Source organism: Pinus tabuliformis, chromosome 6 (genome assembly GCF_031772625.1).
Source record: "Pinus tabuliformis cultivar Carrire ecotype Pingquan chromosome 6, CPIR1, whole genome shotgun sequence".
NCBI lineage: Eukaryota > Viridiplantae > Streptophyta > Pinopsida > Pinales > Pinaceae > Pinus > Pinus tabuliformis.
Window position 1 is genome coordinate 941,853,174 of NC_142292.1, and position 144,179 is coordinate 941,997,352.

General features: G+C 39.7%; 1 pseudogene; it reads right to left on the reverse strand.

Annotated features, from left to right (window-relative positions):
• Positions 1-119,641: 119,641 nt before the first annotated feature.
• On the reverse strand, positions 119,642-120,182 carry LOC149262019 (putative calcium-binding protein CML16 pseudogene; annotated as a pseudogene).
• Between the last annotated feature and the right edge of the window lie 23,997 nt (positions 120,183-144,179).

A 144,179-nucleotide genomic window follows, 5' to 3' on the forward strand; every position in this document is an offset into this window, starting at 1 on the left:
CGGACCCTCTAGATAAAGCATTTCACCCGATAAACGGCCTCATACTCTAGGGGGCAACTGTTATAGACATTTTTGTGCCTCGCATCATGGAGCATGAAATGTCAATAATCACAGGGATCCTCAGTCCCTAAACATGTTGTTCTTACCCCTAAAAGAACAAGGTCATCAAACAACAGCACTTCCAATCAGTTCTCCACCTGAAAACACTTCAAAACAGGCTTATTTTGGATCATGTCAGCTGCTCCACTGAGCATCTGCGCTGGAATGCAACTACTCCTCCTTGTACCTGCGCTAGAAGTCAAATCTAATGAAGGCTACCTGCGCTGGGCGAGATTGGCCAAGTGGCACAGTCATTCTGCAAGGTGTCAACTGCCCAGGAAGCTTCCAAACTGACACTTGGTTCATGAGATTCGCCCTGTGATGAGTAAGAGGTACTTGATCACCATGTGTAAGCAAGGATCTCCAAGTGGACTTAAGAACTGAAGATTAACTGAAGAGGGAGAGGACACTAGTCAGCTCTATGCCAGCCTCAAGCTGACTCATCCTCTCTTCTTCTCTCCTATATATAGAGCTCTTCTATGAGGTCTAAGGGGGCTGGAATTTTGTGTAAAGAAAGGAGGTGCTGTTGGATTACAGTTAGAGCTATTGAGTGATTGTTTTACTGGAGGTGAAGAGGAGAGTTCTTGCTGCTGGGGAGGTGCTGCTGGATTGGAGCCATCATTGGTTGTAACCTTCTCAGAACCCTGTTACTTCTATCAATAAAGTTTTGCATGTTCTCCTATATACTTGTATTGCATTGATGTATTGTATTTACATGTATATTTGATTCACTCTAATCCATGCATCAGTTATGAGTACTTGTATCTTGTAGTTTCCTCTCTCGTTTTGTGCAGGGCTTGTGTATAGCTGGACCGGCAAAGAGAGCAAGGAGCTGGGAACAAGAGACAAAGAGAGAGGATCAAGATCGACTAAGCGAAGGATACCAGGTTGGTTGATCATTTCTTCCCCCTCTCTGTACTTTCATAAAGGAAAACATCAAAGCTTTACTTTCAGTTGTTGCTAAAGACTGTCACCTTTAGAGTAGGGATAGGGTCATCCGCATCGGATACTTTTCCCCACAACAATAAGTGAATTCATACTTTTGCTCTCTTAAACTCCTACTATATTCTCCTCACCACACTACAATTAAAAACCAACTTGTGCCACTGATTTCACCTACCTAGCCCCATCTTATGATTGCAATTTACCTTAGAATTACTTTACCTAGTTCCTAAACCTAGTGCTCTTTATCTAGCAAACCCTAATAAAACCCTACTGAGCTGATACCTAGCCTAAAAACTTAATTTTCTACATACATTTCCATTGGTTGTGAGGTTGTTTTATAGAGAGCCCTCTCTAATTTGGTAGGGCTAGATACCAAGTCAAAAGTTGGTCTGAGGTTACCTCCTTGGCTTCCTTTCTCAGCCTTGGTAAAACTAAGGAGCACTAACAGATTGTTGCGTCCTTGAAAGCATCAATGTTTTCCATGAAGTGTAATATATGTTGGTCATCATTGAAAATGTGTAAATTAGTGATATTTTCGTGGGAATATGGCTTATCAATAATTTCAACATAAAAATTGTCCCTTATAAGTGACAACCTAGCAGCAACATTTTCCAATGCATACGCAATCTAGGAACAACAATAATTTTAAAAACTCGGAATTGTGAAATCAAATGCCATACCTCTTGTTAATAGCTTTTGATATGAGGTGACACACAGTGTATGGTATAATTTACCTATCGCATAGCAATTTATGAGTCACCTACTGCTTTTAGGATCGTAATATAGAGGTCAATGGCTCTTTGCAAGTCCAAAATAAGTGTCTCGTATTCTGCAGTGTTGTTCGTGCACTCAAACTTAAAGCGCCTAGAGATCGGATGTTTTCTCTGCAGTGGGTCTACTAAAATGCAACTAACTCTAGATCCATCCTACGTTTTGGAATCATCAAAGTACAAATTCCACATATCATATGTACAAGGACTAGGAACTACATTAACACTATTATTACTATCACTATTAACTGTACAAATGTCATCTTCACCAGTTGTACTAGGAGGGAGCTCCAACTGTGTATCTGGTGGGACTGGGGATGATTGCGTAAGATAGAACCCCAATTGAGTTTCCAGGAAGAAATTCTCAAAGATAAGTTCTACAAAAGCCATTGGATCATTATGTCCATTCAAGGGAGTAACATTATGTTTAATGTATCTCCCTGAATTCACTCGGATCTGATTGTTTCTTCCCTTGTGCGAAATCCATAAATGTGACCAATCCGTAGCAAAATACCCTTGTAGCTTATTGGACCAATCATTTCTCAACAGTACTCCACATACTTCCATAATCACTATGTTGATACATTAGTGGACTCACTCATCAGATGATAAATGGATAATCACATCTTTGAGTTCACCAACTATGTGGACAAGAGTCTTTTCTAGCTTAATGACTTGTGCATTTATTTTGTCCCATTTTGCATTGATTTTCTTGGTGACAGATAATGGAATTATGTTTACCAATGCATAGAAATCAACCAAGGAATTGTGTACATTGAAATTGAATATTTCAAAAGTTAACATAAAACGAGGGTAGAGTGTATTTTCATCCATTGTCAACGCATTAAGTACGGATTCGAGGGAACTATTGAAGGAAATGTAACTAGGTTCGGTCTTCATAAATGTACTTTTGATATTTGTATTTATTCAAGAAAAGAAATATTATTTTTATAATATATGTCAATGAGTTTCTTTCTCATTGAAATAGGTATAGCACATGTTAAAGCTTTATAGGTGAGTCAAAGAGTCAAAAGAATTATGTTGAAGACCTTAAGGGCATCTTGCACTAGGTATACTTATGTATTAGAGTCAAAGAAGACACCTCCAATCAAATTCAAGTCTCCTCAAAGCATGTGGCACCATCAAAAGAAGTCATCTGAAGCAAAGAAGTCAAGTCATCCTACAATCAACAAGTTGGCCTAAAGGAGGGACAGTCCTCTATATATAGAGGCTATCCACTCCCTCATAACATTATAACTCATCTCCAAAATCAGCGATGTAAATGAATGCAAGAAAAGGGTAAATGAAGGATGAAGAAGGGGTTTCGAAGTGCAGTGAAGAAGAATCGTACATAATCAAACCTACAAGTATTGTTTCTAGGGAAATTTGTAGCCACACGGGCGAAGACAAAGAGGGTATCTCTATTTTCATAGTATCCCTCTGCCATAGTCATACATATCTCATTGGTTGGGCTAGAAAATTATGCCTACAATTCCTCTCACTCAAGCAAAGAAGAAAAGAGGACCTCCACATAAGGATATTGAAGAAATACCCTCACACATGTGACGAAACAGTGATACACTATTGTCGTATCAGACCTACAACTATATCTCAAGAAAGAGCTCGGTTGGAGGAAGGATAAATTACTCTTCATATGTAAAGGAATCTAGCAAGGAACAAACAGGAATATATCTTATATAAGAAACATAACAAGGACTATTATCAGTTGTCAAAATAAGGACAAAGTGTCGGGGAACAAAGTGTAGAAAGGAGGACAGACTTGACTTGTGGTTGGATGACATTCTAGTCAAGGGTCTAGGGTTTGACATTGAACAATAAGAAACTTCAATAAGATAAACTTACCAAAGGGTTTTCCTCTCTAAGAGAGAGAGTTTTTGGCCCTCGCAGAGAGCCAACATCTTGTGTTCTTGTCTTTTGCAATTTGATAGCCGTTTGATGAAGTAACAGAACATACACTAATAATAAGAAGAAGATCAAGCTAACAAGGTAAAACTAAAAGTGCTTCACAAATTGTTATCAAGTCAAGAAGAATCACACTACACCTAATTTCCATTGATTCTTCAACATGGTATCAGAGAAAAGGTGACACATCAAGGAAAGGGCATCTCAATAACACTCATCAAGAAAGGGCATCTACAAAAGTTGAAGCATCAAGCCAAGAAGTCCCAATCACTTCAAGGAAAAGAAGGTCTACCATCTATCATTCATTAAGGAATAATACAAATCAATAAGAAGAGCCTTATATAAAGGCACCTACAATAAGATAAAATGAAATAAGTACCTACATCATCTACAAGCCATCAATAAAATATCATCATCAAGCAAGTCCACTTGGAGAAAGCAACTTGAAAAAAATCAAGATCTAAGGAAGGAAATCCACCAAGTCTTCAAGGAGAAAGCAAGTCCACTACATCTCAAAATCTATCAAGTGAGTAGATGTCTCCTTCTGAATCTACATCATTGTTTTTTGCAAAGAAAGCAACAAATTGGTAGGTACCAATAACTTTCTTGCATGGAAGAAGAGGATTTATTTACTTCTCAAGAAGAATGAACTTCTAGAACACATAAAAGGGAATATCACTATCCATGCTAAGGAACAAACTCAAGCCTTTTCCAAGTACAATAAGGATGAGACAAGAGATCAAAGGATTCTAATAGAATCCATCAAAGACTCTCTCATTCCTTATGTCTCCAAACTTGAAACATCAAATAAATCTATGAAAAGCTAACAGAGATATTCTCGGTAAGCACAACTAGAGAAGTGATATCTCTTTGAAATGATTTGTATAATATGAAGATATCAAAGGAAGTAATAGCTCCATACTTCATAAATATATTTGAGATGAGGGATCAACTTCAAGATCTAGGAGAAGTCATGTCTGACAGAGAAATGACAACCATAGTACTCAATTCTATACCTAAGGATTGGGGCAACTTCACATCAAGAATATATGCCAAGAAGAAAGCTACCCCACTAAATGAATTATGCTCTCTATTCAATATATAGGAAACAAAACTCAAAGCAAAATATGATGTGGGATCAAAGGAGAAATCATTTGCAACCATGGCCAAGAAAAAGGGAAAATTTGGCAAATTTGGTCCACAAAGAACAAACAATAGAGATATGCCCAAAATCCAATGCTTTGGATGCCAAGAATATGGACACTACAAAAGGAATTGTCCAAAACTTAAGAAGGACAACAACAACAAAAGAAAAAGGGAAGAAGCTCACATGACTCAAGAGGTGAAAGAAGAAGAAAAGAAGCAAAAGAAGGAAGATCCTTTGTATATCTACTATGACTAAGTCTACTTCTTCTTTCAAATTTTTGAGTAATATAGGAGTATGTAGGAATAGAATAAAAATGCATGGCTAGAAACATCTTCTAGATTCTAGAAGCATGATGTACATAGAGTTCAAAATAATCATGTAGAAGGAGCATTTATAAATAGAACAAAATGCATGGTTAGAAATATCTTCTAGAATATAGGAGAATGGTAGATATAGCTCAAGATATTCATGTAAAAGGAAGCATACCTACTATATGACCTCATCCACAATGAAAGAAAATTGGTCATGATTAAGAATCTTAAAAGGCCTCCATCATCAAAAATAAAGAAACATTTGCAAGGAAAGGGTCTTCAAGATCCTCTGATGGAATATTCAAAAGAAGGTTCATAAACAAAAGTAGATGTCTCATTGGGAGTCCCATTCATGGGATTCAAGAAAAAGGATGATATGCAGGCAAGCTAAGATGAAGCGAGAAGGGCCACACCATGGACAATCAATTGAAGATAAGATGATCAAAGCAGAATCAATATGAGGTATGTATGCATCAAAGTTAAGTTATATGTATATTATTGAGTCATGGGAATAGTTCTATGACATGATCAAGTATGAAAGAATCTCTTTCACCAATGACATGCTCGAATGCGTGTACTACAATGAAATTAAGGTCAATGAAAGAAAATACTTATATGTGTATAATATTGTTGACTAAGAAGAAAGAAGAAATGTTGACTAGTCCAAGAAGCAAGCAATTAAGAAGTGATCCCACAAGGATTAGAAGGTGTTTGACCAATCTATCCAAGAAGAAACAAATGAAGAAAGAGATCAAGCATGAGAAGAACACCATGATCACAAAGAATCACTATCTGATAAATATCCATTGAAGGCATCTTCCGAAAGAAGGTAGGACAACTCTGACAAAGGAAGAAAAATATCAAAGGAACCTTGACACCTATGAAGGCCTTGGAGATATGAAAGGTGCAAATAATTGATTCTACTCTACAAAGATTTCATGACGAAGAATCCATCTAGCAAAAGTACCATTTAATGTTGAATCAATATCAGGATGAAGTCATGAAGGGCTACAAGATCAAAGTATGGAAACAAGCAATTAAAATGAAGCATCCATATGAAAAAGTATTCCAAAGCATAGACAAGATGACAAAGGAGTAGCCAGATAACAAGAGAACATGATATATGACAAGAAGGTCACTTTCCAGGAAGGAAGAAATGACTTGAAAAACCAGGAAGGAAAGTGACCAATGGATGGTGCCCTACCAAGAAGAAGATTTGAACAAAGAATTCATGACATCAAAGGAAAGAACGAGATCAAGCAGTTGAAGGACCCACGAAGAAGAAGTTGTTGATGAATGGACAAGTCCCTAGCTAAGAGGGAGTTATAAAAAGTTCCCAATTACAAAGGAACTTGGACAAGTACCTTTTTGTAGGATACTTGGGCATGTCTTCCTCAATTAAGAGGAAGAGATAGACACAACATTATTGTCTTCACTTGGGAAGAAATAATGGGGGGATTGGGTAATCATTTGGCATCCGATACGCTTTGACGATGTGTAGGGAATCCAAGACGAGAGTAGGCAAGAGGACCAATATTCTTTGAGGGTTGGGAACCCAATACAAGAATAGTCCTAGAAGGTCATACTCAGTGAACACCCAGGTGGGTATGTACCTTGAGATACAATGACTAAGGTGTCTATAAGTCATTGGTCTCACCAACAATGTTCTATAATCTATTGAGAGATAGAACTGTTAGTCAAGGCCTTGTTGTGGAAACAATGTTGGTTAATATGATGTTATAACAAATGGATTTCCAATCCAGTTTCTCTTATGTGAATTCTTCAAGATTGAAACATAGTCAAACACCTTGTAATGTTGTATGAATACCTCCCTAGTTAAGAGGGAGTGTTGAATGAAATGTAACTAGGTTCGGTCTTCATAAATATACTTTTGATATTTGTATTATTCAAGAAAATAAATATTATTTTTATAATATATGTCAATGAGTTTCTTGCCCGTTGAAATAGGTCTAGCACATGTTAAAGTGATATAGGTGAGTCAAAGAGTCAAAAGAATTATGTTGAAGACCTTAAGGGCATGTTACACTAGGTATACTTATGTATTAGAGTCAAATAAGACACCTCCAAGAATATTCAAGTCTCCTACAAGCATGTAGCACCATCAAAAGAAGTCATCTAAAGCAAAGAAGTCAAGTCAGCCTACAGTCAGTAAGTCGACCTTCAAGTCTGCCTAAAGGAGGGACATTCCTCTATATATAGAGGATGTCCACTCCCTCATAACGTCATAACTCATCTCTGAAATTAGTGAATTAAAGGAAGCTAAGAAAAGGGTGAACGAAGGATGAAGAAGGGGTCTCCAAGTGCAGCGAAGAATAAGGGTACACAACCGAGCCTAAAAGGATTGTTTTTATGGAAAGATGTAGTCACACGTGTGAAGATAAAGAGGGTATCTCTACTATCATAGCAGCCCTCCACCACAGTCATACATATCTCACTAGTTGGTCTAGAAAAGTAGGCCTATAAGGCCTCTCACTCAAGTGAAAAGGAAGCTCACTCAAGCGAAGAAGAAAAGAGGACCTCCACAAAAGGATATTAAAGGAATCCCCTCATACATGAGAAGAAACAGTGATACGCTACTGTCATATTAGACCTACAACTATATCTCAAGAAAGAGCTTGGTTGGAGGAAGGATAAAGTACTCTTCATATGTAAATGAATCTACCAAGGAAAAAAGAGGAATATATCTTATAGAATATACATAACAAGGACTAATATCAGTTGACGGAATAAGGACGAAGTGTTGGGGAACAAAGTGTAGAAAGGAGGAAGGACTTGACTTGTGCTTGGAGGACATTCTAGTCAAAGGTCTAGGGTTTGGCATTGATCAATAAGAAACTTCAATAAGAGAAACTTACCAAAGGGTTTTCCTCTATAAGAGAGAGAGGTTTTGGCCTTGGTAGAGAGCCAACATCTTGTGTTCTTGTCTTTTGCATTTCGGTAGTAGTTTGATGAAGTAAAATAACATACACTAATAAGAAGAAGAAGATCAAGCTAACAAGGTAAAAGTAAAAGTCCTTCAAAAATTGTTATCAAGTCAAGAAGATTGACACTACACATAATTGCCCTTGATTCTTCAACAGGAACGAGAGGACTTAATAGATCCCTTGTCTAAAGAAGCATCATTACCTATGGTGGACTACCCAAGTGCACGTAAGAAGATGTCCTATTGGCTTGTGATCTTTGTTAGTTCCAACATTGAGATATTCACACGAGCATTCTTCATGTCTTTTATAATATTGTAATCCAAAGTGGGAGAAATTGTCGAAGTGTCTAGGGGCGTGACTTGGTTTGTGACTTCCGGAATGTTGGTCTTACTGGAAGCACTTTTCATTGCCGCTATGTTCCTAGACTTGATCTAAGTGTTCTGTGTTGAGATAATGGATGGATTGATCTTTCTTCACATATTTTCTTTGACTTTTTTCTTCGTCAACTTTGGTCCAGTGGTTGGCCCTTGGCTTCTCATATTGTATCAGTTGGTTTTCTTTTGGGCCAGACCATCACTCGGAGGTTGTTTGTTAGTCATACTCTTTTGGGTTGTGAGTATGCAATTGAACATATTTACTATGTGACCCACGCTTTGATTCTCTTCGGTCGCAGTAGCTTCTTCCTTTTCTTCTATAGGCTCAGTGTACATGAACCATTACGCATCAACAATATGCATAGAAAGAATTCTCATGGTGTGATTCCATTGCAGCCATGTTTTCGTGAAATGATATTCTTGATAATACTAATAGTATTGTTCTATGCCCATGTTTTCAATATTGAATACAACGTTTGAGCTCTGCATAGACTTAGCCAGTTGGTTCCTACTACTGCCAAAATTTTCATTCCTTCTGAACAGGTTGAACTTAGGAGGCTTGTTTCTCATGGTGGTCTTGCTTGACCTTTATTTCAGCTCTTCTAGCTCATTTGACAGAGTCTTGACAGTACGGTCAAGATCTCAAAATCAATAGTTTCTTTCTCTTTGGGTAGGATCAAGCACCTATAGCAGGATTCATTGCAAGTATCAATTTTCATGTGTATTTTCCTTGCTAGATTTGGCAGCCATGATATTGCATGTGGTTATTTTGCTTTTATGGCATGGGATTTTCCAGATGTAATAGTGTTTTCACTCTAGCCTTGTCATTTCTGGATAGCCATGGTGTGATGGGGTTCTCATGTTTTGGTTGAGCTGGATTTCCGAATGGATTTGAAGTTGAGTGGGGTGGATCTCCGAATGGTAGAGCACGTGGCCTAATGCTCCATGAACGAGACTATGGATCACGGTAAATTCATTGTGCTAGTGACCCCTGAGCCAGACTGTGGGTTGCGGTAAAGCCAAGATTGTGTTGCCTCAGTGGACCTAGGAATCCTGTTGTTGAATGGCAGGATATACGATAAATCCAAGAGGTAGTTTTCTCTCCATTAGGGATAGTAATCCTGGGTTTAGGATATGCGGTAAATCCTGGAGAGTGGGTCTCGGTTTAGGGCCTAGTGATACAAGTTTGGATTGCAGTAAAGCCTGAGAGACTAGGAGACAAGAAAATTCCTCACGGTGTAGGTGGATAAATCCAGTGGCATCCATTCTTGTTTGGCCTAGTGATCGGGTGGAGATCACAGTAAAGCCTGTTATGATTTGTTCATTGTGTTAGCCTAGTGATCCACGATGGATTACGATAAATCTTGGTTTCTATTGATGAGGGTGAGGTGGTTTAGCCTCAGTATGCCCTGGTTGGTTCTTTGATTTGAGTCCCACATTCATGCTTGGAATATGGAATGAGGGTGAATGGCTAAAGAGAGATTTGGTTCAGCCATTCTATGGTTAGGTGGAACGTGGTAGTCCCATCTCTGGTTGGTTTATTCCATTCATTAATGAGAAATTCATTCCCTTGATTTTCATGTGTAAATGTAATGATGTATATGTGGATTTTATGGATGATATGCTTATGATATTTATGTCCCTATTATGTTGGTTATATGTATGTCTTATGACAGCAACTATGTGTGGCTCTTAGCATGTTTTTACTTGTAAATGAATGGATAATGTATCTATGGCATAATAGATGATAATGCAACAAATGGCATGATGGAACAATGGTTCATAGCGGCTCCCAAATAAGTATGAGATCCCTACACTTAATTATTTTATTTACACCTGTAGGATACACGTTGATGATATGTTTAACGAAATGCCTGTCATGGCTAGTAGGGATCCGATTAAGGTCTTGTTCAACTTATTGCTTTTGCATCATTGTTTCCCTGTTCTTTTATTGTTCCTAATTTATCATTCCATTTTGGGTAGTGACCTAGGCTCTAGGCCTGAAAAAGTGGCTCAAATCTCAGGTTCGTTCGCATAGCACTGACAAATTTAGTCTTTGGTCACTGGCAGGAAAGCCTTTGAGAGAGACTTTGGGTTTTTGGACGCTCTCTTGCCTATAGCATGGAAACGATTAAGGCCTAAAATGTCCAGAACATTAGTGGGACCCAGGGATTGGATGTCTGAGTGGATGACATGTCTCCTGAGGGTTTTGTTGCTGATGTGGATAGGTTGGCTGATGTGTTCCATTGATTCCACTTCCTTAAGGTCGCATAGGAGGTCGAACCCAATCATAGTAGCCTCTCATCGCATGTTTACCTGGTTGGCATGGTTACTTGGGTCGATGTGGTGGACGGTGTTACAAAGTGGTATCAAAGCATGGTTCGCCCCTCAGACTGAATGGGCTATGTGTTGGACATGCATTCATGTTAGTTTCATGTGTGTCTCTTACACTTGCATTCCATGTGCATGTCACATTTGCTTGATGTTGATCATGATGGTAGTAAGGTTGTCATGGAGAATTTGATGTTGAGTTGGTGAAATGCATCATCATGAGTATATGACTGGTTACATGTTGTTACATGTTGATTTTATGTCACCTACTTACATCCTTATATGTTAGGCTACATTCTTGTTGCTTTTATTACATGTATCATTCTTGTAAGTTGATTACAAGAATTTATCGCTTATGCTCGACTACATGCATCTATGTGTATGCGTAGTTGATTTGGAATTGCTTATGCATGTTTATGGTTGCATGTGGAAATGTGTACAACAGAGTAATGGTTTTTGTCATGCATGAGGTCATAACATGCATTGTTGATATGGCCTTCCATTAATGACTGGACCCTAGCTAGAATGATGTTTATGCATTGATGCACTTACTTGTTATATGTATATATGTTATTATGATTATGTTATACACGTATCATGTTGATTTGATGATCTTGAAGATGATGTATCATCCCCAAATTATACTAAGGTACGTTGATTTATTGTGATTTGGTTTATCTGACATATTATGCATTGCAGGAAAGAGACCAAATGGCTAGCAAGGTGGTAGACTACATAGAATGTTCCTATGAATCAGATGAGCAGTGTGGTGTGCAGCACTCTTCTGATTTGGCAGACACATTGAGAATATTTAAGGAAGAGATAAGGAGTTGTAAGGCAGATAATGACCGGATCATAGAGGCACAAGAGAAACAAGCAAAGGTTAATGTTATACTCCTCCAAATTTTGTCAAACTTGCAACGACAAGGACCGCTTCAGATCAACCATGGACATGAGGATATAAATAATGGGGCATATGGTAGTAGGTCTCTTGGTAGACACATGTCAGATAGATCTGACATGGTGAGAGATGGCAAGTTGTTGGACACTCCGGATAGGAGGGGTGCTGAGCACAAGTACGATTCTAGTTATGTTTATGATACACATCATGATCGTCATCACTATCATGCTTACATGGGAAATGATAGGGGATACCTGCCATATGAGTTTAATAAAGTGAATCCACCTAATTTTGAAGGAGATGTGAAGAAGCTGGAAGATTCGGAGGCTTGGATACTTGGTATGAAAAAATTCTTTGAGTTTCATGAGTACACAGATAACATAAAGGCCATAGTAGTGATCTTCATCTTGAAAGGTAAAGCAGACATTTGGTGGGAATATGTTAAGTGGGTTAAAGACATTAGGACAGATGATTTGATTTGGTGGGAGTTCAAGAGGCCTTTCAAGAAGTACTTGTTAGAAAGGTACTATGATAGCAAAGCTAAATAATTCTATGAGCTAAAGATGGGATCAATGACAGATGAAGAGTACATGATCAAGTTTCTAGAGCTATTGAGGTATGTACTGTATCTTACTGATGAGAAGGCTAAATTTCAATGATTTATCAGTGGTTTTCCATTAGCATTTAGAGATCAGATTGAGTATGATGAGCCTCAGTCACTTGAGGAAATTATTGGGAAATTGAAGCATTTCTATGAACATTCAAAGTGTAAGAATGAATCTCAGCAAGGATTGAAGTGAAAAGACAAAGGTAAAGGTAAATGGACACCTAAGAGGACAAGGCTTGATCATGTAGATGGGAAATAAAATGTGGTTTCGCAAAAGAAGTTCAATGCAGCTAAATAGGGACATGGGTCACAGCAGCAACATAGAGGTGTTGGTACTGGTCGATTGGAGTGTTGGACATGCGGTAAGGAGAACCTTAAGAGAGATTGTCCACAGAATCATGGTGGTAGACCTCAAATATATAGTGCACAGGAGGCAGAGACTGTTGGGGCTGTTGGTCAGAGTATTCCACGTATCTATGCATCATTGGATAACAAACAGGCAGATCATCAAGCATCTATCATTGAGATGGATAGTAAGATTTGTGATAAAGTTATTTCTATTTTGATTGACCCTGGATCTAATTATAGCTATGTTAGTCTTGATTTGGTGGATAAGTGTGGTTTGAGTAAAGAGTGGCATGTAGAGTCTTGGTTAGTGCAGTTGGCTACAGGTACAAAGAAGCAAGTTCATCATTGGGTAAGAGCTTGTGCATTTGATTTAAATGGTATTCCTACTACAGCACATTTGAATGTATTACCATTGGGATCATATAGTATGTTGTTAGGCATGGATTGGTTGTATCTTCATAGAACCAAGGTAGATTGTTATAACAAAGCCATTGAGTGTGTTGATGACAATGGGGAACCAAGAGTCTTACAAGGTAAGAAATCCACATCAGTTAGGATGGTGACAGTCATGCAAGCAAAGCGTAGCCACAGGAAAGGGTGTATGTTGTTTGCAATACACATTTCTAGTGACAAGGGTAAGGAGGTTGAGGATACAGATGTGTTGAATAGGTACCCAGCTTTATAGTAGTTTCAGGATGTATTTCCTAAGGACATTACATAGTTTCCACCTTGTTATCTCAAAATCAGACCCTGATAGGCTGCTGGTCAGGTTGACTCTAAGTAACTATTTCAAACCTACTTTAGGCTGAGGCTTAGCCTCCTCAACCTGAGAGGGCTCTCTCTAGATGGGTTAATGATTTTGATTAAGATAAGATGGCTAACTCTTGTAGAACAACTATGACAAATATGAATGCTGGAAACATATTAAACAACTATCCATTGGGCCTATGGAGTCAACAACACCTCAACATAACAGTGAACTCAACCTTACATAGAAGTCAGGGCACTCAGCATTTAGATATTCAGAACATAATTCATATAGGACCACAGTTTATAAATGCATACAGGAAATCAGAGCACATTCAGTGAGTTCTGAGTGATTATACATCTATACCACTGTAAACAAAACTAAGGAAAGGACAACATCACACATTCTGAATATAAGAAATCCTTCATGAATCCTGAGAAGTAAAATCAAAATTATATTACTGAAATGAGTCTTTACATAAGCCAAATACAAGCTGTGTCATAAAATTTTCCAACCTTGATTACATTGCTGTTTCAGCTATATATAGAGTTTTTATTCTAACTGATCGAGATTCCTCCTCCAGCATGAGGGGAATTCGAAAACTACTTCTAATGACACCTATCAACCATTTAACTAACTAATAAATACAACAAAGTGCTGACTGGAGTTTTTTTAGAGTTCTAAATCCACTATGACTCTAACTCCATATTACATGCATGATGGCTTCTCCTCGTTCTTTGACACCTGGTCCTCTTTCAGTTTGGCTGAGTTGGATGTTTAATGCTCCATGTTGACCCTGAATGCTGAATCTTTTTAACTGCTCAGAAATATTAGGAGACTACCCTTGCTTCTCGGCTTCAGTTTTCCCCATTATATTCGAATGCACAGAAGCATGTCCTTTAGCCTTTAATTACCCAAAATGTGGAAGGCTGCCACGTTCTTAATGTGTGGTAAGCTTTGTCCATGAACATGTGTGCAAGCCAAAGTTTCTTGCAGGCAACCCGTTTGATATATCTTGAACGGTGATAAAGGGGCTTTACACCAAAAATTTAAAATTGGATTTGACTCTTCAACCTTTTTAAGCACCCACCTGTCTTGACGTGATTGACTGTTTACAGCTCCAGATGATGTCTTGCATACCATTTAGACGTTTTCCTTTCAAAATTCCCGCTTATGATTCAAACTGCTTGAATTGCGTAAAAATCATCACCTACAGCAGTTTCGTAGCGCGCTACGAAACTGCTGAGTTTTTTTAAAACAGCTTGCTTTTGACCCGAGACCTTTATTAGCCGAGTATTTGATTGCCAAAAACTCCCCTAAACTTTCCACATGCCGAACAGGAATTTATATTTCCTCAGAAAGATAAGATTAAGCAAATTTGTCAAAATTTTGGAAACAAAACCTTACTTAAAATGAAAGCTTTATTTAGCAGGTAGCTGGCTTAGCTGTGCCTTCAGGTCTTCAATTTGTTTCCTCATAGCCTTATTCCCAGCTCTCAATTGCATATTGATCCTTCTTATGTATTTGGCTTCTTTGGTTGCTAGTACTGTCCATGTGTGAAATTGTGAATGGCCATCAACCACTGAATTCAGCTGAGCTTCTACAGCTTCATTCCCTTCCCATAGGGTTTTATAATATTTTACATGTATGGTTGCATGTTTTCTAGCGGCTTTCCTCAATTTAGCAATTTCATACTTAGCTGATTCCAATTGTCTCTGTATGTCTGCTATATTATCTTCTTGAGATGCAATGACTGTTTTGCCCGAGTCTTTTTGTATCTCTTCCCCTGTTTCCTCTGTTCTTGGCAGTGCTTCCTGTACCTGCTGGAATCTCCTTGTCATAGGACTTCCTGGTTTAAAAACGAACTCTTCAGCTGGCTCATCAAATCTAAGCCTTTTTGAGGCCTTGGATTTCTTGGTGCTTTCTTGTTCTGACTGCATCAATTCGACTTGAACTGGTATAGATTGCTCAAATTCAATAGCCTGCAATAAATCATTTAAACTTGCCTTGGACACTGGAATTTCTTAAACTGCTATAGCTTTACCTTTTTCCTTCATTATTTGACTTCTTGTTCTTACCCTTGAGACTGTTTCAGATGTGCTTGTTTCAGGTACAGTCTTTTTACCTTGAGCCTTTTCCTTAGTTGATTGCTGAGCTTGATCTTGGATGATGAGTGGCTTCAGTGGCTTCACTGGTTTTCTTACTTGTGATCTTACTTGTGACTTTGTAACTCTTTTAGCTCTTGCTTCTGTTTGAAGCTCAGCTATTGTAAAATCCCTGGCAAGTTGGGGAGTGAGGCCAGTCTGGCTTTTGAAACCAGCCATAAAAATGAATGAATTCCAATCCCTGTCTATCTTTTGAAGCCCATCTAAAACCAGTAATTTGATCAAACCATGATGAAACAAAGAGGTTTCAGAATCCTCTTTCCTCAGCTGTACCTTATCACACATCTTACTCAAACTACAGAAAAGATAAAACGGTAAGTCTATGGAGACCTTCCCGGTGAAATGCAAAAGTAGTTTGAAATGATAAGAATAAACCTTGTTATACCTTCCTTCACAAGTCAAATATTTCTGTATGCAGGTGAGTAAGAGAGCATAATGTTCTTTGACATAATTCCTGGGCACTCCCCTACTTAAATCTTCATTTACATAATCATCCTTCAAAAACTCCTTGCAAAGATTCATGTCAAATTTGAAATTTTTGAACCATTCCTCTTGTCCTCTTGGGATCTCTGTCACAGCAGATATCACTTCTGGAGAAACCTGCACTTCTAACATAGCTACCGTTGAATTCAAACCCGTGAAGTTAAGTGCAAATTCCTTAGTTACCTGTGCATGTCCTCCTTGTAACTTTTTGCAAAAGTTCCAGCACCCAGCCTTTTTAAACGCTTTCTTCACCTCTTCATTTCTCAGCGTTATATCCAGGCCTTCAGGCTCAGTCCTTAGAGGTTTTCCGGATCTGTGCTCCTTTTTCTCCATTGATTCTTCCAAATCCTCGCAAGCAATAACTACCAGCTCCAGTTGGAATTGTATTTCAGCTTCTCTCTAAATTCAGCCTCGCTTGATTATCAGCCTTGCTTGAATTATCAGCTTCGCTTGAATTTTAAACTCTTCCGTTTAAAACCTTTCAAGATATAATCTTGCAGATTTTGTCATTCATGCAGGACTTACGGCCATCATTATGGTTTATGCACGGTAAAATTTCTTGGGAATAATAACTTGTGCATATCAACAGATCTAGTGGTGGTGATAGTGGCAATGAGTGGTAAAGAGAGGTACATGAGCTGACATGAGAGGACATGGCCTATGACTCACCTAACGGATTTGATATTTCGGGAAAGATTCGCTGTGAAAAGTACGAATCCATGATTTCGCAGCGCGGTCAGTTTAAATTTTGATGATGCGCTGCGAAACTGCCTAATCATGAAGCGCTGCGAAACTGCCTAGTTATGATTGCGCTGCGAAACTGCCTAATCATGATTGCGCTACGAAATCACGAAAAGGCACGGTGACTCATATAAGACAAGAGGTGACTATAGAACAATGATGGGTAGAGGGGAACCAATGGGAGTTGAGAACAACTTGAGTTAAAAACTCTTTTAAAAACTCCAAATCCTACGGGAATAAAATTAAAAATGAAAATTTGAAATTAAACTAACACAGACCTTTGTCATCGGGCTAGGATAGAAAATTACATGTATCAATTTTTAGTTCTAAGTAATAACACACCTCACGGGGAGGTAGATGTTTCTATTGAGTTAGTACCAGGGGTAGCTCCAGCATCAAAAGCACCTTACAGAATGAGCACACCTAAGTTGGTTGAGTTAAAGCTATAGTTGAAGGAAATGTTGGACAAGGGATACATTAGGCCAAGTGTATCACCTTGTGGTGCACCAGTCTTGTTTGTGAAGAAGAAGGATGGAACTCTCAGATTATGCATTGACTACAAGCAGTTGGACAAAGTGACCATCAAGAACAGGTGCCATTTGTTAAGGATTGATGACGTGTTCAATCAGCTGAAAGTAGCAGCAGTGTTCTTGAAGATCGTCTTGAGATCGAGATACCATCAGGTATGCATCAAAGAGGAGCACATTTAAAATACTATGTTCAGGACCAAGTATAGGCATTATGAGTTTTTTGTAGCTCCATTTGGCTTAACTAACGCTCCAACTACGTTTATGTTCTTGATGAATAGTGTGATGTGTTGGTATTTGGATAAGTTTGTTATTGTGTTCGTTGATGGTATACTGGTATATTTTAAAAATGAGGAAGAGAATGTCGAGCATTTAGCAATAGTTTTGAGGTTGTTGAGAGAGCATCAGTTGTATGCTAATCTCAGCAAGTGTAGTTTCTTTCAGAATGAGGTACACTACTTGGGGCATTTTGTCTCCAAGGAGGGAATTGTAGTAGATCTAAAGAAGATAAGGGCGATCATGGAGTGGGTAGATGCTAAGAATGTGGATGAGGTGAGATATTTCATGGGGTTGGAAGGCTAATATAGGAGGTTCATCAAGAACTTATCATAGATTTATTATGCTATCACATAATTGTAGAGGAAAGGTAAGAAGTTTCAATGGAAAGAGGAGTGTGAGGCTAGTTTTGAACAACTTAAGCAGTTGTTGACACATGCAATAGTGCTACAGATTGTAGATCTAGACAAAGAGTTTGTATTATGCACAAATGCTTGCAAGAGAGGACTTGGTGGAGTCTTTATGTAAGATGGACAGGTGGTATGCTATGAGTCATGGAAACTAAATGAGCACGATCGAGACTACCTGACACATGATCTTTAGTTAGCAGTGATCATACATGCATTGAAGATGTGGAGAAACTATCTTCTTGGCAGGAGATTTGTACTGATGAGTGATCAAATTGGGCTGAAATATTTGTTTGACCAACTGAATTTAAATGCGAGGCAGGCTAGATGGTTTCCCATGATCAGTGAGTTTGATTTCAAGATCAGGTACATCACGTGGTAGCTATGAGCTCCTATGGGACATAATTACAAGATAGAATCTTGCAAGCAGGTCAGCAGGATGTCAGGTATATGGAGTTTGTGCACAGGTTGCAGCAGGGTGTTGGTACAGGTACAGGTTATATTAAAGGTACAGGTGGTAGTATAGGTGGTATTATAGGTACAAGAACAGGTACAGGGGCAGGTGCACAGGGTATGGATTATTGTCTTGCAATGGATGGATTGGTCAAATTTAGAGAAAGGATATATGTGTCGGATAGCATTGAACTCAAGAAGTTGACCTTGAGAGAGTTTCATGCAAAACCTTAGTCAGGTCACCCAGGTTATTAGAAGACGTCGGTTGCGGTGAAGAAATTCTATTATTAGCCAAATTTGAAGAACGATGTAGCAGAATTTATGGCTAGGTGTTTTGATTGTTAGTGTGTGAAGGCGGAGTGTAAACATACAAGTGGACTACTACAACCAATCATGGTTCTAGAGTGGAAATTGGAGGTCATTTCCATAGACTTCATTACAGGATTTATGAAGACAGTGAGACAGCATGATTCCATAATGGTTGTTATGGATAGGTTGATGAAGGTTTGACACTTCATTCCAATGAAGCCTACATTCTTAGCTAGTGATGCAGCACAAGTATTCATCCAAGATGTGGTCATATTGCATGGTGTTCCAAAGAAGATTATGTCAAACAGGGATGTGAAGCTCACTTCCAAGTTTTGGAAGGAGTTATTTTCAAGTTTGGGCACAGAGTTGGCCTCCAGCACAACTTATCATCTGCAGACATATGGACAAAAAGAAAGGGTCAACAGGATATTGGAGGACATGTAGAGGATGTATGTGATGCATCAGTATCAGAAGTGGGAAGGGTATCTCCCCTTGGTAGAGTTCACATATGACAATGGTTATCAGGAGGCATTGAGGATGAGTCCTTTTGAGGCATTGTGTGGGTGGGGTTGCAATACTCCCATCAGTTGGATTGATCTGGTTAACAAGGTGTTGATTGGACTAGAGATGTTGGCAGACATGGAACAAGAAATGCAGGTTATAAAGAAAAATCTCAAGGCCGCATAGGATAGGAATAAAAATTATGCAGATCGGAATAGGATGTTCAAGGAGTTCCAGGTTGGGGAACAGGTGTACTTGTGCAACAAACCGAAGAAGAGCTCCTTGCGGATTGGATCATGTGCCAAGTTGGCACCACGTTTTTTTTTACCCTTCAGTACCATTGAGAGGATTGGTCTAGTACCTTATCGAATTGCACTGCCTCCAATAGTGAAATTCCATGATGTTTTCCATGTATCATTGCTTAAGAAGTATGTTAAGGACGTTGATCATGTGATTGACTGGTCTGTATTACAGGTGGAACTAGATGGAGAATTCCAGTCGGAGCATCAGTGTATATTGCAAAAAAAGGTGCTCATGCTCCAGAACCAAGAAATTGAGCAAGTTAAAGTGAAGTGGGAGGACTTTGGGCCCAATGAAGATACATGGGATATGGCAGATCAAATGTGGGCTATGTATCCTTCCTTGTTTATCGGTTGAGGCAAAGCAGTTTTGGCTCAGTGTTTTGGTGCGATTTTTGTATATGCTTTGCTATATGTTCCAGTATATGTTTTAATGATTTCGTTATATGTACATATGTATATGGATGTAAATACCGCCATGAGTTATGTTATAAATATCCAATAAGTGGTATGGGTATCATGTCATTATGATGTCACGTTGTTACAATGTTGTTTTTCTTTTTAGCAGGTTGATCATTGTAAATATTACATTGACCTATGTTATAGAGCTCCATGGGAAGTATGTTTTCTTTTCAGTGGTTTTGCTAAGGCCTTGGTGTGGTCTAACATCAAGGACGGTGTTCCCCAAGGGGGAGCACTTTGTAACATACCTAATGAAAATTCCATGTAATAAAAGTTAATAAAGGAAAAATAATAACCGCGGTTGATGGCACACTTATTCCAAGCTAAATGTTAGGCAAGACATCCTAGGGGGTGTTCATTTGATTGTTTATGGCTAAGGAAATTACTAAGGCTTTAGAAAGGAAAAATGGCATTTTTGGCACATTTATTTATGAAAATAATGGAAATTAGGAGAAAAAGGAGGTGAAAGGTCACACGTTGCACGTGAGGAGGAAATTGAAGGAAAATAATGGAAAATGAAGAAAATAGAGGCCTCATTCATAAAAAGGCTTCTGAGGATCAGTTGGTAACCTTTTGCCAGTTAAGTTTTGGAGCTCTCTCATTATTCTCTCTCTCTCTCACTCTTGGACACTTAGAGTTTTCTTGGAGCATTTTGGCATTGGGGAGAGAAAGGCAAAGAAGGAAAGAGGAAGCAAAGATCAAGCAAGAAAGGCAGGATCAAGCAGTACAATGGGATTCATTTTAGGTATCGATTTGCATGTGTATTTTCCTTGTTAGATTTGGCATGCATGGTATTGCATGTGGTCCTTTTGTTGTTGTGGCATGGGTTTTTGCACGTGTAATAGTGTTTTCATCCTAGCCTTGCCAATTTGCATAGCCATGGTGTGATGTGGTTCTCATGTTTTAGTTGAGCTGGATTTTCGAATGGATTCAAAGTTGAGTGGGGTGGATCTCTGAATGATAGAGAATATGGCCTAGTGGTCCCTGAACCAGACTATGGATCACGGTAAATCCACTAGCCTAGTGACCCCTGAGCCAGATTGTGGGTTTTGGTAAAGACAAGATTGTGTTGCCTCGGTGGGCCTAGGATTCCTTGTTGGTGAATGGCAGGATATACGGTAAATCCAAGAGTTGGTTTGCTCTCCATTGGGCCTAGTAATTCTGGGTTTATTATATGTGGTAAAGCCTGGAGTGTGGGTCTCGGTTTAGGGCATAGTGATCTGAGTTGGGATTATGGTAGATCCTAGAGAGTGGGTCTCATTTTAGGGCCTAGTGGTCCGAGTTTGGATAGCGGTAAAGCCTAAGAGACTAGGAGACAATAAAATTTCTCACGTCTAGGTGGAGAAATCCGGTGGAATCCATGCTTTTTTGGCCTAGTGATCATGATGAGATCATGGTAAAGCTTGTTATGATGTGTTCATTATGTTAGCCTAGTGATCTGGGATGGATTACAGTAAAGCCTGGTTTCTATAGATGAGGGTGAGGTGGTTTAGCCTCGGTATGCCCTGGTTGGTTCTTTGGTTTGAGTCCCGCAGTCATGCTTGGAATATGGCACGAGGGTGAATGGCTGAAGAGATATTTGGCTCAGTCATTCTATGGTTGGGTGGAATGTGGTAGTCCCATCTTTGGTTGGTTTATTGCATTCATTAAAGAGAAGTCCATTCCCTTGATTTTCTTGTGTAAATGTACTGGTGTATAGGTGGATTTTATGGATGATATGCTTATGATATTTTTGTCCCTATTATGTTGTTTATCTGTATGTTTTATGACAACATCTATGTATGGATATCAACATGTTTTTACTTGTAAATGAATGGATAATGTATCTATGGCCTAATAGATGATAATGCAACAAATGGCATGAGGGAAAAATGGCTCATAGTGATTGTCAGATAAGTATGAGATCCCTACACTTAATTCTGTTGTTTACACTTGTAGGTTACATGTTGATGATATGTTTGAAGAAATGCTTGTCATGGCTAGTATGGATACAATTAAGGTCTTGTTCAACTTTTGCTTTTGCATCATTACTTCCCTGTTCTTTTATTGTTCCTCAGTTATCATTCCATGTTGGGCAGTGACCTAGGCTTTGGGTCTAAAAAAGTGGCTCAAATCCCGGGGTCACTGGCATAACACTGTTGGGTCACTATAATACTAGTGATTACCCCATTACTATTGTAGTTATACCCCTTATTTATATTGTTGTGCCCCCATTGCCCCCATATTTTTATTAATGTGCCCATAGAATCCCTCTATTGTTATTTTTGTGGCTTTATATTATTATTGTTAGGTCGGCTGGATTATATTGTGACTCCTTAGACTCCTATATATAGAAAGGAGGTTTTGTCATTTGAATCATCGAAGAATTTTTCATTTATGTAATGTAAAGGAGGTTTCCCCCTCGAAGAGGCTGAATTCTAAGGCGTTGATCTATCTTTTCTATCTTTTCTTGAGCTGGTTTCATAACATTTGGTATCAGAGCTTTGGATTTAGGGTTTCGCTGCTCCAAACAGGTCATCGTGGCATTTTCGCTATAATTTTTTTCTGTGACATTTCAGAAGTCGCAAAAAAAACCCATTTGAGAAGAAATCACGCTGAACCTTGGGTCTGAATTTCAGAGCTTTTCATGCGATATTTTCAGAGATATGATCTGAGGAAGTTGGTCTTTTTGCAGACTCCTGAATTACATTCAAAACAGGTGACCTGGGGAAAATCGTCATAACTTTCTCTCTGAGGATTGGATTGAAATTTTGTAAGAAGGTATAGAAAGAGGATGGACTTTAGTTTCTTGTATGCATTTTTCAGATCCATAGGTCGAAAAAATGACTCGTGGCATGTCGTACAAGTTTGCTCTACTGAACTAGTCTATAAGCAAGTCACTGTGGGAGATTTCACATAACTCTTCCTTGGAGAATCCAATTTGGGTCAGACTGGTGGCACTGGAAAGAGGACTCAGAAGGCTACTACAGGTCAAAATTTCAAACTGGATGATCCGAAATTACAGAGATACATCAGATTCAATATCAGGCTTCTACAAAGTGAAAAAAGGTGTGTAGTTTTTTTTTTAATTTTTGCATAAGCTTGGTTTGAAGGAATTCAAAGGGCATAGTAAAGCATTATTATCGGTAACTGATGCCCCGAGGAAAGAAAATGCAAACACCTAGTAAGGAACCTGAAAGCTCTAGCATGACTCATGAAGAAGAGGAAGAAATGCTACATGATATATCAAAATTACAAGAACAAGTGCAACAAATGTCACGCTCACAAAAGCTAACAGAAGCTAAGATAAATGGCGTGGAATCTAAGATAAATGGCGTGGAATATAAGATAAATGGCGTGGAATCTAAGATAAAAGGCATGGAAGCTAAGATGGATGATTTGAAGACAGATTTGAGGACAGATTTGAAGACAGACATGGCAGATTTGAAGACAGATTTGATAAATTTTCTACAAGAAATACTTACTAATGGTGAAAAGGTTGTAAAGGAAACTCATGATGTGAACAAAAGAAATGTTAATCATGATTCCATAGACTCTAATGTTGGATCGAAGACCCACCATATTCCAAAAATCGATATGAGGAAGTTTGATGGCAAGGATCCCGCCACATGGATATTACAGATGGAGCAATTCTTCGATCTCAATAATGTGCAAAACACACAAAAGGTACGTATGGCAACTTTATATTTGGAACCAAATCAGTTTGTATGGTATCAATGGCTTTGCTCTCGTAAACAATTTATCACTTGGGCAATTTTTACGAAAGAATTGATAGCACATTATGAGGATACAAAAAGCAACACTTTTTTTAGCCAATTGATAAGTCTCAAACAAAAGGGTTCAATAATGGAGCACATTGAGGAGTTCCAAAAATTGAACATAAGGGTAAAAGATATTCCAGAGGAGCATAGGATTGATGTGTTCATAGGGTCTTTAAAGGATAATATCCAACATGATGTTCGCCTTTGGGAACCTGATTCATTAGAGAAGGCATTCAGGTTAGCAAGAAAAATGGAAAGCAAAATTATGGCAACCAGGAAGCATACCACTCACAACTATAAAGACGGAAGTGTTGTTTCCCCTAGTCTTCCACAACCTATAAGGTTGACACCACAACAATTGGAAGAAAAAAGAGCAAAAGGGCTTTGTTACAGTTGTGATAGCAAATACACTAAAGGTCATAAGTGTGCTGAGAAGAAATTATTCTACATAGATTGTGAAGAGGAAGAAGAAAAGGAGCAAGAAAGGTCAAAAGAAGAGGATATACTCCAGGAACAAAGCCTAGATGAAGAACAAATAAATCCGACCATATCTTGTAATGCATTGGCGGGAATTACCACTCCTCAAACCATCAAGATAGAAGGACAAATCAAGAAGAAAAAGGTAATAGTGTTGATTGATTCAGGAAGCACCCACAATTTTATTCATTGTAGGGTAGCAAAAGAATTGAATTGCTTCCTATATCCAGCACCAGAGTGTCAAGTGATGATTGCAAATGGAGGAACAATAAATTGCTCTGGAAAGTGCCATAATATCAAGCTATCCATGGGAGAATATGTATTGACTAGCCCAATGCTTTCCATTCCAATGGGAGGTGCTGATGTTGTACTAGGAGTCCAATGGCTACAATCCTTGGGTACAATAGCTTTTAATTTTCAAGAACTTTTCATCAAATTTTCTACGGAAGGAAAGGAAGTTGAATTAAGGGGTATTGCAGGGAAACCAGGAAAGATAATCAGCTCTAATGGTATGACAAAGCTTCTAAAAAAGGAGCAAAGGGTGTAATTGCACAATTATGTTCGCTAGATGTTTCCACATTGGAATCATCTATTTCTCCAGATCTCCAAAAAGTCCTGGACAATCATTCCAAGGTATTTGAGACTCCCAAAGGTCTCCCACCTATGCGTGATCATGATCATGCTATTCATCTGATTCCAGGAAGTGTTCCTCCAAACATCAGGCCGTACAGATATCCCTATGTCCAAAAAAGTGAAATTGAACGTATGGTTGCAGAAATGCTAGAGGCTGGTATAATTCAACCGAGTCAAAGTTCTTTCTCTGCTCCAGTAGTATTGGTGCACAAGAAGGATGGATCATGGCGCATGTGTCCGGATTATAGGGAGCTCAACAAGCTCACTATTAAAGATAAGTTCCCCATTCCTGTCATTGATGAATTACTGGATGAATTGCATGGATCAATTTACTTCACCAAGTTGGATCTTCGTTCAGGATATCATCAAATCAGAATGAAGATTGAAGACATTCCGAAAACGGCATTTAGAACTCATGAGGGTCATTATGAATTTTTGGTCATGCCTTTTGGCCTTACCAATGCACCTTCAACATTTCAAGGTTTGATGAATTCAATTTTCAAACCATTCCTTAGAAAATTTGTGTTAGTATTTTTTGATGATATACTAATCTACAGCAAGTCTTGGAAGGATCATGTTGAACATGTTGACAGGGTGCTACAACTATTGGAGGAGAAACAATTATATGCAAAAAGATCCAAATGTTTCTTTGGAGTCCAGGAGGTGGAATATTTGGGTCATATTGTATCTCATGAAGGAGTTAAGGTAGACCCTAGCAAAATTAAAGCCATTAAGGAATGGAAAATCCCCACATCCATAAAGCATCTGCGAGATTTCTTGGGTTGACAGGGTATTATCGCAAGTTTGTTAAGAATTATGGGAGAATAGCAGCACCTCTAACAACATTATTGAAGAAAGATGCATTTTCATGGACTCCGGAAGCAACAAAGGCCTTTGAACATCTTAAAGAGGCAATGTGCCAAGCACCGGTCTTAGCTACACCGGACTTCACAAAAACCTTTATTGTGGAATGTGATGCTTCAGGAAATGGAATTGGTGTTGTTCTAATGCAAGATGAAAGACCCATTGCTTTTGAAAGTCGTCCAATCAAGGGAAAGTTTTTAAGCAAAGCTATTTATGAGAAGGAAATGTTGGCAATACTCCATGCACTTAAGAAATGGCGACCCTACCTAATGGGAAGACACTTCAAGGTAAAAACGGATCATGATAGCCTTAAATACTTTTTAGAACAAAGATTATCCTCTGAAGAGCAACAAAAGTGGGTCACAAAGATGTTGGGTTATGACTTTGAAATCATCTACAAAAAAGGGAAGCAAAATGTGGTGGCAGATGCACTCTCAAGAAAGGATGAGGATGTGGAAGCATTGTTGTGCGCCATTTCTATTATCCAACCAGATTGGATAAATGAAGCAAGGGAGGAATGGAAGAATGACGAAGAAGTGTGGGCACTTATTCGAAAGCTACAACAAGATTCCAGTACGTCTGATACATTTAGCTGGCAAAATGATTCGTTATGGTACAAAGATCGCTTATACCTCTGTAAGAATTCCCAGCTAAAACAAAAGATTCTTATGGAATTGCACACTTCTCCCTTAGGAGGGCACTCAGGATTTTTAAAAACTTACCACAGGGTTAAGAAGGAATTTTTTGGGATGGCCTTAAATCAGATATTCAAAAGTTTGTGGCAGAATGTTTGGTTTGCCAACAAAATAAAGTTGAAACAATTAAGACACCGGGTCTATTACAACCTTTATCCATTCCAAGCCAACGTTTGGAGGAGGTTTCAATGGATTTTATCACAGGTTTACCCAAGTCTGAGGGAAAGAGTGTCATCATGGTGGTAGTTGACAGACTTACCAAGTATGCACACTTTTGTGCATTATCACATCCATTTAAAGCCAGTACAGTTTCTACTGCATTTATGGAAACAATTCAAAAGCTACATGGAAACCCAAAGATTATTGTAAGTGACAGAGATCCCATTTTCACTGGAAATTTTTGGACACAATTATTTTCTTGTCTTGGTACTCAGTTAGCTCATAGCTCATCTTATCATCCTCAATCTGATGGGCAAACTGAGATAGTAAACAAATGTTTGGAAGGATATCTTCGTTGCTTTGTATCTGATAAACAGACACAATGGGTCAAATGGTTGCCTCTGGCTGAATGGTGGTATAACACTTCCTTTCATACAGCAACAAAAATGACCCCATTTATGGCACTTTATGGGTATCAACCACCATCCATCACATCATATTTAAGAGAAAATTCTAAGGTTCAAGCAGTGGAACATCACATCGAACATCAACAACAAGTCCTCCAACTCTTAAAGGATAACCTCGTGTTGGCACAGAATAGAATGAAACAACAGGCAGATCAACATCGCAGTGAAAGAAGTTTTGATGTAGGTGATTGGGTATTCCTACGGCTACAACCATATAAGAAAATGTCCCTCAAGCAAGCTAAGAAGGATAATAAATTATCACAAAAGTATTATGGTCCGTACAAGGTGTTGCAAAAGATTGGTACTATGGCATACAAATTGGAGCTTCCTGCAGTTTCTCGACTGCACCCAATTTTCCATGTTTCATGCTTAAAAAGCGTTATAGGAGACAAGCTCCCAGTTCAAACAATATTTCCAGAACTTGACGAGGAAGGAAAAATTATATTGGAACCAGAAGCAGTTATAGAAACAAGAACTCGACAGCTACAAAATCGATCAATTTCAAGTACCTTATCAAGTGGAAGAACTTATCCGTTGAAGATTCCACATGGGAGGATGAGAATTTTATGTAGAAGTATCCAGAACTACTCAAGCGTTGAGGACAATACTTTTTTGAAGGCGAGGGGCATGTTGGGTCCCTATAATACTAGTGATTACCCCATTACTATTGTAGTTATACCCCTTATTTATATTGTTGTGCCCCCATTGCTCTCATATTGTTATTAATGTGCCCATAGAATCCCTCTATTGTTATTTTTGTGGCTTTATATTATTATTGTTAGGTCGGCTGGATTATATTGTGACTCCTTAGACTCCTATATATAGAAAGGAGGTTTTGTCATTTGAATCATCGAAGAATTGTTCATTTATGTAATGTAAAGGAGGTTGCCCCCTCGAAGAGGCTGAATTCTAAGGCGTTGATCTATCTTTTCTATCTTTTCTTGGGCTGGTTTCATAACAAACACTAACAAATTTAGTCTCTGGTCGCTAGTAGGCAAGCCTGTGAGACAGAATTTGGGTTTCTGGATGCTCTCTTTCCTATAGCATGGGAGTGATTGAGACCTAAGATGTCCAAAACATTAGAGGGACCTAGGGACAGGATGTCTGATTGGCTGACATTTCTCCTGAGGGTTTTGTTTCTAATGTGGATAGGTTGGTTGATGTGTTTCGTTGATTCCACTTCCTTAAGGTCACATAGGAGGTCAAATCCAATCATAGTAGCCTCCTGTCGCATGTTTACCCGTATGGAATGGTTGCTTGGGTAGATGTGGGAGGAGGGTGTTACATGAATGTCAGTAGAAGATTGGGTGAAGTTAGATTGGAAGGAAAAGAGAATAATACGATTGTGTCTCTCAGATTCAGTATTGTTGAATGTATGAGGGGAAGCTGCAGTGAATTCTTTATGGAACAAGTTAGGGAATTTGTACCAATCTAAATCTTTGGTGAACAAATTATTCCTGTGGAAAAAATGTATAACCTAAGGATGGAGACTCGATGACAAAGAATCTGAACACCTTTAATATAGTGGTAAGTTAGTTAGTCTTTGTTTATATAAAAAAAATTAGATGAAGATAAGTGCATCAGATTGTTGTGTTCTCTACCAGATTCGTGGGATAGTCTGGTTGTTGTTATAGGTAACAATAAAACTACCTTGAAGTTTGATTAAATAGTCTCATCCTTGTTGTCGGAAGAGATGAGATAGAAAAATATGGACAACCAAAATGGAGGTGCCTTGTCTATAAGAGGGCAGTCCCAGAATAGAAACAGAAATAAGTCCTCAAGTGGGAGATCTAAATATATAGGGAGATCTAAATATTTAGGAAAACCTGTAAAGGTATGCTAGAAATTTGGCAAAGAAGGGTACTATAAAAAGTTTTATAAATCTAAAACTTTTGAGAAAGGAAATAGATTTGATGATGCTCCTTCTGCAGTGGCAAAAACCACATCACGTGAAGGTGGGGATTTTTACTTAGCTTCTTCTTCAAGTACACATGTACATCATGAATCATGGTTGATTGACTGAGGTGCATCCTTCACTTCACTCCCCATAGGGAGTGGTTTTGCGAGTATGGGAGATATGATGGCGGTGATGTCTTCTTATGGGATGACAGGAAGGCTAGTATCATCAGACGGGGAAAAATCAAGCTAAAGTTGCAAGTTGGAAGGATTAGAAAACTTCCTGGTGTTTTGCATATTCCCTGCATTGGCCATAAATATGATATTTTTAGCCAATATGGATGATGCAAGTGTAAAAATAGTGTTCGATAAAGATACCTGCAAGATGGTTTTAGGTGCATTGGCATTAATGGAGGGTGATTGGATTAGAACTTTGTACAAGATTTTGGGTAGCACTGTTATTGATGGGTGCCAAAGTTTTGTGGTTCCTGAAAGTGGAGCAGAAAATCTAGTGGTCTATGGAGAAAATACCATCCTATGGCATCAAAGGCTTGGACATATTCAAGAGAAGGGCCTTTGAACACCGCATGGTAATGGTATGGTAGAAGGTATGTCTAATTTCTCTCTAGATTTCTATTTTTGTGAACATTGTGTATATGGGAAGCAGAATCAGATGAGTTTCCCCTCAAGTGCTAAGAGGGCGAAAGGGATATTAGAGCTTCTGCACAATGACGTCCTTGGACCTATATTAGTTCCATCACTAGGTAAGTTTGTGTACTATGTATCATATATAGATGACTTCTTGAGGAATACATGGATATATTTCCTCAGGAAGAAATATAAAGTCTTTGACAGGTTTAAACAATTTAAGGTTTTGGTGGAAAATCAGACAAAGAAGAAGATCAAGGTGTTGAGGATAGATAATGGTGGAGAGTTCTACAAGAATGAATTTGAAGAGTTTTGTAATAAGTGTGGTATATCACAGCAGAAGACTACTCCATACACACCTCAAAAAAATGGAGCTGCAGAAAGAATGAACAAGACATTGATGGAAAAGGCAAGATGCATGCTTAGTGGTGTCGGGTTAGGACATGAATCTTGGGCAGACGCAATGGATACTACATGTTACCCGTTTAATATATCACATTCATCGACATTGGAGAATAAGACTCCATATAATGTATGGACTGGTAAGAAACCCTCTCTCTTACATCTTAGGGTATTCGATTGTGATTCATATGTACATGTTCCAAAGGAGAAAATAACCAAGTTAGATAATAACTATGAAAGGTGCATCTTTATTGGGTATAAGGATGGTTTAAAAGGTTATAAGCTTTGGAACCCAGAAACAAGGAAGGTTATGTGTAGCCGAGATTTTGTGTTTAGATAGGTGAAGGATGTTATTAAACATGAAGTGCTACCAAAGGAACCTAAAAGATAGAGTTTGAACTAAAGGAGGAAGAATCGGACTCTACATGATCTAGAGATCAAAAAAGGTTCAAAAATGAAATTGCTCATAATCTCCCAAAATTGGCATCAAATTGTAGTGTTCTTCATCCTAATTCCAACGTCGCTTGAATCACCTCTATCTGACATCGTATGAAGAAGTTATGACATTCTGAAGTTTTTGACCAACAACTAAAAGTCAAGTAGCGGTGTTGACTGGGTTTTTGACTGGGTAATCCATACAGTGAGCATCATCATCTGACCCTGCAGGGTATGGTGTCAGATGGCCAAACCCATGCTAACACATGGCGTCACCATACAAGTTGAAATGGTGGTTTGTAATTGCTCATTTTTGTTTCAACTCATTCAATGGGAAGGTGCCACATGGCCCTTTATGGTTGGCCAAATTTTTTGTAAAGCAGCTCAAAGGGCCTTGGCGGGGTTTGACTCCTCGACCTACCGCAACACAACGCAATGCACTACCGCGAAACCACACCATTATTTCTTAACATGTCATGAGGTCCATTTATATTTAAATTAACAATGGCTTCGGCATTGGGGGGATGGGCAGGGCACTTGGCCCCAACCCTCGGTCTCATTGAGGCCCTCGGTCTTATCGACACCATGCGACCCATGGAAAACATGGAATGCGCTATGTTGGAGAGGGAAGGGGCTAAGCCCCTATTGGGATGGGGTCCCCTGGGGCCAGTTTTGGGGCAAAAACCCAAGTTTTGATGTAAAAATATGAAAAGTCTTCGAAAATTATGGTCACTAAGCGCGTAGCTAGCTAAGAGTCAAAAAGGGTTTTTACCCTCCTTTATGTAAAGTTGAGTCGGATTTTGAGATCTACCCATGGTCCGTGGACCATGGGATTGTATAAATAGGCATGTCTTAGAGAGCCTAGGGGATAAGATATACTTTGGTCGATGGGTATGAAGGAAGAAGTCTAGTGCAAAGAAGGAAGTCTTAGAGGGGAAAGGCTCTGTAGTTGAGAGTGTAGAGGCCTAGAGTAGTGTCCGCAGCTGAGTGCGCAAGGAAGTTTTGAGTCTATAAACCTTCGTTGAATATCAATAAAGAAGATTTTTCCATAAATTCCTGTGTTTAGTCCCTTTACTTCTGTTATGTATGAATGCACTATATTTTGTGATGAATGATGGTTTTATAAAATAATGATGTATTGATGCACGACTTTAATTGATCTGTATTATTATCTGAACATAATTAATGTTAAGTGATTACGATAAGATCATAATGCTTTTTGTTAAGGTTATTGAACACTTAGGTAATTCTGAGTAATTACTGATCTAAGGGTAATATAAGGTGTGCGTAAGTAGCTAATTGACCTATTCAAGGTCCGCAAAATTCAGCCATAGACCTTCGCAAAGGTCTAGAGGCCGATTAAGGGAAGTTACAGCACTAGGCCACAGGAGCATAGAGGTCTACGTGAAGGTAGATCTAGGTCGCCAAAAGGACATCACACTGATCTCTGGGTGTAGAAACTTGGTTCCAGCATCCCCCCATATTAATTTGGGTGAGACTTCAGTCCGCGCACCGTGGATTGATGCCGAAAGGGCCAGTAGTGTAGGGATTTGTTTGACGCAACTAACTCTAAACCTGTGTCAGGACCCCCTAAGCCAACAAATACTTTCGTTGTCGGGACCGGGATCTGCATAAAGAGATGTGTGATGTCACATCATTGGAATCCAACCAAGAAGGAAATTGAGAAGTGGTTCGATAGAAAGATCCACGAATTTACGGCGCAAGAAAACAGAAATCTATTCCTAACAAAAGAATATTGGTTGGATAGGTATTATACACAGAAATACACAAAATATTCTTATGCACCTTCCTGATCGAACTATATGAGTGGATCGCTAAATTGGCGGACGGCCAAGGAAGGTGGAGGCTTGACGTTCCGATAGTGTGGACCCTGGAACTCATGTAGAGGTTGGAAGATTCTGAAGATAATATTGTGCGCGCAGTCGATCAATGGCTTGATCGAGTCATCAGAGGATTTGTTACAGAGTTTCCGGTTGATACCTCAGTCAGTTACAGCGAAGCAAAGTGTCACTTCTTCAAGGGACCATGAGGTAAGTATTTGAGATCATTGAATACCTGGATTAAGATGCTATTGTGTGAGAAGCAGGTTATGCCATTAGAAATGAAGGAAAAGCCAGATCCTCAATATAGTCCATCGATTGGACCTCCTTCAAGTGACGACGAGGGAGCAGCACAGGCTTCACCACAGAGCACTGTCCAGTTGATAAGGCAGGGTTTTCCACAGATATCCCATCCATCCACACCACCTCCACCTTCACCTCCACAACATACACCTTCACCCACACCACCACCACTGCCGCCGTCGGTCAACATGTCGAATATGATGAAGTTTCCAGTTTTCAAGGGCTTAGGAAGTGAGGATCCAGATCAGTTTTGGTTTGTTACGAAATCTATGTGGACAACACAACAAATTATGGATGATAATGTAAAGAAAGTGCAGTTAGTCATCGCTCTGCAGGACCGCGCTTTGACATGGTATGTTAAGTACTACACTATAATCCGTTGGCATCATTGACAGACACTTAGACCACTTTGAACAAGGAATTCGATAAGCCTAAATCTGCCTCGCAATTGGTAATTGGATTTAAGTAAATCATGATGAGGCTCAGTGAAACACCATGGGAGCTAGATCAAAGACTGAATTGTGGGATCCACAAAGCTAATATGAATCTCACAGATAGTCAACGTCGTGATTGGTTTATAGTCGCACTCATGCCCCACCTAAGGGTTGCTTTGTCTCAGCAAAAGATAGGAACTTAGGTAGAAGCCCTAGAAATTGCGATGAGATTGCATGAAAATCCTATTCAGGATGCTTCGTTGGGGGTTCAGCAGATACACGCAGAGCTGCAAAACCTTTGCTTGGAACTACAGAGCTTGAAAAAAGGAAAAGTGGTGCGACCAGAGGTGCGTGAAGAAGTTTGTTGTCTCAAGTGTAAAAACCAGGGGCATGATAAAGATCACTGCCTTGTCTTCGTGAACTAGATCACACCAAGCGGGGGGGGCCAATACCCTTGAGGCAAGAAGCTCTAGTTGGACCAAGTGCGTGGCTCGCACTATGGTGCGCTATCTTCCAAGTGGCAAGAAAACATGTAACAGATAATTGTCACTTACTGCAAAAGTTTATGCAGACATCACAACAATTTTTCTGCAATTTCTGCAAATTGGTGGGCCACGATGAGTGCCACTATCGAAGCTGTGAATTAATGATGGAGAGGGCGCCTATGTATCAAATGCAAGTAGAAACTCAGCCTCTGGATCAAGGTGTTGGTGTAACTTGCGGAGGATGTTAGGGATGTAGACGAGGCCGAGGAGGAGGAGGACCTGGTAGGGATAGTGGGCAAGTCATTTGATAGAATTGCGGAACACCAAGACACTACGTGCGGGAGTGTATGAATCATACATGCTCGTCATGTCAATACTACACTCAGTTTGACCACACAATTGAATAATGTCCTGTGATGATGGCCAAGATGCAAGAGAAGAATTCGCGGCCTCAACATCCTAACCAGAATTTACAGATGATGAGGGTAAAACCCCGCGAAGAGGACCCAAATGTAAATATTGTGCTGCGAAACGGGATCACAACTGGTGACGATAAGGGAAAACATCCTGAAGAAGGTGGATGGGTCTGCAAGGCCCCAGAAAAGGAGACTGGTTTCTATCTGGAGCATGCAAAGGAAACATTCATGGAAGTGAAGAAAATCTTTGTTGAAGCCTCTACCTCAGGAATTCATAACAAACTGCAAGACACCAGCGCGCCTACGAGGTTACCCCTCTATGCTTACCACCTTCTTGGAGACTTCTATGAAACCACTGTGTGATAGCAAGGCTATGAAATGACTAGAAGGGTTGATAAACAAGTGTGCCAGCAAGGATAATTGATCCAAAATGGATCCAAAACCCTCTCTAAGTCTTCGAAATCTACTTAAAAACATTTAAAAGATCAAAACCATCGCATGGGATGAACCCTTAGAACCATCGGAAAACACTATCGGCAACCAAAAATACAAAGAAAACAGTGAAAACAGAGTATCGGAGGCCTGAACAGTGAATGCACAGTAGTCGTCGGATCTGGCCGATCAACGGTCCAGATCTGATTGGCAGATCGCAATCGACAATGGCAATTGACAGATATCGGCAGAGACCATATGTATGTTGCGATAGAGATATGGTGAGGTCAACGAGGACCGTCGATCAAGCATGTAGATCGATGGCCCACATTGCACCGCCATATCGCATCAGCGGATTTCAATAGAAGCACTTACCACGACCCGAGGCCCATGCTACTTGCGATTTGCGACAAGTCACATCGAAAAGTCGCATCAGAGCCATACAGAAGGGCAGACATATATGTATATATATACGCGACATCCAGACCCAATAGCATCATAAACGATATTCGATATAATTTGAGTTCCAGGAAATGTCAATTTCCTTTGTATTTGCATATTTCGTTTATTAAACAGAATACGGAGGATAAAGAATCAATGCGATAAACCAGACCCGAAAAGGTTCCTTAAGGCTATTGTATATTATTTCAAATCTGATGTAAAGACTTGTTACGGGATTTTGTGATATGTTAATGTATTTCTAAAAAAACAAAGGGACGGGCCATTTGTGATATGCGATGGTGACTCACAAGCGGACCCGATAGGAGAATAGAGCGAATCTGAGGACTTTTGAAGTCCAATAAATAGTGGTTTTGGCAAAATTTTACAGTTGTTGAATGCATTTCTCTGTGTTAACAGAAAGCGGCCATTTCAGGGATTTCAAAGGCCCGAAATACTCATCCATTGCAGAACAGGTGGCCACCTCCCCTAAAGGTGTTATGCCATGCTTGCTAACACTTAGAAGAGGGATTCGAGAAAACAAAGGCCAGGAGACAGAAAGTTGAGAAGCAGAAATGAACAGGCGGATCAAATTGGCTTTAAATCCACAGAAGATAGAAACAAAGGCAAGCAATATTGTAGGTAGTGCCAAGACATAGAGCAAAGACAGAGACAGAATGATTGAGAGAGTTTGTGTACTCAGAGAAGCTTGAGAGGTTCAAGCAAACTCTTGTTGTTGTATCTGTTGTGTGTTGAGACTCAAGTTGAGCTCACACTATTGTAAAACTCTATTCTGAAGACATAATAGAGAGGTCACCACTGAAGGCTGGACCAGGAGATGTAGCCCAGGAGTATTGGGTGAACTCCTTATTAAATTTGTTGTGTTTATGTGTGTTGTCTATTATGCTTCTTTACTGCTTCATTGTCTATGTATTTTGAAATCTTATCAATCCATTGCATAAAATAACATAGGCAAATCCATGCACATGAGTCTATAATACCTTATTAATTGTCTTAGATCTCATTATCATATCAAGTGGTATCAGAGCTTTAGGTTTGCTAAGGTTAAACAAGCTTGTGCTGGATTGGTGAATGATGACTAGGTCAAAGCTCAAATTAGGAGAAGGAGAACTAGTTGAAGCTAACCCAAAAATAGGAAGAGTCTATCCTAGGAGGAAAATGGCAGAAGAAAATCCCTTGGAATCAAACTCTCAGCTCATGGACAGTTTCATGACCGTGAGAGCCATGGTAGAAGAGATGTATCGAGAATTTAAGAAAGGTAGAGGTGAAGATTCTTCAACCTCCAAACAAGACAAAGGAACAGAGGAATCTCTTCTAGATGGCCATTCTAAAGGAAAAGGGAAAGGAAAAGAGGCTCCTCTATCCACACCTCCTGATAGCCCTAAAAATAAAAAGAAGAAAACATATCTGATTAAGTTAGATGTAAAATTTGATTTGCCAATATATGATGGAGAATTAAATGCAGAGAAGCTAGATAACTGGATTAGATAGATTTATGTGTATTGTAGGGTGCAGAATATTGATTCAGACAAGAGTAAAATTCAGCTGGCCAGCCTACGCCTTGGAGGAACTGCCTTGGTATGGTGGCAAGGCAGGACACAAGCTGACTTGAAGAAGCATGGTAAAATTATTTTTGTCTAGAGTGAATTTGTTTCTGCCATTAAAAAATTGGTTCTATCCACTAACTTATATGCAGCAAGCTATGATGAGTTGGAAAACTCTTCACCAATTAAAGGGGAAAAGTGTACAAAGCTACACCCAAGAATTTAGAAAAAGAGCTTTAATTCTAGGAATTTCTTTAGACTCACCTAAAACTTTTCTGAAGTATATAGGTGGTCTACACAACTATTTGACGCACACCATTCTCATGTTTAACACTACTAGCATAGAAGAGGTATCTGTTCAGGCTACACATCTAGAGGCTAGAGGCAAGAATGTGAACCCAAAGATTGGGGGATCATCAAAACCCACTACAAGTAAGAACAAGGAAAAGAGGAAGCAGAAATGGAAAGAGAGGAAGGCAAACGTTGTATATAAAGACAAACCCTCATGCACTCACTGCAAGAAGGATGGACATGATGATGAACATTGTTGGTCTTTGCATCTGGGGCTGAAACCCAAGAAGTTCGATGGCAAGAAGAAGAAGACTGTTGCTGCTATACATAAAGATTTGGGGTCAGACTCGGGTGATGAAACAAAAATCACAACTACAGGTATAAAAGGTAAAAATTTTGAAGCATCCACTAGTAATTCTGCACAAATTGTTGATAATGAAGAAAATCAGAGGAAAAGACATGAGCTTTTTCATATTAGAATTATTTCCAAGCATCAAAAGATTGATACTTTATTTGATAGTGGCTCACAAGTAAACTTGATTTCTGAAGCAATTGTGAAGAAGCTAGGATTACTAACCACACCTCACAGGAAGCCATATCCATTAGGTTGGGTATGTGATAAAGCAAAGCTACAAGTGACTAGACAATGTAAACTTAGGTTTTCTTCTAGGCCAGCATATGTAGATGAGGTTGAGTTAGATACCGTTCCCTTGGATATATGTGGAATTGTTTTGGGAAGTCCTTACTTGTATGATAGAAAATCCATTTTCTATAGAAATAAAAATAAGCATCAACTCATTAAAGATGGAATAAAATATATTGTAAGAGCTCATAAACTCAAGAATAATTATACTCTCATAAACTTAGGGAAGATGAAAAGAATTGTGAATTCATGCAAGAAATTTTTGTTGATGGTTGTAAAGGAAAAGAAACTTGATTAAACCAATGTATTTGAGGGCTATGATGCTAAACAGAAAGCTGATTTAGAAAAATTTGTTTCAGAATATGATATCTTATTTCAAAAACCTAAAGGTCTGCCACCCAAAAGGGAAATGTACATGATATTAATTTGCAGCAAGATGCTCCATTGCCTAACATCGGAATCTATAGGTTATCCGCTTTAGAGAATGCAAAGATCAAGAAGCAAGTACAGGAGCTGCTTGAGAACGGGTTCATAAGACCAATCGCATCACCATGCAGATATCCAATCATGTTGGTGAGGAATAAATATTGTTCGTGGAGGATGTGCATTGATTACCGAGCACTCAATAAAATAATGATCAATAATTGTTATCCCCTTCCTCACATTGATGATCTATTGGATCAGCTAAAAGAAGTTGTTTACTTTTCCAAGTTGGACTTGCGTAGTGGTTACCATCAAGTCAGAGTAGAAAAGCAAGATGCATGGAAGACTACTTTCAAAACAAAGCAAGGGTTGTATGAATGGCTAGTTATGCCTTTTGGCTTAACTAATGCTCCTGCCACTTTCATGAGAGTTACGTATGATGTATTCAGGCCTTTTATTGATGATTTTGTAATTGTATATTTAGATGACATTCTTGTTTTCAGTAGAACATGGGAAGAACATTTGAAGCATGTAAAGCAGACTCCAGATGTTTTGAAAAAATAAAATCTCTATGTTAAATTATCAAAGTGTGAATTTGGAAAAACATATTTAAATTATTTGGGTCATATTGTAGGGGGTGGTGAATTGAAGATAGATCCCTCTAAAGTTGAAGTCATTCTAAATTGACCTAAACCCAAATTTGCTACAGAAGTTGGAAGATTCCTAGGAGCAGCACAATATTCGAGAAAGTTTATTGCTAACTTTTCCTTAATTGCAGCTCCCTTATATGCTTTGACAGGATTGAACAAGGTGTTTCAGTGGGGAGGCAAACAGCAGAAAGCCTTCGACACCTTGAAAGAAAATATTAGTATAGCACCAGTACTAGCATTGCCAGATCTTTAAAGACCATTTGAGATTGAAACAGAGGCCAGTGACTATGCCATGGGAGCAGTGTTGATGCAACATGGTAAACCCATATGTTATCATTCTGAGACATTGAATTCTACAGTAGTTAATTATCCCACATATGATAAAGAATTGTATGCATTAGTACAGAGTGTAAAAAAATGGAAACATTACTTAATGAGAAAAGAAACAGCTATACATACTAATCATCAGCCACTTTAGTATTTGCACTGACAAACTAAATTGCAACAATCAAGACACTATAGGTGGATGAATTTCCTACAGCAGTTTCATCTAGTCATCAAATATAAAAGGGCATACACAATAAAGTTGCAGATATGTTATCCATACCAATTATAGATGCATCTACTATACTTAAGCATGCCTCAGTATTGCATGAAAGCTACATTGAACAGTATGCCCAAGATACAGATTTTAAATATGTATATGCAACTTTATGTCATGGAAAAGAAGTAGAAGAATTGGACTATTATGTTAAGGATTGTCTCTTGTATCATTTGGGAAAGTTATGCATTCCACAAACTAAAAGAGTTAACATAATTAGGGAAGCACATACTTCTCTGATATCAAGTCATTTGGGTGTAAGTAAAATAGTTGCACAGTTGCAAAGATTCTGCTATTGGCCAAAAATGCATGAAATAGTTTTTTAGATATATTAAAGGGTGTACCATGTGTGCTAAAAGCAAGCCTAGCAATAGAAAACTAGGCTTGTACACTCCACTTCTAGTTCCTTCTCATCCTTGGGAAAGTGTTTCCATGGATTTTGTTAGGGGATTTCCAAAATCTAGAAAAAGGTCATGACTATTTGTATGTTATTGTGGACAGGTTCAGCAAAATGTGTATTTTAATACCTTGTAACAAATAGATTAATGTTGAACAAACAACGAAATTGTTCTTTCAGCATGTATGGGTGCATTTTGGGTTACCCCCTTCCATATTATCTTATTGAGATTCCGGATTTGTTGGGAAGTTTTGGTCAAGTTTGTGGGAATTGAGGGACACCAGACTGAAGAAGAGCACAGTCTTTCATCCAAAAACAGATGGCCAAACAAAGGTGGTCAACAGGACAGTGATCCAGTTGCTCAGGGGTTATTGCAGCAAGCATCCCAAGCTTTGGGATGAACATTTATGTTATGTGCAACATGCTTACAACTGTGCTAAGCATTCTTCTACACAAAGGTCTCCTTTTGAGACTTGTTTTGGTTTTATACCAAGGTCTCCCTTGGATTTTGTCTTTGAAAAATACAGCAGTTGATGGACATAGCGATGTGGACAAAGCAACCAAGTTCATTGAATAGATCCAAGAAATTCACCAGGCAATACAAGAACAGCTAGAAAGAGCCAAGCCAAGTACAAGGCAAGGCATGATAAGCATCAGGTGGAGCATAGCTTCCAAGTTGGTGAGTAATTCTAGCTGTATATCAGCAAAGATAGAATGCAAGGTGAAGGAAAGAAGCTGAAGCAAATAAGGTATGGACCTTTCAAGATACTTGAGAAAATTGGTGAGAATGCATTTTGCCTTGATTTTCCAGCTTACATGCACATCTATTTAGTGGTAAATGCAGAAAATTTAAGATTGTTTGAACCTTCATTAATTGAAGATCCCGAAGAGCAAATTCAATTGCCTTCTATTGTTGATCTGTTGCCTGAATATCTCAATGAGTTGCAGGAAGATATATTTCTGGACAGGAAGGTGAGAACCACACGTAGAGGGGATGTTAAGTACCTAAGAATTGGACTCAAAGGTTCAAAATCTAGCAGTGTAAAGTTGATAGAGATTAGGCAAGTGAGGAAGTTGTATCATCACTTGAGTGATGCTTGAAAACCAACTTTTGGTGGTCCGAAAGCCTTTTTCAGTGGGAAGGTGTGATCAAAAATGGATCGAAAACCCTCTTTAAGTCTTCGAAATCTACTTAAAAACATTTAAACGATCAAAACCATTGCATAGGATGAACCCTTAGAACCATAGGAAAACACTATCGGCAGCCAAAAATACAAAGAAAACAGTGAAAACAGAGTATCGGAGGCCTGAACAGTGAATGCACAGGAGTCGTCAAATCTGGTCGATCAATGGTCCAGATCTGATCAACGAATCATAATCAGCGGATATCAGTAGAGACCATATGTATGTTGCGATAGCAATACGACGGGGTCAACGAGGATCGTTGATCAAGCGTGCAAATTGACGACCCACGTTGCACCACCATATCGCATCAGTGGATTTCAATAGAAGCACTTACCATGACCAAGGGCCCATGCGACTTGCAACTGCGACAAGTCGCATCGCAAAGTCGCATCGGAGCCATACAAAATGGTGGACATATATGTATATATATATATGCGACAGCCGGACCCGATAGAATTATAAACAATATTCGATATAATTTGAGTTCCGGGAAATGCCAATTTCCTTTGTATTTGCGTATTTCGTTTATTAAATGGAATACAGAGGATAAAGCGCTGATGCGATAAACCGGACCTGAAAGGGTTCCTTAAGGCTATTGTATATTATTTCAAATCCAATGTAAAGCCTTGTTACAGGATTTTGCGATATGTTAATGTATTTCTAAAAAAACAAAGGGACAGGCCATTTGCGATATGCGATGGTGACTCACAGGCGGACCTGATAGGAGAATAGAGCGAATCTGAGGACTTTTGAAGTCCGATAAACAATGGTTTTGCGGAATTTCATAGTGTTGAATGCATTTCTCTATGTTAACAGAAAGCGACCTTTTAAGGGATTTCAAAGCTTCGAAGCACTCATCCGTTGCAAAACAAGTGGCCACCTCCCCTAAAGGCATTATGCCATGCTTGCTAATGCTTAGAAGAGGTATTCGAGTGGGAGACCCGGAGACAGAAAGCCAAGAAGAAGAAATGAACAGGCAAAGGAGATTGGCTTTAAAGCCATAGAAGGAAGAAACAAATGCAAGCAGTATTGCAAGTAGTGCCAAGACAGAGAGCAAAGACAGTGACAGAGAGTGATTGAGAGAATTGTGTACTCATAGAAGCTTGAGAGGTTCAAGAAAACTCTTGTTGTTATATCTGTTATGCATTGAGACTCAAGTTGAGTTCACACTGTTGTAAAACTCTGTTCTGAAGACATAATAGAGAGGTCACCACTAAATGCTGGACCAGGAGATGTAGCCTAGGAGTATTGGGTGAACTCCTTATTAAATTTGTTTTGTTTATGTGTGTTGTCTATTATGCTTCTTCACTGCTTCATTGTTTGTGTATTTTGCAATCTTATCGATCCATTGCATAAAATAACATAGGCAAATCCATGCACATGGGTCTGTAATACCTTATTAATTGTCTTAGATCTCATTATCAGATCAATAATTCTCCTGATGGACCCTACATAGTCAGAAAGATTGGTAATAATAAGGCAAGAACAGGGTGTGAGATGAGGCTTGCCGAACAAATAAGAGGCTATGAGATGGACCAAGTTATTTTGGATTTGGGGTCTGACACGAACGTATTTCCTAAACAGACCTGGGAGAGAAGGGGGAGACCTGCGCTGCATTGGTGTCCGATTCAACTAAGGATGGTGAACCAGCAGAACATTATCCCTTTGGGACAATTAGAGGGAGTTACCATAGATATAGAAGGCACGAGCATGCTAGCTGATTTTGAAGTGATAGAGATTGTTGATGATAGAAATCAATACCTTGCGCTCTTGGGAATTGATTGGGCTATTGACATGAATGGGGTCATCAATTTGAAGAAACAAACAATTTCGTTTCAAAGGAAATCGCTATGCGTTGTAGTACCATTGGACCCTACAAAAGGACCACATTATACTAAACCAATTCGCGATTGTGAGGAAAGTGATGATGAATTGGATTAGATCTATAAAATAATAGCATGAGACCAAGACTAGGTTAATCCGACAACTGATGGACGAATTTCATGGGACCTTGAAAGTTCCTATACCTCAGATTTAGACGAAGAGTTGGAACATTGGCAAAACAGGTTGCACGAAGTATCCACACTACACTGCAACATGATGACCAAATCGTTGTGTTGTGTGTCATCGGAGGTAATAAATTTACCTTATTACGATGGTTTAACTGACGTAGATAAATTTTTGGATGCTTTTGAAAGAGAAGTTCCAAAGGATCACCTCTTTCAAGCGTTAGATTTGGCACTGCGCGCTATGCCCACTCAGTGGTGGGGTATGTACAAAGACAGCTTTGATGGGTGGCGTGATTACATAAGGATGATGAGGATGTGATTTGGTCGCCCTAAAGTATGGTTAATCAAGAAATATGATGGTAGGAATGATCCACGTGATCACCTAGTAAAATGGATGAAAGTGTATGGAACGGAGCCACAACCAAAATGGGTGCATTTATTCTGTCACACTCTGAATATAATCCCTATTAATTGGTATTTAAAAACGGAGCTCTGTCACGGCACTGTGGAGTGGGATATCTTGAGAGAGGGGTTCTTAAGGACATTCAACTTTGAAGACAGGTTCGAAATCATTGATGAAGCGCTGCAAGAGGTTAAGGTAGGGATCTTGCGAAGTCCGAAGGATCCTTTGGAATTGGTTCAACCGGATTGGAGCACCCAGCTGCGCCATGCGCTGGAATGCTATAATATGACTTCTGAAGCAGAGGATGAAGATCCAAGGAATATCAATATCCCAGAAGTGAAAGGCCACCACAAGGTTGAAGGTCTGCAGATATAGAACCTAGATATCACCGCGTCGCTGAAGACTAGGAAGGTAAACATTGGTACTGAAATGGAGCCTAAATTCACGAAGATCAGAGATTATTGGGATGATGCCACAGTGGATAAAGTTGTTGAGTTACTCCGCAAGTACCAGGATCTTTTTCCTACAAAATTTTTGGACTTGAAAGGCATCATAGGCGATTTGGGAGTGATGAAAATAACTTTGAGACCGAATGCAAATCCCGTTAAGCAGAGGCCATATCGCCTTAATCCCAAATATAAGGAAAAAGTCTGCTTGGAATTGGAAAATATGCTTGAGGCGGGTATTATTGAACCAGTGGAGGAATCTGTTTGGGTGAGCCAAATGGTAGTTCAGGAAAAGAAGTGGAAGGGAGAGAGAAGGATTTGTGTAGATCTAAGAAAGCTTAATGATGCATGTGTTCATGATCCTTTACTGACACCATTTACTGATGAGGTACTGGACAATGTGGGAGGACAGGAGGCCTACTCATTTACTAATGGGTTCTCTGGATACCATCAGATCAAGATCACACCAGAAGACAGGAGAAAAACAACCTTTGCGATGGAATGGGGATTTTTTCAGTACATAGTGATGCCCTTCAGACTCAAGAATGCGCTGGTGATATTCTCTCGCGTAGTCATCGCAGCGTTCAAGGAATTTATTCACAAATTATTGGAGGTATATTTTGTTGACTAGACAGTGTTTGGGATAGTAAAGCACCATGTAGCCAAAATGCTCTTAATGTTGGATACTTGTCGAAGGTATCAGATCACGCTGAACCTAAAGAAGTGTTTGTTTTGTGTCTCCTTTGGGATTTTGTTGGGTCATGTGGTATGCAAGAAAGGATTGATGGTGGACCCTGCCAAGATCACGGTAATAATCAATTTGGAAGCCCCAAGGAGTGTTAAACAACTGCGTGCAACGCTAGGCCATATTGGATATTATCAAAAGTTCATCAAATCTTATGCCCAGATTACCACACCCATGGAGAAGTTGCTAAAGAAGGATGCTACATTCTGTTGGGATGAAGAATGTCAGCGCAGTCTGGATGTCTTGAAGGAAAATATGGTCACCGCACCGATATTGGTCTTCCTGGATTGGAAGAAGGAATTCCATGTGCACGTTGATGCCTCATGTATTGCGTTGGGAGCAGTGCTAACATAGGCTGGTGAAGGAGAGATGGATCATCCTATAGCATTTGCGAGAAGAAAGTTGTCAAAGGCTAAAAAGAATTATTCGACAACAGAGCACGAAGGATTGGCTATGGTGTATGTGCTCCAAAAATTCAGACACTATCTGTTGGGCGGACATTTCAAGATGTACACAGACCATTTTGCATTGAAGTATCTAGTCAATAAGCCTGTGTTGGGGTGGGGGGGAGGGGGGAATATGCAGGTGGCTGTTGTTATTTCAAGAATATGATTTTGAGGTAATTGTGAAACCAAGAAGGTTGAATGCAGGACCTGACCATCTATCATGCATTGAGACAGGAGAGGAGCCTACTAATTTGGAGGAAGGGTTGCCTAACAAACAGCTCTTCGCAATGCGTGTAGTAGACAACCACTTTGCAGATATTATCCATTTTTTAACCATAGGGACAGCTCCAGAAGGTTACACAAGTTAGTAGAAGAAAGGATTAGTAGTACACATGGCTGATTTCTCAGTAATTGTTAGACGTTTGTATAAAATAGGATCGTACAAGATACTCCGACGGTATGTGCCCGATTTCGAAAGGAACAGCATCCTTGTGGAGTCTCATGGAGGATCTACAGGAGGGAATTATGCAGGAAAGGCAATAGCGCAAAAGATTTTTTGTGTTGGGTTGTGGTGACCTAAGATGCATAAAGATTCCAAAGCATATTGTAGGGTGTGTGATTCATGTCCAAGAATAGGCAGGCCATCATGAAGGGATGAACTACCTCTAAATCCTCAGGTGTCGTTACATCCATTTGAGAAATGGGTTATTGACTTTGTAGGACCAATTCATCCTCCTGGTAAGAAAACTGGTGAGTGTTACATCATCACCGCGACAGAGTATCTGACCAAATGGGCAGAGGCACAGTCTATAAAGGATTGTATAGGGGCTACAGCAACTAAATTTTTGTTTGAGTACATGCTAACTAGGTTTGGGTGCCCAAAATTGTTGATGAGCGATCGCAGTACACACTTCCTCAACAAAACAATTAGCGTGCTGGCAGAAGAATTTCAAGTTTATCATCAGAAGAGTACACCATATCACCCCCAGGTTAATGGAATAGTGGAGGCCTTCAATAAGATATTGGATACTACGCTGACAAATATTTGCAACGCACAGCAGAATGATTGGGACGTGCACGTATCGGCAGTATTATGGGCGTACAGGACTAATTGCAAAAAGCTAACAAGCCAGACACCTTTCTGGTTGGTCTATGGTGTAGAAGCTGTGATGCCTATGGAATATATCATGCCTAGTCTACGCATAGAAACCTTCACAGGGATGGCAAATAGTGAAGCCTTGGAAGAACGGCTCGCACAATTGATGGAGCTCGAAGAGGACATATTCTTGGCTGGATTTCATCAGCAAGTACAGAAGGAACGTGAAAATGCATGGCACGATCGACACATCAAGTTGCGCACCTTTAAGGTAAATGAATTGGTTTTATTATATGATAGTAAGTTCATTAAATTTCCAGGAAATTTTTAGATGCATTGGTTGGGACCATATGTCATCAAAGAAATCACAGATGGGGGCATTGTTTAGTTCGTAAAGTTGAAAGGAGATCCTTTCCCGGGAAAAGTGAATGGGAGTCAGTTAAAGCCATACACAGGGGATCCAACTCAATGACTACATGATGGCATCACAGTCTTAGTGCTCCAGGCAACTGCAAGGGAGCGCAGGACTATAAACTACACTACCTGGTTTATAGAGCTACGCAACAAAGGAGCTGCATGAAAAAAGGTGATGTCACAGTTGTTATCACTCAGGTTGTCCTTAAGCTCCAGAAAAGGATACGGCCGAGGTAACCACAGACCAACTTTGGACTGCAGGTTCTAGCCAACCTGCAATCAGAGAGGGCTCTCTCTTTTAGATTTAGCTTTGTTGAAAAGGATTTTAGGCTAGGTCTTGAGTCCAGAGGGTTTTTGTTTTGTTTTTGGTGGGAAAATTGGTGTTTTCAGACAGAGAGGCAAGGCATAGTCTGGAAGTTTCAAACCATTGGGCGTGGAGTCGAGGAGGGGGACTGCTGCTGCGTTTTTTCTTGGTCACAACAGAGGGAAAATGGAGCAAGATAGTTGCGCATGAAACAATGTTTCAGTTTTAGGTGATGGAATGAAATGCTAAGTATTGAGAGGCAGTTAAGAATCTCTCAATCAGCTTAACAGATGGAGGTAACAGAGCTCTACCTAGGGGCAGTGAAGAATCCCTAGATAATTGGCCAACACAAGTGAATCGGGGTAAACATGAGCCAGGAGGAATTCATATTCATAACCAATTCATTCAGAGGAAAACATAAAGAAATAGCAGAAATTGAGCATAGAGAGTATTTAAACTAATTCTAGGCTATTCTTTCTTTCTGCTATTTAGATAGTGGTAAACAATAAACAGAGGTAAGATGCACTTATTGCTTCAGGCTGCAGCACAAGAATTCCATCTTCATATCTCCAAAAACATTCATTTACAACAGTCAGTTTGCTCTCCAAGCTTTCAGCAGTCTTTGATTATAGAAAAACTCAGGTATACAATGCGAGTCTCTAGTCAAAATTCTCAATTAACCAACCCTTGAAACAATGTAGAGGGCGGTATATATAGGGAAAAACTCTCTACAACTGCTTTTATTACAACTTGACCTAAACAGGTCTGAAAGAAAGATGATTACTTAACCTAATCCTATCTAGAAATAAATGCAAAAAAATATCTCGGGCTGCGCTCAGGGCTGCCATATCAAAACTGAGTAAATGATGTAGTCCTTGGCGGCTTGGTGCAGTGTTTTCTGCAATAAATGTGTATGGGTTTCTGCTTTTTTGTTGTCTGTCTGCATTTAAAGCTTTAACTGTGATTTGAGGGCAAGGATGGGCTTACACCACTTGATTTGACTTTCTGGGGGGCTCATCAATGTTCAGGTGCTTCGAGCCCCTAAAAAATCTTCGGTTGATACTCTTTGGCTCTTCTTCTTCCTCTGATGCTCTTTGGCAATAAATCGATGTTGTTCTGATGTTGTACAAGATAAAAGATTCCGAAAAATTTGGGGTGGCCAAAGATGGAGCATCGATGATAGCTTGTTTGATTAAGTTGAACGCTTCGTGCTCATCTAGACCCCATTTGAAATTTGAATTCTTTTTTATCATATTTTGTAAGGGAGAAATAATACGTGAAAAATCCGGGACAAATCGTTTGACAAAATTGATCTCTCCAAGGAAGGATTGCATGGCTTTCTTGTTATGGGGTATGGATATTTCGGAAATTTCCTTGATTCTGTCGGGTTCTATGTGAATACTAGATTTCCACACTATGAATCCAAGCAATTTCCCTTCGCTTAACGCAAAGAAAGATTTCTTTGGGTTGAGCGAAATCCCATACCTCAAGCATCTTTGAAAGATTTGCTTCAAATCTTTGAGATGGTTGTTTCGTTTTTTGGAGTGCACTGTTATATCATCCAGGTAAATCACTACTGATTTATTGACTAACCCTTTAAACGCGATGTCCATGGCTCTCTGAAAGGTAGCTCCGGCATTGATCAGACCAAATGGCATCTTCCGATATGCATAAGTGCCCCATTTGGTTCGGAACGTAGTCTTTAACTGATCATCGGGGTGCACCAGTACTTGATTGTATCCTGAAAATCCATCCAGGAATGACATTAATTCTGAGCCTGCTACTGCCTGTAATATTTGCTCCATAGGTGGGAGAGGAAAGTTATCTTTCTGACAGGCTTTGTTGAGATTTCGGAAATCGATACAGATTCTAATGTCTCCGTTTTTCTTCCTAACGGGCACCATATTGGATACCCATTTAGAATGCCTTACGGGGAAGATTATTCTGGCTCTCAACAACTTATTAAGCTCAGTTTTTATCTGATTTTCTAGGTTAGGGTGTATTTTTCTGAGCTTCTGCTGGACAGGTTTTTCATTGTCAATCATAGGGATAACATGTTGAATGATAGAAGTGTTGTATGTCTTTAGCTCATCGTAATTCCAGGCAAAAACGTTTTTTTATTGTCTCAGAAGATGGATATATGTTGATTTCTCTTCAGGGGCTAGGCCGTGACCTAGGTTAACGTTTTGTGGCTTTTGATCGGTCCCTAGGTTTACTAATTCATAGTTCAGGGTAGAACTGCAAAGTTTAGCATTGGCGGACCTTTTAAACCGACTTTTCAAATCATATAAATCTTCTAACTTGACCACCAATTTCGGTATAGCATTGTCAGAGCCATTTTGTTGTATTTGGTGATCATGATGGTCTTCGTCGATTATCTGATTTGAGTAGGATCCTTCAGAAGTAAGGAAATTTACGATGTCAGGATCGTCGTTGAACACTCTCCAATTGGTGATATTGTCAGGGATGGATGGTCTAAAGATTAATTCTATTGAAAACCTATCAGGACTAAAATCTTTGGAAGGGATAAGTCTAGAGGCTACGTTAGCTAACAGGTCTGCGCTCGCATTTTGAATTCTTGGAATTGACGAGATGTTGAATGCTACGAAATGCGCAGTGAGATCTTGAACTAATGATTGATAATGCTTTAAATGACTTGACAGGCAATGTATGGTGTTACGTACCTGTTTTACGACGATCTCCGAATCTCCAAAGACTTGAAGATACTTAACGTTCAATCCGATTTCTTTGTATAGGCCTTGAACCAAGGCTTCGTACTCCGCTGTGTTGTTCGTGCAATCGAACTCAAGTCTGCATGTGAGCATAATCTTGTTCCCGTCTAGGTTAATCAGAACGCATCATGCTCCTGCTCCCTCATTGGATTTAGATCCGTCAAAATATAATTTCCAAAATAAAGATGTATTTACAGAATTGTCTAAAAAACTAAAACATTTTGAGTCATCAGTTTGGGAGAAATTTTCAACTTGGGATAAAACTGAATTCTCTAAGTATGGTGAAATATGAGCATTGAAATTACCTAGGAAAGAATCTATTGCATAATTTCCTACAATGCTGCTATTGTATGTTATGGCTTCATTTTCTCCTTCCAGTTCTGTCACTATGTATTTTTGGTGCAATTCTCGTTCAACTTTTATCTGATTTGGTTTACCATTGTATGGTAACCACATGTGCGACCAATCGGTTGAAAAATATCCGTGGAGTTTTTCCGACCAATCCCTGCTAAGAATCAAACCATAGAACTCAGGGATATCAGCTACTATAATGTCGATAACCTGACACACTTTTGGGTTAGACGACAATCTTATGGTCACCTGATTGAGTTCACCAATCACTTCGACTTGGGATCGATCAAGTTGAACTATACGTACTGCGGATTTTTGAGGTTGCACATTCAATTTGGCACATATTGACCTGGGTAAAATATTCGTTGAAGCACCAGAATCGACCAAGCAATTGTGCACGTTTTTGTTGAAGATTTCATATGTGAGAAGAAAAGGAGGAGTATGAGATCTTGATCTTCCTCCAATCAAGGCGATGTCATTTGGATCAATTTTATTGATCGTGTTGGTTGGAGGCCTTCCCAGATTGTGGGAAGCTACAGCTGTAGGTAAAGATGTAGTAGGCACAACATGTAATTCTTTCATCATTATTTTCTACTGGTGTTTCAATTTACTCAATTCATACAGAGTGATATTAGCCCTAGTCTTCTTCATGTCATCAATGATGTTATACTCCATTTCATCCGACACTATTAGTGTTCTTGATGGAGGCGTTTGATCAGATTGGACTGGGCTAAGCTAGGTCGCTTTAGCAGTTGTCTTTTTTGTTGCGACCTTTTCTTTTAATGCAGGGCTTGCGCCCTTTTGTTTTGGGGTAGTTTGGGGAGGATCAAGTTGATTTTTGCTTCTCGTGCTAACAGGAAATGCTTCTTGATCCTCTTCTTGTGGGAGGATGAAGTCCCACATTCCTTGTAGTTCTACGACCTCTTCCTCGTCGGTCTGCCCCTCAGTGGTATTCTCTTCTTCTTCGTCTTCTTTAGATTCAACGTTTGAGACAACACTGGGTGGTCTTACCTCCATGGGAGGATTTCTTTTAAAAGTCCTAAAGGGCTTTTTCGAAGAAGTCTCTGCTACTTGTTTCTTAATATCAATCATCTCATTGGACATGGCTTTCAACACTTTTTGTAATCCTTCCAAATCGAAAGGGTCTTTCGTTTGCTTCTTCCTGGTGTCTTCTTTGAAAGAGATCTTCTTAGATTTGCGTTCTTCTATAGCAGATCTCTTTTCTAGGGCTACCACGCGTTTTTCCACTGCTAACGCTTCTGTCAAGTTGTCGACTAAGGTGGTCTTGTTTGCCCTATCTACGAAGATAGCCAAGTTTGGAGGTAAAGCCGTGATGTACCATTCACATCTTACTTCCTCGCTGGGTTGTGAGGCAGCGGGGATTTTGTTGAGGATCTTGTTGAACCGTAAGTTAAAATCTTTAATGGGTTCTCTAGCCTCAGCCTTAAGATTAGATAGGTCATTGATCAATGTCGCCGTGGATCTGTCATCACCAAACTTGGTGAGGAACTGACTTTGAAAAATGTCCCAGCTTGTGATGGATCCGGAAGGTAACGAAAAGTACCACGACCCGGCTGTTCCTTGCATTGTATAAGGGAAAAGCCGGACAACAACGTCTTCGTTAGTGACTCCGTTGAGATTAACAGAAAGCATGAAATTATTGATATGTTCCTCGGCTAGCATTCCTGCTTCCGGATTGAATTTAGGCAGCCATTTCTCAGGATGGGCCGGTATAGGGCTCAGGGGTGGAGGCATCAAAACCGCCCCAGGATTTTTCCATGGAGACTGGGCCATCGCTGAGCTGCTAGTTAATGGAAGTGCAAAAGATGATCCCTGATGCTGAGAAGATGAAGATATTAAGATCTTTGATGTTTGAAGAGGAAGGTTTGTAGAAGATGGGTGAGTGAGTTGGAATGAAACAGTGGGTGGTTGACTTTGCGGTGAGGGAGTTGATATGGACGAAGTGGATGAAGGAGTCTGACTGTCAGACTCTGGTGGTGTTTTCCTTGCTCTTTTCCTGGTAGGGAGAGGGAGTTCACTTGGTTTTATACCAAATTTTTCACTCTTTAATCTGGTGAGGGGATGAGCAGGGTTGTACTGCGAAGTCACGTTGCTTTTAGATTTATCAAACTTCTGGTTAAAAATAGAGAATCCCTGGAGTTTATGAATCAAAGTTTGAATTTCAGGGGGTTGAATGATAGATTGGTCTGATATATTCGAATATGTAGCAGTGGTAGATACTCGAGCAACTTCAAATTCCGGGTTTAACCGTGTTGGAGAAGTCGAGGGAGTTGATGAGGGTGTATTACTCTCAGAATGGTATTTAGATATTTCTTTAGGTGCCATTCATAGTTCGTGCCCTCCTTCTAGTGCCAAATATGTTGAGGGCCCTGAAATCGGGTCAACAACAAGGGGGATACCCACCCGGTCGGGAACCTGGTTGGCGGCTCCGTGCCCGTTTGGTGTAGCGGGTCCGACTGGGGATAACGGGACCAGCTTCCCGTTCTAAGGGGGTGTGTGTGTGTAGAGTTTGGTGATGTGTGTGTGTAGCATATGATAATGAAAATATGGAATTATTTCTAAGCTAATCTAATTCTAAACTCTGAGACTGAATTTTATACTACTTTAATCTATCAAGAACAACACATCTAATCTACGCTAACCCGGGATAGAACTTTTTCCATTATGCGATCTAGAAAGATTTCACACAATAACTGGTAATGAAGATTATTCAGCTATTATGAGAATATAAATCAATTAAGATGAACCATCCTGCGTAAAAAGTTAAGCAAAACGGTTGTGAACAGCATATCGCATAATCAGTTATTCATGTATTAAGCACAAATCAATGACTCCACCGTACAAAAGTGCCAAATGGTAGTCCACTCATTCATACATTAACATATAAACAACATCAGTTGTATATTACTCTAAGAATGCAAGTAGAAACTCGTCAAGAGATAAAAGTACCATTTATGACTGATTTTATACTCACAGACCTTAAGCAATAACGATCTATTTCTACTTACTTCTAATGCCTCTTAAGAGTACAGAAGTGCAACATCAGTAGCAGGTATTAAAATGCAAACATAAATAAATCTTGATCCGTCCATTCATCAAAAACCCCCTCCGAGGGTACAAAAGTGCATGTTCCAAGGACAAGTTTTTTGACAAATTTTCGGACCCTTCTCCAATGCAACGAGAAGGGTTAAATACTACTAACCGGCTAATTTTAATTACACAAATTTAGGGAACGGCTTCAAATGACCGCCCTTTTACTAAAACAAATTTATTTCTAAAAACTGAAGCTAATTTCTAACCATTTATGTATCTGCTCCTTAGTGTTGTAAGCGATGCGCTGTTCGCCGTGAAAGAGTCGGCTGCTTGTCCTTTCCTTTAGTTCGAGCTTGAAAATTAGAAATAACAAGAGCTGGCACCTCCTTCTGACAAACTAGAAGATATTTTTGAAAGTGTTCTTCTGGAGGAGTGTCTTCACGGCGTGTATACTTAGTACAACTCAGATTTCTTTCAAACTGATTGTGTTGTTGATATTTCGGTATCCGGTCGTGCGAATGACTCAATGAGCTGGGGATTTTGTTGCCTGAACGATTTTCTCAATTGAAACTTGTTTCCATTCTTTGTTCCAGACTTTTCTGAGACGTCTTTCCCCTTAAGCGTTTTTCTTTTTGCTTTACCCAATTTGGGACTCAGGATCTTTCATAAACGCTTTGCTTTTGTGCGCCTTTGACTCTGAGTCCTAGATAGCCTATTCCCATCAGCATTTGTTGAGTGATACTCTGGAATAAGCGGCCCTGTTGTATGCGGTATCCATCTGCGAAGTCATCTCCTCTCTGTTCTTCTAGCTCTGGCGCTTTTCCTTAGATGTTTCCTGCATATAGATTTATATCAGTCGCTGACTTATAGTTCACGTAAATGAAAAGAGACAGAAGAAAAGATTGACATGAAAGCAATTAAGTTCTAATGAATGCATAATCATGTCACCCATTATGACTTGACTCTTCGAAAAATGCAACATAATCATCTTTGGATACACAGGCGTACAATCATTAATTTCCCGTAAGGTGCGCGCCTAATTTTGGGCTCACAGATCATGCCGAGGAATGCCTGCGACGAAAGCATCGAAGATTGCGATGTAAATAAGTGGTATCGCAACAATTGATGGTCTCATTCGTCGCAAACCATAGATCGCAGGTCGCAGCTTTGCATGGTCGCAAATCGCATATCGCAAGATCGCAAGGTCGCAAGGTTTTCGCTTTGTCACTCTGTGCTGCTTTATGCGACATTGCGACGTGCGACGTCGCATATCGGCCGTCGGCGATTCTTTAGGTTTTCCCTTTTTGAGCGCTTTTAATGCACGCGATGCGATGAGTTCTCGCGTCGCTCCTCCTTAGTGTATTTATGCGCTTTGGGAAAGCGCTCCTTTTTCCTTTGCGATGCGATATAGCTCTTAGGGAGTTAATACAAAAGATTTTTCAAACAAAAATATTTTTTGGATTTTTTGGTTAAGGGTCCCCCTTTGTTTGATGTTATTACTAATATCAAACAAAGAGGGGGGTTGTTGGTGACCACAACACTACCCCTAGAGGAACAAGGCTAACAAACCACAGCAATTCACAGAAGTTCTCCACCAGAAACTGCTCAAAAACAAGTCAATTCAGGATCAATTCAGTGGCTCCACTAGCTGTCTGCGCTGAATGTCAAATCCAACACTGGCTACATGCGCTGAATGTCAAAGCCAACACTGGCTACCTGCACTGAGCGAGAGTTGACATGTGGCAAGTTCATTCCAAGAGGTGTCAAGACCCAGGAAGCTTCCAGAATCTTCCTCAATGACACTTGCCTCAGTGAATTCGACTAGTGATGAGTAAGAGGTTCCTAATCTCCAAGTGGAAGCAAGAACCTCCAAGTGGAATCAAGAACTGACAGAGGGAGAGGACACTAGTCATATCTCAAGCTGACTCATCCTCTCTCCAAACATCTATATATGGATCTCTCCTCCATGAGATCTAGATGCTGGAATTTTGTTATTGCAAAGAATTGTTGTTGGTTTGAGATTGGAATCATTGGGTGCTTAATGCTTTGAAGGGGGTGAAGATAGGAATTCCATTTGCTGGGAAGGAGATGCTGGATTGGAGCCCTCTGGGTTGTATCTCTTCCTGAACCTTGTTATTCATCAATAAAGCTATCTTGGTTTCTCCTATATATTGATGTATCTTTGATGTATGATTGCATTAGTATGTTTAGTTTATTTCTAATCCTGAACTAGTTATGAATATGTGTCCATGTCTTGTGTAGTGTTCTCTTCTTGTGATCTTGCAGAAACCTCTTGAAGCTGGGCGAGCGAGAAGGCAAGTAGCTGGGAACTCTCCAAGAGAAGAGAAATCGGATCGAGGGACAAACGGAAGACACCGGTTAGTCTATCCATCTCTCTTCATTCTTAATTCATTAAGGAAGAAAACTAGAATAGCTGTCTCTGTTTGTTGCTAAGGCACTGTCACACCTTAGGTGGATAGGATCGTCCTGCATAGGCATTTTTCCCCACAACAAATTGGCGACTCCACTGGGGAAATCTGTTTAGTCATTTTATTTGTGTTTCCATCATTGTTTGTTTCATAGACTCAACAGCAACAATCGAACTGCATCTGCTATTCTCATATGCAAAGTAGACAGTTGTTTCTTTGATCCAATCACTGGATTTGTCTATGATCTGAACAATGGACTCACAGATGATTTGATGATCCTTTGTGATAGATCTTAGTACTCCCTCAAAGCATCCCTTTGATTGCACCTTGCTTGTTGCTTTGATTTGGCCTGAAACAGTAGATTAAATAGCAATCTGTGACCCAGAACCCAGTGAGAAACTCTCGTTTCTCCTTCAGCGCGACCCCTGTGAAGAGGTTCTGCATTTCAACGCAGGTCCCCTGAAGGCTACCTACGCTGAATGTCAAAACCCCTGTGTTGAGGTTGCGCTGATCCAGTTAGGCCTTGTGCAGCTGGGGTTCTCTGCTCTGTTTTGCCTTGTTTTGATCTCTGATTTTTGTAGCCTGTAACCAGCATAGGTACCAGTCTGATAACTCCTTTTCTCTGCTTAAATTCTACCTGCTTTTGTACAAAAAGACTGTGAGTGTTTTTATGTGTTTGTGGCGTCATTTAAAGTTTTCCTTTGCATGAGTGAAATAATCATCCTGTAGCCATTGATTCAGATCTGTGGATTGTGATCTTAGGAGAGAGTTCATTGGCTGTTTACAGTTGATTATACATTTACTTTTGCTTTTGGTTTGAGTTTGTCTCTTTTAAGTGTCGAAACAAGTATTCATTTCGAAAATCGTTAAGTGTTGTAATCTCTTCTACCCTCTCTAATTTCGAAAAAGTAAACTTGTTTGTACTTTTCATTTAAAAGCGAATTCAAAGTTGTACAAAAAGCTTTCTTTGTAGGCATCAATACTAAGAAAGCGGAAAACAAACACCTGCATTATGCATTTGCATTTTGATAGTTTGAATGTCTGATTTAGGAAAAGTGCATTAGAGTGTGCTGATTGCTCTTTGAGAAAAGATGGTGTCTTTCTTTTCCCTTAGTAGCTAGGATTTTCAAAGTTGAAAAGATATAAAGCTTGCTTATCATCTTTAGACTGCATTTAGGAATTGTATCATACATCTCGTGGTGAACCTCAAAAGGCAAACTTCTAAAAAGATCAACCTAAAATAAATTGAATGAACTTAACAACGCTTTGCAACATAACGCACAACATAGAGGTCTAGGCTAGAGACGTGTTCCAGCGTCGTAAAGCCTGGTGACTGTCGATCTCGTTGATGGTGGGTGATTCCTCCTGAGGGACGATATCGCCAGTACGGATTGTGCTCCCACGTACCGTCGCGTATATATTGGGAGACCCCTATAGGAATATAACCTTTATCCTTAGGAAGTCGTGTCGGCCGCCCTACTGATCGCAATGCACTGAACACAGCATTCAGGAAGATCGACCGCCCGTACCCTAAAAAGTATTCTGCGGTTTTGCGAAAAGTTTGGCACACCCTCTACCTAGAACTCCAGAGCAGTTCCTTTTGGCATTTTTCAGACTCTATAACGGAAAAAGTCCATCCGAGCATTTGTCACTTCGGGCTCGTTAAAACATCGAAGGAGACTAGAGTCATCTTTAGCTTTTTCTCGACTCTTTAAAAGTGAAAAAGCAAGTTGTGTCTAAAAGCGTCTAAAAAATTCATTTAATTCGAAAACACATTTTCCCCTTTTGTATTTTGGTTGATCGAGTAATCCGCAATCATGGAAGAAAGTCAATTGAAACCCCGTCGTTCGCAGAGGCTTACGAGTCAACCGTCTTTGTCTCCGGAATCGAAAACAGTACGGACAAAGTGAACTCGTTTAACCGGTTCGAAATCTCCTATCAAAGTTAGAACAAGTGTTCCAACAACATCTGAGATTTCGGTTACTCCAAACATTTCTGGAAACCCTGCCTCTACAGAAGAAGTTCAACAGCCACAGAGGGACAGTAACACTGATCCTAGTCTGGGAGAAAATACTCGCATTACTGAACCAGTTCCATCTGTAACCGGTTCAGAGAGTCTTACTCCTCAAACAACTGTCGCTGTTGATTCAACCCCTTCTTCGGCACTAGAAATATTTTACGGACCTGACGGTCTGCCTCTTCCACCTGGTTTGATTTCGATAGAGGAAATTGTAGAGGATCCGCAAGCAAGTACTCCAACCCATTTTGGAGTCGGGGTCACTCTATTTCCTTCGACATCAGAAGTTAGTCTACCACCAGCGGAAGTTCCTGTAGAATCGCTAGGAAATCTATTAGATAGACTCAAAATGTCTGAACAACCGTCAACATCTAGGACTGTGTCGAATGACACAGCGACAGCAGAACTCCCTGCTGTCACTCCGACAATGTTTGTCGGCGTACCATCTGTCCCAACTAGCTCACAACCGCTAGGAGTCCACCCAAGGACTATTTCAACAGTGTGGTCCGTTCCAGTTTGTTCCTCCAGAATAATATCTGGCAACTCTTATGTTGAAACTCGCCAGATTGATCCATTTGGAGGTCAATTTGGGCAATCCAGTCCCCAAGGACAAACAATCCCCTTGAGTTCTGAATTGCTACCATATGGGGGGCAGTATGCCCTTTCATTACCCCCTTCGGGAGGGTATCCATACGGGAGTTCACAACAGTATTTAGGTTATACTGGAGTTACATCAAGTGGTTGGGTACCTATGCTACCTCAACAACCAAGGGTTGTGTATTCTATGCAACAATGTGTACCTATGTCGAACATCCCGACCACACCGGCTATTGTGACAGTGTCGCAAGTTCAAACGTTGCCTGTTGTATGTCAACCTCAGATTTCTCAGGTTGTAATGCAACAGCCCCTTGACCCTGTGACTCAACCACAATCGCCAACTGGTGGGGCGACACAAGTCCAAACGGGTACAATTACCCCACACCTTGGTCCAACGGTTACTATAGCACAACAGAGCATGGCTTCACAACCGTGGCTGGTGCAATATCAACAACCACAATTCCAACAAGTATACCAAGGTTCTGAGCAGTAGATCTTTGTGAACAGTGGACAACCGTACATTCAAAACGGTCAAAATCAACCGCTTTACAGTGGTCAAGTCCACCAACTGTATCATTCATACCAACATCAATTACATTATGCTGGTATGCAAAGGCCCACTGCTTAAGCGATTCCATCGTACCCTGGGTATGCTTCACCTAACCTGAATCAACAGTTACCATTCGTGGCAACTTTAGAGTTACCCGATTTACACCGATTAACAAATGATCCAATTGCTTACGCCCCTTGGTGGCCAGCGATTCCTCACAAACTTCCATCGGACATTCCTAAATTTAATGGAAATCCGGGTGAAGACCCATCGAATCACGTGATGACTTTTCATCTGTGGTGTTCATCAGACACCCTAAATGATGATTCGAGAAGGCTTCGCCTTTTCCAGAGGACGTTAACGGGTCCAGTGGCAAAATGGTATATTGAATTACCTAGAGCCTCGTTCGACAATTTCAGCTCCCTAGCCACGACTTTCTTAACACATTTTCAATTACCGATAAGGTATGAAACGGGAACGAAAATCTTAACCAACTTCAAACAGACAACAGCCACTCACATATATGATCATATACATGAGTGGCGTCGTCGTCGTAGGATGGTAAAAACGTACGTTCCCGATCAGCTATTAGCTGAATGGTTTATCAAATCCTTACTTCCTACAATCACGGAAGATGTGGCAAAGGGGGGAGTCGTAACGGAAGAGCAAGTCATCACTCATGCGCAATATCTGGACTTGGTCTATACTCAGTCTGGCACGCTCTACGACAAAATACCTGACGCCCCTAGACCGGAATTCTCAATTCCTCCTCCTCCTAAATCAAACAATGACTCTCATGCCATCGATGGCGTGATTGGCACGACAGATACGAAATCGACAAAGGCTACATCTAAAAGGGCCCGTAAGATTTCCAGTCAAAATGCAAATGAGGAACTTCTTGCCTCGGAAGTAAATGTCGCGTCGACCGACAAGGGCAACCAACTGAAGCAACCAGGGGGCAAGAAGAAAAAGAAAGGGAGAAAAAGGAAACCCCCTGCGGGGTGTCATATATGCGATGAGGATCATTGGACGAGAGATTGTCCACATATAGCTGAAGTTAAGAAACTCTTTAAGAGTTCAAAAACCTCAGCAGTATTGACTGATCCGTTTCCAAGCCCGGGTACCAAACTGGTTGCTAATCAAAATGCTTCCCCGTCGCAAGTGCTTATGTTGTCGATTTCCAAGCAACAAAATGATGCTTTGATTTCGGCAAGGAATAAAGATTACGGGAATCCACAGGTGTCGAATAACAACGCTAATGAACAACCTAGTAGTTTGACAACAACTTTGACCAAAGTTGTGCCACCCACCATTCCTGAAAAAATGATAAAGTCGCCAAAGGGAGTAGTGTACAAGTCGACATTTAATCCTCGTGCAAAAATAGCACAGAATTATAATATAATAGAGGACTTGGCCCAATCGTCGTCCGCTATGTCGACGCTTGAGGTACCACAAAATTGCCTCTCCCAAGAGTAAGCTTTATTATCAGCAATAGGTGAAATGGACCCAATGGACTCCAATCTTGTGGCCTTTGATCATAAAGGATATGACCCTCAGTTACCAGCTCAACTAGCTTTCCTTATTCAAGTGAAAGCCCTCAACAAAACTGTTCATCGAACAATTATTGATGAGGGGGCATCTACGTGTATTATGTCGATGAGTTGCTGGAAGAATTTAGGCTCACCACCCTTGTCGAGATCGTCAACGACGTTAAAAGCATTTGATGGACGATCATACACTCCATACGGGATTTTAAGTAACTTGCAAGTTGAACTAGGGGGAAAAACAGTAGGAATTGATGTTGAAGTAGTTGATGGAAACCTCGATTACAACATCCTACTGGGAATGCCCTGGATATATGCCATGGCCGCAGTTGTGTCGACCTACTTCAGGAAGATTGCATTTCCCTTTCAAGGAGGAATTACAGTCGTCGACCAACAAACTTTCCTCCCCGACAGTTCACAAGTTACGGGAAGCATTCCAATGATCCATGGAAGCAATCATTCGCTTCAAAATATTGGAGTAGGTCTCCTAAAAGACCCTACCTTAATGGGTACTTTTGCCCTACCGCCTGCAAGTAATCTGGCGGAAGTGGCCACAGTGGAAACCTACAATATGAAATCTTCTATATCTAATGGATTCGGAAGATTCCTAAACATTTTGTCAGCGTGGATCATCGCCCTGATAGAAATACTGTAAATACAGTGGGCTCCGAGGACGGTTCTAATCTCGTGTCAACCTCGTTAAAAAATGAAACAAAGAGTCATGAGGATAGTTCTTTTACTGTGTCAACCTCATTAAAAAATGAAACAATCTCCTTTCCAAATCTCAAAGGTAAACCTTCATTCCAACCACCGAGTTGAATGCAATGAAGCTTGGGGGGCATGCACCTCGATTTGCGTTGTTATGCTGGGGGCATGCAAACTTACCATCGAGCAGTTTTAGCACACAGTTCATGCTCGTTAAAAAATAAACGCAAGATTCGAGCAGTTTTAGCACACAGTTCATGCTCGTTAAAAAATAAACGCAAGATCCGAGCAGTTTTAGCACATAGTTCATGCTCGTTAAAAAATAAACATAAGATCGAGCAAGTGTTTTCCCGCGTTTAAGCTCGTTAAAAAATGAACTATTCCGGTAAATAACCACTGTGAATGTAACATTATCAGCCATTAAAGCCTTGGTCGTGTTTGCACCGTCACCTCCACTTTTCCATTGGCCGATCGTTCACCTCCATATGTTTGTTTACCCATTTTGAGGAACAGCTGCGAAGAGTGATTTCACTAACCATCCTTGTGACACTGCCGTGATTGGAAAATTCCAACCTATACCTGGAATCAGCTGCTAACCTATTTCATCACTCGTTTCTCAAAAGACGAATCTTCTTTAAGCTCTTTTCATTTGACTTGTAAAATATGAAAAGATTGCCGAGTCCTTGGCCTTCCAGCTCGTTAAAGGGACAGGAAGTGCTATCCCTCCTCTAGATTTTAATCTTTTTGGACCTGAGGGATTATTGCACAAAAAGATCGAGCGCTTGTTTTATTCGGCTCGTTAAAACTATCGAAAACTCATCCCTTCTGTATTGTTTTATACTTTTTTGGACCTAAGGGATTACATGACGAAAAATGACTTTTGGAGTTGACTTTACGTACCTTTTCAGACTCTCTAAAAATGAAAAGGACCGAGTTATCTTTGTCGTTAGACTCGTTAAAAGCATTAAATAGCGACAAACTTGTCTTTAGACGAGAATGAGTTTCACTATCGCTAGGCTTGTTAAAACATAGCGATGGGCTTGCCCGAAGGGCAAGTTATAGAACAAGCATATGTTATCCTCCTCAAGCTTGACAAAAATAAAGAGGTACTGGTCGGCAATGACTGGGGAAAATTGGGAGAAACTCAAGAAAACTTTGATGGTAGCAAGTCGCTCTTGAACATGACACTTTTCCTCCGTACCACAATCGGGTTGGGTTGTTTCATTCACCGGACACATCACCATGGTCTCGCCATACCATCCATATTTGGGGTAATGCTACCGATCCATCGCATCAGTGTCGCCATATGTTCAAGAGAAGTCGTTCAGAGAAGTCAACCATGTCCCATCCACTGCCGTACATTATCCTTCATCCTTTCATGACTGCCACCCTGAATCATATGTCACAGATCGTTTTCACCTCCATCAAAATCATTAGCTCCGTTCCATGTCATTGATGTGGGATTCATTAAGGCCCTCCCTTGATGGATCGCTTCTTGTCGACATCAGCTCATTATCCAAGAAGTTGATCTAGGAACAACCCCTTCAGTACTTTGAAGCTTGCATGCCTCAATGGCAAGTTTCTCACTTCCGGCGACAGGTATACATCAATGACCTTTGACCGAAAGATTTTGCGTGGTGTTCGACGCCAAGTCCTTTATTCACACCACGTGAATTGTACTGCAGTACCTTGAGGGTCATTATCATTATCGGTGATTCCTCTCGCGCTTGTTAACGGTTTACCTCATTGACCGGTAATCAAGCGATGTCTTTCCATGTTCGACTTCAGAACATTTCTCACATGGATCGACTTGTACTTAGAGTGAAGATCGAACGAGTTTGAAGACCCCGGATCTAGTTTCATCCATCCGGGCTGCGATATATATTCAGGAAAGATAAAGACATTGACATGTACATCATTGCGGCAAATAATAATCCTACCCAAAGGATGATAATTTCATCAAAATTATCAGTCTACCATCAAACGATTGTCTGTTCTACGTACAGAAAAATGAATTTATAAAGTTGAGCATGGGAATGCCCGCCTCAGCTAGATCATGAAAGCAGTATGAAAAATAATGTATTGTATTGTATCTCATTACAGGTCTCCTCCCAGCATTGGATGAACTTCGGATCCCCCTGATAAATCATTTCACCCGATAAACAGCCTCATACTTTAGGGGGCAACTGTTATAGACATTTTTGTGCCTTACAGCATTGAGCATGAAATGTCCATAATCTAAGGGATCCAAAGTCCCTAAACATGTTGTTCCTACCCCTAGAGGAACAAGGCTAACAAACCACAGCAATTCACAGAAGTTCTCCACCAGAAACTGCTCAAAAACAAGTCAATTCAGGATCAATTCAGTGGCTCCACTAGCTGTCTGCGCTGAATGTCAAAGCCAACACTGGCTACCTGCGCTGAATGTCAAAGCCAACACTGGCTACCTGCGCTGAGCGAGAGTTGACATGTGGCAAGTTCATTCCAAGAGGTGTCAAGACCCAGGAAGCTTCCAGAATCTTCCTCAATGACACTTGCCTCAGTGAATTCGACTAGTGATGAGTAAGAGGTTCCTAATCTCCAAGTGGAAGCAAGAACCTCCAAGTGGAATCAAGAACTGACAGAGGGAGAGGACACTAGTCAGATCTCAAGCTGACTCATCCTCTCTCCAAACATCTATATATGGATCTCTCCTCCATGAGATCTAGAGGCTGGAATTTTGTTATTGCAAAGAATTGCTATTGGTTTGAGATTGGAATCATTGGGTGCTTAATGCTTTGAAGGGGGTGAAGATAGGAATTCCATTTGCTGGGAAGGAGATGTTGGATTGGAGCCCTCTGGGTTGTATCTCTTCCTGAACCTTGTTATTCATCAATAAAGCTATCTTGGTTTCTCCTATATACTGATGTACCTTTGATGTATGATTGCATTAGTATGTTTAGTTTATTTCTAATCCTGAACTAGTTATGAATATGAATCCATGTCTTGTGTAGTGTTCTCTTCTTGTGATCTTGCAGAAACCTCTTGACGCTGGGCGAGCGAGAAGGCAAGTAGCTGGGAACTCTCCAAGAGAAGAGAAACCGGATCGAGGGACAAACGGAAGACACCGGTTAGTCTATCCATCTATCTTCATTCTTAATTCATAAAGGCAGAAAACTAGAATAGCTGTCTCTGTTTGTTGCTAGGGCACTGTCACACCTTAGGTGGATAGGATCGTCCTGCATAGGAATTTTTCCCCACAACATGGAGGCAAGCATTCGCATGGCCATCAACCAATGGCCACAGTTGTCCCCGACTATGTATGATCAATTGTCGGAGTACGTGGAGTTCAAGGTAGAATTTCATCACGTGTATATCAGGGCAGGGAAGGATCTGCAACAGAAGTGGTTTGATCTTCCCTATCTTACCATGGATGGCACCATTCAGGAATTCATAAAGTGCTATTTGGTAGATTGGCACTCTCCATCTGATCTGGTCGTGGGTACCAGAAAATTTGCAAGGAGTTCCACGCAGAAGAAGAAGAAGGAGGCAGAAAAGCAGGCAATCTAGAAGTTGGATGCAAAACGAATGAAGGAGGTCGATGAAAAGGCTCAGCTGGAAAAGGAGTGCACTGCAAAGCAGCAGGATGAACAGGAACAGCGTGACTCTGAACGAAGCAATAAATCCCCTTCACCCCAGACCAAGGAAGAAGAACAGTCAGAGCAAGGCGGTAGCGGTGATGAAGGATAGAGCACTCCATTCTAGGTGAAGAGGTACAAGGAATAGCAGAAGGAGGGGCCTCGGAAGAAGTCAAAAGTGACGAAGCCACTGCTCGATCCCATTACACTCACAGAAGGCAATCTCGATGAGATCGGGGATAAAGTGCATGACACCACTATGGAACTATTGCAGTAGTTCGAACAACAACACCTGTAGTTGCTAGGCACTATTCAGAAGGATCTGCGCGAACTACAGATCCAAATCAGCAAGATCTAGGTAGGCACAGGGCAAGTGAGCGCAGCACAGATGAGCCTGGCACTAGGGACTAGTCAGGATGCTGAGATGGTCAGGTTAGTGGATCTTTGGGAATTCGCACTATCTAAAGGGTCCTTGAGCACGGAATTAGCTAATGACAAGGTCATCATAAGTACTTTGAAGAACATTGGCCTCAACCTCGCAGCGCTCCCCAACGAATATCTTCATACGCTGTAGATAGGTGTGACGGCAGAATTAAGAGCACGGGAGCAGCATGCTCTCAGCTTAATAAGTGAATATCGGGTGAATGATGAGAAAATCTTCACCGAGAAGATGGAGGCCCTGAAGGCAAAGGAAACAATCCAGGCACAAAGCTCCCAGCTGGTAGCTTCGATTGCAGAGGCATGCAAGACAATGCCGAAGTTGCACATACCTGAGGAGGCACCGCTTGAAGCTAAGATCCAGAAGCTAGCTACGGGCATCCGCGATGCTAAGGTAGAGGTGGCCAGAGTTTAGTTTGAATTGAATATGAAAATCACAGAACTGGAGCTCAAGTCACAGCCTTCGACTCCGCCAAAAGTTCAGGAACAATGCGAAGCTGCTGTTAAGGAAGTAATTTCTACTGTGGATTCTATGGATGTTAACTGCACATCTCTGTTTGAATGGGCCATGGAAGTGGTGACAACCCTGCAGGAAGATCCCACCCTGCAAATCTTAAGTACAGAGATCCACAAGCTGCAGCAGCAGTATGATGAAGTAAGGGCGATGGCGCACTCCATTGCTACAGCACAGCACCTCGCCAAGCTGTAGGAGGCTAAGCAGCTCCTTACACAAGTGGAAGAAGCACAGAAAAAGGAAGTAGTCCTTAAGGCCAGGTTGGGGCCTTGGTTGGACGAAGCCTACCTAGTTTCGACCAACATATAGGAAAAATTGGTGAACTTGCAGACTACACAGTAGAAGATCAAGCGATTCAATGAAGGACTAGCCACAGAGCAGCTGGTAGAGCAAGTGAAGCAGGCAGCCACGCAGAGCACATCTGAAGTCGCAGTTGTGCAAGTAGAGTTGGGGGATCTTCATAGCAAGATCATCACACTAGCCAAGTGACTCGAGGGCGAGTCATGACCTTTGTGTTGGGATCCTGTTGGGATGGGGTCCCTTGGGGTCATTTTTGGGGCAAAAGCCCAAGTTTTGATGTAAGAAGATGAAAAGTCTCTACAAATTTTGGTCATCGAGCATGTAGCTAGTTAAGAGTCAAAAAGGGTTTTTACCCTCCTTTAAGTAAAGTTGAGTCGGCTTTTGAGAATTGTATAAATAGGTGTGTCTAAGAGAGTCTAGGGGATAAGAGATACTTTGGTCGACGGGTACAAAGGAAGAAGTCAAGCACAGAGAAGGAAGTCTTAAAGGGGAAAGGATCTGCAGCTGAGTGTGCAAAGGCCTAGAGTAGAGTCCACAGTTGAGTGTGTGTACCCCTACAGCTGAGTGTGCAGGGAAGTTTTGATTCTGTAAACCTTTTTTGAATATCAATAAAGAATATTGTTCTAGAAATTATTTTGTTTAGTCCCTTTACTTCTGTTATGTATGAATGCGTTATATGTTGTGATCAATGATGGTTTTATAAAATAATGATGTATTGATGCGCAACTTTAATAGATCTGTATTGTTATCTGAACGCAATTAATGTTAAGTGATTACACGAAGATCATAATGCTTTCTTTTAAAGTTATAGAACACTTAGGTAATTTCGAGTAATTACTAATCTAAGGGTAATCTGAGGTGCGCATAACTAGCTAATTAGAGCTTGTGCACAATGATGTGTTTGGACCTGTATCAATTCCATCACTAGGTAAGTTTGTGTAATATGTATCATATATAGATGACTTCTTGAGGAATACATGGATATATTTCCTCAGGAAGAAATCTAAAGTCTTTGACATGTTTAAATAATTTAAGGTTGTGGTGGAAAATCAAATAGAGAAGAAGATCAAGATGTTGAGGACAAATAATGGTGGAGAGTTCTGCAAGAATGAATTTGAAGAGTTCTATAAGAAGTGTGGTATAGCATGGCAGAAGACTACTCCATGCAGACCTCAAAACAATGGAGTTGCAGAAAGAATGAATAGGACATTGATGGAAAAGGCAAGATGCATGCTTAGTCGTGTTGAGTTAGGACCCAAATCTTGGGCAGAGGTAATGGATACTACATGTTACCCATTTAATATATCACCTTCATCGGCATTGGAGGATAAGACTCCACATAATGTATGGACTGGTAAGAAACCCTCTCTCTTACATCTTAGGGTATTCGGTTGTGATGCATATTATGTACATGTTTCAAAGGAGGAAATACCCAAGTTAGATAATAAATATGAAAGGTGCATCTTTATTGGGTATAAGGATGGTTTAAAAGGTTATAAGCTTTGGAACCCAAAAACAAGGAAGGTTGTGTATAGCCAAGATTTTGTGTTTAGAGAGGTGAAGGATGTTATTAAACATGAATTCCTACCAAAGGAAACTAAAAAGATAGAGTTTGAACTAGAGGAAGAATCAAACTCTACATGATCTAGAGATCAAAAAAGGTTCAAAAATGAAATTTCTCAGAATCTCCCAAAACTAGAATCAAATTGTAGTGTTCGCCATCCTGATTCCAATGTCACTTAAATCACCTCTATCTGACATCATATGAAGAAGTTATGACGTTCTTAATTTTTGGACCAACAACTAAAAGTCAAGCAGCAGCGTTGACTGGGTTGTTGATTGGGCAGTCCATACAGCTGGCATCATCATCCGACCCTATAGGGTACGGTGTCAGATGGGCCAAACACATGCTAACACATGGCGTCATCATAAAAGTTGAAATGGTGGTTTTTGATTTTTCATTTTGGGTTGAAATGGGTCAATGAGAGGGTGCCACATGGCCCTCAATGGTTGGCCAAATTTTTTGTAAAGCAGCCTAAGGGCCTTGGCGGGGTTCGACCCCCCGACCTGCTTCAACACAATGCAATGCACTACCGCCAAACCACACCATTAGTTCTTAGCATATCATGAGGTCCAGTTATATTTAAATTAACAATGGTTTCAGCGTTGGGGGGGTGGGCAGGGTGCTTGGCCCTAGCCCTCGGTCTTATCGACACCATACGACCCATGGAAAACACGAAACGCGCTACGGTGGAGAGGGAAGGAACTAAGCCCCTGTTGGGATGGGGTCCCCTAGGGTCAATTTTGGGGCAAAAGCCCAAGTTTTGATGTAAAAATATGAAAAGTATCCACAAATTGTGGTCACCAAGCGCATAGCTAGTTAAGAGTCAAAAAGGGTTTTTACCCTTCTTTATGTAAAGTTGAGTCAGCTTTTGAGATATACCCATGGTCCGCGGACCATGGGATTATATAAATAGGTGTGTCTTCGAGAATCTATGGGATAAGAGATACCTTGGTTGGTGGGTATGAAGGAAGAATTATAGCGCAGAGAAGGAAGTCTTAAAGGGGAAAGGCTCTGCAGCTGAGTGCGTAAAGGCCTAGAGTAGGGTCTGAAGCTGAGTGCGCGGACCCATGTAGCTGAGTTTGTATGGAATTTTTGAGTCTGTAAACCTTTGTTGAATATCAATAAAGAAGATTGTTCCAGAAATTCCCATGTTTAGTCCCTTTACTTCTGTTATGTATGAATGCATTATATGTTGTGATGAATGATGGTTTTATAAAATAATGATGTATTAATGTGCAACTTTACTTGATCTTTATTTTTATCTGAATGCGATTAATGTTAAGTGATTACGCAAATATCATAATGCTTTCTGTTAAGGTTATCAAACACTTAGGTAATTCTGAGTAATTACTGATCTAAGGGTAATCTAAGGTGCATGTAAGTAGCTAATTTGCATGTTCAAGGTCCAAAAATGTCATCCATAGACCTTCATGGAGGTCTAGAGGCTGATTAAGGGAAGTTACAACACTAGGTCGCAGGAGCATAGAGGTCTGTGCGAAGGCAGATCTAGGTCACCAAAAGGACATCACACTAATCTCTGGGTGCGGAAACTTGGTTCCAGCATTCCCCCATACTACTTTGGGCAAGACTTCAGTCCACACACCACGGATTGATTCCGAAAGGGCCAGTAGTGTAGGGATTGTTTTGGTGCAACTAACTTTGAACCTGGGTTTGGACCCCCTCAGCCAACAGCCCCAACCCCTGGTTACGTTCCCACCACAAGACTGAAGGCGAAGGCTATAGTAGAGGGGCAGGGAACCTAGCCCTAGCCCCGGTTCCATCAGCACCCATGCAACCTTACCTATCGGTGAAGGGGGTGGGCAGTTATCCCCAGCCACATTGCACTCAATGTGGCCTTATTTTAGCACTTAAGCGGTTATGGCACATTTTAATGAGGTGAAATTTCCCCTTTTACGGCAGGGATCTGACCAGCACTTGGAGAAATTGTCATTTGGTGGATTGTGTAAAGGCGAATTCACCACACAATTAGTAGGCTTTGCCAAATTACAAGACATATAGTAGAGCTTGGTTCCAAGAGGCATATCTTGCTCAGTTTTCAACCTTTTTAGCTCAAGAAGAGGCTATATAGAGGTTTTTGAGTGTCCTTAACCCAATGGAAGCCTCAAATTTCTAATTTGAGCATCGTATGATGCATGTTTTTCATATTCAAGTCCTTTAGTTTTGAAGACTAAGATATTTGAAACAAGATGGAGGCATATTTAAGCATGGAAAGAGCTTAGCTAGAGGTTTTTCAGCCTTCCAATTTCATCTACAGCGGTTTTACTTTAGTAGAGCATCTATTTCTAGTATTTTCTCAAGGTGCTTATGAGAGAGACCCTTTCCAAAACTTCATTGTGTATTGGTTGTATGTTTATGCTTCTTGATTTCAAGTGGAGTACAAAGACCTATTGTGAGAGAGTCAATTTTCTATTAACAATCATGACATGTTGTAGGGAGTTATTTTTTTGAGTGAGAACTTTTTTTAGGAGAAACAAGCCACTCCATAGTCAACAAGTTGTAATGTGCTCATTTGTTGCTGAAATCAATATATCGGTCTAGCCATTGGAGCTAGTGATCTGTTGCTATTGATTTTGATTTTGAGGTAGAACAGATGGATGTGAAGACAACATTTCTTCATGGGGATTTGGAGGAAAATATCTACATGAAGCAACTTGAGGGATTTGCAGTGAAGGGTAAGAAAGAACTGGTATGCATGTTAAAAAATTCTTTATATGGGTTAAAGCATCCACCAAAGATGTGGTACCAAAACTTTGATACATATATACGGGGACTTGCCTCCATAAGGAGCAAAGAAGATCACTATGCATATTTTAAAGTAATTAGTGACTGTGTTATTTATTTGTTCTTATATGTGGATGATATTTTGCTGATTGGAAATGACAAAGAAATTTCCAGAATTTGAAGACCCAATTGTCCTCTAAAATCATTATGAAGGATCTTGGTGCTGCAAATTCTATTTTGGGCATGGAAATTAAATGAGATTGGGCAAAGAGGAAGCTCTGGTTAAACTAGAGGAAGTATATAGAGACAATATTGCAGAGGTTTAATATGCAAAATAGTAAGCCGGTGAAGATCCTTATTCTTGTAGGTGTAAATTTATTTGTTGAACAGTGTCCCAAGACACAAGAAGATGAAAAGGACATATCCAATGTTCCATATGCGAGTGAAGTTGGTAGCATAGTGTATGTAATGGTTTTCACTAGACTAGACATTGTGCATGCAGTGGGAGTATTGAGCAATTTTATGTGAAAACCAGGGAAGGAGCATTGGAAAATAGTGAAGCAGATTTTTAGGTATTTGTGTGGCACCAATGATTATGGTTTGTGCTACCAACGAAGACTAAGAATGGACAGAATTTTGGACATTCGTGGCTTTGTTTATGCAAACTGGGCTTGAGATCTAGATCAAAGAAGATCTACATGTGGGTATGTGTTTAACCTAATTTGAGGAGCATTCAGTTGGATGAGCAAGAGATATTCTATAGTGACACTTTGACTACATAGGTTGAATACATAGCAGCCACTCTTGCAAGTAAGGAAGAATTTTGGTTCCAAATATTGTGTTCATGTATGGGGTTGGTACAATGAGCTATAGGGATAGACTGTGACAACCAAAGTGCACTTTTCCTGGTAAAGAAACCTGCTTATCATTCAAATTCAAATCACATTGATGTTCAGTATCACTTTGTGAGGGATATGGTTGAAGATAAAAAGGTGTTGCTCATAAAGGTGGACACATTGAAGAATGTTGCAGATGCATTAACGAAGTCGGTGAGCATTAATAATTCTTATTAGTGTAGAGAAACAACGAGCATTGCAACCTTATACCAATGATTATGCTCTCCTATGGCCCCCTATGTGGAAATAGAACAACAAGTGGGAGAATGTTGGGTATGTGTTATATTCTTTCCACGACTAACCCTGGAATAATTTTTTTGGGGTCCAGGGCAACGCCCCCCCCCCAAAAAAAAGGGGGCAGTTTTTCTCATGGTTTTGGGCATGATGGTTTTCTACCCATCATATTTTGTAGATCTGATCAAGGGAACTACAGTTAGGTTCTAATCCAGTGTTAGTGAATTGGGGTCTACTAATGCTTCAGAATTTATATATACATATTGTAATATTGAAAGGAATATAATGAAAAGTCAATTTGGTAGTCCCAGTTTTAGGATCTAAGGGAAAATCCCTATGTATATTTGTTTTATGATCTTGCCATTGTATATTTTTTATGTTTCAATAATTTTTTTGCATGTAATTTCTATATAGCCCCTGCTCATTTATTAGCCTCTGTTGAAATGGACTCTTTCCCCTGCACATTTACCAGCACCTACTAGAAGGAGCTACAACCCCTGATCTGCAAGCTAACACTTGTTGGACTTCTTGATTCATCTTTCATCCATTTTCAAACTAAACCAATAAACCTCTTACCTCATAAACACCAAATTTTCTCACTGAAATTGTTCACCAAAACCACCTTACTAATAAAATCACCTTCAACAATTTCTCATTACTGAAGAAAATCACCAAACTATATGCACCAGCAGCATCAACACCAAAAATCATCTTTGATGAACACACCAAAGCACTAACCACCAATTCATCATTCACCTATCAAATATCAAATACTATCTCTAATTTTCCCTTGATGCATGCCACCACTACACATCTCGTTGCACAAACAACCTCTCATCTTCCCACCTTTGTTGCTTGAATTATGCTTATAGATATTTCTGGACTAATATTTTTGTAATTGGAGTTTTGGTTAATTTGTTCTTTGGTCTTTCCATAAATCCATTATTTTTTCCTTTGTCCTACTTAATTTATTCTTCTATATATTTTATTTAAGTCTTCAATCTCTGATCTATAGTTCTAAATTCAAACTCTGAGTTTTGTTGTTATGAATTAAAAAAAAAAAAAAAAAAAACTAGGATTTTCTATTTCTGGTGAATCTCCAGATTTATCCAAACTGATAATTTGTCTCTTAACTAATTCCAACTCATTCATGTGTTGGATTTCAATCTTTAGTTCTTTGTTACTATGTTTGTCTTATCTACCAAAATTTGTCGACTCATCCATCCACAAGCCCAACAGATTTTTATTATAGTGCTGCTAAATATAGTTGTCAACTCATTTTGTCCAAGGCCTTTGGTTATGGCCCAAACACTTTATTCCAAAGCATTGTTTCTTATAACTGTCGACTCAACCATCCATGCATAAACATTGCCACACTACTAAATCAAGCTTTCGACTCAATGATTTATTCATGTGCCCAAGGCACTTTGTCATAGACCCAAAGCCTTTTAATAAATTACCACTGCAAACTATGCCAAACATAAACTTTGCGGCCCTTTTTAAGTTATATTAAAAATGTTGCAAATTCTACCTTTAGCTCCTTTTTCTGGTGCCTTAGCCTATTTTCCACATATAAAATAGGCATTGTGACCTCTGCTCTAGCCTTCAAGCGCCTAAACTTTTTTAAGCTTGAAAGTGATTATTTTCCTTTGTAAGCCTCTTCACCTTTGGTCTTTATTTCCTGTATGTTAACCTAGTGCCAACACTTAGCCCATAGCGCTTTATCCTTATGCTTTAAGCTTACCTCCTTATAAATATTATCAGATCCTCTTAGCAGGCTAAGATATAAGAGAAGTCCTTCTTTCCTCAACTTTATTGGTCGTTGAATGCTTGTTGTTAGTCTGGCGTGTCACAGTGATTGCTACCCATCACTTCCACTTTATCCACCTTAAAAATCTTTCAGTCTTTAAATTGCAAGCTCTGATGTAAAGTGGGGTCCGCCCATTATAGCCATGGGAAATTCACACTCCTATCGGGTCAAGCCAGTTCTGAAAAATGCCACATGTGCTCGACGCCTAGTCATCCCATTACTTTCCTTTTGCACTACTAGTTAACCTTTCGAGTTGTTACTAGTGGGATGAAGTCATGTTGATGTCACCCTTCCCATGTGTCATCTTATGATTAGTCCACAAGTCACTCAAAAATGGGACATTCAGGTACTTAAAAACATTGAATCTTCCTTCCACATGTTGTCACTTACTGCAAAATATGTTTTCAGCTATCAAAAGAGTGCAAAAGAGAAGAGACTTTTGCAGTCATATCCCAAGCCTCAAAGGGACTCAAAATCTAAAGTGGACATTATCCATTGGAAAGTGCTTTGAACAAGCTTTCCAATGATATATGGAAGTCCAAAAATGGGCTCCTAGATCAAAAGTTTTGTTCTTTTGAAGTTCAACGATTAAAGCCTCAAGGAAAGAAGGAATATTAGAAGTCCAATATGGGAGATTGCATATTGGAGGTTCACCAACGTCGCACATTGGTGCATCACATGAGAGAAGTGTGATATCAGTGATCGCAATTGTAGGTCCTGCGACATGGCATATTGGCACATCAAATATCATAGCTATGATATATCAAAGGTCCAGCAGCAAAGAATATCGGCAATCGCAATCGGAGGTCCCAACAGTCAGGCATATCAATGATCATAAATTAGAACTACAAGCACATCGGTGTATCGCATGTCATATTTTTAATATCAGAGGTTGCAGTACCAGATATCTGCGATCGGTACGTCACAACACCAAGTAGATTAGCAAACTGGTGATCGGAGGATCACAATTATTGAACGCGTGAACCTTAAACAAGTATCGACAGTGTAAAATCGTTGAGGGACCAAAAAATATATTTAAAAAGGATTTCCCTGCAAAACCAAGGGAAAACGGGTCATTTTATCTCTCCTCCAAAATGACGCATGGCATCTTTTGGTTGGTCCTTATATGCTACATGTGGCAGCACAGTTTTGCCTCCGATAAGGACATGTGGCATATGATGTCAGCATGACATGGTGGTACGGAATGCCACATGGTAGTCTGTTTTAGTATTTTCTGGGAAGTTATGGAGGCATATACTGGTGACACATGTCACCACTCAGGAAGTACCACATGGTAGTGATGACGTCACATTGGTAATCTCATATCAAAGGTTTATGGATATTAGCACTTTACAGCAGTGCACACTTGGAAATCACCAATAAGGGAGCTCTAATATTTAGCAAGCACAAGGTCACTAGCGGAAATTAAAGGAAAGGGGCACTATGTAGTTTGCAAAGGAAAAGGGCTCCCCTGGGCAGGAACAAAAGGGCCCTAGTGCCCTAGTTCTAACCACCTGGTCATAGCACCCGATCATATGAAGAGAAACCTAGAAAGGGGATAAAACAAAGGGAGCCAAAGGATCTCGGAACTCACCTGTTTTGCAATGTTTTTAAGTATAAAGTGCCAATAATGAGAATCTTTGATGTAGCTTTATGGTAATGTTATTGGGTGTATCCGGCCCCAAGAGTGTTATACAAGAAGTTTAGAGGGATGGATGAGTCGGCAGCTTCGATTCCCGAGCAACGCAGAGGCCATCACCATTGATCGCTCCCAACTCCAAAAAATGGGAAATTCATTCAGTTCAAGCAGAAAGTGACAAGGAGATCGGCTAAGTAACAAAAAGAGGCACCTTGTGGAAGATACATGGCTTGATCAAAGGCCATCACAGGAAGTGGCATGGAGATATTTTGGCTATATTCATCATTCATTTTTTCCCATGTTTTGTATTCTGTTGTTTTGTTATTATGTTATGAATGTATTTTAAAGAAGGAATCATTATGTTGCAATGATTTGAGTGACAGAGCCTTCACACGCCGAGATAGCTAGTCTATCAGACAACTGGAGCTCAGGCCAAGATATTTTGTAATTGTTTTACAAATTTCTCCCTCTCCTTATAAAAGGGAGGAAGAAACACTTAACAAAGGTTCCCGAATTCTGCAAGCAAGAGCCTCGAATTTCGTGGTTCCACATTGGTTCTACTTTCTTGTTCATGAGATATTTGAGCAATAAGTGTTGAATGTATATGGACTAGTTATTTGGAACAATATTGGAGGAGTAATGAAAATATTTTGTTGATTCCTGTTAGAGAAATAAGTAGTATGTTTTCCTCTTTGTATTTCACTCCATGTATGTGTTTTTTCTCCTGAAATTGTGTAAAGAAGTTGTAGGTTTCACTCTCTCATGGTTACATGTATGTTGTTAAGCAGTAATAGTCCATGTGTTAATTAAATATTTACATGAGTTATTTGATATCTTACAGTACCTTTATGATCACAAATTTACTTATGTTGATTAGTGACAAATGTGTCCATGAGGTATAGAGTATGAGATCTTAAATTGCGCTCCACAATTTCTACCAATTCACCTCCTTATTCTTTCATACTTCTACTGAAGCTTGATTCTCAGGATTTTGCGTTGTATCCATCCCTTTGCATTGAATTCCCTTCCTTCATTCCTCCTCTTCATGTTACTACAATGTCGATATTAAGGTTTCCTATTGTTGTGTGTCGGCCACCAGAATCAGTCATTTCTCTTTGATATTAACTAGATCTACCCCTTGTGTATTTAGATCCATGTATTTGCTTGAGTCTACCTTAATGAAATACTATTGAACCAAGCCCCCTTTATTATCTTTTTCATACTAAGTGACAATTGGAGTGCAGCAGAAAGCCTTATTCATAATATTCAAAAGCACTCCTCTCTTAAGATGTCCTAGGCACTGGTCTATAATCAACCCAGAGGTTGTCTCTAGGAGGCTTCTATATCTCCTGAAGCACTTGTGCAACAGGTGACAGAAAAAGCTACAACATCTTTTTGGCGTCGTTGTCGGCAATTGAATTAGAGAATTTTTCCCCTAGGTACGACAAATATTTACATTCCCTTTGTTAGGTGAGCAAGGGAAGTGTGGGTTGAAGATCTCTCACCTTGGCAACTCCACTATCTAAATTTCATTATAAACACCTTGGCGAATCCACTATTGTCCATATTTTTGTCTAATCATTCTGGCTTATAAGAGGCCCCATACCCACTCAGACACCTATTAGCAAAGAACACCATCTGTATCTGACCGAAAAGAATAATTTCGAGAAGGACTTGGAAGGAAAAACCCCTAAATATTGGTGTTATTGTCTCTTCATTTCCTAAAACATCCTCGTCTAGTTCACAGAATGCCATAACTCATTGCACTGATTTTCCTCCTAGAGTTCTAGTATATCCTTCAGAATGTAGTCAGTTACTCGGTATTGCCTCCAAATAGGTCAAAGAAGAAGAAGCTTCAGTCGACACCCCTTCTCTCTCATTTCCTCTCCTCCTTGAAGTTGAGAAGGTAAAATATATACTCCAGAGCAAGCCTACACATAGATACTACAAAGGGAGAGGAAAGAGCAACAAGATCACATTCATCCTCAACTATATATAGAAGATGATCTGGAGGGACATACACCAGATGCTAATGAAGTTCAGTGGAACTTGTATTCCTCTTTCTGTGATTAAGAACAAGAATTTAGAACATATGACAAAGAGGAGGAGGAGCTTGAGGCAACGTTCCCTGATTTCATGTAGCTTAGCAACATAATAAATATGATCTGCGGCCATCTAGAAAGAGATCAAGAGGGAAAGACCAAAATTAAGGTACTTCTTCCCGAGAGCCTCCTAAGAAAACTGACAAGAGGGGGGTGGTTAGAGCCGATTATTCAAAAGAATAAGGGGTCCTCAGACCCAAACTTACATAAGCCTGAATCCCTCCAAGAAGAGAAAGCACCTCCCCCTTCTCGACCCATCTATGAAAAACAAAAGGATTTAGTAGAAGTTAGAACAGTAGAAAAGGGCCCTGTCATCTTCAATCTTGAAAAAGAGCTTGAGAAATTCAAGATCCCTGTCTCGTTATATGAACTCCTGAAACAACCCACCTATAAGTCCCAAGTTTCTTAGTTCATGTTTCCATCTACTTCATTCCAACCTTCTGATAGTTTAAACCTCCAAGGAGAAAGGCCAGTGGTCATCGTTGGACCCCATGTTGAAGAACAAGATCCCTCCACGCCACATTTCTATGTTACTCTAGTGGTACATGACCTCCTGCTCCATAATTGTAGGCTTGACTTAGGTGATTCTCATAATTTGATGCCACTATCAGTAATGGAGCAACTAGGTCTGGAGATAATCAATCCATATCATGATCTCTACTCTTTTGACTCCAAGCGAGTAAGGTTCTTGGGTATGATAAAGGACTTGGTGGTGAATTTGGCCCAGATCCTAGTGAAAAGTGTAGTGATGGACATTGTAGTAGTTGATATCCCTGCAAGGTTCGGTATGCTTTTGTCCAGATCTTGGGGATCAAAGATTGGAGGTTCCATCAAACTAGATCTTACTTATGCTACCATCCCTATCTTTAGTGGAGAAGAAAGGTGACTGTATAGGGAATCAAGATTCATTAAAACAGTCACGAGAGTTTATTGCCCAAACAATGTTCTAGTGTATGGGAACTTAGAGGGATCTCTCTTGCTTAATGCTAGAAGAAGATGATTTCATTTTAGAAGAAACACAGGTACATCCTACAACTAGACTAGATCAGTAGCTCAAAGATTGTAGCAAAGTCTGGAAGTTGTATTTCGATGGTGCAAATTATAAAGAATGAAATGGAGCAAGAGTATTGTTGATATCTCCAGAGGGTAGCCTGATTCCCCTCTCATTCAAATTGGAATTTGAGGCAACAAATAATTTGGTAGAGCATGAGGAATTTCTACTAGGCCTACAAGCAGCAAAGAAATTGAACATTGAATGCATGACTGTGTTTGGAGCTCAAAACTGGTGGTGAAGCAGATCAAAGACCAATGTCAAATTGAGCACCCTGAGCTGAGGACTTATAGAAATGAGGTTTGGGATTTAATTGACAAATTATTTATATCTTTTAATGTCCAATTATTACCTAGGGAAGGAAATCGAATGGCCAATTCCTTTGCTATAGCCGCGAGTAATGTCAATCCACTGCAAAATCCACTCCTTGGATATGAAATTGAATTCAAGTACAAACCCTCAATGCCTGACAATGTGTAACATTGGTAGGTGTTCGAAGATGATGAACAAATCAGACGTTTCACGGAAGTCATTGGGGAATTCTTGAATTCAGTGATTGACCAAGAAGAAGAATAAGTAATAGAGGAACATCCAGTAGCTTGGGAGGAAACTATCGCAGAGCACAGAGTTCTGCAGCTAAAGGGAAACACCATTCCCCATAGTCTAGTTCCTTTGGAGAGGATATTCAAATACAACAATGTGGCTTCAAAACCTAATCAACAAGGAGCTGATGAAAAATTAGAGGATTGCAACATTGGATTAGAGAACACACCCCAAATGATCAAGTTGTTAAAAGGGATCCCCCAGCAATATAAACAAAGGTACTTAAATCTCTTTAAAACTTATAAAGAATTATTTTATTGGTCATATGATTTAAATACTTTTCATACTAATGTTATTCAACATAAGATTATGTTAAAGAATGGAATGAATCCTTGTAAGAATAAACTCAGGCAGATCAATCCCCTTTTACTCCCATCCACCAAGAAGGAAGTGAGAAAGTTGCTTCATACCAAGAACATTGTACCATTGAGGTACTTAGAGTGGGTGGCAATCATGGAACCTGTCAAGAAGAATAATGGAGAAATAATATTGTGTGTGGAATTCAGAAACCTCAACAGATCTTCATTTAAAGATAATTACCCATTGCTGAAAATGGATTATTGTTGGCTTGTTGGGGCCTGACCCAGGTTCAGAAGTGTTTTAGCCAAACAAATCCCAAAGCTACCTTCCCTTTTAGCAATAGTCCACAGAGCGCGAGCTGAGTCTCACCCGAGGTAGTATGGGAGGGTGCTGGAACCAAGTTTCTGCACCCTAGGGATGTCTTGATGAGATCTGGAAAGGTTGCGACCCGATCCTGCGCACTGGTGCAACTCCGCGCAACTATTTGACCTTTGCGTAGCTCTATACAGAGCGCAAAGGGGCACTATTTAGATCCTCTAGCCTTACTGTGTTATTATTATAGATTTGACTTAATTTTGTGGGCCCATTTTTATCAATCATTCAACATTTATAAACAGTGCGTGCAATCATAAACTGTAAAGAGATGCATAAACATATAACAGAAGGATAAACATACAGATCTATGAATATATGCACAATATTTCTGAATCAACTTGGCTTTTATTAAACTTTTGTTTCGTTACAATCCCAACTCCACCCTGCACACTCAACTGCAAGGGTTCGTGCACACAGTTGCGGACTCTTCCAGGCCCCTGCGCACACAGCTACAGAGCCTCTCTCTACTACTACTACCCAAGACTCGGACTTACAGGCTCAGAGCAAATATCGCATTCAACAACCCATATCACTTTAGATCAAGACTTAACCAAAAATTATCTTCTCCACTTAGAGCCTCACTCTATTTATACATTCTCATGGTCCGCGGACCATGGGTAGGCCAACACATTCTATATTAAATTACAATATTTTAGGGTGGACAACCCTAGACTCTCGCACTCCGCACCCACATTTTGCGGGGTCTTTACATTACATTGACCCAAAATTTGGGCTACAAGCCCCAAAAATCCACTATGGGGGGATCCACTGCCCAACAGGCCCCCAACACAATCATCATTACTCGTCCTGAGTCACTTGGCTTGTGCGGTGATCTTTACGCGAAGTTCATCCAGCAACCTTCGCGCTTCGCTTACGTCCACAGCACATTCTTCCACTATCCGTTGTACCCGTTGTGCGCGTATCTCCGATGCTTCATTGTCTGGTGCCATTCCTTGCTTGAGTGCATATATGCCCTGCATCTGTGCCAGTTTTCCCTCAATCTTGGAGGTGACCGTGAATGCTTCCTTGAGCCAAGGCTGGATGCATTCTTTAAGCAGTGCTTCCTTCTGATGCGCAACATCCACTTATGCCTTTAGAGCCTGGGCCTCCCTCAATTTGTCTAGCCGCTAAGTAAGAGCGACCGTCTACGCGGTCCCTTGGACATTGTCATAAGCCTGTTGCAACTCCCGCACTTCCATCTCTAACCGTTGTAGCATTAGGTCTTCCTGCAGCGAAGTGAGGGTGGCGAGTGACTAATCTAACAAGCTTGTGAACCACTGTATGGCGCGCTCTATTTCTTCCAACCCTGAGTGAATGGTGCGGTGCCACTGCTTTCTTACCTCTGGCAGGTTAGAGGGTTGCGCCTTTAGCCTCAGCTCCACGATCTACAAGTTGAGGTCCAACTAGATCCTTGTTGCTTCCTCCTTCACCTCGCAGAATCCACTGGCGAATTTGTGGATCTGTATACCTACTGGTAAGTTTGCTGCAATCTCTAGCTCGAGGACACGGCAGCATGCTTCCTCGATGATTTTCTCCAACTGTTGAGTCTGCGCTACCGCTTCATCGCGTTGGAGGCTCAGCTACTCGATGTTGATTCGTTGTTCACTGAGCATCTGTACTACGCGTCCTTCCCTAGCGCAGAGCTCTATCGTCACTCCATCCTGCAGCTGGTATAATATCTCTCACGGAAGGGCAGCCAAGTTTTGGCCCAGTCCCTTGAGCTGGCCTACCATGGCTCTGTCTTCTGTGTTGTCCAGAAGATCTTGGTTTCTCATATTCGCGTGGCATCCTTTGTCGCCCATAGCGACGCGTATTTTTCTGCCTCTGGCCTGTCACATGGAATGAGTCAATCTTGTGGACAAGATAGACCTTCCTAGAATCTAACGATATCTAGTGACAAGCAAGCCAATCAAAAACTATCTTTCTCTAAATATGCATTTATAAACAAAGGCAAACAAGTGTTTTAGGCCTACCTTAGGTCCAATGCAAGTTTGTGGAAGCCTCGCTCCTTTGATCCAAATGAGCTCCCTTGTTGCAAATCTGCAAACACAAACAAGCAAACAAATTAAATATTACCTAAAAAGCCAATATCATAAAGCATACTTAACATGATGATCAAGGAATTCATGAAACAAATGACATAAGACAATTTGTTGAGAAAAATGAATCTGATTGTATTAATTCAAATCAAAGAAGAAATTTACAACCTGTGCCTTGATGCTGTACAAGCTCCTCCCAGGGTCCAACAAGAAGTCTCCTCTACTTTGACAAGTTTCACTCTCTTCCCAATGAAGCCAAAAAGGTATGTGATCTCTCCTCTCAAGCTTAACTAGGAAGTCTCAATTCCACCAGCATTTACCCTCAAAAATGTTCAGCTTCTAACCTCCTTAGCAACCAACCCAATGCCTTAATTTATAGTGCAATGGAGGGAAGTTACTAGGTCCTCCTTCAAAGGGATAAAGCCCTCCTTCAAAGGGATAGCTCCTCTCATCAAGGGATTAGCTCCTTCTCTTTTGGGATGCATGAACCACCTAAGAGCGACCAATCCACGTCAAAATTCCTTCTATAATCATTTAGAATTAACCCAAAGTGAGTTTTTTAGAATAAACTTGCGCCTTTTTGACTTTCACAGGGGTCCACACCCACTCCTTTAGGGACAGAGCGGGCAGGTCCGCAGTTTTTGTAAACAGGGGTGCGGGACCGCAGGCAACAGTGAGAGAAAGTGTGGAACCAGAGCTTTGTTGATTTTCAATGTCTTTCTCTCGTTTTCAAAGCTTCACTTGAAGAGCTGAGGTCTGAGACTTGCTTAGGAGGACAGTACAAGTGATGATAGACCCATACTGACTACAAATAATCATGGTGACGATATTTTTGTGTAACAGATTGCCCCCTAAAGTGCGAAGTCTGTAGTAGATGAGGATTTCATTTATCATTTAGGAAGAGTGAAGTATTTTATCATTTCAAGGATCATCTTGTGGAGACCCCGGTCGGAACCTGTAAAAAACATTCAATGCAAGATATGTATATGAGATCATACCATCGCTGAGGTAGGGATTCCCATACTCAGATCAAAACTGACTTAGAAAACTAACTATTGCTCTGATATAGGAATGATCTTGTAATACATCACAAGTATAGACTCATGTGGACACAGTATGGACGCAGCCATCTGTTTATAAATAGTCCACTATATAATGAATACAAAATTCCTCGCAGCCTGGATTGCGGAAACTAGATCCAGGGTCTTCATTTCTACTTCCCAAAACAGTACGATTCTATCCATGCGAATGAATGTGTTGAAGTCGAACATAGTAGAAACCACTTGATTACCAGCCAATGATGTAAACTGTTAACAAGTGTGAGAGAAACCACCAATGATGTCAATGGCTCTCAAAGTACCCAGTACAATCCATGAGATGTGAATAGATGTGTTGATGTCGAACATGTCACAGAATCCTTTGATCGAAGGTCAATGATGCAACCTGTCGTCAAAGGCGAGAAACCTGCCATTGAGGCATGCAGATCCCAAGGTACTGATGATTTCTAGATCATCTTTCTAGATAATGAGCTGAAGTCGATAGAAAGCGATCCGTCATAGGCAAGCCCACAACACGAAATCATAGATCAAGTTAAAGAAATTTTGGTCAAGATGGATGACAGATATTTTGCAGATGAATGGCTTATTGGCAGTGACCTCTTGAACACATAACGAGACAACAGATGGTTTGGTGACAATTGACCCAAAGTTAATACCCCGAAACCGGCTGAAGACTTTCAATGTTGTTTGATCAACTGTTAGGCAAAGGATTTCCCAACCCGGGTGAATAAAAGTGTCGTGTTCAAGAGTGGTTACAAAGTATGACAAACAGGCTCATTTTTCTCTCTTTCCCCCACCATTTCAGGCAAGTACCTCTTTATTTTTGACAAGCTTAAGGAGGATAACATTTGCTTGATTATAAGCTCATCCTTCGGATGAGTCCAACCTAGTTTAAATTCAAACCCTAAGAAGGAGTGGTTCGTTCCTGTTTCTAATTGAACAGGCCCTTTACTGTGAAATTTTAACGATTCCAATATAGGAGAAACTCAGCGTTTTTCAATTTTAGAGAGTCTCAAAAAACTTAAGAAGACTCCAGGGTTGACCCTTTTCCTAAATTTGTGTCTCCCAAGCCTGAAAAAGTATAAAATAATACTTGAGAGAACCGCTTGATCTTTATGACCAAGGAGTACTTTTCGTAATTAGTTCCCCTTATTCGAAAAAGTAAAAAAGTGATCAATGACACGTCGTTTTATAACCAATATCGAATTTGAAACGACAAAAATTCGGCAATATTTTCATGTTTTTACGGTCAGAAAAGAGCTGTAAGTGGACTGTCTTTTTAGTTTCGTTTTAACGAGTTTAAAAAGAAAAACTCGGCGAGATTTTCATGTTTTAGGAGTCAGAAAAGAGCTTAAAGGTGACTCTAAATGTTTTTTCGTCGAAAATGATAGATTTCACCTCAATAATCCGTTATCCTGAACAAAAATTGCAAACATTACTCATACCTGTTTGAAATGGATAAAAAAGCTACAAAAAATTACCTTTCTAAAGTGAAACATAAACAAATTTGCAATTCATTTATTCAAAAAACTTATAAAAAGGGCTTTCGTCAATTCATTTTTACCGTTTGAGATTTGGGTGAGAAAATAGTGCTTTTGTTCAGAAACTTCCTGTGAAGATTGCGGAAAATCCAATCGTCGGAATCGAACGTTGTCTTCTCCAGGTAATCCACATCATCCTACTCTTCAATTTCAACCGTTTCAATTTTTGTTTTAGGGTTTTATTTCATTTTTTAGAGGGTTTTTAGGCTAAAAACCCGCGCGCGGGGGCCTGCAGGCATAACACTGGCAACCCGCGGACCCCGACTTTTTCTCAATGGGGAAAAAGTCAGGGGTCCGCACCTTCCATGAAGGCAAGGTGCGGACCCACGCACTGTCTCTAATATAGAGGGTGTGGTCCCCGCAGCAAGGGTTTTTAACCCAAAATTTCTCAAAATTGACCCAAACAATTTAATTTCTTGCATTCTAATTTGCCTTTATGTTGGATGTAGAGTGTACATCATGCTAGATTGGCGAGAATGGGAGCATGAGGACGTGGATCTTGCCGCGTTGAATCACCAACCTTCGATTGATGCATTGAAGGCATGCGGCTTGTACAAATTCTGGGCCATACCTAGCATGAGGGCCCAGGTGGACTTCTTGCAGTGGCTGATAGACAGGTGGAGCATACAGGACCAGTGCTTCTTCATTGGTGGCCACCAGCTCAAAATTGAGCCGGCAGACATATACTTTTTGACCGGCTTGCCTAAGAGAGGTGAAGACTTGACACTATTCGGGACTAGGCTAGGTGGCCACTCTGTCAATAGCCTCCGGCTAGAGTTCTGCAACAACCAGGCTAGAGACAAAGGGATAGACATTAAAACCATATCTCGTCCTAAACTCATGGTGATCGCGTTTACTGTCACCAGACTTTGTGGGAGTGCCGCACTACATATTGCCACCAGATCCCAGATGCGGATGGCAGTTGACTGCTTTCGAGGCACCATCTTCAACTGGTGCGATGCTGTGTTGGCTAATGTAAAAGGCCAATTGACCAGAGCCAAGAACGGACAATTGAAGACCTTTGGTTATGGGGCTTTGGTTGTGAGCTTTGGTCTGGAGAGGGTCCCAATGTTGGTCCCGCAACACCTTACTATTGGAGATGGGCTTCCTCGAGAACCCAAACTGTTGCGATGGGTTGCAGTTATGGCCCGTCATCCGGACGAGGGGACAAAGGTTGTTCGATTCAAACCTGAGTATTTCCAATGGTTGTAAAACCAGGTTTTTTCTATTCAGGACTTCCTTTACGCTGGGGTAGATTTTCGTGGTGACCCAGACATGGCTCTTCCACCAGGAGAGCAATGGGATGACTCAGGTAAAATCATTTCCAACATTTTCCTATTTAAAAAAAAAAAATTGTTTTTATCTCGTCCCAAAACTGATAGTAAAAGTTTCAAATCCAGATGTGGGTCCACAGTGACCAGCCGCTCTCCGGCCTTACGAGAGGAAACAAGCAGCTGCAACCGCGCCAGCCCCACAGGACGAATCAGCAGAGACCTTGGTCGAGTTGGAGAGTCATCTAGAGCGCTTGACAGGAGACATTCCGGAGACCAGCATAGATGACATTCCTCGTCGACTTCAGCGCTATGTGATTGGGGTCCCAGGACATTTTAGGAGGTTCGTTTGCAAAGTGGCCCGTGCAGTGGTTTCTTATCGAGATCATCACTAGTGATAGGATGATCACCTATTGTAGGCATATATGACATTTTTGTTTTTTGTACTTATCATTTTTGCCGATCATAAGGTGTTTTTCAACCTATGATCGAGGACGATGTATTTTTTGACACACTCCTATATATATATATATATATATATATATATATATATATATATATATATCACTATTACTAGCTTATCTTGTAAATCACGTTATGGAATGCTTTTAAATTTACATGTATGATTATTGCAAATGTCTACTTAACATTCGAGAAGCAATTGCATCTGCTAATGTATTTAAAGATCTTGGAATATGCTGATATTCAATATAATCAAATTCACGTTCCAAGAGACGCACTCTCAAAAATAATCTCAATAACACTGGATTTCTAATGGCATACACTCTATTAAGCTATAATACAACGAGTTCAGAATCTAACCTCACTATCAAACTCCGAATCCCAAATGAAATAGATTCAGATAATAACTCAATCACTGCACTATACTCGGCAATGTTGTTCGTTGTTTGACTGAGGCTTACCCCATGCATAGATACCAACTCGTCAAAGGGCGAATAGATAACCCAAGCTGTGAAAGAAATGTTTCGTGTATTATGACAAGCACCATCAGTGAAACCAATGTATGTTTGGAGAGGCATCGACATCTGCAATATCAAGAGTAAAACCAAGATAAGCAGGAATAATGACGACAAACACTCTCTTAGTTAAGCACACTTTTTAAACTAAAACACACCAGCTAGAAAGAAAACTATCCTAACTAAAAATCTCCATACCCATTCTTTAAGCATAATACCTCTTCAGGTAAAGACCATTTCTGGGTTTACCTAAGGAGTCCTCGTCAAATTCTACCAATTCATAGGCCCCTTTTGCTAGCTTTCGCTTGACAACACAGGGACCATGCCACATAGGAACGAATTTTCCAGTGCCTAATTTATCATTAGCTTGATCGTACAATAAGACTAGATCTCCTTCCGAAAAATTTCGAGGGGTCACATTTCGATCATATTGAGCTTTCATACGTTTTGCGTGACTTTTAATCGCCAATGCAGCATCACGTCGATTCTCATCTAATTGAGCCAAGTATAACAAATGTTTTTCCTCTTTGGAAGTGGCTGGAAGTAACTCGATGGCCATTTTCAATGACGGGATTTCGCATTCAATGGGTAACACAGCTTCCAGACCATAAACTAGTTGGAAAGGAGTGAACCCTGTTGACGTTTTTACTGAGGTTCGATACGCCCAAAGAGCTGAAAATAGCATGTTATGCCAATTCGACCGATGAATCCCAATGATTCGTCCTGATGACTAAAACTTTGTTGATGGATTCAATGGGTAACACAGGTTCCAGACTATAAACTAGTTGGAAAGGAGTGAACCTTGTTGACGTTTTTACCGAGGTTCAATACGCCCAAAGCGCTGAAAATAGCATGTTATGCCAATTCGACCGATGAATTCCAATGATTCGTCGGACCATGATGACTAAAACTTTGTTGATGGATTCAACCAGACCATTAGCTTGTGGATAATAAGGAGTTGAACTATCGTGACGCAAGCCAAGCTGGCCTGTAAGTTCAGTCATCATAACGTTTCGAAAATGACACCCATGATCAGTGATGACCACTTGTGGAACACCAAACCTAGCAATTACATGATTGAACACGAAAATTACAACTGTTTTGTCGTCTGCCTCAAATGTAGACATCGCCTCGGCCCACTTGGTAAAAAAATCTACTGCAAGAATGATATACGCATGCCCCCCGGCCGAGTGAGGGTTACATGTAATAAAATTGATACCCCATTTGGCAAAAGGACCAACGAAAATTATACAGTGGAGAGGAGCAGGTGGAGCACACATATTTCGATCAAAAATTTGGCAGTTGTGGCATTTTCGAACCGCATTAGTACAATCTTTAAATGAACACGCTCCAGAGTGACATTCATTTAGAACCCTTTCAGCTTCCTCATGAGTTAAACAACGTCGAAAAACAGATTCCACCCCATGGCGATAAAGAGTATCTCCAATAATCTTGAATTGTTGGGACTGGAATCGTATTTTCCGACGTTCTGACCTTGAAATTTCTGGTCGAAAGGATTGGGTCTAGAGATAAATGATGATATCCCCATACTACAGATCTAAAGTGCAGATTAGAAACAAGGATTCGTCCGTAATGGGCTCCTCCGCCACAGTTGCCGTGTCAGCCCGCGAGAAGTCACACATTAACTCCGCAAAAACTAAAGATTTCTTAGACTTAGATTTTTCAAATTCCAAGTCGAACTCCTGCAGGATGACAATCCATTTAGAGTACTTGCCCCCTAGCAATTGCTTGGTCAAAATGTAGATCATAGGGTTGCAATTAGAAATTACTGTAGTTTTACGTAGTAAAATGTAGTGATGAAAACGTTGGACAGCTTGAACAGCTGCCAATGCCAATTTCTCCACATGTGAGTATTTTAGCTCAGTTGGATTTAAAGTTCGACTAAGGTAATATATCACATGTTCAGTACCGAATTCATCTTCCTGAACCAAGACCATTCCAATGGTGGAATGAGAGGCGGCGAGATACAAGTAGTCCTGGTTGTAGTTGGGAGGATGCAATAACGGTGCATGGGTCAACACGTGTTTTAGTGCATCAAAACATTTCTGAGCTATCTCATCCCAATAGAATGGAGTATTCTATTTCAAAAATCGGGTAAAACCCTTTGTAACCTCGGCGTAGTTAGGAATGAATCGTCATAAAAAGTTTGCTTTCCCTTGCAAACTTTGGAGTTGGTGAAGACTCGAAGGAGGAGGCAATTTGACAATAGCTTCAACTTTCGAGGGATCGACGTGAATGCTGGCTTTCGAAACAACAAACCCCAGCAATCGACCCGTTTCTATACAAAAAACACACTTGTGTGGATTCAACCTAATCTGATAATTCCCACATCTCATAAAAATTGCTCGTAAATGGATGAGATGATCAGCTCGATGTAATGAATGAGCAGGAAAATCATCGAGATAGGGTTGCACAATGTGCTTGATGTCATGAAACGCATAAGACATGGCCCTTTGAAAAGTTGCCTCGGCATTCTTGAGCCTAAAAGGTAATTTGCAATAAGAAAATGTCCCCCATGGACAAATGAAAGCTGTTTTTGGTTGATCGGCAGATAGAATATTGATTTGATTGTATCCGGAAAAACCATTCATGAAGGAGAATATTTCATTGCCGGCACAATCATCAATGATTTGATCGATATAGGGAGTTGAGTAATTGTCCTTTGGATAGGCTCGATTAATGTCCCTATAATCGATACATATTCTTATTGTCCCTTGCTTTTTGTTAACCGGAACAATATTCGATACCCAATCCGTTAACGGGATCGGATAAATGAAACCTGCTTTGAGTAATTTTTCAACTTCTACTTTAACAGCAGCAGCTTTTCTTGAGTGAATCTGACGCAAACGTTGCCAGACTGGTTTAGCATCCGAGTAAGTCTTGATTTCATGAACAACAATTGCGGGGTCAATTCCTGGCATTTCCTCATATGACCAGGCAAACACGTTGCGGAATTCTTGAAATAGGGCCTTATATATTTGAATTTCATCTTCTGTACACGAGGCACCTATATGAATGTTTTCAACAATTCCAGGCTTAACCGAAATGTCAATAGGAATAGTTCGAGAGATGTTTCCCAAATTTAACTCTGAATCAAGATTTTTCATTGGATTCTGAGGTTCCTTGACATATTTAGTCGTAAAAATTGATGAAAAATCATTTTCAAAACGATCATTCTCGGGTAAGAACGAAGATCTGTGATGGAGATCTTCCCATGGTAAATCATCTACACATAGGATTTCACGAATTTGCTCATCAGAGTGAACAAGTTCGGAAAACGTTGTTGAATCCGAGCTTGATGTGAAAAGTGATTCCTCACGGACCACATTCATTAAGTCAATTTTGGTTGAATATGGGTCGGTAAACGATTGCACGACCTCATACGCAATTTCATATGGACTCAAAGGCATAACATCACCAAATGAGTCTATCTCAGATTCAGAAGGTACGATCCAAGGATCATCATAAACAATGGTGTCTGACAAAATCATATGAATGGTTGCAAAAGAAGACGATGCGTTGATCGGAGGAAAAGGAAAAGTTCCCAGTAAACCGGCATCTTTAACTAGTCCTACTCCAACATCCTTATACGGGATAGTCGTTTTACCGACATGTTGAATGCTTTCAGAAAAGGCTGGGTCGGATGAAAAGTAAGACAGCTACTCTATTTTTATGATCTTTCCATTATGAGGAAACTTTATAACCCGAAAGACCGATGAAACGACAGCTGTCATAGCGTAAGACCAACTACGACCCAAGAGAAGGTTGTAATCTAGAGGGACATCGACCACCTCCACATCTAGATTAACAGTTTTTCCTTCAACCCCTATAGGTAAATCCTGTAGAATGCCAAAAGGATGAAACCCACAGCCATCAAAGGCCTTTAGAATTGTCAGGGATTGATTTAGTGAAGGAGAACCAAGTGATCTCCAACACTGTATCGACATAATACACGTTGAGGCTCCCTCATCAATCACAGTCCTATGAATAGACCTGTTTTTTACTATCACTGGGATCTGGAAAGCCATTTGATGAGGTAAGCACAGTGTACTATTTTCTAGATCGAAAATTATTAGGTTCGAGTCCTGAACGTCAACAGCTCCTATAGCCGACAAAAGTAATTTACGCTGTGCTAGACATGATTGCAGCACTTCCAAATCCAACATTGCTGAGGGTGAAACAGCTAAATCCTCAACAGTGTTATAGTTCTGAGCCGCTCTCACATGTGGATTGAAAGCTGACTTTCGAAGTATACCCTTGGCAGGTGGTTTGATTACCAAGTCTGGATTAGGTTTCTCGATCTATAGTGGATCGGAACTGGGAGCTGAGGTTGATGGGTTAGAATGAGAAGATTCTGCTTCTTTACCATCAACAGGACTTTTACGACCATAATCATGCGATCAAGTCACAATCCTAACATGGGACATCATTAGTATGGGTTCTTCATTGGCACTCGAGGAAGAACCTATCATCTTACTATCTTGACTTGGAAAAGGATCCTTCAAAACAGCAGGTGTTTGGGAACCTTTGACAATTTTCTCAACCTCTGCACGATGAGGGCAGTCTCTTGTAAAATGCTCTTCATCACAAATGAGACAAGGATAACGAGGTTTGCATTTCTCATCATTGGATTCTTCTTTTTCAGGTTTCTCTTTTGAATTTTTATCCGTTTTATTTTTCTTCTTCCCTTTCTTCTTACCACCAGATTTTAATTTGGTTGTAGATGACTCTACAACGTGAATATCGGCGGAAATATCTGCGGAAGAATCTCTTGTTGGGGAATCTGGCAAGGTTATGATAGGAGAAGAATTCTTGGAAGACTTCTTCTTAATTTTGGTGTTAACCGTACCAATCATACCATCAGCGGCATGAGACCCTAAAGGAGCTGCAGCGATTTGATTTTGCTTAGGAAGATCGGGGATTTTCTCGTGTAACGTACTTGACTGAGTATAAACCAAGTCAAGGTATTGTGCTTGAGCAATTACTTGCTCCTCAGTAATGAATCTGGACTTAGCTACATCCTCAGTGATCTTTGGCAACAAAGATTTTACAAACCATTCAGCTAAGATCTGATCCGGAATAAAAACCTTCACTAAACGCCGTCGATGTCTCCATTCATGAATGTGATCTAAAATGTAAGTGGACGTCGACTACTTTAATGAAGTTAGTAATTGCGTGCCATTGTCATATCTGACTGGCAACTGAAAATGAGTTAAAAACGAGGTAGCTAACTGACTAAAGTTATAAAAAGTGCCTCACGGTAACTCAATGTACCACTTGGCCGCGAGACCAATTAGAGTGCGCTGGAAAAGCCTTAGACGGATTGAATCATCTGAAATGGAGTTAGACGCACACTAGAGGTGATAAGTCATCACATGGTTCGACGGGTCCTCTCCTGATTTGTCTTCAAACTTAGGAATATCACTAGGAAACTTATTCGGCATTAGCGGCCAAAACGAAAGATAATTAATGGGATCGTTCGTTAGGCGCGACAAGTCAGGCAAGTCCAAAGTTGCGATAAATAGTAACTGACGATTAGGGTCCCTAAAACTCTGGGTCATGAGACCAGCCCCAGCAGGAGGATATCCAGGATAACTAGGAATAGGAATTGCATTTGGGATATTGTATCCTCCCAGAAAACCAGGATTAACCGGACCGTACTGGGGTTGTTGAGGTTGTTGATATGTGTACCCAGGGTACGGTTGATACTGATAGACTGGCTGCTGCACAGCAGGACCGAATTGGTACTGTCCCTGGTACGGTTGATAAGTAAATTGTGGTTGACTTGTGACAATTGTACTTGAACCAGGTTGTCCTACAGGCATCTGAACCGAAGTTTGAATTCTGAATCCAGACTGAGGTAAAGATGTCTAAGGAGTAGATATAGGAACAGTAGAAACCGGAGTTGTCGATACTCCAGAAGTAGGTGGGGTAGATTGAACTGATGTTGCGGCAGTTGCAGCAGCCGTTTGAGGCGGAGTACGAGGCATACTAGGCCCAGGTTGAGAAACTACCGAAGGTACAGAAGTTTGAATGGTAGACTGGACAGGTTGCTGGGGTGAACCAGAAATTAAGGGTTGTCTAGTTTGAGATGACAACTGTACATTCGGTTGCAAGACCTGTTGAGTTTGTGATGGATCCCACACTAAATTTATTCCGGGGTATGGACCCGTAACAGGTTGAGGATATTGAGGACCATAACCAGGTTGAGGGTAGGGTTGATAATTCAAAGGTACATTTCCCATTCCTTGAACATATGATTGACCGGAGGGTGGTTGGAAACCTTGGTTCGAGTACTGACCTTAGGGTTGATACCCTTGAGGCACGTACTGATACTGGGGTTGACCTTGAGGTACATATTGATACTGAGGTTGACCTTGAGGTACATATTGAGTCTGGGGTTGACCTTGAGGAACGTATTGTCCCGTAGGTATGTACTGTCCTTAAGGTTTCCCCCCGAGCGCAAATTGGGTACCTTGAGGTTGCCCCCCAGGTGATAATTGAGGATTTTGAGGCTGCCCCCCAGGCGGTAACTGGCCACCTTGAGGTTGAGGATTAGGAATAGTACCTGACATCATGAGAATATCTTCTACACTCAACGGCTTAGTACCATTGTTTCCAGTTAATAACCCTTGTTCAATGGGTTGAGGAGATGCTCCCGCAAAAGTACCAAAAAGTGAAAGATACCCAGAAGGAACAGAAGGACTGCCATAAAAAAAGGATTCTGGCGATTGAGTAAACATGGACAACTGTCTTGACATATTTAACGGAGGATAGTAACCTCTAGGTGTTGGGTGATAAGGAACACGAGGTGGTGAAAAACTTAGCCCTGGGTTTTCCAAGAAATTAGTCAAAGAAAGATACCAAGCACTGCTCCTAGGTGGACTGTAAAAAATTGATTCACGCTCCCTTAGTTCAATAGCAGGTTGATTTTCAGGGATAGGGATGCCTACTTCTTCTTCCGGAGTAGCAATTTCTTCGATAGCTATAAGTCCAGAAGGAAGATTTTGGGTAATTATTCTTTCTACCCTGGGTGAACCAGGACCACTAGAAGTTGGATAAGTAAACCTCGATGTTCATTTTGTCACACGGAATGAGTCGATCTTGCGGACAAGATAGACCTTCCTAGAATCTAACGATATCTAGTGACAAGCAAGCCAATCAAAAACTATCTTTCTCTAAATATGCATTTATAAACAAAGGCAAACAAGTGTTTTAGGCCTACCTTAGGTCCAATGCAAGTTTGTGGAAGCCTCTCTCCTTTGATCCAAATGAGCTCCCTTGTTGCGAATCTGCAAACACAAACAAGCAAACAAATTAAATAGCACCTGAAAAGCCAATATCATAAAGCATACTTAACATGATGATCAAGGAATTCATGAAACAAATGACATAAGACAATTTGTTGAGAAAAATGAATCTGATTGTATTAATTCAAATCAAAGAAGAAATTTACAACCTATGCCTTGATGTTGTACAAGCTCCTCCCAGGGTCCAACAAGAAGTCTCCTCCATTTTGACAAGTTTCACTCTCTTCCCAATGAAGCCGAAAAGGTATGTGATCTCTCCTCTCAAGCTTAACTAGGAAGTCTCAATTCCACCAGCATTTACCCTCAAAAATGTTCAGCTTCTAACCTCCTTAGCAACCAGCCCAATGCCTTAATTTATAGTGCAATGGAGGAAAGTTACTAGGTCCTCCTTCAAAGGGATAAAGCCCTCCTTCAAAGGGATAGCTCCTCTCATCAAGGGATTAGCTCCTTCTCTTTTGGGATGCATGAACCACCTAAGAGCGACCAATCCACGTCAAAATTCCTTCTAGAATCATCTAGAATTAACCCAAAGTGAGTTTTTTAGAATAAACTTGTGCCTTTTTTACTTTCACAGGGGTCTGCACCCACTCCTTTAGGGACAGAGCGAGCAGGTCCGCAGTTTTTGTAAACAGGGGGTGCGGGACCGCAGGCAACAGTGAGAGAAAGTGTGGAACCAGAGTTTTGTTTTTTTTCAATGTCTTTCTCTCGTTTTCAAAGCTTTACTTGAAGAGCTGAGGTCTGAGACTTGCTTAGGAGGACAGTACAAGTGATGATAGACCCATACTGACTGCAAATAATCATGGTGACGATATTTTTGTGTAACATGGCCAGTCCTAGTCAAGGTGAGGAAATTGACTATCCTTAGGCAATTTTCCTGGAACCAACAGTATGGATAAGAGCAACCACGTGTAGTCGAAGGTCTTACCCTGTTCTTGGGCCTCCTTACAGTTCGTTAGGAACTCATTGCAGAGGAACTACGCCCAGTTGAATTGTACCCCTTCTACGCATTTCTCGGCTAGCACGATGAACGTTGTAGGTACCTCATTGCCTCAGCATTTTCACATCGCCTTTCTTGCCAACAACTAGGTAGCGACATAGACCCCTTTGTTCTGAATACTAGTAATAACGTACCCCCTCTGCTTTTTCTCCAACTTATATTTCTTTTTCATGGCCTTCGCAAGCACCAAGTCTCCACTTGTCCCAGCTATTTCCGCAAGGTCCCCTCCCATACAAGGAAGCCAAGAAATCCTATGAATGAGCTCCTCCATGATGGGAAAGGGCTCCTCTAGCCACAAGTACCCATCATGCACCAGGCAAAGCAGTTGCCTAATTACAAATATCGTGATTGGGGCCCGATGAAAGTGTGGAATCAATAGGAGGTGGAGAATACAAGCGAATTGAAAAATATCTCGAGAAAGAATTAAATGAAAACAACAAGGAAAGAGAAACATTAGAAGTTGAAATAGTTGCTCTACAAAAGGAATTAAAAATTTGAAAAACTTTTCAAAACTACGCCAACAGTTCAAAGGCTTTGGACGAACTCATCAGCAACTAGTGATCATATAGTGACAAGACTGGCCTTGGTTACAAAGAAAAATCTTAAAAGGATTCAAGTCCTTCTATGACAACTAAAGAAGATGGATATGCAAAAAGGGTAGATCCCCTAGCTATATCAAGAGGTCAAGACTCGCAGGAAGACAATTCCTCAAAGAATATTTCCTCCCAGGTATCAACTTATCTTTTATGGTCATTGTTATTCATGTGGAAGGTTTGGCCATAGAGTTTCATAATGTCGCATGTATGTTTGGAATGAAAATAATTCCAGGAGATCCTTCAGAAATGGATATTCCAGAACTCAGCATAATATCAACAAATTTGATCATTTGAGAGATGATGTTGAATGTTACAAATGTAACAATTTTGGACATATGGCTAGGGTTGTGAAGTTCCAGACAAGTACAACTATTATCTGAAAAACCCTAGAAGCAAATCTGCAGGATCACGAGTTAGACACCAAAGGGAATATTCTATGAATAACATCGAATGTTACAAATGTCATAACTATGGAAACGTAGCTCGTAACTTCAGGTACAAGATGGTATCCACCATGAATGAAAAGCTTGAAAACGAGAATAAGAATATTTTGAAAGGAAAATAGGTACCGGATGAACAAGTACAAGATGAGCAAGAAAAGCAAGAAGGCAATAAGGTCCTAATAGTTATGCTTTCACGATTCGTAACAGATTGTAAGGAAACATCAGCTTCTTCGGTTAATGACTCAAGTCAAGATGGTCCGTTAAATGACACACTATTCTGAACAATTCAGCTAATCGACTCCTAGAAATTTGAAGATGAGGAGTCTATGCAACAGTATATGACACAATTCTACGATTGACAGATAGGTAGTTTGAACAAGATGGCAGTTTCATTACATGTTTAGGGGGAGAAGAATAGATGAAGTATTATAGATTCAATAAAGGAAGCGATGACAAGAAATCTCTATGTGAAAGTGGATCAAGACAATCTAACGATTATCGATGTATCTCAGCAGGATAAAGGAATATTCATATATCAAATCAAGTACATCAAGGAAATGCTCAATAAATTCAAGATGGAAGATTTCAAGCCTATCCTTACCCCCATTGTAACAAGTTACAAGAAGATTCATCAACAGATGTGGACCAAAGGTTGTATAGATCCATGATTGGTAGTCTCCTATATGTGACAGTCTCCCTGCCAGATGTGATGCAGGCAGTTGGACAAGTAGCAAGATTCCAAGAAGCACCAAAAGAATCTCATATTATTAGTGTCAAAAGAATTCTTCGATACCTTAAGGGTATAGCAGAATATGCTTTATTATATCCCAAAGGAAATGATCTGGTTATCCAAAGTTATACATATGCAGATTGGGCAGGAAGTGTTGATGATCGTCAGAGTACCAGTGGAGCAGCATTCTATTGAGGTGGTGGCTTTGTCTCATCGTTAAGTAAAAAGCAGTCTTCAATCTCGTTATCCACAGCAGAAGCAGAATACATCGCGGCAGCAACTTGTTGTACTCAAGTTCTCTAGAGGAAGCAAACCTTGCAAGATCTTCAGGTTAAGTTTGATGAGCCTGTTCCCATATTATGTGATAACACCAGTGCCATCAGTATCTCCAAAAATCTTGTGATGCATTCCAAAACAAAGCACATTCCAATAAAGTATCATTTCATTAGAGAGAAGGTCACCGAAAATAATATCAAGCTTGAATATGTTGGCATTGTTGGTTTGTGTTATATTCTTTCCACGACTAGCCCACGTAGTTAACTAGGGGGTTATCCGCCCCCCCCTTCGTTGCGCCGATTGTGTAGCAAGGGGGTCACAGGGGTTTTGAGGGGTGTAGGTAACCCCACTCTATGGGTTTCGGGGTAGCGCCTCGGAAAATTTTGTTTTTTGGACCCTATATTAGGTTGGGCAGACCTACCTATGGTTTTGTGCATGATTTCCGTCCATGGTTTTGGACGCAATGGTTTTCGGCCCATGGTATTGGATGTTTCGGCATGTATAAATATGTATTTTAACATTGAAAGGAACATAATGAAAAATCAAGCTGGTAGTCCTAGTTTTTGGATCCAGGGAAAAATCTTTGTGTATATGTATTTTATGTGTTATGCTCTCACATTGTTTATTTTCATTGTTTTAGAATTCGTATGCAGGTAATTTTTGTACAAGGTTAAAACCTACATTTGGTATCAGAGTTGTTTTGGCTTCAAGGGGATGCCTTTGTTGCTGAGGGGTTTCGCTCGGGCTTGTGGTAGACCCCGTTCAGTGGGAGATCTGCGAGATCGATTCTGGTGGTGAAAGAAAATGGCGAGCAGTGGAAAGATAGAGACCGAGAAATTTAATGGTCAGAGTTTTGAGTTGTGGAAACTCAAGATGGACAATCCGTTGGTGGATAACGATTAGTGGATCGCGGTAGATCCAGGTATTAAACCAATGGGAGTGTCTGATGAAGAATGGAAGAAGTTGGATCAGAAGGCAAAGAGCACAATATGATTGTGTGTCTTAGATTCAGTATTGTTGAATGTATCAGGGGAAGCTATGGCGAAGGATTTGTGGGACAAGTTAGGGACTTTGTACCAATCTAAGTCTCTGATGATTAAACTGTTCCTGTGGAAAAAGTTGTATAACCAGAGGATGAAAGATGGAGACTCGGTGACAGAGCATCTGAACATATTTAATACTGTGGTAAGTCAGTTATTATCTGTTGATATTAAAATTTTAGATGAATATAAGTGCATCAGTTTGTTGTGTTCTCTACTAGATTCGTGGGATAGTCTGGTTATTGCAATAGGTAGCAATACAACTACCTTGTAGTTTGATGAAATAGTCTCATCCTTGCTGACGGAGGAGATGAGACGGAAAAATATGGAGAGCCAGAATGGTGATGCCTTGTCTGTACAAGGACGATCCCATAACAGAAACAAAAATAAGTCATCGAGTGGGAGATTTAAATCTCTAGGAAATCCTGTAAAAGTGGTTTGTTGGAAATGCAGAAAAGAAGGGCACTACAAAAGGGACTGTAAATCTAAAGCTCCTGACAAAGGAAAGGGATCTGATGATGCTCCTTCTACAGAAGTGAAAACCACCTCAGATGAAGGTGCGGATGTGTAGTTGGCTTCTTCAAGTACACTTGTAGATCATGAGGCATGGTTGATTGACTCAGGTGCATCTTTTCACTTCACTCCCCATAGAGAGTGGTTCTGAGAGTATGAGAAATACGATGGTGGTGATGTCTTCTTAGGGGATGATAGGAAGACTAGAATTGTTGGTTGGGCAAAAGTAAAGTTGAAGTTGCAAGGTGGAAGGGTTAGAACACTTTCGTGTGTTCGGCATATTCCTGCATTGGCCAGAAATCTGATTTCTATAAGCAAGTTGGATGATGCAGGTGTAAAAATAGTGTTCGAGAAGGATACCTACAAGATGGTTCAGGGAGCACTGGTATTGATGAGGGGAGTTCAGATTGGAACTCTATACAAGCTGCAAGGTAGCACTATTGTTGATGGGTGCAACAACTTTGTGGTTACTGAAAGTGGAGCAGAAAATCTAGTGGTCTCTGGAGAGAAGACCATGTTGTGGCATCAAAGGCTTGGAAATATTGGAGAGAAGGGCCTTCGAATACTTCATGGTAAAGGTATTGTAGAAGGTATGAGTAATAGCTCTCTGGATTTTGATTTCTGTCAAAATTGTGTATATGGGAAGCAGAATTGGGTGAGTTTCCCCTCTGGTGGTAAGAGGGCGAAACAGATATTAGAAATTGTGCGCAGTGATGTGTTTGGACCTGTGAAGGTTCCATCACTAGGTAAGTCTGTGTACTATGTATCATTTATAGATGAATTCTCAAGGAATACATGGATATATTTCCTTAAGAAGAAATCTAAAGTCTTTGATAGGTTTAAAGAATTTAATGCTTTGGTGGAAAACCAGACAGAGAAGAAGATAAAGGTGTTGAGGACAGATAACAGTGGAGAGTTTTATAGTAATGAATTTGAAGAATTCTGTAAGAAGTGTGGTATAGCATGGTAGAAGACTACTCCATACACACTTGAGCAAAATGGAGTTGAAGAAAGAATGAACAAGACGTTGATGGAAAGGGCAAGAAGCATGCTCAGTGGTGCCGGGTTAGGACAAGAATCTTGGGCAGAGGTGGTGGAGACAGCATATTACCTGGTCAACAGATCACCTTCATCAGCGTTGGAGGATAAGACTCCACAAGAGGTATGGACTGGTAAGAAACCCTCTCTTTCACATCTGAGGGTATTTGGATGTGATGCATATGTACATGTTCCAAAGGAGAAACGAACCAAGTTAGATAGTAAATCTGAAAAGTGCATCTTTATTGGGTATAAGGATGGTTTAAAGGGTTATAAGCTTTGGAACCCAGTAACAAGGAAGGTTGTGTACAGCCAAGATGTGGTGTTCAGAGAGGTAAAAGATGTTATTAAACATGAATTCCAACCAAAGGAACCTGAGAAGATATAGTTTGAGCTTAAGGAGGAAGAATCAGACTCTACCAAAGAGGAGGAATTAGAAGATGAAGAGCCACATACTCTGGGTGTGAGAAGATCAGTTCGAGAAAGAAGGAAGCTAGAAAGGTATATCCATCTGCTTTCTGTTCAAATTTTGCTTTATCTATTATTGACGATGATCCCAAAACTGTGAAGGAAGTAGTAGATTCAGAGGATGGAAAACTCTTGAAAGAGGCCATGGTTGATGAAATGGCATATTTGCACAAAAATGAGGGTTGGGATCTAGTGGATTTGTCGGCTGGAAGGAAACCCATTGGCAGCAAATTGGTGTTCAAGAAGAAGACAAATGCAGAAGGAAAGGTGGAGAAATACAAAGTTTTGTTGGTAGCAAAAGGTTATTCCCAGGTGCCGGGAATTGATTTTGGTGATATTTTTTCTCTTGTTGCCAAGGTAACTTCTATTATATTATTTTTATCTGTTGTTGTTGCTTTTGAATTTTAGGTAGAACATATGGATTTGAAGATGGCATTTCTTCACGGGGATCTGGAAGAGGAAATCTACATGAAGCAATCTGAAGGCTTTGCAGTGAAGGGTAAGAAAAAAATGGTATGCAAGTTAAAGAAGTCATTGTATGGGTTAAAATAGTCACCAAGGATGTGGTATCATAAATTTGATACATTTATACGGGAACTTGGCTTCACCAGAAGAAAAGAAGATCACTGTGTGTATTTTAAATTGATTGGTGACCGTGTTATTTATCTGGTCTTGTATGTGGATGATATGTTGTTGGTTGGAAATGACAAAGAAATTATCATGGATTTAAAGACCCAATTGTCCTCCAAATTCGACATGAAAGATCATGGTGCTGCAAACTATATTTTGGGCATGGAAATTACAAGAGATCGAGGAAAGAGGAAGCTCTAGTTAAACCAGAGGAAGTATGTCGAGACAACACTCCAGAGGTTTAATATGCAGGATAGTAAACAGGTGAAGGTTCCTATTCCTGTAGGTGTGAAGTTATATGTTGAATAGTGTCCCAAGACATAAGAGGAGGAAGAGGACATGTCCTGCGTTCATATGTAAGTGCAGTCGGTAGCCTGATCTATGCAATGGTCTATACTAGACCAGACATTGCACATGCAGTGGGAGTATTAAGCAGGTTTATGTCAAAACCAGGGAAGGAGCACTGGATAGCAGTGAAGCGAGTTTTCAGGTATTTGTGTGGCACTAGTGATTATGGTTTGTGCTACCAAGGAAGACCAGGATTGGACAGAGTGTTGGATATTTGTGGCTTTGTTGATGTAGACTGGGCTGGAGATCTAGATCAAAGAAGATCTACAAGTGGGTATGTGTTTAACCTATTTGGAGGTGCAGTCAGTTGGATGAGTAAGAAACAATTTGTAGTGGCACTATCAACTATAGAGGAAGAATACATGGTAGCCACTCATGCAAGCAATGAAGCAGTTTGGTTGCAGAGATTGTGTTCAAGTATGGGGTTAGTACAGGGAGCTATAAGGATACACTGTGACAGCTAAAGTGCAATTTTCTTGGCAAAGAACACTGCATATCATTCAAATGCAAAGCACATTGATGTTCAGTATCACTTTGTAAGGGATATGATAGAAGATAAAAAGGTGTTGCTGGTACAGGTGGACACTTTGAAGAATACTACAAATGCATTGACAAAATCTGTGAGCTCTGAGAAGTTCTCTTGGTGTAGAGAAACAATGGGCGTTGCAGGGTTGGATAAATGACTAAGCTCTCTTGTGGCCCCCTATGGAAAGAAAACAACAAGTGGGAGAATGTTGGGTTGTGTTATATTCTTTCCACAACTAGCCCACATAGTTAACTGGGGGGTTAGAGGGGGGACAGAGCCCCCCCTTCATTGCGCCGATTGCATAGCGGGGTGGGTCACAGGGGTTTTTAGGGGTGCAAGTAACCCCGCTCTATGGGGTGGAAAATTTTGTTTTTTGGACCCCATATTAGGTTGGGCAGACCTACCTATGGTTTTGTGCATGATTTTCGTCCATGGTTTTGGACGCAATGGTTTCCGGTCCATTATACTAGATGTTTCGACATGTATAAATATGTATTGTAACATTGAAAGGAACATAATTAAAAATCAAGCTGGTAGTCCCGGTTTTGGGATCCAGGGGAAAATTTCTATGTATATGTATTTTATGTGTAATGCTCTCGCATTGTTTATTTTCTATGTTTTAGAATTCGTATGCAGGTAATTTCTATACAGGGTTAGAACCTACAGGCACAAAGGAAAAAATTGTTGGCATCTTTACCAAACCATTACCTCATGAAGCATTTGAGTATCTTCACCAAAATATTTGGATTCTCCCAAGTTCTCATTAGAATCTCTCACTTATCTAACTAAGTAGAAAGGGGGAGTTGTACAGGTTCGTGGGATGACAGTTTGTCAAAGGGAGTCACCCTTTGCCATTGATGACAAAGGGGGAGAGAAGGCAGTAGGAAGAGGTGTCATGATCGCAGGGGAAGTACTTGTATTTCCATCAATGCCAAAGGGGGGGGATTTTTTATCTTTGGTTGTCATTGATGTCAACCTAAGCAGCACCACGGGCTACCCCGATATTACATGGGAATTTTGACTTTACAACTTACTCTATTCTGAGTCAAGGATCTTCTATATGGATTCTACTCACCAATATGTTTCCATTTATATATGACACACCACGTAATTCTTCATGGTTTGAGAGATATTCGTGTTTGAAGTTAGTAACCTCAATTAGTGGCTAAAGCCCTATGGGGTTGTGGCATGGCACTCATAATTGGTTGTGGTAATTGAATAGTCAATAATTAATAATATTTTTTTCTCCTAAAATCCCTCTAACGTTCACTTGTTTAGGACCCTCTCAACTCAAGACATTCATCTAAATAGTGACCCTCATATCCTCCTCTAGTAGGGATTTTGTGAATTCAAACAGGTCATTGTGGAATTTTCGCTATGATGTTTTTTTACGAAGCTTCAGAAGCTGAAAATAAAACCCATTTGATCCAAAATCTTTATTAACCTCGTGACCAAATTTCATATCTTGGTTCACTATATTTTCAGAGATATGATATGAGGAAGTCAGGGTTTTTGCAGGCTCCCGAATTCCATCTCAAACAGGTGACGTTGGTAAAATCGTCATAACTTTCTCTCTGAGAATTGGATTTAAATGTATTAAATAGTTACAGAAATAGGACAAACTGTAGTATGTTGGGTATCGTTTTCAAGGCCAAAGATCGCAATAGTGACACGTGGCACTTTGTACAAGTTCACCCTACTAAACCAGTCTATAATTAGGTCATCGTGGGAGATTGGGAATAACTCTTTCTTGAAGAATCCAATATTGATCACACCTGTGGGGTTGGAAAGAGAACTCATAAGGCTACCACAAGATAATAGTTCAGACCTTGTAGATCCAAAATTACATAGATACCACAAATTCAATATTGAGCTCCTAAAAGGCAAAAAAGCATGCATTCAAGGATCACTGCAGTAAGGACCACACATCAACAATCAATGGTAAGTCTCCTACACCAAGGTATGTATGATTAGTGTTTACATTTGAATTTTTGGTGTCATCTCTGACATATATTTTTAGAGGACAACGTAAGTATATGCAGGGTCTCAATTATATCTCAATGTCTCTACATGTCATAGTTACTTTTGATACCAAATTTCGGATGTCATATTCTTGATACTACACATTTGATGCTACATATTCTTGATGTTACACCAAGTTTACTAAATCTATATGATGTTGTAATTTCATGTTACTTGACTTGCTATAGTTGATAGAATGGTCTATGTTGTTGTACTTAGAACCTGGTCCATCACAAGTCTAGGGTCTGTGATTAGTTTTTATTGTATATATATTTAGGTCATTTTTGGATATAGTGTTGCATAGAGTCCAGACCTATATCAAGAGTGGGAGCCTTTGTCTACTGTTGCAACAATTCAACAACAAACGTGACAAGCACACCTCAAGTACGTATTGTAATTTTAATTTGTATTTATCCATTATTATGCACTTACATGTGTTATGCAGGCAGAGGTAAGTTGAAAGGTATTTTGTTTTGTTTTGGGATTGGTTTCACAGGGAAAATTTTGCATGCAGGTAGAAGAAGATTCAAGTACAAAATCAAGCAAGAATTCAAGAGCAGAAGTATCAAATCAAAAGAAGCATTGCAGTGGGACATCCTTGAAGACATGACAGCCATCCAGATATCATGAATTATTGTTAAGGCCAAGAGTCATCATTGTAAAGTTGTAAAAGAGTCATTTATAAAAGAGTCATTATTGTAAAAGAGTCATCATTGTAGAGTTTTAAAAGAGTCATTTGTAAAAGAGTCATCATTGTAAAGTTGTAAAAGAGACGTCATTGTAAAGATTGTAAAAGAGTCATTCTACCTAGAGTCGAAGAGGCAGTGTTGGGAGGTATAGGAGTCACTGTCGAGATAATGTCATGGTTGGGTTGCAGGTCATAGATTGATTGGGTATTTTTTCAAGTACATGAAAATCATTGTACATCTTATTGTGTCGTGGATTATCATCCCTGGTTTGGGAATCCACACTCTTGTTTTATTTCAGTCATTTTAGGGTGGCAGGGAGGTGCTAGGCAGGTGTATGAAGTCACCTATAGGTTGGGGCCTGTGAACACTTTAGTGTGGTAGGGTGGTGCTAGGGCGAATTGTGGCTTGCCAGGGTGGTTGGGCATCCCTTCAGTTGATTACTGAAAAAACCAGGGTGTTGGGGCATCCTTCCAGTGGGCGCTGGAGAATAATGCTTTTCTAGAATTCTAGGAAGTGGTTGCTTTAATTTCAGTTGGTGCTGAAAATTAAAGAATTTATTAGAAAAACTTTCGGTGGTTTTGATCTGAGGGGGTTTTCCACCTAAAATTCCTATGCCTACTGTGTTCTTTTATTTACTGTTATTATTGCATAAACATTAACAATAATTGAATATTAACTAATGCTCTGAAAAGATTTAAAAGTGTTAATTACTAAGGAATACTGATTCACCCCCTCTTAGTATTTCCAACAAAATTTTGTGTTTTAGTTGTAAGAAGCATAAAACATTCTTGCTATGTAATTCTAGTTATAAAAAGCATAATCAGAACATTTTTTTAATCATTAGATCTTTAAAACGGATACGTAACAAATCATTTTTTCTTAATTGAAGATGCATCAATCATTTTCCATATCAAAAATTTAAAAACCACAGTCTTGCGTCAGGAAAATCACATTGCAAATTTTCTTGATTATAACATCTAACTGAACTATGCCTTCACGTAACTTGCTATATATAATTTAAAAAAAGATATACAATTTGAATTTAGGAAAATGAGGGTCGACTATCATTAGATCTCAACCGAATTAGAAACAATCATTACATCAAAATGAGAAATATTTTAAATCAGATTTTATGAACAGATGATAATTAATTCACATTAGTGATCTTATTTCACAATAGTCTAGCATCGTGAACTGGTTGGGTTATTGGATTATTCAACTTAATAATTCACAATTATATAATGGAATAGTGTATAGGTGTTTTCAGGTTGGCAGCTTCACTTGAGCACGTATTTGACAACTCAGGGAGTATGAACGTTCAAGAATTAATCAACCCAATCAATGTATTTCACATCGAAGTTGAACATTTTCAAGTCTTCTCCATAAATCCTTCCCCATAGGCTTTCAGTATTAGTTATGTCGAAATTGGTGGCAGCCAATGATTGAGCTCCATCTTGTTAAATAGATTAACTGATGAAAGCTTTTATTTTTAATGACCATGTCAGAAAAGAACACATAAGGTTCGTACAACTCTGCTCAATACATGATGAATTTGTAATTTCGAAGCAAGTGATTATAACGTGCTGCGAAACAAGAGGTGAATATGGAGACGACAGTGTTCACTAGACCCAGCACTTGTTCACTACCATTAACCAAAAGACGGTAGGCTAGACAAACGAAGTGGCAACAGGGTAGCACACGGAACTATAGCAGCACTGTAGCAGGGTTTACTAGACTGAGCACAAATTATAGAACCACTTAACTGAAGACTAAGCACAATGCAACAATAGAAAGCCTTTGTATTGAAACTTACTTCTGACCCAAATCGAAGACTATTAAACAGCAGATCTGAAGCAGGTTACTTCTCCTCAACTGAACATGCACGTGCAACTATGACCTCTCTCCACGGGTCTTCAAACGCCTTTGCCTTACAGTTCCAAGTTCTTTTGGATGACAGAAACTGTCCTCAAACAGGCGGCCCAGTAGGCTTCGATATTAATAAAGACAAGCAAAATACATAAGGCTTATTACAACATGAGATCTCAGAGTTCTCCGTCAAGCGATGTCTTGAACATCTATTGATCTCTCTTTTTATAGACTCTCTAACTCTACACATCTAAACTATAATGAAAAAGCAGAAATAATTGAGGGTCCTTTCGGCATATTTTTGCCGATGGTGTCTACTCAACTTTTCTGGTACATATATACAAAAGATTCTACCATGGTCCTTTCGGACTTCTATCTAAATCATAGTCATTATCAAAATCAAATTCTTCTGAAGAATCATGTGCTGGCCTGGACTCATCGAGCATCTTTTGGTAGTGATGTTCAATCAACTTAGAGTACTCTTCGTCCCAATCTATATCTGTTGGGTCCTGGGCATCCAGATGCTCGTCCTGTAAAGTAGATTCTTTTGCTATTCCTTTTCCTTTGGCACCTTCTTCTAAAATTATTGTCCTTCTTTATGATACTATTGATGATTCTCCCCTTTCCGTATTCATCTTTATTTGGTGGAGACCCTATTGCTGAGGTTGTTTTCCCCACTTGGTAAGGAAAGATAGAGGACTGATCTCGATATCTAGGAAAGAATCTTTAAAGACATTTTTGATCGTGGGTGACCTCTGTACTGCCAATTCGATGTAGTTTAAAAGTTCCCATTTAAAAATTTGAAGCATATTAGTGGAACTTTCAATTGCATGATGAACCCATTCTCTGCAATTATTACTCATAAAATCTTTGTTTTGCCAACCTAATTCAAAAATCATAGATGTACAAATTCTATTTGAAATCATCAGACTAATAATATGGATTACATTGTTATTCCAATTACTTGAAATAACACTGATAGTTATCAAAGCCTTTTGATTAATTATAAATCTTAATGCCTTTGGCTCTCCTTATAAATCATCCGTTTTTTGTAGAATCTGTATTTTTTCTGTTAACCTCAGATTTCTGAATTCATTGAACCATCTAGCATGTTGCTTAATCATTTCTTCACTATTGCTGGTTTGGATTTCCCCGATCCGCTCATGACTAAAAACCTGTGCAAAAGGATTAGGAGTAATACTTTTCCTTAGTCTGAGACTATGATAATCCCATGGAGATGAGAAAGTTCTGAGATATTGTAATGTCCTTTGAATGCACTAAGATGTCCTGGTGGTTGGCTTTTTATACAAAAACCATCTTTTATCTCCCAGTCAGCAAATCCTTCAAAATTTTCATATTGAGGAAAAGTGTCATTTGGTGCATAATTCTCATCAAACCTTTGCAGAAAGGATGCTTCTAATTCCTCAAAAATGTTTGGGATTTTTAGAGATAGAATGTATTTCTCTATTTCAGGCTTAAAAGGAATGGTTTCAAGATCTAAAATTTTTTCTCTTGTGAAAATGCTGAGACAAAAATCAATTCCTCCAATAAGTTGATAAAAGTTTAGAACCTTTAGGATCCATATCATTTTTTCAGTATATTCACTAGACCATAGATCTGAGAGACTTCTGAAAAATAACTTTACTTTCATGTTAGGCAAGGGATATACCTTTACCAATTCAGCATTAGGCCTAAAGACATACCCACAATCTTGGATTGCCAGGCTTGGCATTTTTTGATCCAAGTGTTTCTGCTCAGTCTCATTCCCACAACTTTCTTGATTTCTTCTGCAAGATGGCTTGCATGTCCTTCAAGTAATCTGAATCTGTCAACAAATGTATGAAAACTATCATCCTGTGGTCCTTTTCCTGGAATGGTAAAACACGAACCTGAACAAGTAATGAATGCTTTATTCATATCCCTGGTTAATGAATCTGTCAAATAATTTGAATTACTTGGGATCCATTCAACTTCAAAATCAAACTATTGGAACCAAATCTGCCATGCAAGAATTCTTCCTTTTGCAATTTGTCTTGATATCTTGGCAGATAAAAAATATTTGAAATTCTTGGAGTCTGTTCTTATTAAGAATTTCACAGGTGTAAGGTATAACTCAAACCTTTGTATCCCATTGAATATAGCCAGTGTTTCTTTTTCTGCTATGAAATAATTCTTCTAGCTGGGTGTGAATTCACCTGATGCATAGGCACAGAGTCTTTCTTCACCTTTCTCCCTTCGTTCAAAAAGAACGGTTGCCCAAAAATTTAAAGAAGCATCAGTTTGGAGTATAAGCAGACCATCACCTGGTGGTTGGAGTTTTGGCAGTTGTTGACATTCTGCTTTCAGCTGTTTAACTGTTGTTGTTGCTTCTAGTGACCATCCCTCTTTGAGATGTTTTCTGATTGGAGTTGTTTTCTCTGTCAATCTTGGGATGTACTTGTGAATGTAATTCAAGACTCCTAAGAACCTTTAAATTGTTTTTGTATCTTTCAATTCATCTAGAAATTGGGTTAATTTAGTCAACACATGTGGTTTCATCTGAATTGCACCATTGACTACATGAATTCCCAGAAAATCTATACTGTCTTGAAATAAAGACATTTTTCTTTCTAATAAAACTATGCCATGCTGCTAAACTTCTTTTAGAAAAATTTCTAAATGCTCTAGATGGGTTTTTACATCTGGACTATGAATAAGAATGTCATCAATATATGTAACAATAAAATCATACTTGGCAAAAATGAAATCCATTCTTCGTTGGAAGAATGCAGGGGCATTTTTCAAACCAAACGGAACAACTTTCCATTGGTAAAATCCAACAGGACAAATAAAAGCAGTTTTATGTCGGTCCTCTTTCTGTATTTGAATCTGATAGTATCCAGAGTTCATATAAAAATTTTTGAATACTTTGTTGTGCTGTATTTTCTGCATTATGGTTTCTGGTCTTGGCAGTGGATAATTACAACTCTGAGTGATTTCATTTAGAGGATTATAATGTATCACCATTCTAGGTTTACCTCTGACTATCTCAAAATGATTTCTTACCAGAAACGCTGAACAAGAATAATGAGACTCACTTGGCTCGATGAGCTACATTTCTAACAATTCTTTAATTTGTTTATTTATTTCTTGCTTGTCTGAAGGAGTGCAAGGAATCAGTTTCCCTTTAACTCCATTATCATGCAAGGTCACAATCTCTTGCATTGGACTTTCTACTACCCAAAACTGTTGTGGATTTTCTGAACAAATTTTTATAAGTCTGTTATGGATAACAGTTTGTTCTATAGACCAGTTGGGATCTATGCATGCCATTTGTTTTGATTTAGATTCTGCTTTTGATTCATAGATTTGCAGAACTTCCAGCCAATCATTAGAATCTTTTAATGGCTTTCTGGCTCTACTCTTTCCTGGCTATTTTCATGTCTTGCTTCTGAATTTGCAATAAACAATCTAGGTACAGCAATAGCCTTCTTCTTCAGATTTATAATCAGCTTATCTTGGCTTATTGTTAATGGAAGCACAGAATTTAAGAATGGTATTCCGAACATTAAACTAACTGAGGGATCAAAATGCTATATTGCAAAAATCTTAACTATACTCCCCCCAACTTTTAATGGAATATTGTCTACATAATGAGTTAAACTCACAGATCCTCCTATGGTTTCAGACACTAGTATATTTTGCAACGGTTTCCACAGAGATTTAAACAGAGATGGTCTAGCCAAATTGTTTGATCCACCAGTATCTATGAATGCATCAACAGATATCCATTCATTTTTTACTTGAACTTGAACCGGGATATAAATAAGACTATTAGTCTTGACTATCTTTTTTGACAAAGTATTTTCTTCTATTCTACTGATCTTTGGTTTTGGAAGACTGGTTGAGGTTTTGGTTTTTTTCTGAAATGGACAGAAAGAATTTACTTCTGGAAAAGGTAACACAGATTGCTTACCCTGTTGCTCTGATCGTGAACTTTTGGATTCATCTTCTGAAACATCTATTGTTTCGCTAGTGACTTCAATGTCACTTTCTTCTTCACTTTCTTCTTCTTGTTCACTATAATGGAGCTCTTCTGAAAAATCATCATCTGTACAGGATAAACAGATATTCATCTTCTAGACACACTCTTCTTCTTCTTCATCTGATATTTCAGTCAAAATATATACATCTGAAATATCATCTTCTGATTCTACTATAGACCAATCATCTTGAAATTCTTCTATATCTATACAAGCTTTAAGTTTACCTGATGAATTTTGCGATCACTTTCGTGCGAAATGTCCTTCCCTTTTACAAATGAAATAGCAATTATTGTTTCTTGGTTTTGATCTTTTCCTCAAAAATTTATACTTTCGGAACAGATTTCTCGGATTTGAGACTCTCTTGGGTTTAAATCTACCATACCTCTCTGTTTTCTTTTTCTTTTTGAATGGTGTCCATGGTAGCATGATTTCGTAGACATCTGAACTGGGTGTGATGTCATGCGCCTTCTTTTGCCAGCATATGTATTTAACTTTCTCTATGATTTTGAAAAGAAGGTCAACCCAATAAATTTGATCTAGTTTTTTGTTATGTACATCTGGATCTTTCATAATGAGGTCTCCTAGATTGCCTGGTAATTTTGACAAAAAGGAAATTTTTTGAGCCACATAGTTTGAGAGATTAGCTTTGAAAACCTTAGCCATGAAATCTTTACTGAATTGATCAAAGTACTTCAAATCTTTTAATTCCATTCGACTAAGATTTGTTATCAATTGCTTTTTCTAATCAACTGGTTCTGGCACGAAATGTGTCTTTAGCAATAACTCTAATGTAGACAGTACAGCTTCCATGACGGGTCTTCTCTCTTCTTCTGATGGTCCCATCCACCAATCATAGACTATACCAGTCATGCACTTTTCTGCTAGGACCATAATGGATACATTATCCAATTTTGTTGTAACCTGCATCTGATACAGAGCACCTATCCAAATCCGGATTGATTCTCCAGGGTTTGAAGAATTATCCAAATCTAGGATATAGCCACTTGTATTGGTAGCATACAGATCTTCTTCAACACGTGGATATTTATTTACTTCTTTCAGGATATGAGCCTTGTTCTGGTTATTTATGGATGGCAAGATAAAAGAAGGAAATTTGGAGGCAGCTTGATCAAGGGTCATCACTTATTTCTTTGAAACAAAAGGTTTATCTGTTTTATATGCTTCCTTTTTTTCACTGGTTAGTTTTCCAGTGTTCTTTGAAGTGGACTCTTCTGGACTAGTCGCAGTTACTGCTTCTTCTGATTCTTCTTCTTCTTCCTGATCCCAAAAATTGGGTGCACTCATATCTATTTGAAACTTAGGGATTTCTTTGGCCTTTTTCTTCTGTCTCCTTCTTCTTCTTTCTTCCTTTTCTATCTTTTCTGATTGTTGCTCATCATAGAGCAATTTCAGATTAGCATTTATCAAATCTGCTTGTTTGCCTAAGTCATCTAGAACATCTTCAACGTGTGAACACCAAGTGGTTAGATAGTTTCCTATCTGGTATACCTGGTCCATATCATTTGGATTTTGTGAATTTTTTTCTAGTAAAGGAGCACAGTTAGCTCTTGTTGTTGGTTGTCTAGTATTGGATGAAGAAGTACTGAATTTTGTTTTAGGCGGCCATTTACCTCCTTTTACAAATCTACGATTTGCAAACTGGAATTCATCAACAGGTGGAGTATTACTAACATATGTTCAAAACATCTTATTTACAGCAAAGAAAGGTTTTTCTTCTGGTATGTACAATTGATTTGTAGGCAGCGGTATACTAGTGGAAGAACTGGCTTCATCTAGTGAAGGAATATGACGATAAAAATATTTTCTACCACTAACAAGAGGTTGTTCATTTTCTTGAATTGCTGGTAACACATGTTTTTCTGACATGACTATAGGCCGAGGTACTTTTGGTCGGTCTGGAAGAATTCTAACACGACCATCTGATACAGACATTCTTTTAATATTGCTCTTTGAACTATCTATGTATACCAAAGATTTATATTGGATATGCCAATCATTAGGCAAAGCTTCTTTGTCATAATAAACACCTTCTACTTGAGCATTTCTCACACCTATAGCAACACAATCTTTTAAAACTGGTTGTCTTAGTTTAGGATGTACAGTATTGGTTAGCTGGAAAGAGGTTTGGATGTACACAGATAAATATTCACTGTCTTGAACCATTTCTAGACCTTGTACTCCAACTAATTCTTTCCAACAATATTTTAAGTGAACATCAGACAAACTAATGGCATAATCTGGATAGATAGTGCCATATTGACATCCCGAGGATAGATTTCCAAGTATTGTTCCGATCCGGGCATGATCATATATATTATGTCTGGTGTCGAAGACTTCTGCTATACAAGGAGTATTGAGACCATGACGGAATAATGGAGCTAATCCAATTCTAATTGCCCCAAAATGCAAATAAGAGATTTTCTTTCCAGCAACATATTTTCGGAATTTTTTAATTTCATCTTCAGAAAACAAATTGAGACCAATAATTTGTACAGAGGGACCTTATATTTTTATCTGTAGTTCAACCTCTTTTAGCCAAACTTTTTTGGATAGACTAAACAAATATGGAACAAGATAAACTTCTTTAGAGCTCAAAACTAGCAGGTTAGTGAAACGATGTTGAATGAACTAAAGTGAAATTAAGATAAATCATGGAGTAGAAGCTTGCCTCGAGAAGTGCTTTGTAGCGTAGCATGTATAGGCGAAATCCTCTCATGCTTTTTATAAATTCAACTCTTTTATCATTCCACTTTGATGTCCCATGACATAAGCTTTTGTAGCATAAGATCAATCTAGTAATGTTAATGTATATTCATATACATTGGTAGTCATGTTTTAAGCGTAATATAAATGGAAGTAAGAAGAATAAAAATCTTCTACAGGGTACATTAATTATTAAAATACTAATCATTTATGGAGACATTAAACACGCCTAGCCCAAAATTAAGTTAAACTCCTATGTTAGAAGTTTACAATTTCAACATGATTCTTCTATACGGAATAAACTCAAAGAATCATTAAACCTTATTGCCAAGGGATACGAGTTACCTCCAGCCATTGGTGATGTATTGATGTGGGCCACAGTCCACAAGCTTCTTCTTCAGCACTCCAGCTTCTGTCCAAGCAAAGAACACAAAATTCTGAAGGCACTTCCGAGCTCTGCTATCTCAGCTAGATGGTGTAGAACTGAAGGGGTTTGAGATCTGAGCTTGGGGACCAAACAGATGAACATATAGCTAAGCTTCCATCAAGCTTCTAAATGCTATGTGTTAGAAAAGCCACAAATCAAGGTAGAGATGAGATCAAAGTAATGGACCACTTTAGTAGCTCCCAATTATAAATTTAGTAATTGCAGTTGATTTTCTTAACTTAAGGAAACTACTGCAGTTGGTTTCCATAAGTTAAGAAAAGCTGCAACTCCATAAATCAAGGTAGCTTTTGTGTAAAATCAATGGAGCTTAACATTCTCCCACTTGGTCCATACTTCCAAACTTAATGTCTCAAAAACCATTGACAATCTTTATTAAGTAATAGATACATGAATCATGGCGATAAGTCCTCTTATGATGAGTATTATCTTCCATGTATTACTATGCATTTATTCTTATTATAATTTATGTGGCAACAATATCTTAATGAATAAACCTTATGTTTATTCTTGGTCCTTCTTAAATGAATTTTCTCAAATCAACTTAAGGTGCACATAAATATGAGAAAAAACATCACAATAATTAAGAATTTCATTAACATTGTCCATACAATGAAAAACTGCATAATGGAACCAAGTCCCATATTCAATACATGATCCTTGAAATTAACTGTGGCATGCCCTTAGTCAAAGGATCAGCGATCATTAACTCAGTGCTGACGTGCTCAATGACCACTTTATTTTCTTTAACACGTTCCCTTATAGCTAAATACTTAATGTCGATGTGTTTATTTCGACTCCCACTATTTTAGCCATAAAACCAGCATCTGAATTATCACAATATATTCTCAATGGCTTAGAGATAGAATCCATAATTCTAAGCCCAGAAATGGAATTCTTAAGCCATACACCATGTAAAGCAGCCTCAAAACAGGAGACGAACTCGACTTCCATAGTGGAAGTGGCAATCAAGGTCTGCTTGGCAAATGTATCCTGATGTTGATTTGCGTGAATCAACACATTCAGCAAAGTCAGAATCTGAGTAGCCAGTTACTTCCAAGTTGTCCGTCCGTTTATACATAAGCATGTAGGTACCTCATTACTTTCTTTGCAGCTCTCCAGTGGTCTAAACCTGGATCACTCTGACATTGTCCCAACATTCCTACATTAGGCTTCCGACAGCAGAAGCATATGTAATGTTCTTCATTTGTTCCCTTTCTAAGTCGTTCTTCGGGCATTGGTTCAAATTGAACCTATCACCCTTCACAATGGGAGCTACACTTGGTGAACAATCCTTCATCTGAAATCTCTCTAAAATTTTATTAATATAGGTTTCCTGGGACAGACCCAAGATGCCTCGAAATCTGTCTCTATGGATCTTAATGCCAATGACATAAGATGCCTCACCTATATCCTTCATATCAAAACTTTTAGAGAGGAATTGTCTCACCTCATGTAGCAAACCCTTATCATTGGTTGCTAGCAAAAAGGTCATCTATTTGTAAAACAAGAAACAAATTTTACTCCCACTAACCTTCAGGTATATACATTGATCCATAATGTTTTCTACAAAACCAAAAGAAGAAATTACATTATGGAATTTCAAATACCATTGGGAGGATGCTTGTTTTAAACCATACAATGACTTCTTGAGCTTGCAAACCAATTGCTCACCATGACTAGAGGGGAATCAATGAAGATGTGTTATTCATGAAGAAGTGTTATCAATCATTAATGAAGAAGTGTTATTAATCATCATCTTTTAGTGCCAGTGTGAACATGCATTGAATCATATGTGACATTGTTTTGTAATTAATGCAGTAAAGACCATTAGACAAAATACCATTCCCAACATAATCAGATTTATAGAATAGACTGAAAGATTTTTCTGAAAAGTTTAAGGAATATCCAAAAGGTACAAGCCTTGAAACTGAGATCAAGTTTCTAGAAAACTTGGAACATAAAAGGTCTTTTCTAACTCCAAAACAAAACCACTACTTAAAGCTAAATAACATGTTCTTATAGCTTCCACATGCGAGCCCATCTTGTTTCCTGATAAGATGCTTTGCTCACTTCCCACTGGCTTCCTTAGGTTCTGCAAACCCTGCAAGGAATTCAAAATGTGAATTGTTGATCCAGAATCAATACACCATGTGTTAATATTAACGTTAACCATATTAGATTCATAACAAACAAACGAGATTAAATTACCTTTGTCTGCAAGCCATTTCTGATATTTGGCGCATTCCTTCTTTATGTGTCCCTTCTTCTTACAGAAAAAACACTTGGAAACCTTCTTGATATCAGCTTGGGGAGGTGCTTTACCTTTCCCTTTCCGATTGGCTTGAGATTTTCCCTTTCCACGCGTTGCCAGCATTGCACTCTCTCCCAGTTCCATCACCAGTCTCTCTTCCTCTTGAACACACATGGTCATGAGTTCATTAATTGACCATTTATCCTTATGTGTGTTGTATGAGATTTTGAAAGGTCCATATTGGTGCGGAAGGGTGTTCAGGATGTAGTGCACTAGGAAGGACTCCGATATTCAACCTCGAGTTTCTTCAATTGAGCCACAGTGTCCCTTATCTGCATGATGTGCTCGCGCACACCTTTCACACTGGTGAGCCTTAGGGATGAGAATTTCATGATTAGGGTGCTTGCCAGTGCCTTGTCTGAGGAGACAAATTGTTCATCAATGGCCTTCAACAAGTCTCGGACCTTATCATGCTGATCAACGGAACCTCGAATACCAGCTGAAATTTTGGTCTTAATGAACATCATGCTTATACGATTGGATCGCTCCCATCGTTCATAAAGCGCGACGTCCGCTGCAATGCTGGTATTAGTGAGTGCCGATGGTTCATCTTTCCTGATAGCATAATCTATGTCCATCCACCCTAAATGAAGGAGAATCCTCTCCTTCCAAATCTTGTAGTTATCTCCCTTAAGTTCAGGAATGTCACAACGAATTCCAGAGAAATTTGCAGGTTGTACTGCTGCATCAAAAGGATCACATGCTTATGTTAAAATTGAGGCTTAATAATTTTCATGTTTTACCAATGTAAATCATGCAAAAAGAATTGAATCAAATGACATGAAAATTGCCTGTGGGCTAAATTTTCAATTCAAACAGATTCAATAAAATTTTATGATAAAACTTATTAATTCATAACTCCTGTGGGTAGGTTATGAAATTTTATCCTAATTATTCACATAAATATAATAAAAATTCCTGTGGGATAAAATTTATTATATTCAGTGTAATTAATTACAATTTAATGTCTAAATAATCTTTATGTGATCTTGCCAATCAATATATAATTTTATTTAATTAAAGATGTTGTGGCTACTCTCTAATTAATTAAAATTACATGGATCACTAGACATTAGTTTTGTTACATAAACAAAACTTAACCAGAGAGAAAAATAATGTTTACTGAAAGGAGTAAGTCAAAATGACATTTTAATAAACTCCATATAACTGTAATAATTCTCCAGCAAAATCAAAAGCAGTCAGCATTACCGAAAATGACTACAAATTGATTGTTCAATTTATAAACTTAACCCGGAGATTGACTGAATCAGCTTTGATCTACTTTGCATTTGCATAGCAAATGCAGTTCGAAGACTAGCTGGCTTGACTTCAGGCTCCGTCCTTAAGTTTATAAAACAACAAAATAGACCAGCAAACAAGCTATTTTGCTCACAAGATCTGAACCATGATTTATATCAACAGCAACCTTTATTCACACACAAATATTGTTCCTTCAATCCATAAAAAGGAAACATATTTACTGATTTGTTGTGATATTATTTAAATGAAAATAATATAAATGAATAAATTATTTTCAATGATCAATTAATGAATTTGCTTGAAAATGAATATAATGTGGTTTAACTTTCCGATTCTAAAATGGATAATGTCCCATTTCATTTTCAAGAATCTAATCCAACTGATCATTCAATTCATTCAGATGGGCTGCATATAATCAAGCATATAACGCTTCATTGTCAAACATCAGCTGATGCATCAGACACTAGCAAACATGTGCAACAGTGATTGGAAGATGCACGTCTTGGACAAAATAATGAGAAAATACAAGAGAAAACCAACGTTGCATGATACAAAACGAAGCAGAAGCAAATACAAATGAGGCAGCTACTACTCCAACATGTGCAACATGCACAGCCGAAAAATAGTTCGACACTTCCTTGATCTAACTATCCCATAATTTATTTAAGACTAATTCTTAAATTAATTACAAAATGGGCTCTAAACAATTTGCAAACAAAACTGCAAATTTGAACTAACTGTCCCATAATTTATTTAAGACTAATTCTTAAATTAATTACAAAATGGGCTCTAAACAATTTGCAAACAAAACTGCAAATTTGAAATATTCAAAACAAAAGACTAAACCATTTCAAATATTGAAATATTGAAATATTTAAGAATGCATAAACATGACTCATATCAAAAGAGATAGACTTCACAAAACATTTCATGTTCATACCCAAGACTTTGGTGAGAGCCTTTGTTTATTCTTTAAATGCTAATTTCATGTAGTGTTAGCATTATTGTGAATCATATTAAAACCGATATAAGTCCCGTATCGTACACACACAACTTCAGAATTTCTTCTAGGTATGACTTTTCCAGACAATTGAAACAAAATTTACTAACCCATAAAAAATCTCGTTTCATACCATCAAGAGTTTTGTGAACGGTTTTTCATCACAAAAATGTATGTCAAATTATCATTATACGAATTGCATATTGAGTGTTACATTGCTTAGATATTTATTGCTTAGAATACGCACAAAATATACACTCAGCATTTAAATTAAGTATGGTAAACTATATACCAACACTACTTAATATACGGTACGTTAGGCACCGAATAAATTGGGGTATCCCACTGAAAAGGAATAGGTGTTACCATTTCCAATTAAAAACTCTCCCTTTATTATGTCTTCAACATATAAAAAAAAAAATTAAAAACCCATTAGACCTTACGAATTGTAAAAGCGTTGTTTCATGCTTCGACCTTTAAAAAAAAAAACTTTAGATTTTGGAACGAATTCAAACTTTCAACCTTCCGCCCTTGCTACGGCTTCACTGCAGTGCATATTAACTGACGCAGGTGTGAAGAATTCAACCTATGCTCCAGCAGGTTCTAAACCTCTAAGGCACGACAGTTTCCGAGATTTTCAAAGCAAAAATACGAATGCATTCATACTACTTGCAGTACAAAGTTGTAAAACCAGCCCTTTAAGTTGACTCGCCAACACTTTAGATATTTACATTTTTAAATTCTCTTAAAAAAAAGAAAAAATTACTTTAAAATTCTCCCACCAAAAACTTTAATTATAAATCCATGGAGACAAAGTAATCAGAACCATCGTAACCGCAATAAACCCACATATATATATATATACACCATCTTGTAAATTTATATATGGATAGACACACTCTCTTATACACTTAATATATAAGGACTTATACAGTATACACTGCCGGAGTATAGAATTTAAATAGCCGGAACCGGTGAGCAAGCATAGAATTTAACTAACGTGAAGTGCTGAGAAAGTATACGAAGTTCTTGCATCAAAAACGGTTTCGACAGTGCAGACTGTGGGAATAAATTCAAGAGACTTTAATCGCTAATGACCCAAATTTAAAACTTAAAACGCATAAAAGAAACTTAAAGTGCGCACTTAAAGAATGTGGAGTTCAGGGCAATTAAAGACCCAATAAATATAGGCATGTTTGAAAAATCGGAATTCGTTTCTTGGTCAACACACAGCAAGGCAGAGGTAAACTAGGCTCTGATACCAACTGTTAGAAATTCTACAGTTTTAACAATGATTCTGCATGCGGAATAAACTCAAAGAATCATTAAACCTTATTGCCCAGGGATACGAGTTACCTCCAGCCATTGGTGATGTATTGATGCGGGCCACAGTCCACAAGCTTCTTCTTCAGCACTCCAGCTTCTGTCCAAGCAAAAAACACAAAATTCTGAAGGCACTTCCGAGCTCTGCTATCTCAGCTAGATGGTGTAGAACTGAAGGGGTTTGAGATCTGAGCTTGGGGACCAAACAGATGAACATATAGCTAAGCTTCCATCAAGCTTCTAAATGCTATGTGTTAGAAAAGCCACAAATCAAGGTAGAGATGAGATCAAAGTAATGGACCACTTTAGTAGCTCCCAATTATAAATTTAGTAATTGCAGTTGATTTTATTAACTTAAGGAAACTACTGCAGTTGGTTTCCATAAGTTAAGAAAAGCTACAACTCCATAAATCAAGGTAGCTTTTGTGTAAAATCAATGGAGCTTAACATCCTACCCATAAAAATCCACAAAAGAATGGTAAGCCAACACAAATTTCCTGCCACAACAAATGTGTAAATTTCTTTGCACATTTTAGTGTGGGCATATCTATTAGGAGACGTGGCCACAGCTACAATTTTTTCAGATGGATTACCAAATCCATTTTATATAGGCATCTCCTCTTTCAAGGTATAACCATTCACTGTATTTTTACTGGTTCTTCTTTCCCTGACACTGTGACAAAGAAACATCCCTGCTCGCCAGAATTTGACTGAATTTTTGCGGATGGCAAAGGAAATGAATGAGAGAAATGTAGCAAGTAGGGATGTGATAAACCATCCAATAAAAATAACATTAAAGATAACACCAAAGCTAACGTCGAGAAGCATTTTGGGTTGTACAAGCAAGGAAACATCATAATCTATGAGAGGCTCGTGATCAATTGTAGGATGCCTTTTGAGGGACACAGAATATCAAATTGACAACGGAAACTCATAAAATTTACAGAGAATACTTGCCTAGTTGCACATTTCTCAGACCACCACTCCAAAATATCTTTGTGTGATGATTATTTTGTGGAACAATCAGTGTGATTTTAGGCTTATAACCAGGCTCTATGCGATTACATTCCTGGAAAATCAAATAACCAACTATAGTTTAAACGGAGGGACATTACAACAAATAAAAAACCATATGAGAAATTTGTGACTTCCCATTGTCATCCTTGCATATGCAGAAGACCAAGCATGCTTAGTAAAAGGAAACATCCTCATCATCTAGCAAAGGTAAATCAACAACTTTCTGAATTGCTTTCTCGATGTGTTGTTGATGTGAGAGATAAATATCAACTTCCAAGGGATTCAATGCAGGGGAAGCCACAAAGTGAAGATTAGGATCACTACAGGGTGAAAACATAAATATTCTATCAAATGAAGGGGCTAAAAACTATCATTCTTAAAATTGCCCCAAAAAAAAAATGTTCTGTGAAAAAACATACCCAACAAGTTTCTTTGCAAGATAGAGAAATGGATTTTAAAAATAGTATTTGATTTTGGTTGACATCTCATTATAATTACAAGTCATAAAACACATATCTATAGGCAAACATGAACCCTATTTTTATTTCCATCATATCTGCTTTGAGGTAATCGACCGAAGCAAAAGTGGCAGCAGTGGTGAATTATAGAAATCTTATTCTTCAATCATCATCTGTATTGGCCTCGACAATCATCTGTGAGCTCTCGAAAAGATAGGGTGTGGCCCTTCTTGGCCATGGACTGCAAGATCTCCACCACCATCATGTATCCATTGGCATCCTTGTCAAAGGAGTGGAATATCTCCATCAGCTGCTCCTGGTTATTAGAGACTTTTGTTGTTACACCGGGGACGATGATGCTCATAGGTTACGGGAACTCTATCAACCCATTGTTATTTGTGTCAGCGCGTTTGATGAGGGTATCTATCTGATCTCTGCTGGGCTTAATTCCCATAGATCTCAGAAGGTATCCCAGCTCTAACTACGTCAGGCTTCCGTCTGATTTGATATCGAACCTCGCAAATATCTCCTTCAGCTCCTCTATTTGCTCCTCTGAGAGGCTTTTTTGGCAGCCCATGGGGATTTTACGTTCGAAAATTTGTCTTTCCCCGACCTTTCAATTGATAAAACAGAGAACTCTAGCCCCAGCGAAAACCTTAGCGACTATCTTGTATCAACTCGTCTGTTTCTTCCAGCAGCAGTCCATATTGCAATCCAAATTATCTGTGTCTATCGAAACTCAAAGGGCGAACATTATAATACGAACCTCACCTCTTCTATGGGGATTCTGCTTGGAATTTGTGATGAGAACCTTCTAGGCACGGGTGCATAGGATTGGAATGATTCTTCTTGACCTGGTACGGTTGGCTGTTAGTTGTTTCCTTCCTCATGCATTCCACCCATCGAGTAAGGATACAACGAGAAAACACCAAAGGGGTTAGGGTTTAATAACTCTTCCTTCCAACTAACACTCTTAGGGTTACATAGTAATATAGAATACCAACACAAAGGATACAACGAGAAAACACCAAGGGGATTAGGGTTCAATAACTCTTCCTTCCAACTAACACTCTTAGGGTTACATAGTAATATAAAATACTAACACAAAGGATACAACGAGAAAACACCAAGGGGATTAGGGTTTAATAACTCTTCCTTCCAACTAATATATACCTTTTATATATATATATATATTAGTTATGGTAATATTACTATATTTTAGTTTAGTAATATATTTATATTAGTATTATAGTAGTGTAAAATTAGTATATTAATATATTTTCTCATTAGTTTATTATATTAGACTTAGTATCATATAAATTAATACATAGTATAGTTAGTTAGGAATATAATATAGAATTAATATTTAGTATTATTAAATTATATGTAAGATAATAAAGTAGAATAATAATAGTATTGTATTATATTAATATTTTAGGATTGTAATATATTAGTATTAGAAGTAGATTTGTTGTATTATTAAATCCATTAAGGTAGTGCATTTAGAGTTATAATAATTTATATGCATATCACATTGCATTGAGTTAGAATAATTAGTATGAGGACTAATATTAATAAATTAGTAATAATATCTATTTAGGATTAACATTTTATAGTGTAATATATATATATATATATATATATATATATATATATATATAAAATTTTAGATTGGTATGATATTTAGAGTATTATATATGTATATTAGATAACACTAATATACAAAACATAACGTTAGCATTTATTCATGTATCATTGATATATAATTAACATAATACCATATTAGGTTAACAATTACTGATAGTTTGGCATAGGGTAGACTATTATATTAGGATTAGGCTAGTTTTAGGAAAGGGTAACTAAACTCATAACTAATTAGAACCACCATCTTCAATGGAAAAGGGTCTAATTTGGAGGCTATTTTTTCCCATCAACAAATGGCAAAATTATGATGGTAGGCATGTACATGTAGACATCTTATGCACAGGGGGTGTAGGTCCATCATCAAAAACAGGTTCACAATCAAAAGAAAGTACACAATTAGAAGAGCGATTGAACAACATTGATCCAACAACCATTAAAAGAAGAAATTTAGCAGTTTAAGGAAGCTGAGTAATTTAGGAGTGGATATTGGAACACTTGTAACCAATCAAAGCTTTGTGCAACTTGGAGGGAATGTGTCCATATGGGAAATAGATCAAAGGATTCATAAAGTGATATAAGAAATATAGATGACCTATAAGGAATATGACCAAGAGGAATATGTATGTAGCAAGGATTCTTTGCAAGAAGAAAGGTTATTAACATGGGGAAATATTCATAATGGGGAGCATATACTCAGGGGGAGATTTCATTCACAAAAATATTAGGTCCACAAGAAGATACAAGAACAATTATGTAGCATTGACAAGAAGTCTCCTTGTAACTGCCCACACTCAGCATGTCCCTTTGCCATAGATGTCAAAGGGGGAGAGAAAGTAGACATGAATTAGTAGGAGGAGCTTCGAGAGAGAGGAAGGAAAGAAAAGAAAGCTCAAGAAGGAGGATTTCCACAGCGATAGGGAGAGTCCCCTACATCATGATACGAGGAGTTCCCAACAACATGAAAGCGGGAGTTCAGTTCATTGCCATTAATGTCTCGTGGTGTTTCTATCAATGAAAAAAGGGGATATTGTTGGACATAATGTTATCATTAATTAAAACCAGTTTCATTGATGTCAAAGGGGAAGTATAAGTAAGCAAAAATGAGTCAATGGAAACAATATGATGGCCCAATGTCTTCACAAATTACCTTGAACTTTATTGAGTTTTTTTCAAATTTATGATGCTAAAATGAATCTATGGAGGTAAGGTTGGGTAGTCCTCTTCAAGACCTTTCCAATAATATATCACATTTTGAAAAACTCCTCCTAGATGAGAAGCTATGACAATTTGAAATTGGCAGTGGAAAAAAGTGAAAAATACTATATTTGGTTACAAAACACCAAATTTGTTAAAGGCGCTGCATGTTTAGAATGGATTGGCCTTTCCATAAGAAATTTTAATGCGCACTCAACTAACATGATGTTCAACTAGTTAAATATTGCACATATTCTAATAGATCCAAAGGCAGTGAAAGAATGGAGGAAGATCTATGACAGACAGGGCACGAACTTGTGCATTATTTAACGATAGGTGTGCCCCACACATGCATGACATGTCAGCTTGACGATAATGTCAGCAAACAAGCGTGGCCTAGTAATAGCATGATACGTTGATGATGTCATTAGATAAGTGTTGGCCTAGCAATAGCATCCCATGTCAACAAGGTGACATGGAAGTAGGGATGACTGCCACATGGTAGATACAAATGACGATTTATGTTGGCCAATAAGGTTGAATTTGCATGACATGTGGTACTACTTAGGGTGTGTCACATGGTAGATGTGATGTCATGATGTTGTCAACATAGGAGGTTCAAATGACCCTTGGGTCCAAGTGACATGGAATGGTTTCAAGATGTTTACCTCCATGTCGAATTAGACCCTGCTTGCATATAAATATCTGCCAAGTTCAAAATAAATGGCGTAGGCTATGGTTTAACATGTGAAGGCCTAGCCTTCGTGGTTTGAGTGAAGAGTTTTTCTCTAGAGTTTAGAGGTTTGATTCAAACTAGCTCTCGTTGTGACAGGATTGGCAGTTGACATGGTTCTTTCTGATAAGTTTGTGGCAGTTGATGTGGATCTTTGTGCTTGGAACCCGATTTTTCTTATTCGTCTGTGGTTGTTGATGTGGCTCTTCATGATTGATCTATGGTTGTTGATGTTGTTTTTTTTATTGAAGCGTGGGAGTTGATGTGGCTCTTTATGATTGGTGTGCAATAGTTGACATGACTCTCTGTGATTGGTTGTGGTCGTTAATGTATCTCTCTGTGATTGGAGCATGGCAGTTGATGTAGGTCTCTGTGATTGGTTCACGATTGTTGAAATGGATCTCCATGATTGAGTTGGATCAGTATGATTGGGTAGTTGAATGGCATATAATATGAATATTTGAGCAAAGACTTACCAAGGTTTACAATAGCACAATTAGTAAAAATTGTTGTCATTCCTCGATAGGTTGAGGGTTCAAACTTGCTTGGGCAGGAAGAATTTTTATTTTTTATTTTACCCCATAGACATCCATTTTGTCGAACAAATAAATAATCAATGGTGACCATTTTGTAGAATGACTATAAAAAAGGTTCATTTTCTAGAACACACACCAAAAAGAGTTGTTTTGTAGAATAATTAATCTTTCTAATGTTTTTGGGGTCAATCTGAGGGCAAATTGAATTTTGGAAAAGGGGTTTTAGTTGGATATTTTTGTAATTTGAAATAGGGAAGCTACAAACAGCTTTTGAGATTAGGGATGTTATGATTATTGTAAATATGAATGTATGAACAAGTTTTTAACATGTTGAAGTTGCGGATGAACAATAGGTAGGTTGATTTTGTTGTGACTTGAGCTTCTGGGTCTAGTTTGAAATATTATGAAAAGTGGTCCACTAAAGAAGGAGTTGGGTACCTGTAGCAGGTTGGTGTCTACAAGAATATGCAAACAAATTGAAGAAGATAAAAAGAATTTTTGGTTTTCTCCTGCAAGCGTTTCCACATACATTTGGTGTCTTATTATAATGATGTGTTTCTATTCTTAATGACGCATTCTTATGATTATAGATTTGATTGATTCGCCAATTGTTTAAATTGATGAAAATTTTCCATTAAATTTATTTACCTCCTTCTCAATGTAATATTTAGTTTAACTAAAACTACAAAACCATGGGAATCACCATGCGCTAAAAACCACCAAAGGAAAAAACTGTATGTTAAAAACTACCAAAAATAGATCCAAAAAACACCCTTTTTTAGAGGAAGCTACCCCTAAATCCTCAACTCTTATTTTCATGATGCCTGAATATACAGGTTTTGGTGCCATATCAAGATGGTACTAGGATTTACAAACAGTCCATTTGCATTCTACCTAAGAAAAGACAAAATATGTATTAAAAATTTGCTTCCAATCTACTAGCCATTTGATAAAATGATCTAGATATTTTAACTTCAAGGATGCATTCATAATTGCATATAAAAGAGCATATTAACCAAGTAACCTAACACATGAAAAAGAAGTGGAAATCATAAAGCAACCATGAGATCAAAGGCACACAAACAATTTGATTATGGAGTTCACCCAATGTGGGCTATGTCTTCAGGCCCTACTCAAAGTGGGGAGGCCTTCTTTTATTAAGTGGCATCAAAGAAACAAGTTACAAGCAACTTTACAAAAATTACCCTTATACCTCCAATTCGAATGATGGCATGAAAACGGAAAGCACCACTGGAGAAACGGACAACAGAGTCAGATTCTTAGTGCAAGAACATGCAAAATTGACTATAAACTTTCCCAATTATGACACTTGCACCTCTAGCCCTCTAAGGTAAAAATTTCAATATCTCCAAGATACCCTCTCTTAGGGTTCCATAGCTCTAAACCGCTCAGGTTTCCTCACTCGGACCTCCACCGCTCCTCCATTGATCTGCCTGTCGAATGTGTGTGGGTGAAGGTTTAAGTACAAGCATGTCAGCTCACCTACTAATGTTGGGCCATTGGCCCATTGGTTGGCAGCGTCGTGTTAAGATTTGCGGTTGAGTTGGTTCCAAGGTCGAACCCCAATGGAACCATTTTTGGTGCGATGTGTTACATATATGGTGCGTTGTTGGTTTAATGTCGAGGGTTACATAGACATTGTCTATGATATATATTCATCGACGATTATAATGTGTTGGCTCCACTGGGGGTGGCAGTAGTGGAAGCCTACCACCCCAATTTATATATTTTCTTTTATTTTCTTAGCATAGTTGGTTAAGAAAAATTTGCTAGAAAATAAGGGATAATAGACATATTAAAGAGGCAACAAATTCACCTGTTCCAAGCACCAAATTTTGTGCCCTGAGATTCTTCCAATTTGTTGCCTTGTTAAGGCTGCCACCTGGCTAAGTTTGACCTAAACTTTGACCAGCTATAACTTGAGCATACGAACTCGGATTTGAGTGCCATTTTCACCATTGGAATTAGGGTGACGAGAACTACAATCTGGTTCTAGTTTCACTTCCATATAATGATTTTTATTTTTGAGCTATTTTCAAGGCCACTTCTATTTTTGTATCCTCCCAGATCATTCCTCCCCACTAATGAGATCTTGGGCCTCCAAAATATTTATCATTCAATTGGAAAGTGAGGGAATTTCTCCCTCGCTTTCTCCTTTCCCATCCATCGAGCCTTACTTGGATGCATTCCTTTGAAGCCAATACAAAGGTACTCCATACATCCCCGTCGTGAGGTCTTGGTCTTCTTGTCGAGAATGATGTCCTCTGGTAGCTTTTCCAAGTATTCAGGTGAAAAATCGTCCATTGTAGGAACCTTTCCAACCTCCTCGGTGTCCATGATCAACGGAGGCTCATAAAGCTTCAAATTTTCCACGTTCACCACTGAGTACATCTGCATGTATGCTGGAAAATCGAGATGAAAAGTATTGTCTCCAATCTTCTCTAATATGGTGAATGGACCATATGATATTGGTCACAACTTCTTTCTTTCCCCCTTAATTATGTCTTTGTTGATGAAAAGCCACACTTTATCTCCAACCTGGAAGTGGTCATCGACTTGGTGCTTGTCATGTCAAGCTTTGTATTGAGCTTGACTCTTCTCCAACTACTCCTGTACTGCCTGGTGAATCAACTGAATTCGTTGAATGAACTTCCACACTTTGTCCCTGTCGTCTTGCCCACTGGAATCTGTATATGTCCCAAAGACCATGTCTACGAGATCCTTTGGTAAATAACCAGAGCATGTCTCAAACGGTGATATTTGCATGGATGAATGCACTGCTCGGTTGTATGCATGTTGCACATAAGGAAGTTTCTCATACCACAACTTGGGATGCTTGCCACAATAGCCTCGGAGTATGTGTATCATTGTGTGGTTGACAACCTCTATTTGTCCGTTTGTCCACGAACGAAATGTCATGCTCCTCTTTAACTTGGTGTCCATCATTCTCCACAAACTCATCCAAAACTCTCCAACAAAGTGTTGAAGCCCCGAAAATCGGGTCGACAACAAGGGGGATACCCACCCAGTCCGGACCTTGGTTGGCAGCTCCTTATCTGTTTGGTATAGCGGGTCCGACTGGGGATAATGGGACTAGTTTCCCAATCTAAGGGGTGTGTGTGTGTGTAGATTTGGATGATGCTGATCTAGGAGTAATTAAAGCTAATTTAATTCAAACTTCTAAACTAACTCTATGCTATTGTAATCTAATGAGAAACAACACATCTAATCTACGCTAACCCGGGGTGTATATCTTCTATTATGCGATCAGATTTCGAACAATAACTGGTAATAAAGATCATTCAGCTATCATAAGAATAGAAATCAATTAAGATAAACCACTCTGCATAAAAAGTTAAGCAAAACAGTTGTGAACAGCATATCGCATAATAAGTTATTCATATATCAAACACAAATAAATGACTCCACCGTACAGAAGTGCCAAATGGTAACCCACACATTCATGCATTAACATATAAACAACTGAAAACTGTATATCACTTTAAGAATATAAGTAGAAATGGTCAAGAGATAAAAGTACCATTTATGACTGGTTCCACTCATAAGCTTCAAGCAACAACGATTTATCTCTACTTGTTCTAACATCTACTAAGAGTACAAAAGTGCAACATTAGTAGTAGATATCAAATGCAAACATTGATAAATCTCGATCCAACCATTCATCAAAAACCCCCTCCGAGGGTGCAAAAGTGCATGTTCTGAGGACAAGTTTTTTGACAAATTTCTGGACCCTTCTCCAAATGCATGAGAAGGGTTTAAATACTGCTAACTAATTAATCTTAATTACATAAATTTAGGACACGGTTTTAAATGACCGCCCTTCTACTAAAGCAAAATTATTTCTAAAAATTGAATCTAATTCCTAACCATTTCTGTATTTGCTCCTTAGTGTTGTAAGCATGCAACATTCGCCTGGGAAGAGTCAGCTGGTCGTCTTCTCCTTTCGTTTGAGCTACGAAAATAGAAATAACAAGCGCTGGCACCACTTTTTGGTAAACTAGAAGATATTTTCGAAAATCTTCCTCTGGCTTGGTGTATTCACTGTGTGTATACTTGGTAATAACCCAAATTTCTCTCAAACTGATTCTGCTTTTGCTATTTCGGTTTCCGACCTTGCGAATGACTGAATAAGTTAGGGACTTTGCTCTTTGAACAATTTTCTGTATTGAAAACTGCCTCTGTTCTTTGTTCCGGGTTTTTCTGGTGCGTTTTCCCTCTTTAGCACCTTTTTTCTTTTTGCTTTAGCGGGCATAAGCTTCAGGATCTTTTGCAAACATGCTGCTTTTGTGCGCCTTTGATTCTGAGTTTTGGATGGCCTATTGACATCAGTATCTGTTGAGTGATACTCTGGAATCTGTGGTCCTGTTGCATGCGGCATCCGTTTGTGAAGGCATCTCTTCTTTGTTCTCCGAGCATTGACGCTTTCTCCTTTTCCTTAGATGTTTCCTGCACATTGCTTTATGTTATTTTCTGTCTTACAGTTTACGCAAAGGAAAAGAGTACTGATGAAAAGATTGAAATGAAAGCTTTAAGCTCTAATGAATGCATAATCATGACACCCATAATGAACTGACTCTTCGAAAAACACAACACAATCCTTCTTGGATACTTTGGCGTACAATCATTAATTTCTTTTAAGGCGCGCGCCCAATTTTGGTCTACAGACAGCTTTCCTTGAATACTGTGCCGAGGAAATTTTGCGATGGGTGATTTCTGCGACTCGCATCGCAGTATCAAGGATTGCGTCGTCAAGATGTGTCATCGCAGGAATTGATGATCGCATTCATCGCAGATCGCATTCATCGCAGATCGCAACATCGCAGATCGCAAATCGCAAATCGCGCTTAGTCATCCAATCATTGTGTGCTGCTTATGCGATGTTGCGATATGCGACGTCACATATTGGCCGTCAGAGATTCCTTAAGTTTTTTCCTTTAAGAGTGCTTCATAATATATGCAATGCGATGAATTTCGCGTCGCTTCTTCGCAGCTTATTATGCGCATATGAAAACGTTTCACTCTCTTCTCGCGATGCGATAAAGCTTTAGGGAGTTAAAATACAAAAAATTTTGATAAAATGTTTTTTGGATTTTTATTAAGGGTCCCCATTTGCTTGGTGTTATCGCTAATACCAAACAAAGAGGGGGGTTTTTGGTGGCCACAACAATGGCGATTCACTGTGAAGAACCAGTTATCTCTGCTTTTCTATTGAATTTTAACTTGCAAAGCAGAAAAATTTTCATACGTCTAAATTTTGTTATGGACAGATAGAGTACATTACGCCTTATCCTATCAATGACATTTTGTCTCAACCTTTTCATATTCCAATTGTTTGTTTGCTCGGGCTTAGTCCTTGTATTCACATCAGACATTACTTGGTCTTTTAAAGAAAAAATAAGGTCTTCTCTGTGTGCTGGCTTTTAAAATATGTCCATTTGTCGTAGGTAGAGCCTCTGTTGCCCGCAAGCGTCCATAGCCTCGACAGGGTTACCTGTTACCCAGCAATGATCATTTATCCTGCTTAAGGCTATTTACAACTTTTCAGAGAAAAACCCATTTTGACACTTTTTCCTTTTTTATTCTCTAAAGAACAATGTCTTGGTTTGGTGGCCAAATTATGACACAGTCATTCACTTGATTTACACTTTTGCTGAACAAGCTGGCTCGTGATGAGACCCCTTGTCTTTTGATTGCAACAATCTTGAGTCGTTGCCCTGTTTTGGTGGACAGTATTGGCAAAGTCAGCAAGTTACAATATCTGTGATCATGATAAGCCAGCTCGTGATGAGACCTCTTATTCTTTGAGATACAGTGTTTTCTCAGATTGTTCCTCTGAATGCTGCGATTTCCTTTAGCAGGGAGGAAGTCATTGCTTTTCCTTAAGAAAGCTCTGGACGACAATAATAGAGTTTGAAAACAGCAGTTTTATAGAGAATATTTATTTTATTATTGATACCTTTCATTGTGCTGATATAAAACAATTTTTTACCAAAGGTTGCTTTCATCAAATTTTTTGAAGTTGAAACTAGTATCATATCTAGGCTAAAGTTAACTCTACCTGTCAATTGATCCGGATTTAAACAGGAACGCAACAGATTACAGAGATAACCATATACACAAAGATGCAGCGGAAATAATACTTCATTTCATTAATGGAAAATACTGAAATATGCTTACAACCAGAAATGGAAATAAACCAACTAGGGCGATGGTAGCTTATCTCTGAGAAGAGATGTGGTGGCTACATGCCTCTGAACTGTGTTACAATGAGGCTCGAAGGCCTATTTATTGTTGAGAAACAATGGAAAACCCTTAACATTCCAAAACCTAACCCTAGGAGATGAAACGCCAAACTGTGGGCCCCGTTTGGGGTAAATTGGTACATCAACTTCCCGGGGTCGTAACTTTGGCATACGATCTCCGTTTGACGCGTACAATAGCTCGTTAGAAAGATCTGAATGGACCGATGTTGCCCCTGGATTCCCCAAAAAACGTCGTTTAGGGCCTCAAAACGGCTCCGGAAGTTCAGGACCCGAAAAACTGCTAAAAATAGTAAGTTGTGCTACAAATAAGGAAACTAAAAATGCTGAGAAAAACAATGGTGGGGGTCTAGGTGGACTTGGCAGGTGGCCACCAATATCCACCTGGATCATTCCTCCCCCCTTAGGAAGCAATGGTCTCCATTGCGTTGAGCTCCTCCATGAGATGAGGAAATTTTTGCTGAACCTGTTCCCTGGTGAGCCACTTGCCCTGCTGAAGGAGTTGGCCTGCTTTGACAACTCGATACAGTTGGATATTCTGTTGGCGAGTGTTCTTAGTCTGTGTGTCCATGATCCGATCAGTTGCAGCTTGTTCCATGCAATCTGGATTTAATTCTGTGGGTTTGAGTTGTTCTGCAATGTCGGATGTGTCTAGCAATGGTGGAAAGTATGGCCGAAGTCGGTCCACATTGAACACTGGGTGCAGGCCAAGGAATGGAGGAATGTTGAGCTCAAATTCATTGTCTCCCATAGCCTTAGTAATGGTGTAAGGACCATATCGGAGTGGTCTCAATTTCCGATAGGCTCCAGTAAGGCGTTCCTTTTGCAAATGCAACCAGACTTTGTCGCCCACCTGAAACTTGTGTGGCACCCGATGTTGATCATGTCGCTGCTTGTACTTGGCATTTGATTTCTCAAGAATGTCATGGACCTACTGGCGAATATGTTGGATGCGCTCAATGAAGCTGGTGGCCTTATCTGTTTCGGACTGGACATGAGCTGAATTTATGTGAGTAGCTGCAAGTGGCATGGCCACATCAATGGGGCATAGTGGCTAGAATCCCAAACCCACCTGGAAAGGGCTATGGCCAGTGGAGCTGTGAAGAGCTCGGTTGTAGCTGTTCTGAACATAGGGGAGGCTCTCGTCCCATGTGCGTGGATGCTTTGAGTTATACATGCGCAGAATGTGCACAATCATCCTGTTGACCACCTCTGTCTGGCCATCAGTTTGAGGATGGAAGGTTGTGGACTTCGTGAGTTTGGTGTCCAACATTGACCAGAGACTAGACCAAAATGTGCTGAGAAACCGACTGTCCCAATCTGAGATGATAAACTGTGGAATCCCAAAGTGCACCCACACTCGTTCAAAGAAGAGTTTAGCAGTGGCTTCTGCTGTGATATTCTTCTTGCAGGCCACCATAATGGCTATCTTCGAGAACCTGTCGACGACCACAAAAACACAGTCATTTCCATGCTTAGTGGAAGGAAGGCCTGACATGTAATCCATGGAGATGGATTCCCAAGGTCGACTAGGGGTAGGAAACGGGGTATAGAGGCCATGCTTCTTAATGGTCGGTTTGGCAATGGCACAGGCAGTACATGATCTGATGTACTTCCCAACATCCTGTCGAAGATTCGGCCAATAGAAATAATTTTGCAGTACTGCCACTGTTTTCTCGACCCCAAAATGCCCAGCAGCCCGACTGTAGTGTGCTTCCCAAATCATCTTGGCACGCTCGCTTGAAGGAACACAAAGGTGACCAAGGTGGCATAATAGGGCATCCTGGAGGTGAAAATCTGGAACATGCCGACCCGCCAAGAGTGTCTGGTATGTGTGGCCGAATTCTGGGTCGCTTTTGTAGAGAAGTGGCCAATCAGAAGTCTCGTGCCCACAAGAGTTGAGCACGGTGGTTAACGCCATGATCGGTGGTCGACTGAGGCAATCTGCAACATTATTGGTGCTGCCCTTCTTATACTTGATATTCAAGTGGAACTGTTGCAGGTATGTAGACCACTTCTGATGGCGATCATTCTGCAATTTCCCTTGGGTCTGTATGAACTGCAGGGGTCGGTGGTCTGTGTGGATGACCGTTTCCTTCCCCAAAATGTAATGCTTCCATTGTTGGCAGGCCTGTACAATGGAATACATCTCTTTATCATAAGTGGGGTACTTCCGGACTGTGTCTAAAAGTGTTTCACTGTGATATGCCACTGGATGTCCATGTTGAGTAAGGACTGCCCCAATAGCATAGTCAGAGGCATCTGTCTCGACTTCAAATGGTTGTTGTAAATCTGGTAACGCAAGCACTGGTGCCGTGCAGAGGCGATCCTTCAACTCCATGAATGCCTTCTGTTGAGATTCCGACCAAAAAAATTTTGCTTTCGCCCCTCCCTTGGTGACTTGACTCAAGGGCCAAGAAATGTGAGAAAACCCCAACACAAACCTGCGGTAGAAGTTGGCAAGACCTAGAAAGCTGCGGAGCTCTGTTAGAGTGGTTGGAGAGGGCCAATCCCGAATGACTTGGATCTTGGCTGGATCGACATGCACCCCCTGTTCATCAATGATGTATCCCAGATACTGAACCTGGGTCATGCCAAAAGTGCACTTCTCCAAATTGGCACATAGCTTGTGTTGCCGCAGTGTTTGGAGAACCTGTCGGATGTGGTGGAGGTGCTCTTCCCAACTCTGGCTGAAGATCAGAATGTCATCCAAGTATACTACTACAAAGGAGTTGGTGAATGGCCGCAAGATGTCATCCATTAGCCTCATGAAGGTTGCCGGAGCATTCGTCAATCCGAAAGGCATAACCAACCATTCGAAGAGGCCCTCCTTGGATTTGAAGGCAGTCTTCCACACATCAGAGGGTTCGATTGGTACCTGGTGATATCCTGACTTCAGATCGATCTTGCTGAAATATTTCGCCCCCTTTAGTTGGTCTAGGAGGTCATCAATCCGCGGGATCGGGTACCTATTACGGACAGTGATCTTGTTTAGGGCCCGATAGTCAATACAGAGTCTCCACGTCCCATCCTTCTTCTGTACCAACACGATCGGGCTCCCACAAGGCGATGAACTCGGACGGATGTGACCTTTCTACAGGAGCTCCTGAATCTACCTCTTGATTTCATTGTTCTCCTGAACGGAGCGCCGATAAATTGGTCCATTGGGTAGCGGCGCACCTGGGGTCAGATCGATGGAGTGCTTGACTTGACAGTGCAGAGGAACCCCTGCAGGGGAGGTGAAGATGTCCTTGTACTCCTCCACAACCTTGTCCATCTGTAGTTGTCGTGCAGAGGGACCCCGTTTGGAGGCTGCGGCCACTGTCTTCTTCTTTCCTTGAGGGCGTATCATCAGGAAAACAAATTTCCTAGTTTTGGAAATGATCTTACTGCATTGTTTTGCATAAATCAAAGAGATGGCGGTAGGCGGTGCTACCTCTGATATCCTGTACAACTTATTTCCCAATGTAATAATAACAGCACGGGGCCTTGATTCATACACAGCATGTCGCTTCCACAAGTAAGGTTGTCCTAGTAATACATCACAAACTTCAAGGGGAGCAATGTCACACAATACCTCATCCGTGAAGGGCTTGATGTTGTATGGAAGGCGACACTGCTGGCTCACGTGAAGATCTCGTCCTTGGTGAAGCCACCCAATGGTGTATGGTTGTGGATGTGCTATGGTCGGTAAGCCCAACCGCTTCACGAGCTCTGCCGAAATGAGGTTCTTTTGACTCCCGCTATCAACAATGAACTGTATCGGGGAGCCCTTTACCCACATCTGGGAGTGGAAGAGACGCTCCTCGTCCTCTGGATCTTCGGGTTCATTTTTCTGGATCTTGGCGGTAGCAACAGTGGCGTTGGGATCTGCATCAATGATCTGCTTCCCTTTTTCATTCCCCTTATCGGGTTCTGACTCAGAGTCGGAACATGCATCTGATTCTGAAACCTTTAGCTCAGCCACCAGTGACTGTTTGGCCCGACACTCACTTGTGTTGTGAGTGGAGCTCTTATGGAACTCACACCATTTTCCAGTGTCCTTTCTCAGCTTCGCGGCGCTATTCTTTGCTTGCAACTTCAGCTGGTTGTCTTGGGCTGTCCCACCTTGGCTTTGTCCTTTGTTCTGTGGTTTAGGGGCACCTTTCCCCTACTTTGGATTCGCATATCCAAAGTCTCGCTTCTTTTGTTTAAACTTCTGCTCGACCTTGACGGCATATCGGTATGCTACGCCGAGCGAGGAGATGTTCAGGAATTGTATTTCTTCCTGGATGTACTTGTGCAGGCAGCCACGGTATTTGAGTATCAAATGTTGCTCCGAATCCTTGATACCCAACTTTGTGCGAAGGGTATGGAAAATATTGGTGAACTCTGGCACGTCTTGGTCCCTTCCCTGCCGCAGCGTGGTCCACTTTATGTATTCATCCTCATAGCTTCCAACAGGGTAGTACTGCTCCTTGATGGCATCCCAGAATGAATCCCAGGTGGGTGCGGCTAAAAATAGTGAGCCAGTACTTTCATCCTTATGCTCGCAGTAGGTTTCCCACCAGTCCTTGACGTGGGGGGCTGCTTTGAGAAGAGAAAAAACAATCTTTTCCCGACTCGAAAATTCATGAACAGAAAAATAACCCTCTAGCAGATTTAACCATTTATCTACAGCATCTGCATCTATCTGACCCTCGAATATGGAGATTTCAAAATTAACTTGTACCTTAAAGGGTGTGGCATTTCCAGAGTAGCTGTTGGAAGCCGATGCGTCGCTTCTGGGTAGCCGCTGAAGGATCTGGGCAAAGCTGTCCATCATCGCGTTCTGTTGTCGCTCGAGAGCTTCTTCGAGCAAGATTTTGATGGGATCTCCTGCCCCCTCGTCTTTCTTCTCATCCGCCATGGGAGGCCGTCGGGATTTGCGAGGCTGGTCTTGCAAAGGTTCAACCAGTTCAAGCCCTAATTCCTTATATCCCGACCTTGTTGGGGACATGCAAAGAAAAACAGAGAAAAAGCAGACCGCTCTGATACCACTGATTCGGATTTAAACAGGAACGCAACAGATTACAGAGATAACCATATACACAAAGATGCAGCGGAAATAATACTTCATTTCATTAATGGAAAATACTGAAATATGCTTACAACCAGAAATGGAAATAAACCAGCTAGGGCGATGGTAGCTTATCTCTGAGAAGAGTTGTGGTGGCTACATGCCTCTGAACTATGTTACAATGAGGCTCGAAGGCCTATTTATTGTTGAGAAACAATGGAAAACCCTTAACATTCCAAAACCTAACCCTAGGAGATGAAACGCCAAACTGTGGGCCCCGTTTGGGGTAAATTGGTACATCAACTTCCCGGGGTCGTAACTTTGGCATACGATCTCTGTTTGACGCGTACAATAGCTCGTTAGAAAGATCTATCTGAGCACTACCATTGTTGGAACGGGCAACATCAATACCCATTTTTCCCCTGGATTCCCCAAAAAACGTCGTTTAGGGCCTCAAAACGGCTCCGGAAGTTCAAGACCTGAAAAACTGCTAAAAATAGTAAGTTGTGCTACAATTAAGGAAACTAAAAATGCGAAGAAAAACAATGGTGGGGGTCTAGGTGGACTTGGCAGGTGGCCACCAATATCCACCTGGATCATCAATAATAAAGATCAGATTTTTCAAAAAAATTTGCTACTTGTACAAGCGAAAAAGCTCAAAATCTGATAGAGAATTGGTGTCTTTTTCATGAACCCCTTTAGTAACCATCTACAACTGGTTTTGATTTATAAGAAAGAGAAAAACAAATAAAAACTAAAACTATCCTACAAAATAGAAGAGCGATCTTCTATGGAAAATATTTTTTAAGGATCTATCCGTTAACAGGCAAAGAATCCCTTCTACCTGCTAAATCCTACAACACAAACGTTGATGGGCCTATGACTTCTACAATCTGAAAAGGACCAAGCCACATCTTCTGAAATTTTGTATGTTTGCCCTTTTCTTCATGAGCCTTATCCCATTTCAAAACTAAATCTCCTATCTGAAAATTCTTTCTGGTCATTATGCTTGAGTCAAAAGAGGATTTTATCAGCGCTTGGTGATGAGCATGGGTTTTCTTAGCTTGTTCTCGTCGTTCTTCTAATTTAATTATTTCCATTTTTCTTAGTTGTATGGAGGAAGTAGATACCTCATCGATGTGTTGTACTAAAGACAAAGAGGGGATGACTAAGTGAGTTGGAAGAACCACTTCTTTCCCATAAACTAAATTAAAGGGAGAAGTGCCGATTGAAGCTTTCTTCGTTATTCTATCTGCCCATAAAGCATTTACCAACGCTTTGTGCCAATTCTTTTGGTTCTGGTCAACTGTTCTTTTAATAATCCTGATCAGGTTTTTATTTGTCGATTCAGCCAATCCATTACCTTGCAGATAGTAGTTGGCCGAATATTTCAGCTTGAACCCTCTTTTAAGTGCAAACTCAGTCATTGTATTTCCAGAAAAGTACGAGGCATTATCAAACATTAAAGCCGTTGGCAATCCAAACCTAGTGATTATAAATTGATCTATGAATTCAATAATGTTTTCAGAATTAGTTGTCTTGAGAGGAACTGCTTCTACCCATTTAGTAAAATAATCTGTTGCTGTGAGGATGTACCTATGTTGTTTAGAAGAGTGAGGAACGATCTCACCTATTATGTCCAAGCCCCACTGACTGAATGGTTGCTCGATGTTTACCGGCTGTAGTGGCATGGACGGTTTCTTTTGTCTCCTTGCAGCAGTCTGGCCAACTTGGCATTTCCTCACGTAACTGTGTGAGTCTTTGAACAGTGTGGGCCAATGATATCCTGCACGTAAGATTTTATGTGCAGTAGCATCTCCAGCATAGTGTCTGCCTGCTGGTCCATCGTGGAGTTCCTACAAAACCTTTTCGGCTTCAGTTTTCTCAAGACACCTAATAAGCACATAATCGTAATTCCTTTTAAACAGAACATCATTTATGCGCTGGTATTGTTTAGCTTTCAGTCTCAGAGCTCTTTTCTTGGTGTGATCCAGGTGTGATGGAGCATACCCGTTCTTAAGATAATAAATGGTGTCAGCATATAATGATTCTGCATCGTTTAGGCTTACCTCATACGTCTGTACCTCTTCAGATGAATTCTCAGGAATTTGCGATGCTCCAGCCAACATTTTGCAGAAGCCTTGACCTCTTACAATGCTTGCTGGTTTGATCTCAAGATCATATTCTTGTAAAGCGGTGATCCAATTTGCTCTTTTTTCACCCACATCCTTCTGTATTAGAAGATTTCTTACCGCTGGAAACGGTACTATGACCTTAGTATGGGCTTTAAGTAAGAAAGGTCTGAAATATTTGATCGCTTTGAAAACAGCATATGCCTGTTTCTCCACGTCTGAATAGTTGAGTTCAGCACCTTGTAAATTCGAGCTAAAAAATGCGATTGGAGCTTCCGCTTTCTCTTGATTTGCTTGAGTTAGAATCGTGGCATATGATTTCTCTGAGGCAAATGTGTATAAGATAAAAGATTCTGAAAAATTCGGGGTTGCTAAAGATGGAGCGTTAATGATAGCTTGTTTGATCAGGTTGAATGCTTCATGCTCATCTTGACCCCATTTAAAATTTGAATTCTTTTTAATCATGTTTTGCAAAGGAGAAACAATCTGTGAAAAATCTGGGATAAATCTCTTCACAAAATTGATTTGACTAAGGAAAGATCGCATGGCTTTTTTGTTATGAGGTATGGATATTTCAGAAATTTCTTTGATTCTGTCAGGCTCAATGTGAATACCAGATTTTGACACTATGAATCCTAGAAGTTTTCCTTCACTTAATGCGAAAAAAGATTTCTTTGGGTTAAGTGAAATCCCATACCTTAAACATCGTTGAAAGATTTGTTTCAAGTCTTTGAGATGGTCGCTTCGCTTCTTGGAGTACACTGTTATATCATCCAGGTAGATCACTACAGATTTATTGACTAAACCCTTGAATTCGATGTCCATGGCTCTCTGAAATGTAGCGTCGGCATTGATCAAACCAAATGGCATCTTCCGATATGCATATGTTCCCCATTTAGTTCGGAATGTGGTTTTTAACTGATCATCGGGATGTACCAGCACTTGATTGTATCCTGAAAATCCATCCAAAAAAGACATTAATTCTGAGCCTGCTACTGCCTGTAATATCTGCTCCATAGGTGGGAGGGGAAATTGTCTTTTTGACAGGCTTTATTGAGATTTCGAAAATCGATACAGATTCTAATATCTCTGTTTTTCTTTCTAACGGGTACCATATTGGAGACCCATTTGGAATGTCTGACGAGGAAAATTATTCTGGCTCTTAATAACTTATTTAGCTCAGTTTTTATCTGATTTTCTAAATTGGGGTGGATTTTTCTGAGTTTCTGTTGGACAATTTTTTCATTGTCAATCATAGGGATAGTATGTTGAATGATAGAAGTGTCGTATGTCTTCAGCTCATCGTAATTCCAGGCAAAAACATTTTTGTATTGTCTCAAAAGATGGATATACGCTAATTTTTCTTCAGGGGCTAGGCCGTGGCCTAGATTAACGTTTTGTGGTTTATCATCGGTTCCTAGGTTTACTAATTCGTAGTTCAGAGTTGAACTGTAGAGCTTAGAATTGGTAGACCTTTTAAACCGACTTTTCAAATCATATAAGTCTTCTAACTTAACCACCGATTTAGGTATAGCATTATCAGTGCTATTTTGTTTTATTTGTCGATCATGATGGTCTTCGTCAATTATTTGATTGGAGTAGGATCCTTCAGAAGTGAGGAAATTTACAATGTCAGGATCGTCATTGAATACTCTCCAATTTGTAATGTTGTCAGGGATGGACGTTCTAAAGATTAATTCTATTGAGAATCTATCTGGACTAAAATCTTCGGAGGGAATAAGTCTAGAGGCTACGTTAGCTAACAGGTCTGCGCTCGCATTTTGGAGTCTTGGGATTGAAGAAATATTGAATGCTATGAAATGTGCAGTCAGATCTTGTACTAAAGATTGATAGTGTTTCAAATGACCTGATAGGCAATGTATGGTGTTACGTACCTGTTTGATGACAATCTCAGAGTCTCCGAAGACTTGAAGGTACTTAACGTTCAACCCGATTGCTTTGTATAGGCCTTGCACCAAGGCCTCGTATTCCACTGTATTGTTTGTGCAATCGAATTCAAGTCTGCACGTAAGCATGGTCTTATTTCCTTCTGGGCTAATTAGAACGCATCCTGCTCCTGCTCCTTCGTTAGATTTAGAGCCATCAAAATATAATTTCCAAAACAAAGATGTATTTACAGGTTTATCTAAAAAATTAACACACTTTGAATTATCAATTTGGGAAAAATTTTCGACTTGGGACAAAACTGAATTTTCTAAGTTAGGTGAGGTATGAGCATTGAAATTTCCAAGGAAAGAATCTACCGAGTAATTGCCTATGATACTGTTGTTGTATGCTATTGCTTCATTTTCTCCCTCCAATTCTGTTACTATGTACTTCTGGTGTAACTCTTGTTCAACCTTTATTTGATTTGGTTTACCATTGTAGGGTAACCACATGTGCGACCAATCGGTTGAGAAGTATCCATGGAGTTTTTCAGACCAATCCCTGCTAAGAATCAAGCCATAGAATTCTGAGATATCAGCGACTAGAATGTCAATAACCTGGCATACCTTTGGATTAGACGACAATCTTATGGTCACTTGATTAAGTTCACCAATCACTTCGACTTGAGATCGATCAAGCTGAAATATGCGCACTGCGGATTTTTGTGGTTGAACATTCAACTTGGCACATATTGATCTGGGTAAAATATTCGTTGAAGCACCAGAATCTACCAAACAATTGTGCACATTTTTATTGAAAATTTCATAAGTGAGAAGAAAAGGGGGAGTGTGAGACCTTGATCTTCCTCCAATCAAGGCGATGTCATTTGGATCAACCTTATGGATCGTGTTGGTTGGAGGTCTTCCCATGTTGTGGGAAGCTACAGCTGTAGGCAAAGATGTAGTAGGCACGGCATGTAATTCTTTCATCATTATCTTCTGTTGATGTTTCAATTTGCTCAATTCATAAAGAGTGATATTAGCCCTAGTCTTTTTCATGTCATCAATAATATTGTACTCCATTTCATCCGACACAATTAGTGTTCCTGATGGAGGTGTTTGGTCTGATTGGACTGGGCTAGATTGAGTCGCTTTAGCGGTCGTTTTCTTTGTTGCGACTTTATCTTTTGCTGCAGGGCTTGCGCCCTTCTGCTTAAGGGTAGTTTGGGGAGCATCAAGTTGATTTTTGCTTCGTGTGCTAACCGAAAATTCTTCTTGATCTTCTTCTTGCGGGAGGATGAAATCCCACATTCCTTGTAGTTCCACAACTTCTTCGTCATCGGTCTGCCCTTCAGTGGTATTCTCTTCTTCTTCCTCTTCTTCGGATTCGACGTTTGAGATAGCGTTGGGTGGTTTCACATCCATTGAAGGACTTCTTTTAAAAGTTCTGTAGGGCTTTTTTGAAGAAGTTTCTGCTACTTGTTTTTTTATGTCAATCATCTCATTGGACATGGTTTTTAACACTTTTTGTAATCCTTCCAAATCGAAAGGGTCTTTCGTTTGTTTCTTCTTGGGGTCTTCCTTGAAGGAGACTTTCTTAGATTTGCGTTCCTCTATCGCAGATCTTTTTTCCAGGGCTACTACGCATTTCTCTACTGCTATCGCCTCTGTCAAGTTTTCAACTAAGGTTGTCTTATTTGCCCTATCCACGAAGATTGCCAAGTTTGATGGTAAGGCCATAATATACCATTCACATCTTACTTCTTCGCTGGGTTGGGAAGCAACGGGAATTTTGTTGAGGATTTTATTGAACCGTAAATTGAAATCTTTGATGGGTTCTCTAGCCTCGGCTTTAAGATTGGATAGGTCATTGATTAACGTCGTCGTTGATCTATCATCACCAAACGGATAAGGAGCTGCCAACCAAGGTCCGGACCGGGTGGGTATCCCCCTTGTTGTCGACCCGATTTTCGGGGCTTCAACACAAAGCGAGATTCTCGATCCGACATAATGGATGTGGGCAACCCAAAGTGGACCCATACGAATTGGAAGAAGAGATGAGAAGTTTTCTCTGTAGTGACCTACTTTTTACAAGGCAATAATACAAACATTTTACTAAATTGATCCACAACGAGATACAAATAGTCATGACCTTTCCTAGACAAAGGAAAATCGCCTACAAAACCCATCGACACACTTTCCCATGGATGATTCGGAATAGGGAGTGGTGTGTAGAGCCCCAATTTTGTATTAGTGATCCATGAGATTATAAAACCGCTCAAAATTCAAAGTGTTCAAAAGTTCTTGAAACTTATACCAGAGCATAGATCTCAATGACTTGAATCCAACACAACTTGAATCACTCAAACCCGACATCGTATGCTCCCGATATCACTTTTTAATCGTTTTCCCAAATAGGCAAATATTTTGCAGGTTGGATAAAGGACTACTAACTAGGCAGTCTGTACGCTGACTGGGCAGGGTCACTGGGTAGGTTGACTTTACAATTTGGGCCAATGGCAGGCTGCCACTTGGGCTCTCTGCATTGGGTCGAATTTACTATGCATTTGATAGGTTGAATGAGGTTATGAGTTGGACCAATGGTGGGATGCCACGTGGCCCAATCATGTGCTACCACATGGCACCCTAGGGTTCACTAAAATTATGTTATGGCTGAATAGGCCTACAAGAGATTCAAACACACGACTTTTGACTTAATAATGAAACGCATTACCGCTAAGGTGCATGGTGGTTCTTAACTACCATAGTGCCACATACATATTTAAAGTTTCCGCATTCTTTTATTGGGGGACAAGGTTAGGGCTAAGGCTTGGCCCATAGTCACCCCATGCCCACGAGACCGCGGGCAGGGGAGCTGAGGGCTTGGGCTTAGCCCTGGGCCACAAATCCAACATTCATGTATTTTAAACCATCAGACCAACGTCAACAGACGAGAGTGCCAACAGTCTTGAGGGGCCAAAACTTTAGGGTCTAGCCCTGAATCACATGGAGCGCATCTAACCACAGTCTAGGAATTGGGAGCTAACAGTCGAGGGGCTTGGGATAAGGCACCAGGCTAAGGTCCCATGGCCTACCATATACGCACGAGCCAAAGTTAAATGGAGCAGAACAGTTTGGGGGTGGTGGAATGGGACCAGCCCAGGATCACCACAGCCCATGGAACCATGGTGAATCAACGGAGGGCTCGGTGGGATTCAGTGACATGGGCTAGCAGATAAGCCCATCCCACAGTCGTGGAACCCTCATGTGACCCAATGCGTGACAAAGCAGAATATTTGGAGTTGAGCGCTAAACTTTGGGGATAAGCCCAGGTTTTATGTGCCACATGTGACCTAGTGTAGTAAGAGCGGGGGATCTGACGGCAGGGGCGGGCAGTTGGCCCTGGCCCTTAGCTGCATGGCCCATGTGGCCCAATTTTTCCGCTCATGGGGGTCATTATACATTTAAACAAGGCAACAGAATGTACCAATTTCGGTGCGAATCTCCTCGGTGTTGAGTGAAATTATCACTCGACGTGCCCAGAAAAGGTAGATTCATAGAATGGGTAGCAGTCCAGTGCAGTTTGTATATCAATTAGTAGGGAAAACTTTGTGAGATCATAACCTCTTCAGTTTTTGGCCAAACTGAGCCCAAACAAAACCCAACTAGGGGTTTTTTACTGTTCTGAAGCTATTGGAGACATAATACTTATATTCTGAGCACTATAAATCCATTTAAACACAAATTTTAGCACTTAATGAAAGAGGCACATTATTGGAAGCTGGACCAGGAGATGTAGCCCAAGAGAGGGGTGAACTCCTTTATCATTTTTCTTGTTTTGTATTTTTGATATGGTATTTTGTCTTTATTTTATGTTGTTAACTAATTTTAAAACCATTATATTATGTGTTTTGCAAAATGATCCATTGCCTAAAATACATAAAAATTTAGTTGTAATTTTTCCATCACCTTCAAGTTCGCATTACAGATCAGTTTGGTATCAGAGCTCAAGGTTATTTTGAACGTTTTATTTTTTTTGCAAGTGTTTTCTGATGCATACAAGGTTGAAGCTTAAAAGAGGAGAAGGATAACTTGTGGAGACAAGATCTCAAATTGTTTCAAGGAGAACACTCACACCTCAAGCTTCACTAGTCATGGCACATGAACAAGGTCTTGAAGGGATGTTTGAAGATGAAAGAACATTCAAAAAATCCTTCTTTGAAATGTCTGAAATGGTAAAAGTTCTTTATGAAGAGAGGAATTCAAGGTTGCAAGGAGAGAGCTCAAAACCTCCAAAAAAATATGGAGGAAAAGGATACAAACCTCCAAAAGTGAATGGAGGAAATGGTGAGAAGCCACCACCTTCACCTCCATCATCCTCATCCTCATATTCTTCCACTTCTTCTACCCTTTCACAAACACCTCCAAATTCTCCAAAAGTACATGGTAAAACTCCTTTATTAAAGCTTGACATTAGGTTTGAATTTCCTATGTATGATGGAGAGGTAGATGCCAAGAAATTAGATAATTGGATTCGTCAGATTGAAGTGTATTGCAGGATACAAAGAATCAAGGATGATGAGATCAAAATTCAACTTGCTTATCTTAGGCTAGAAAGTGTAGCACTTATTTGGCGGGAGGCCAAAACTCAAGAGGGCATGAAGAAACATGGTAAGGTATTATCCTCTTGGAATGATTTTGTTGTTGCAATAAGAAGACAATTTTATCCATTAGCATACATGCAAAAAGCTATAATGGATTGGCAAAACTTTAGGCAAGCTAAGGGGCAAAATGTACAAAGCTATACTCAAGAATTTAAAAAAAGTTCTTTGATTTTGGGTATAGATTTGTCCTCCCAAGATACTCCATTGAAATACATTGGAGGTTTGCATAGTTATTTGAGACGCACAATTATCATGTTTAACCCTACAAAACTAGATGAAGTTTGTGTACAAGGAACTTATTTAGAAGCAAGAGGGAAGAATGTTTCTGAATAAACTAGTGAGAATTCAATTTATTCTGGAGAAAAATGAAAAGGGAAGTTCAAAGGAAAGGATAAAAAGAGTGCTTCAGTCAAGAAGGAGGGAGAAAAACTCACATGTTAACACT